This window comes from Papio anubis, chromosome X (assembly GCF_008728515.1).
Source record: "Papio anubis isolate 15944 chromosome X, Panubis1.0, whole genome shotgun sequence".
NCBI lineage: Eukaryota > Metazoa > Chordata > Mammalia > Primates > Cercopithecidae > Papio > Papio anubis.
The window spans coordinates 107,732,389-107,876,567 of NC_044996.1; the positions used below are offsets into that span (position 1 = coordinate 107,732,389).

Below are 144,179 nucleotides of genomic sequence, written 5' to 3' on the forward strand. Positions count from 1 at the left end.
TTTGAAAAGTTTAACAGGAATATATAATAATATGTGCTTTTCTTTTTTTTTTTTTTTTTTTTTTTTTTTTGAGACGGAGTCTTGCTCTGTCACCCAGGCTGGAGTGCAGTGGCCAGATCTCGGCTCACTGCAAGCTCCGCCTCCCGGGTTCACGCCATTCTCCTGCCTCAGCCTCCCGAGTAGCTGGGACTACAGGCGCCCGCCACCTCGCCCGGCTAGTTTTTTGTATTTTTTAGTAGAGACGGGGTTTCACCGTGTTCGCCAGGATGGTCTCGATCTCCTGACCTCGTGATCCACCCGTCTCGGCCTCCCAAAGTGCTGGGATTACAGGCTTGAGCCACCACGCCCGGCAATATGTGCTTTTCTATTATGTTATTGATAACAGAATTTACATTGTGAGCAGGTTGAAAGTGGTAAGAATCTGAGGTAACCTTCATATTACCATAATCAATAACATCATTCTTGTCTTTGAAAATATATGGATAATGAATGTATTACTTAAAATATTTTCAGGTTATTAAAATGTAGTTTCATACCTGAGCAATGGTTTTTTTCTATAAGCTTTTTACATTATGCATAACATTTTCATGTAATATGTTATTTTATCTTTATAACTGCCCCAGTGATTGTCCAGTGGTCCACATTTTACTTAGGAAACTAAGTTTCAGAAAAGCTTGGTTGCTTTCTTGAGATTATAGCCAGTAAGTGAGAGAATGTGCTCTGGATCTTTTTACTTCAAATCAAATATAATTTTTATTATAAACCTCAATATTATGCTATCTATAGTAGGATAAAACTCATAGTCAAAAATTTCTGAAATGGAAAAATACAGTAGTTGTAGACTGTCATGATAATAAAAATAAATTTCAGCTTACCTTCCCCCAAAATTATGTTCCTAGTTACTTCAAGGTGCATGTATGAAATTGCTGATGAAAGGGAGATGTGTTACTATGCCAAGATTCTTAATGAGTTTTATTCCTGGTGTTAATGAAAAATGGATTTCTGTTCCCTTTATCTCTGCCATGTATCCCATTCTTTCCAGAACCATAATGCTCCCACTCTGTATCCTTCTATGATTTGTGTAGCCCCACATTTCTTGCCTAAGGATGGCTACTGAGATGACTTCATTCCTCTGGACTCAGCGTTTGTCCAGTGGTGGGCATTTAACCCAGGGAAGACCAATTAGTTTTTTGCATGGTGGGGTGGAGTTTCAGGAACTCTGGAGAAGAGAAAGTCAAGCTTTTCTCTCTTTGTGAATGATGTATGCCTGATGCTGCCATAGGTCGTTTGGACCACCTTGTGCTAAATAGCTACATAAGAATTATGTCAGCACAAACAAAAACATAATCAGTATTTAGGGAAGGATAGAGAGGTCTGGAGACAGATGTGATTACAATGTTTGAATTATTGGGTCTGATCTGCCTGAGATACTTGGACATCTCAATTATTCTTTTAGATTGGGTTTCCTGGGAAGCAGATTCTGAGATGGAGTTTAGTGTGCAGGAGTTTCGTTAGGGAGTGTTCTTAGAGGGAAATACCTGTAAAAGGCAATGAAAAATAAGAAAGCAGAAGTGGGCAGAAGGAGCAGTTGACTTATTATGTGGTCACAATAAGGCCTCAGCAATCCCACGAGGAGATCTGAAGCTGGGATGACCCTGGGTGATTTTGGGGAAGATCTTGGACCTGGTTGCCACATCACTGTATTTAACCTGGCTACAGAAGCCATAAATTCCCACCACTACCACTTCCCGCTTAAGAAAAAACAGTTCCAGTTGTATTTATACTGCTTGTATCAAGAAGGGTTCTCAGTAAATCACAGTATAAAGAAACTCATTTTTATTTCATAACTAGAATCTCAAGAGTTAATAAAAGTTGAAGAAGTTTGCTGGAATGGGATCCAAATGCTCTACCTCCTGTTTGAGAGAGAAAATAACAAAGTAAAAGAAGAGGCATTCGGGGAAGAAGGGTTAATGTACTGATCTAGGCAATTAAAGGCATTAAGAATGTGGTTTTTACTGGCATTTCACTTAATAGAAAATGAAAATGTCTGGTGACGATTTACATTTTAACCCTTTATGTTAGATATGATTTGTGTACATTAATTCATCAGAATAAGGAAAATAGGAGGAAATCTCTAGTTATTGATTTGAATTAAAACTTTTCAGTATGCATTCTGTGTTATATTGGCTTATTTCCTTGAAAAATATTTTTTACAAACAACTTGGTCTTATTAACAACAGTTGACATTTACAAAGCATTTTATACACACCACATGTCTTATGTGCTTTGTCTCATTTATTTTTCACAACCACCTTATGAGGTATGTAAAATTATCATACCCATTTGTAGTAGGATGAATATTACCCCCAACCAAAGATGTCTAGGTACTAATCTCTAGAACCTGTGGATATGTTACCGTATACGGTTAAAGGGAATTTGCAAGTGTAATTAAGGCTATTGAGATAGAAAGATTTTCATGGATTATCTGGGTGGGCCCAATGTAAGTACAGGATCCTTATAAGAGGGCAGCAAGAGGCTCAGGGCTAGAGAAAGAAAATGTGAGGATGGACTCAGAGGTCAAAGAGGAGAGATGTTATGCTGCTGGCTTTAAACATGGAGAAAGGGGTCATGAGCCAAGAAATGCAGCTAGCTCTGGAATCTATAAAAGGCAAGGAAAGTTTGAATTATCCTCTAGAGAATTCTTAAGTCTGAACTGCCCGAGATACTTGGACGTCTCAGTTATTCTTTCAGATTGGGTTTCTTGGGAAGCAGACTCTGAGATGGAGTTTAACGTGCATTCCAGAAGGAATGAAGACCTGCTGACATTTTGCTTTTAGTCTAGTGAAACTGATTCCAGACCTTTGACCTCTAGGCTATAAGAAAATTAATTTGTGTTATTTTAAGCCAATCAGTTTGCAGTAATTTGTTACAGCACTAGTAGGAAGCTAATACACCGTCTTCCAGATGTGAGATACAAGTCCAGGGAGATAAAGTAACTTTCCCAAGGTTCCACGCTACTTGAAGTCAAAGCTGGGATTTGAATCTGAACAATCTAATGTATCACTTGAGCCACCAGAATCATTCTATAAAGCTAGGGCTTTGTTGTAAATAATAAAATTATTTCATGAGCCTCAACTGCTTTCCCAAAGCCCTAGCTTGAACTCTGTCATCCTGCTTTCAGTTTGCAATATGTAATATAAGTCTTCCCATTTAACTGATTAGAATGACCCTTGGGTTTCAGTTTCCTTCTGAAAACCTAGATGTTACTGACAGGTTCTTGGAGTAACCAACATGCAAAACCTGCTCAGAAACCTAAAGAAGTATCTTGAGGAAGAAGTGTTAGGTTCCCACAACCAGTCTCTGCGTATTTCAGCTGGACCTAAAGGAGAAAGTTCTGTCTCTAAGTCTCCTATATCACTTTTCTTTGCTTCAAGATGTATCTGAGCTCTCATAGTCTCACCTTGCGAAGTTGGCAATGGCTTATCATTGTGAACATATTAACCAGTAACTTGAGTGTTAGGTGAGGACTTCACGTGTCAGTTTTCTTAGAAATGCTGGCACTGTAATAGGATTTTTTCCAAGAGAAAAGGCATATGGATTTCATATGACCCTGAGGTGTAGCCCATTTAATACTTTCAGCACAATAATGTTTGGCCTTACAAAACTAATAGGATCTCACTGCCTGCTAATGAGAAATTGAAGATGATTCACATAAACGTAAGTATTCACGTGTAAAAATCTGTTAGCATACATAACCACAGTATAATTGTCAAAGTTAGAAAATGTAAACTGGATACAATATTCTTATTTAATCTACAATTCACAGAGTTTGCCAACTGTCCCAGTAATCTTTTGTTTTGTAACTTTTTTTTGGTTCTAGTCCAGGATTCAATCTAAGATCATGCAGGGATTCCAGTTGTCATGTATTTTTAATCTTCTTTAATCTGGGCCAGTTCCTCAGCCTTTATTTTCTTCATGACATTGACATCTTTCAAGAATACAGACTGGTTACTTTGTAGCATGTTCCTCATTTGAGGTGTGTCTGATATCTGTTAAGGACTAAATTCAGGTTATGCATTTTTGGCTCAAGAAAGCAGGTGATACTGCTTTGTCACGTTGCTGGTGATGGCCTTTCTCTTAGAAGATACACACTGAAGTGTGGAAATGTAGGCAACCTACACTCAAATGGTTCCGAAAAAAATAATATGGGCCAGGTGCAGTGGCTCACACCTGTAATCCCAGCACTTTGGGAGGCCAAGGCGGGTGAATCACCTGAGGTCAGGAGTTCGAGACCAGCCTGGCCAACATGGCGAAACCTGTCTCTACTAAAAATACAAAAATTCGCTGGGCGTGGTAGCAGGAGCCTGGAATCCCAGCTACTTGGGAGGCCGAGGCAAGAGAATTGCTTGAACCCGGGAGGCAGCAGTTGCAGTGAGCCGAGATCGCGCCATTGTACTCCATCCCGGGCGGCAAAAGCAAAACTCCATCTTGGGGGAAAAAAAAAAGAAAGAATGAAAAAGAAAAAGAAAAAGAAAAAAGAAAATGATAATAATATGGAGAGAGAGAGAATGACAATGTAAATGTGACAAAATGTTAGTATTTGATGAATCTGGATCAGGAGTACCTTGGATTTCTTTGTAATACCTTTCTCTTCTGCATGAAATTATTTTAAAAGAAAATGGTTTGTAAAATCTAACACATCAGAAGCTATCTTCAGTGTGTGCGTATTTCTCCGGGAATTGGGGAATTAGTTTTGAGGAGAGGCTGCTCTTTTGGTAGGGCAGACACTTTGATGGGCTTTTTGGGAATTTAAAGGCACTGCCTGGTCTAGGGGTTAGAGGTTGAGTCAGAGAAGAGTTAAACTGCTCAGTAAAATGAAACATACTCTTTCATTTCATAAACAGTAAAATGAAAGGGTGATGTTCTTGGTTGGAGAAACTTACAATGTTACCTGATGTGAGGTTTGCCCTGGAGTTTGTGGAAGAGAATGTCATGGTGGATAGAAGTGGTTCTCACAGAGATTAGGAATAGGTCACAGAATAAAACAGAATATCTGTCCCAAGAAAGGATATGGCTGCTAAGGGGCTTTCCTGTTCATGATGATGATCATGGAAAAAAGGGATACACAATAATTATTGCTGGTTTTCCTCTTCCTGTTTTATAATCCCTTTGTGTTGTTTATATCTTCAGTAAAGCTAATTAACAAGCACAGCACAACATCAACCTTGAATTAATGGTCATCTTAGGGGATAAGGCAGAAGCTCATCCTAAGTTGAAGTAGATTAGCTTCCTATCAACAACATTTACAGGCTTCCATTTAAAAACAAAATGAAACCAGATCCTTGTGGTGTACACATATCTTCCTAATCCCAGCCGAGCTCTTTCTTCCCTATCACAGCCTCAGCCATTTTGAGGCATCTCACTCCCTCACCTCAACCCACAACATCTGCTTCCCCTCATTTCTCTCCAGTAAGACCTTACTGAGGTTGCTGTCAACTTCCTATTGGTAAACCAGGGGTTATTCATCAGCCTGTTTTCTAGTGTATATTAAAAAATAAAGCAGATCATGAATATTTATTATATTTTAATATGAGATTATTCATTTGTGGCCATTTGGGAGATTTACAGAATTGCTTTCTGAGACTATCTCAGTAATTAAAGAATTCTAAGAAAGTCAATCAGCAAGACTGCAAATGAATCACAAAATTTTACGTTCTCATGGATGTGCAAAGACATCTGCACACTCTAAACTTGAAACTATAAGCATAAAGTGTGAATACTGCCCTCAGTTCAAGGAAATTAAGGTATTCAGACTCAAAACAGGTTTGAATATAATTCTGAGACTGCACCCATTTTTCTTACTAAAATTCCCTGTTCTAAATAGATTAAATAAATATTTTGAACACAGGCAAACATTTTGGTGGAAATGAAATCATAATTTTAAAAAAATTGATGACTATGAAGTAATTTAAATTTTTCTATTTCCTTTTGAAATTTAAATATATTTATCTATATATAATTGGATAAATATCAGTCCTGTAAGTGTGGTTCAGTTTTAAAAGTGCTGATTGGACTTAAAAATGAAACATGCCTGGCCAGATGTGGTGGCTCATGCTTGTAATCCCAGCACTTTGGCAGGCCAAGGCTGGGGGATTGCTTGAGCCCAGGAGTTCGAGATCAGTCTGGGTAACACAGTGAGATCCCATCTCTTCAAAAAATAAAAAATAAAAAAATTAGCTGGGTATGGTGGTGTGTGCCTGTAATCCCAGCTACTCAGGAGGCTGAGGTGGGAGGATTGCTTGAGCCCAAGTGTTTGAGGCTGCAGTCAGCTGTGATCATGCCACTGCACTCCAGCCTGGGTGACAGAGACTCTGTCTCAAAAGAAAAAGAAAAAAAAAAAAAAAGAGAGAGAAAGAGAGAAAAGAAACATGTCCATCAAATTGGTGAAGTGTCCGTGGATTTATGACACATATTCGACTACAGATCCTGAAACTCTCATAAAACAGCTAGCAATATGTCCCAATTATGAGCAATGCTTGGGTCTCAGGTGAATAATAAAATTACTATCTTAATGAAATAGCTGAAATCAAAGAGGCATCATGAGAAATGCAAACCTAGAGTCAAAATGAGATTCCCTCTGGCTGTCTCCACTTCACATCTCCCCAGAATAGCTTAATTTGTTAAATATCAGCATAGCAGGCATTGTCTTGACTATTCCAAGTGTTTTATCATCACCCTTCTTTTCTGTTGCCCTCAATATAAAAGACGAAAAACAAATAATAGCTCTTCCAAACTTCCTTGCAAGTAGCCTTCAATAATCTTCCAAAGGAGGGTAAAGCATTGTTGGGAAAGCTTTTCATTTTATTAAAAAATAATAATAAAAATGAAGTCAAGATGATGTCAGCAAAAAGGACAATGTAATTTGTCCCTTTCTCCTCAAACCCATTTGTTAAAGACCTAACCCTCTGTGTCACTGTATTTGGAGACAGGATCTTTAAGGACATAATTAAGTTTAAATGAGGTCATAAAGGTGGAGTCCTAATCCAATAATCCTACTTTTTGTTGCTTAAGCCACCAAGTCTCTGGTACTCTGTTATGGCAGTCTGAGCTGCCTAATAGTCATACAGGTGAAGTAAAAAAATCTAGGGGCCTGTATATCCCCAGAACCACTGAAATATTTGTGAAAGAAAGCAATCAGGATAAAACTTCTCAGGATCCTGGAAGATAATGAAAGGTTTACAGCAACCATGTGAATGCTCAACCAGGAGAAAAGGCCACGAAAACACAACATGATAGCTTTATGGCATTTTAATCTTGTTCCACCCCACTCCTTCTCAGTGGGACAGTGATCTTTAAGACAGAATTCTTCATTCCGATTGTGGGCACCTGGTTCTGAAGAGAGAAGAGCAGATATTGTTTCAACAGAGCAGAATAGTGTTTGTCTGTTTTGATCGGCTTGGGGGTTCCCTGAAGAACCGACACAAGGTGCTTAATTTTGTTTTACCTAATTTGGAGCTTTCTCAGGGTGGAGAAGCGATTATGTGAAGGTCTTTCCTCAAAACTTTGAAAAGCAAGCCACTATCATCTGGGGCAATAAATAAATGAATAACATTTGGAGCAAACAATGGACACAATAAAACTCTGGCAGGAAAATCTTGGGTGTAAGATTCCTTGGGTGAATAAGGGCTTTGAAAAGCTTCTGTGTAGACTAGGAAAACTAAAAGGCCACACACATGTCCTGGGCAAGATACATGCTTGGAAAATATCTAAGAAGACCTTGAACTTCTACCTCTGGCTGATTTCTAGGCTCAGAGCAAGCAGGAAGTGAGGGTAAAGGCAGAAGAATTGTCTTTATTGAATTTTTCTGTTTTATTTCTTTACTGTTTAAATTTTTTTAAATTTGTGATTTAGCTTCATTTTAGGTAGCACTTCAAAAGTTATATGTAGAAAATGTATATATAATATACTAGCTCTTATCTAAGAAAATTGATTTAATCAAATCTTTATATTCGGACTGTGCCTTGTTTCATATATTTGACTTGGAAACAACGAAATATTTTATATACTTGTAAAAAACCTAATTTATATTCAAAGAGCAATCTTTAAAATTCAAAGTGAAATTAATGAACTTAACTATGCAACAAAACTCACTTTGAATAGAAAACCAAAAGATTTTCATGATATTTTCATAAAGACCTTGCCGTCAAGTACATTTTCTTTTGTTTTTGTCACAATAAAAGAAAGGACAAAACTGAGAGTGATATCCAGAGTCTTACTTTCTGCTAAATGTCACGAAGAGGCAGATCTAGCTATTCCTCTAATATTAGCTAAGATATTGAGAAAATATAGTCATAATTGTATCTCTTTCTTTGTAAATCAAGGGATAAATGGTGCTAGTGCTTTTGGTGCAAAGTTGCTAAAGAATTTAGGAGCCAAAGACAATCAGTCAAAGAAGGAACAACCAATAAAATTTAACTTAATTTTACAATACTCAAGGAAAAGTCATGGGTGGAAACTGTTAGGTCAAGCTCTGAGGGAGAACAATGAAAGATTGATGAGAAAAATATATGACTTATTTCTCTCAGTGTTAGTGACTATATCTTTCTCAAAATTATATATCCTCTTTCAATGCAGCATACTTTACTTTTATTTAAATTACTTAAATGAAGAGTTTTAATATTATAGAAAAAGCATAACTGAATGTGAAAGTCAGCTACACTCCTTTCAACTGAGTTAATCCATTAGTGGAAGTCTAGCTGCATAAACCAAGCACCACATCCAGGTGGCGGCATCAACAGCCACTTCATGTCTCCCATATCCACTGGTGGCACCTTCATGGATTTCTCAGAATGTTGCTTGTTTTAAGCAGGGCACTTAGTTGCAAACAGCCAAATTTTGATTAACTCTGTCAAAACATAACTTATCAAAAAGCTACACAATGTCTTGATGGATTGACAGGAAGGTTGGAGAAACAGGCGTGGAAACAAGGCAAGAATAAAGGGAAGCCAAGGTGATGCCAAAGGAAAATGTCTGGGTCAGTGGCATCTGCCACCAGCACTGGCAGTAGAATGGGATTCTAAACTCTCCTACCTTTCATCACCACCACTAAATATAAAGTCCTGGAAGCATCTCATTATGTTTGTGCTCTTGCTTCATCTGCCAAGGATCAAAGAGAATAAATATTTCAGCTTTGCATCTTCTGTCACAGTGGTATATTCTTCAAGCACAAGAAGGGGCTTGATAGGATGGGCAGCTAAGAATTGGGTAATTTCTATCACAGCACCAGTGAGGAAAGTAAGTGCTAGAGTTTTGGTCACACCCACACACATAATACCTTTTCCAGTTAAGACAGCCTGTAGAAAGAGTGCTGCAGAAATTTACGCATCCATGAGACACAGATGCATAGGAAATCAAATTTTTATATTCTATTTCCAGAGATTCTACTACCTTTACCTATCTCCTCTCAGCTTTCTAATCCCTCAGGCAGTACATCTGCCCCTCTGAGAGAGGTTAAAAGGTGAGTGGGTCTCATCAATAAAATATAAATGGTATAGATAGTGGTACATACACTAGTACATGTATAACAACTGCATCTCTGGATTTAGGGAGGCAGCCCTGATTTGTAGAATTTGCCCATTTCTGTGATGTAAATACTCCCACCATGGCAGATTTCAAAGATGGTTATATTTAATATCCAGTTTACAAAATTTATGAAAGTTTAACAATTAGTTTTCATGACCAAGTATGAAAGTATGGCTTTGGCATAACACTGAGTGGATAAGAGTGACATAAGTCCCAGCAGTTAAGAGGAAAAATAAAATAGCTAAAAGTATGTGTGAAAAGAAAAAGAAAAAATGGCAACTGTTTTTCTAATATATATTTATTAATTTGGAAAAGAGAAAAGAGAGACAAGTAGGAAATTAGAGAGTCACAGTTTCAAGGCCCATCAACTGATAAGGTATAGGAAATGATGAACATAAATGTAGCCAAAAATAAGTGAGGTGAGAGAATTCCATGAAAACAAGCAGAGAAAATAATTGATCTACTGTTTTGGGTTAGAGATTTTATTTAAAGAGGCTTGAGAAAAAAGAGCACCAGTAATAAATCTTGAGGGTTAGATATATTTATCATTCATTGTTACAAAAATGTTGCATAGAAACTACTCCAGATCATCATGAGTTAGAATTTTAATCATGCATTTTTGTTCTTGGGTCCATAGGTTGTCTGAGTAAAAATATTAATCATGAATTATTGTTCTGGGGTCCATGGGTTGTCTAGGTAGTTCTCTTGGTCTTCACCAGGGTCACTTATATATCTGTACTCATCTTTGGGTTGGATAGGTGGCTCTGTTGATCTTGGCTGAACCCATTCATATGTTTGAAAGGCATCTGGCTCTTAGCTGGTTTAGGATGGCTTCAGTTTTTCTTCATTGGTTTCTCATATCCTTCCAGCAAGCTAACCCAGATTTACTCTCATGATGAGATAAAGATGCAACAGTGAGTGAGCCAAATCTTACAAAAGAGCAAGAGAAAACATATATAAGCTTTTATTTTCTTTCTTTTTATATTTATTTATTTATTTATTTATTCATTTATTTATTTATTTTGAGACAGAGTCTCGCTGTGTTGCCCAAGCTGGAGTGTAGTGGCAGGATTTTGGCTTACTGCAACCTCTGCCTCCAAGGCTCAAGCGATACTCATGCCTCAGCCTCCTGAGTAGCTGGGATTACAGGTGTGAGCCACCACACCTGGCTAATTTTTGTATTTTTAGTAGAAACAGAGTTTCAGCATGTTGGCCAGGCTGTTCCCAAACTCCTGGCCTCATGTGATCTGCCCACATTAGTCTCCCCAAGTGCTGGGATTACAGGTGTGAGCTTTTCAAACCTCTTCTTACATCACATTTGCTAACATTTGATTGGCCAAAGCAGGTCACTTGGCCAATGAGTCAGAGTGAGATGGTAGCACAAAGTTGCAGCCATAAAGTGTAGATAGAGAAAAGCCATTACTTGGTTTTATTACTACGATCAATCTACCATGCTAGGTATTATGGAAACAGTAGTAACCATGACAAACATGGTTTTCTCATTCTTCATGGAACTCATAGCCTAGTGGATGGTGCAGAAGTGTTCACAGGCAATTAATACATAGTGTAGTTAGTGGTGTAACATGAGAAGTTTATACTGTATTGGTTCCATATTTAGCAACCCATGACATCTTGTTTATACATTGCTTTCAATAGTATTCAAATCATCCTGTGTCTGAAGTTAAAATGGCCTGGTCCAGTCCATTTTAATTTGGTCTACTAGAAGATTTATATGGCTCTGAAGTGTTTTAGTTTCTGGGGAGGGAAAAAAAAAAGGACAAAGATAAATAAGAGGCATTTCCTGCCCTCCGTGAAGTCAAGGTCTATCAGGAAATAAATTTTAGTCTTTATTTTCTTGGAGTCTGTGAAGTCCCCATTCTTAATTTCTTCTGTATAGTTTGTGAAAGCTAAATCAGGAAAGGAATGGGGAAACACTCTTACCAAAGCGTTATTGAGACAACTATCCAGTAGCTCAATGTGCTACTTGGCAATGAACCAAGAAAATCTCCCTTACTAATTTGGGAATGGAACCTATGTCCTCTGACTCTTTAGTACTATTAATATTAAGGTAGGCGAAGCCAATCTGTTACATAATTACACTATGATGAACACCATTACATTTGGGGTACAGTTCCAACCACCAGTTAATAAATCCCATTTTTCAGAGAACCCTGACACCCACATACCCACAGAAATCATGTTTGAACCACATAACCTTATCCCAGGCCATAGCTGGTTGGTTAACTGGTTAACACTACCCTAAGCTGGGCAAACCAGATTATTTTACCTGGAATTTTTGGATACCCTATCTCTGTCCTTGTGAGTGATTGTAATACCTCAAGTGAGTAATACCTAAACTCACCTGGGGGAATAACAGGATGGTCATAAGTTTCTATGTGACAAAGAGCAAAGAAAGCTTATCTGCATCTAGAAAGACACATAATGCTCATGTACAAAGGGAAACAGCAATGAGGAATTGAGAGAAGTCATGAAAGTATCTGAATTTCTGGTCCAATATGGCTTTATAAAATGCCTTAGAGATATATATCTAGTACAAAACAAAGCCAATATCAAACCTCAGTGTACCACCATTACATTCATAATAAAATAAGATCCCATTAATTTGGAAGCCACTAAATCAAAATTTTTAATGTAATTGTCCCATATTCAGCAACTCATGACATCTTATGTATACATTGAAATGGCACTTAACTAGATCTTGGAGACAAAGATCCAAGGAAAACTGATAGCAAAGATGAGATCTGATGAATGAGTAGGATTAATGGCCAGAAAAGGCCATTTGGAAGAGTATTCTGCTATGGATTGAATTGTGTCCCCCCAAAATATGTTGATGTCCTAAATACCAGTACCTTGTAATGTAACCTTATTTGGAAGTAAGACTGTTGCAGATATATTTAGTTAAGATAAGGTCATACTGGAGTAAAATGGACCCTTAATCCAACATGACTGGCGTCCTTATAAGAAGCGGATGTGAAGACATGAGGGAAGAAAATCATGTGATGATAGAGGCAGAGATTGAAGTGCTGCAGCTAGAAGCCAAAGAATGCCAAGGATTACTAGGAACCACTTGAAGCTAGAAAGATGCAAGGATGAGCGTTGTTTCAGAGGGAGTGAGATCTTGCTGACATCTTGATTTCAGACCTCTAGACTCTAGAAACGTGAGACAATAAATTTCTGTTGTTTAAAGCTACCCAGTTGGTGATACTTTATTATAGCAGCCCCAGGAAACTAATACATGTCCCCTATAGAGAAAATGATATGTTTAAAGGCCCAGAAGTAAGAGACAGAATGGCTCAGTTAGGAATATATAAATAGTTCACCATAGCTGAAATTTATAGGTGGAGAAATGAGGCTGGCTAGTTGAATAAGCAGGGACAAGATTATGCAGAACTTTGTAATTTAATCTAAAAATAAATATAAGGTTCCTCAAATGGTTTAAGAAAGGAAATAAGGTAATCAGACTTGTGTTGTAGAAGAGCACAATGACTTCAGTAAGAAATAGATTGGAGGGGAGTAATGTAGCAGGAAAACAAGTTAAGAGGCTACAGAATTTATCTAAGTGAGTGTTACTGTACAAGAAAGTAGCCTAAACTCGGTGGTTTAAAACAACATTTAAAGATGATTTCTCATGAGCATACAGATCAGATGATAGATGGCTAATCTAAACTTGGTTTGTCTGGGCATCTACAGAAAGCTGAGAGTCATATAGACTGGGTTTGGCTAAGATTGACTTCACACGCTGTGTGTTTTATTTTCCTCCTGGGAACACTGAGCAAGCTTGGGCACATCCTTCGCATAGATATGGAAGAGGTTCAGGTGGGCAAGCCCAAGCAGACAAGAATTCTGTCAAGCCTCTGCTAGTATCATGTCTGCTAACATTCCACTGGGCAAGGCACAACACATGGCTGAGTTAACTTTCAAAGGACAGGAAAATACATTTTGTATTTTGATAGAAGAAACTGTAAAGTCACATAGCAAACGGTGTACATTTAGGTAAGGGTCTAAGATTGAGATCATTAACAAAATTCATCTGTCGTGGGAAATTACCTTGATGCAATGGTAACCTCCAAGTAAATCACCAGGCAGACTATCCCAGACGTCACAAAAAAGATTCACAGAACATAGCAAGATACTCAAATCACCATTTACCAAGTAAATTTTAATGCACACAGCAATAATCAAAGGGAAAGAGATGAGATAGGTTCACACATGTAGGACAGTGTTCAAAAAAGCAAAACTACTTTACTTGAATCCTGGGGTATGGATTGGGCATTCATCCTTTCTCTCTGTTGCATCAGTCAGTCTTCCTTGCTAATGGTATGGCTATAAACACCAGAGTTGAGGTTTGAGTATGGGGTCCACAGAGGGAAGGGGCTTGGGACCAGTGACATGCACTGTCCTCTGAGAGATGCTGAGGCAAGTACACCTGGCTACAGTTGTAGCTTGCTAATAAGGTTGCTGAACAACTAAAAGCTTAATTGTATTTCTTAGGCAGAGGACACATGGGACCAAGAGGGGTATCACCAATGGGTGGCCAAATTAAGACTTCATAAAACCAGAGTGCTTCACATTCCTGAAGTAAAAATGGTGTGCCCCATGTACCTCATGTTTATTTATCATATATAACAATGAGTATTAGTATTTCCTTGATCTTTCCATCATTTTATATGTTCACACATATATGTTCTACTTACTTCACTTATCTTACATGCCTTCAAGGTTAATAAGTTATTTATTGCTATGGGCTGAATTGTGCCCTTCCAAAATTCATATGTTGAAGTCCTAATGTCTAATATGACTGTATTTGGAGATGGGGCTTTTAGGAAATAATTAAGATTAAATTAGTTCATAAGGGTTGAGCTCTAATATGATATAATTGGTGGTTGTATAAGAAAAGGAAAAGTGAGAGAAATCCTTTCCTCACATTGAGCAACCACAAACTGAGGAAAGGTCATGTACAGCAAGCCCAGAAGAGGGCCCTCACAGAACCTGCCCATAGGGGCGCCCTAATCTTGATGTCTAGCTCCCAGAGCTGTGAGGAATAAATTGCTGTTTTGAAGCAATCTAGTGCATGATATTTTGTTATGGCAGTCAGACCTGACTATGACAGTCATCTTTGCCTAGCACGTTGTATGAATTTTATTCATCCCATTTATTTTCTTGTCTTTTACAGCATAATTGAATATTCTGAAAGAATAAAGCAAATACACATTACACCACCACATGGGAAGATATTAGTGATGTGAATTAGATGAGAATAGAGAGAATGGCAAGAAAGAGAAATGGAAATACTCAAAAGTAATATTTCCAGGAACTGTTGACTGAATAATAAGCCAAAACGGGGCTGAGAGGCAGGAAGGGACCAAGTCTGGCCTCAGGTTTCTGGCTTGGGAATCTGAGTTAATGATAATGTCATCCCCTGGAAAAAAATGCACAGGAGGAATAACCATTATGTGGAGAAAGAGAATGAATACAGCTTTTCACAGGATTGAGTTTAGATGAGCTGGGCAGGGGCCATCTCTAAATGGGACACGTTGGCTGGTTAGTTGGATGTACAAAGGTGGAGTCCAATAACGACGTCTGGCCTGGAGACGTAGGTGTGGGTGTCTTGAGTAAAGATAAGGTAAACAAAGTAACAAGAGAGTGCAGCAGTTAGAAAGGAGGATGCCCCAAAGAAGAATGCTGCTTGGAGATCTTGGTTTGAAGGACAGCAGAAGAGGAGGGGTCTGAAATGGAGAAGAAGAAACACAAGCAGGGAAGAGAATGCAAATCTGCAACTATGGGGCTTGGCAACTACTGGAGTCTCAGGCAGCACACATTTGATGCCAAGAGTATAAATAAAAATGGGCTAATGAGTGACCCTTGGTTTAGCAATAAGAAGTTGACCATGACCCCAGTAAGGGGCCTACTGGAAAACAACGAGAGAAGCCAGATGTTGTGGGTTGAGGTGAGGGAGTGAGACACCTCAAAATGTCTGAGGCTGTGATAAGAACGAGAGGGCTTGGCTCGGGAAATCGGGAAAACATGTGAACACCAGGAGGACCTAGTTTTATTATTTTTTAAAAAATAGAGGAGCTTGTAAATATTGAGAAAGAGTTGCAACAAAGGGACAGGCTAACCATGGAAGATTTTGGATGGGGCGAGATTTCTGAGCCCAAGGCAGGAAGGAAATGAAGTTTGCTTTAGACAGGAGGGGCCTCCTCTCTGTAAAAGGAGGAAAGGAGCAGAGTGCAGATGCAGGAGGTTTTGTAGGGCTGGGGGCAGCAGAGTGAGGGACTTCCTCTTTGCGGTTTCCATCTCCTTTGTGAAAGAGAGGGCAAGGTTATCTGTTGAAAGTGAGGTAGTGGGTAGACATTTCAGGAAACAGAAGACAGTTTTCAATATTGTATCCTCTGTTCAGAAAGGAAACTTGACTGTAGAAATGCAAAATAATTTCCAGGCCCAGATAAGGGCCCAGTTGAGCCTGGAGCTCATAAATAAGTAATGGTAGGAGTCTGTGGGTAGCTTTTCTAGCTTTTCTTACCCACCCACGTGCAAGTATAGAGGACAATTGAGTTGATCAGGGTTGGTTTTTGCCTGCAGGTGGTACAGAAGGGCACTGCATGAGAGAATTCAGGATTTGTGCAAGAAAATGGCTGAAGTGAACTGAGTCTAAGATGAGTAGAATGCCAAGAAGTGAACACAAGATGGGAGCAAAGTCAAAGAGTCAAAAAGAAACTCAAAGTTTGATGAGGTTGAAGGACAGTCATCTTGGGGGTGAGTGAATTAGGAAGCCAAGGAACAGGAGGTGGTAATCAGAGGATGGGTGTATGAGATGCAGATTTCAGAGGCAGTGCACTTCTGAGAGATGACAGGGTTCAGAGTGTGGCTATGGGAGTCCATGGAGGTGAAGATCTCTGAATGAGGACGTCAGGGATGACTGAGGCAGGGTATTGGATCCATTGAAGTCACCCAGAAAGATGGCAAATGTTAGCGAGGAGAGGCAGGCTGTAATGCAGTGCCCGAATTCTTAATAAAGCAACTCATGTGAGGACACAGCTGTACATGGACTGCCCCCCTTAAAAAGGAGGGGCAGAGGGGAGTAGAGCCGAGTGGCCCGCACCTCAATGGGGCACAGGGATCTGCACACAGTGGAAGGATTGAAAGTATGTCAATGAGGAGCTAGGAAGAAAGCAACTCTCATAGACTAGTCCACTCTCATGGCATGGCATATAGAGTAGTTGGAGAGTCAACTGCTATAGCTTAGCTGTCTGTAGGCCATGGGGTCTTCCGGAGGAAAGAAGGCCATGAAGTTGTGAAGATGTTCAGAGAAGAGTCGAGCGTGTAGGAGAGGCTATTAACCATGGGAGGAGAAGTACAGATGTTCAGTGGGAAGGTTTTGCAGGGGATGGGGAAGACCAGGTGGTTGCCCACATGAATTAAGAGAATGTAGAAGAGATGGGAGAATTGGAAGAGCTGCCCTCCCTTGATCCTGTTCCCTCAAATATATTTCAAGAGTCTCTTGGTTCAAGACAAGAGTCCCTCAAATACACTTCAAGAGTTTCTTGGTTCCTTTTATTTAGATGAACCACACTCAACCTTTTCCAAACTTCCCAGATGGCTCAGTAGCCAAATACCTCCCCACCCTGTTTGCCCTCCTTTTCTTGCAAAGTGGTTTCATGATAAACTTACATAGAATTTTTTCAAATCCTGACCACTGTACTAATAAGCTGTAAGACCTTGAGCAACCTATTGGACCTCTTTTAGCCCCAGTCTCCTCATCTGAACAATGGGAGGTGGGTATTAATACCATCTTCATTGGGTTGGTGTGAGGACTAAGTGTACACAATGCACATAGTCTGATGCTCCACATATGGTAGCTGCACAATGCATGGGTTTTGTCTTCCTCTTTAAATGTGGTATGCAGAATTGATAAAAATGTTCTAGGTGTGATCTGACTGGTCAAGAGTGAAGGGGGATCTTGATTTCCTATGTTATGGAGACCACACATCTATGGTGTAACCTCAGACTGATTGTGCTACCCTTTTAAAGACTTGCCTCACATTATTGGCTCATACAAAAGTGTGCAATCAACTACAACCACCAGAACTTTTAAAAATGTATTTGTAGCAATTGAGTTGGGGTAGCTGATAAGACATATCAGGCCAACTATACATGAATTAAGAAATCTAATGGGAGGAAGTGTTGTTGTATTAGTTTGACAGGGCTTCCATAACAAAGTACCTCAGCCTGGATGTTTTAAACAACCGAAATTCATTTTCTCACAGTTTTAGAAGCTACAAATCCAAGATCAAGGTTTCAGCATGTTTGGTTTCCTTCTGGGGCCCTTTTACTTGGCTTGTAGATGGTCATCCTCTTCCTTTATCTTAATATGGTCTTTCCTCTGTGTGGTCTTTCCTCTGTGTGTATGGGCCTGTGCCCCAACTTCCTCCTTTTATAAGGTCATATTCGTTTAGAGCTCACCCTTTGACTTCATTTTAATTTAAATGCCTCTTTAAAGATTCTATCACCAAATTAAGTCACATTTAGAGGTCCTAGGGTTTAAGACTTCAATATATAAATTTTGAAGGGGACACAATTCAGCCCATAACAGTAGTGAATGAGAATTTTATTTTCAAACACCAAAAATTTGTCAGGTCTTCTTGTCACATTTTAATATATATTAGAGACACACAAAAAATGCTGAGAGAGAATGTAAATTAAGTTTGTTTAACATATAATAAGGGATGGGTGCTCTTCATATGAAAGAGAAAAATCTCTGAAAAAGTATTCACTGAGTGAAGAAGTAAATAATGCATCCCCTTTACCACAGATAAAATGTACAACTGTCAAGTCTAAGGAACAAAACAAGGGAAAATGAAAAAAAAAAAATCGTATGGGAAGTTTATCTTTTTCTATATTTTCAGGACATGGCTGATGTCTGGCCATGTGTTCCTCCTTGGAAACATGGGCATAAATGTTTCTCTAGAGTTTTAGCTATGGAAGAAGCCCTGGAAAGAATGGCTAGTCTGTTGCTGCTGCTACCCTGCAGATACGTGCTTGGAGTTCCTGTTAAGAATTGTTGGGTAGACTGCACTAAATCATCCAAATTCTCTTGCCCAGTTCTTACGTGAAGGAGGTCACACAATTTCAAGATGACCACATAGGTATGGAAAGAGGAACCAATATTCCTCGAACATCACCTACTAGTAGTTTCTGTGATAGGTAGTTTGCATTCATTAATTTAATAAAGTATTCACATCAAGAAAAATGCCCAAATAATCTGATTTTAAAATGAGCCAAAGATCTTGATAGAGTTTGGATGTTATCCCAGCCCAAATCTCATGTCAAAATGTAATCTCCAATGTTGGAGGTGGGGACTGGTGGGAGATGATTGGATCATGGGGGTGGATTTCTCATGAATGGTGTAGTACCATCCCCTTTGCACTGTCCTGGTGATCATGAGTGAGTTCTCGTGAGATCTGGGCACTTAAAAATGTATGGAACCTCCCCCATCCCTCTTTTGCTCCTGCTCTGGCCATGTGATGTGTCTGCTCCCCCTTCACCTTCTGCCATGATTGTAAATTTCCTGAAGCATGCCCAGAAGTCAAGCAGATGTCAGCATCATGCTTCCTGTACAGCCTGCAGAACCACGAGCCAATTAAACCTCTTTTCTTTATAAATTACCCAGCCTCAGGTATTTCTTTATAGCAATGCTGGAATGGACTAATACAGTTCTGAATAGACATTTCTCAAAAGAAGACATACAAGTGGTAAACAGATATATGAAAAATGCTCACCATTACTAATCATTAGAAAAATGCAATTCAAAACCACAATGAGCTATCACCTCACCTCAGTTAAAATGGCTTTAATCAAAAAGACAAAAAATAGTAGATAATGGTAAGGATGTAGAGAAAGGGGAATGATTGTGCACTGTTGGTGGGAATGTAAAGTAGTACAACCACTATAGAGAACAGTATGGAGATTAATCAAAAAAACTGAAAATAGAAGTACCATATGATCCAGGAATCCCATCACTGGGTATATATCCAAAATAAAGCAAGTCAGTATTGAAGAGACAGCTGCACTACTGTGTTTACTGCAGCACTATTCACAATAGCCAATAGCCAAGATAAGAATTAACTTAAGGTCCATCAATGGATGAATAGAAAATGAAAATGTATATATACACAATGGAATACTATTCAGCCATAAAAAGAATGAAATCCTGTCATTGAAACAACATGGATGAAACTGGAAATATTTTATAAAAATAAGAGAGCCTCACTATTTTGACTAATGGAAACTATTAATACAACATTCAATTTGCAGAGTTAATACAAGAAAAATGTTACCAGAAAACTGAGTTATATGGACCTCTGCACAGTTATTATCCTCTGTGAACACTGTTATGGCTTCTCTCACCATGTATTAGTTATGTATGACTTCTATATAAAGTAAAATTCATTTAAATTGAGCCATTCTGCATGTGCTATTTTGCAGCTGACTTTATTCATCCATCCATGTTGTGGTGAGAAGCAGTGATTAATTTATCTTCATAATACTATAGTATTTCATTTGTATGAATATACACATGCAATTATTTTTCTATTAATGGCATTTGGGTTTCTTTTGTTGGGACATTTATTAAAAATACTGTTATGAATGTTCTTGCAAATGCATTTTGGTAAATATATATGCACATTTCTTATGAGTACATAGAGGTAAAGCTACTAGATCATAAGATTACATTGATTTAACTTTAGTATAGAACGCCAAATAGTTTATGAAGTAGTTACGGTACCAGTTTACATTCTGACCAGCTGTAGCAAAACTTACTTATTTTAGGGAAGAGCATATATAATATTGGTGTAATTTCATGTATTCCTTAAATATTTGAACAAATTTGCTGGTAAAGCCAAATGCACTTGGAGTTTGGTATGAGAGTAGGTTTTGAGTTACAGCCTCAATTTCTTTATAACATAAAGAACAATTCTAATTTTTATTTATTAAATTATTTTTCCATTTATCATTTTGATACTGATTGTTAATTTAATTCTACTCTCTGCAAAGACCATAATCTCCTTTAAAATATTTTGAAACTTGTTTCATTGTTCATAATATGGTTAACATTGGTAACTTTCCAAGTACACTTGAGAAGACTATATATTGTAATTACATGGTACATTGTCCTACATATGTCAATTAGGTCAAGTTCATTAATGGTGTTCTTTAATCCCATTCAAAACCCCAGCAAAGTTTGTTTATTTATCCATAAAAATCTGACTCTAAGCAGGGAAAAACAAAAAAAGGCCACACCCATCTCAATGTATATTATTACTTTTAGGACCTGGGCCTCAAAAGTCCTGACTTCTTTTATTGCCTTTTGATGTTCTTTGCATTTTATCTAGCTTTTATAGATGTTTGCAGTGGGAGGGTTGCTGTGATACAAGCTACTCTACCAAAACTGAAAATGGAACTCCTTCCTCAACCACCGTATTTTTATTGTTGGTATTACTATTTCTAATGGAATTAATGAATTTTCTTAAAATAGTACAAAAGGAATATATTCATGGGATTTAAAAAATCTTTTCTTTTTTCATGTTGCTTGAATTTATTGTTATTTAACTAGGGTGTTTCTAGAAGACAGAATGTATAATAAATATAAATCAAAGCTCTTTCAATGCAATCGGTATTATTTACATGTGGAAAATGGCAGCATTTACCTCAAATCATTATGTTTATGTTTTCAAAGGGCTTGCCCAACTATAGGCTGAGTACATAGTTTCTGTTTGGGAGACATGTTGCTCAGGCCTAAGGCAAAGTTAAGCAAGTCTCATTGAACATAGGAATCTCATACACACAATACTCAGGGAGACTGAGGTGGGAGAATTGTGTGAACCCGGGTGGCAGAGGTTGCAGTGAGCTGAGATTGCACCATTGCACTCCAGCCTGGACAAAAGGGCGAAACTCCATCTAAAAAAAAAAAAAAAAAAGAATTCTAGGTTGAATATAATTTCCAGCAGAACTTTGAATTTTTATGAAATTTCCAATGGACATATATACATAAACAGATGGCATATCCTTTTTCTCTCTCAGGTGTGGTCCCTGGTCCATGGGTCTTGGTCCATGGTCTTCTAGTTTCCAGTGTTGCTGAAACAAGTTTGATTCTTGCTACTTTATGGGTTACCTGTGTTTTGATTTGTTTTGTTTTGCTTTAATATTTCCCTTCTGGAGGCTGTTGCAAATTTACTTGAACCTCGATGTTCTGAAATTTTGTAATAATATGTTTAGACATAAGAAATTATTTTCAGTGTGCCGGCCACTCTGTGGACTCTGTCCATATGATGACTTGTATTATTTAGCTCAGATAAAGTATCTTATAATTTCTGGCACTTTTCTCTCATGCGCTATTTCTGTACTCTCTTTCTGAAACTTCCATCAGTTGGATGACAGACTTGACTGTTTTCATTCCCGTGTTTCACTCTTCCCCTTCTTTGTATCTGGTATTTCCATGCCTCCAGTTTCTCTAGAATTCTTCAGGGTAAATAGGAATCTTCCTGAGCATTGTCCCCTTCCTCACATATGTCTAAGTTTGATTTCTTTCAGCCTAATTCATGATGTACCACTTGTCTATCAAAAAATTAAATGGTACCAGCTCCTCTTTGTACCTCTGGTAGAATTTGGTTGTGAATCCATCTGGTCCCGGGTTTTTTTTGGTTGGTAGGCTATTAATTACTGCCTCAATTCCAGAACTTGTTATTGGTCTATTCAAGGATTCGACTTCTTCCTGGTTTAGTCTTAGGAGGGTGTATGTGTCTAGGAATTCATCCATTTCTTCTAGATTCTCTAGCTTATTTGTATAGAGGTGTTTATACTATTCTATGATGGTAGTTTGTATTTCTGTGGGGTCAGTGGTGATATCTCCTTTAACATTTTTTATTGTGTCTCTTTGATTCTTCTTTCTTTTCATCTTTATTAGTCTGGCTAGCAGTCTATTTTGTTAATCTTTGCAAAAACCAGCTTCTGGATTCATTGATTTTTTTGAAGGGTTTTTCGCTCTGTCTCCTTCAGTTCTGCTCTGATCTTAGTTATTTCTTGCCTTCTGCTAGCTTTTGAATTTGTTTGGTCTTGTTTCTCTAGTTTTTTTTTTTTTTTTACCGAGTTTCGAGTTTCACTCTTATTGCCCAGGCTGGAGTGCAATGGCGCAATCTCGGCTCACCACAACCTCTGCCTACGGGTTCAAGTGATTCTTCTGCCTCAGCCTCCTGAGTAGCTGGGATTACAGGCATGCACCACCACTTGTAATTTTGTATTTTTAGTGAGACAGGGTTTCTCCATGTTGGTCAGGCTGGTCTCAAACTCCTGACCTCAGGTGATCCACCCGCCTCGGCCTCCCAAAGTGCTGGGATTACAGGTGTGAGTCACCATGCCCAGCCTCTCTAGTTCTTTTAATTGTGATGTTAGGGTGTTGATTTTAGATCTCTCCTGCTTTATCCTGTGGGCATTTAGTGCTATAAATTCTGGAAAAATAAAAAAGGAGAATTTTCCTTTTGGTAAAGTTGAGATTTGGGTTTGCAGCAGTTTACTTTTTTTTTTTTTTTTTGAGACAGGGTCTCGCTCTGTTGCCCAGGCTGGAGTGCAGTGGTGTGATTTTGGTTCACTGCAACCTCTGTCTTCAGGGTTCAAGCAATTCTTGTGCCTCAGCCTCCCCCATAGCTGGGACTACAGGTGTATATCACCATGTCCAGCTAATTTTTGTGCTTTTTTTTTTTTTTTTTTGTAGAGACAGGGTTTCACCATGTTGCCCAGGCTGGTCTTGAACTCCTGAGCTCAAGTGATCCACCTGCCTCAGCCTCCCTAAGTGCTGGGATTACAGGCATGAGCCACCATATCTGGCCAGTTTACAAATATTTTTGACCACAGCCACAGTAAGAACACATTTTATATTGTGACTCACTGTACTCATAACTGTATAGAATGGAAACAAAAATTCTCCCAAAAGATACTTGACTCAACATGAAGAGTGCTGTCTGATATCTCATTTGTATTTAATTCTTGTATATTTCCTTTTTAAAAATGTTTGGTTGAGATTCACTAAATTTATATGAAGATCCATTAATAGTTTGTAACCCACAGGTGGAAGACTTCTGGAACATAAGTTACAGAAGATATAGCAACACTAGGCTAGGAGGGCCCTTCCAGAACAAGCCTTCCACAGTTTCCATGGCTACCCATTTCTCAGGTCAATAAAATTAGTGATGCAGTGAACCAAAACTATCATGGCAATCTGCTCCTCTCTTTCTTCTTCATCAGACCTGGGAATGCACCTCATAATGAAAGCAGCAGGAATGTGACATCTCTTGACAGTACTCTCACAGAGAAACCAGGCCAGTTTTTGCAAGGAGTGGTTTGTTCATATACCTCACCCACGCTGCAGAAGAGCTGACTGACCTCTTCCCTCACCTCAACAGCCATTCAGATGAGAATTTATTTCTTTACGGGTCCTTTGAGGAGTTGCCCTCCCCCCAGGGTGTGGAGAATTACTGATGACTCAGAGAAGCCAAACCCCAGCTCTGAATCAGGGGATGTGCCACCTCTAAGCCTCCCTTCGGGTTTCCCCACATGCTACAAGTCCAGCAGGCTCCTGCAGCCCTCCTGGTGGTGTGGGGTGCCTTGTCTTAAGCCCAGCTACAGCTACCCTTTGTCACTGGGCTGATTGCCTATCTGGGTACTATAGGGCCTCTTTACCATAATGCTGGAGATGGAACCCTGAACGAAAGGACCACAGCCTTTCCAGAGCAGCAGATCAGGTTGCCAAGTCTGATCTGCAGAGCTATGAGTGGGGGGTGGTAAAGGGAAATTGTGGGTGTGGGTGGGCATGGGAGTGATGGCGTTGCTCCACTTTTAGCAGCTGAAGGGAGAACATGTGGTGGCTTAGAGTACCTCAAAAGAGTGGGAGGTTAAGAGTAAGGTTTTGAAAGTCAGATGGTTTCAACTTAATCTTGGTTCTTCCCCTTATTGTCTGTGTGACTTTGCCATTGACCAATTTTTTAAACTAGTCTGTGGTCTCCACTTGTGTAACTTCTACTTTTCATCCTGTTTTGAAGAATACATGTGATAATGCATATGAATCATGAATTGCCTCACATACAGCATGGGCTCATTAATGGTAGCTGCTATTATTAATGCATTGTTGTTGTTATCATACTGGGGAAGAGGAAAAGGCGGAAAGACTTAGCCAGTGGTCCCTGGAATGCAGCTAAATGCAGGATGTAATGCCTGGTAACTGCACATATAGTGTACCCTATTACAGAAACTTGCCCTTCCTGGTTTGGCAGAGTGTGTCATGCTTGCCTGGTAGGAGGAGAAGCTTCTGGAATAGCTATGCTCAGAAGGAATCTGAAGCGAAGCCATGGCAAGTCCCAGTGTGGCAACAGCCTCACACTGAGCATCTTGGCCTTTCATGGGTTTGGAGTGGTGAACATGGACAGGCCAGCTGAGTAGCTGCCTTCCCTTCCCCTTTAGGACTTAATATTTTGTGATTTAGTCATAATTTTTCAGGCTTTCCAAGATGGCTCTTTTAAAAGGCATTATTTCTCATTGGGACTTTCCGGGGGTGATACGTAAGCCTCACCTATATTCCTGAAAGGCCACATTCTACAAGGCACATATTTAAAGAGGTTGTTAAGTGTGTAATAGAGATGGGTCTAGCATTGGAGGGGAACAGAAGTGGCGGGAAAGAAACAACAAGTCACAGAATAAGAAATATAAAAGGGAGAAAATTAGAACACATGCAGCGTAAAACAGCAAGCTAAAACTCCTGCTGGGCCCTGGTGCTAAGGCAGGGTCAATATTCCGTACCTCGATAAGCAAGCACTGCCACCTGCTGGCCAAGGGGAATGTGACTGCCAAGGGATCTCTTTGGAAATGGCATACATGCATACATCATTTTATTGTGCTTTGAACATAATTGCATTTTTTTTTTTAACGAATTGAAGGTTTGTGGCAGCCCTACCTCAATCAAGTCTAATGGCATCATTTTTCCAACAGCACCTGCTCACTTTGCGTCTCTGCTACATTTTGGTAATTCTCTGAAATGTTTTAAAGAAATGAAAAATTTCAAACATTTTCACTATTATTGTATCTGTTATGATGATCTGTGATCAGTGATCTTTGATGTTACCATCGGAATTCTTCCACACAAACCACACCCATATGAGACAGCAAATTTAATGTGTGCGCATTCTGACTGTTCCACAAACTGACAGTTCCCCCATCTGCCTCCCACTCCTCAGGCCTTCCTATTCCCTGAGACACAGCAATATTAAATTAGGCCAATTAATAACCCTATAGTTGCCTCTAAGTTTTCAAGTGAAAGGAAGAGTTACACATGTACACTTTCAACCAAAAGCTAGAAATGATTAAGTTTAGTGAAGAAGGCATGTTGAAAGCTGAAAGAGGCAAAAAATCAGGCCTCTTGTGCCAAACAGCCAAGTTTTGAATGCAAAGGAAAAGTTCTTGAAGGAAATTAAAAGTGCCATTCCAGTCAACGTAGGAATGACGAAAAGGAAAACAGTTTTATTGCTGACATGGAGAAAGTTTTAATGGCCGAGATAGAAGATCAAACCAGCCACAGCATTCCCTTAAACCAAAGCCTAATCCAGAGCAAGGCCCTACTTTTTCAATTCTGTGAAGGCTGAGAGAGGAGAGGAAGCTGCAGAAGCAAAGTTGGAAGCTAGCAGAGGTTGGTTCATGAGGTTCAACAAAAGAAGCTGTTTCCATAACATGAAAATGCAAGGTGAAGCAGCAAGTGCTGGTGGAGAAGCTGCAAAAAGTCACCCAGAAGATCCAGCTAAGATCACTGAAGAAGGTGGCTACACTAAACAACAGATTTTCAATGTAGACAAACAGCTGCATATTGGAAGAAGATGCGTCTAAGACTTTCATAGCCAAAGAGGAGAAGACAATGCCTGGCTTCGAAACTTCAAAAGACACTGACTCTCTTGTTAGGGGCTAATGCTGCTGGTAACTTTAAGCTGAAGACAGTGCTCATTTACCATTCCAAAACTCCTAGGGCCAATAAGAATTATGCCAAATCTACTCTGCCTGTGCTCTTGAAATGAAGCACATTTCTAGATGACAGCACATCTGTGTACAATATGGTTTACAGAATAAGCCCACAAAAAACTACCGTAGAGAAAAAAAAAAAAATCCTTTCAAAATATTACTGCTCATTGATATTGCACCTGGTCAACCAAGAGCTCTGATGGAAATGTGCATGGAGACGAATGTCATTTTCATGTCTGCTAACATAGCATCCTTTCTGCAGCCCATGGATCAAAGAGTTATTTAAACTTTCAAGTGTTACTATGTAAGAAATACATTTTATAAGGCTATAGTTGCCATACAAAGTGATTACTCTGATGGATTTAGGCAAAAGAAATTGAAAACCTTCTGAAAAAGTTACCACTTAAGATGACATTAAGAACATTCATGATTCATGGGAGAAAGTCAGAAATATCGACATCAACAGGAGTTTGGAATAAGTTTATTCTAACCCTCATAGATAGCTTTGAAGGATACAAAAGTTCAATGGAGGAAGCAACTGCAGATGTGGTAGAAATAGCAAGAGAGCTAGAATTAGAAGTGGAGTATAAAGAAGTGACTGAACTGCTGCAATTTCATTTTTTGTTTTTAATTTTTGTGAGTATATAATAGGTGTATACCTTTATGGGTCACATAAGATATTCTGACACAGGCATGCAATGCATAATAATCACTTCCGGGTAAATGGGGTATTCATCACCTCAAGCATTTATCCTTTGTGTTACAAATTACACTCTTCATTATTTTAAAATGTACAACTAAATTATTTTTGACTATAGTCACTCTGTGGTGCTCGCAAATACTAGGTCTTATTCATTCTATCTAACTATGTTTTTGTACCACTTAATAATTCCCACTTCTTCCTGACCACACCCCCTCTGCCTCCAACCAATACCCTTCTCATGTTCTGGTAAACATCATTCTATTCTCCATATCCATGTGTTTAATTGTTTTAATTTTTAGCTCTCACAAATAAGGAAGAACATGCAAAGTTTGTCTTTCTGTGGTTGGCTTGTTTCACTTAATATAATGATCTCCAGTTCCATATATGTTGTTGCAAATGACAGGATCTCATCCCTTTTTACAGCTGGATAGTACTCCAGTGTGTATGTGTACCACATTTTCTTTCTTTGCTTTAAGCTGAAAGCAATGATCATTTACCATTCCAAACTCCCAGGGCCCATAAGAATTATGTCAAATCTACTCTGCCTGTGCTCTAGAAATGAAACAACAAAGCCTAGATGACAGCACATCTGCTTACAGCATGACCTACTGAATATTTTAAGCCCACTTAAACCTACTGTAGAGAAAACTAGGTTCTCCATATTGGTTGTACCAATTCACATTCCCACCAACTGCATATGAGACTTCCCTTTTCTCCACATTCTTGCCAGCATTTGTTATTGCCTGTCTTTTGGATAAAAGCTATTTTAGGCCGGGCGTGGTGGCTCATGCCTGTAATCCCAGCACTTTGGGATCCGCCAAGGCGGGCGGATCATGAGGTCAGGAGATGGAGACCATCCTGGCTAACAGAATGAAACCCCGTCTCTACTAAAAATACAAAACATTAGCCAGGCGTGGTGGCGGGCGCCTGTAATCCCAGCTACTTGGGAGGCTGAGGCAGGAGGATGGCGTGAACCTGGGAGGTGGAGCTTGCAGTGAGCCTAGATCACACCACTGCACTCCAGCCTGGGCAACGGAGCAAGACTCTGTCTCAAAAAAAAGAAGAAGAAGAAAAAAAAAAGCTATTTTAACTGGGGTGAGATAATATCTAATTGTAGTTTTAATTTGCATTTCTCTGATGATCAATGATGTGGAGCACCTTTTCATATGTCTGCTTGCACTCTGTATGTCTTATCTTTTGCGAAATGTCTATTAAGATCCTTTGCCCTTTTAAAAATCAGATTATACAATTTTTTCCTAAAGAGTTGTTTGAGCTCCTATGTATTCTGGTTACTAATCTCTTGTCAGATGGGTAGATAGTAAATATTTTCTTCCATTTTGTGGGTTGTCTCTTTCTTTTGTTGATCGTTTCCTTTGCTGTGCAGAAGCTTTTTAATTTGATGCGATCCCATTTGTCCATATTTGCTTTGATTGCCTGTACTTGTCGGGTGTTGTTCAAGAAATCTTTGCCCACTCTGGTGTCCTGAAGAGTTTCCTCAAAGTTTTCTTTTAGTAGCTTCATAGTTTGAGGTCTTAGATTTAAGACTTTTATCCATTTTGATTTGATTTTTATACATGGTGAGAGATGGGAGTCTAGTTTAATTTTCTGCACATGGATATGGAATCATCCCAGCATCATTTATTGAAGAGGCTGTCTTTTCCCGTGTATGTTCTTGGCAGCTTTGTCAAAAAGGAGTTCACTGTGGGTGGGTGGATTTGTTTCTGGATTCTCTATTCCGTTCCACTGATCCATGTGTCTGTTTTTATGCCGTTACTGTGCCATTTGGGTTACTATGTCTCTGTAGTGTAATTCAAAGTTAGGTGATGAGATTCCTCCAGTTTTATTTTTCCTTAGGATAGCTTTGACTATTCTGGGTCTTTTTGTGTTCCATATAAATTTTGGACTGTTTTTTCTATTTCTTTGAAGAATGTCATTGGTATTGTGATAGGGATTACATTAAATCTGTGGGTTCTTTGGGTAGTGTGGACATTTTAACAATATTGATTCTTCAATCCATAAACATAGAATGTCTTTCCATTTTGTGTCTTCTTCAATTTCTTGCATCAATGTTTTATAGTTTTCTTTATAGAGATCTTTCACTTTTGCTATACTCCTATGTATTTTATTTGCAGCTATTGTAATGAATTATTTCAACTTTCAGATTGTTCACTGTTGGCATAGAGAGAAATACTACTGGGTTTTGTATGTTGATTTTGTGCTCTGCAACTTTACAGAATTTGTTTATCAGTTTTAGTGGTGTTTTTGTGGAGTCTTTAAGTTTCCAAATATAAAATCGCCTTTATCTACATACAAGGATAATTTGACTTCTTCCTTTCAGTTTGGGTGCCCTTTATTTCTTTCTCTTGTCTATTTGCTCTAGCTAGGATTTACAGAACAGTGGTGAAATTGGGCATCCTTATGGAGTGTTATAGATCTTTGAGGAAAGGCTTTGGTTTTCTCCATTTAGTATGATATTAACTATAGGTCTGTCATTATGTAGCTTTTTATTATGTTGAGGTATGTTCCTTCTACACCCAGATTTTCAGGGTTTTTATCATGACGAGATGTTCCAGTTTTGTCAAATGATTTTCAGCATCAATTTTAATGATCATGGGTTTTGTCCTCCATTCCGTTGCTATAATGTCCACATTCATCTATTTCCATACATTAGAACCATCCCTTTCCATCCCTGGGATAATCTCTCACTTGGTTGTGATGAATAATCTCTTTGTGCTGTTGAAATCGGCTGCTTATTGAGGATTTTTATCGATGATATCAGTGTACTGGCCTGGAGTTTTTGTTTGTTTGTTTGTTTTATGTGTCTTCTGTCTGGTTTTGGCATCAGGGTAATACTGGCCTCATAAAATGAGTTCGAAGTATTCCCTCCTCCTCTATTTTTAAAAATAGTTTGTGTAGAGTGGTAGTAGTTGTTAAAATATTTGGTAGAGGATTCAGCAGAGTGAAGCCATTGGGTTCTAATGCTTTTTCTATGCTGGGGAGACTTTTATTATGGCTTCAATCTTGTCTTTATGTCTATTCGAATTTTGCAGTTCTTCATGGTTCGATATTGGGTTCGTATCTAGGAATTTATCCATTTCTTCTAAGGACATTATTTGGCATGTAGTTGCTCATACTAGCCACCTAATAATCCTTTAGATTTGGCGAAATTATACAGTTCTAATGTCTCCTTGTCTGTCTGACTCTTATTTATTTGGGTCTTCTCTCTTTTTTTTTCTTTGATTAAATCTGTTAAGTTTTGTCAATTTATCTTTTCCGAAACTTTTGTTTCATTGATATTTGTTGTTTCCTGTTTAAAATTGTTTTGGCTGCAAACAGTCTTTATAATTTTTCCCTTCTACTAATTTAGGGTTTGGTTTGCTCTTGCTTTTCTAGTTATTTAGATGCATCATTAGGTTGTTTATTTAAACTAATCCTTATTTTTTAATGTATGCGATGGTTAAAGCTATTATTATCTTTCCTCATAGTACTGCTTTTGCACTGTGTCCGTTAGGTTTGGTATATTGTGTTTCCATTATTATTTCTTTTCAAGAAACTTTTCAATTTCCTTCTTAATTTATTTCGAGTTACCCATTACTCATTCAGGACCATGTTGTTTTAATTTACAGGTGTTTGTGTAGTTTCCAAAATTCCTCTTGTTGTGGTTACAGTTTTATTCCACGGTGGTCAGAGAAGATGCTTGATATTATTATTTTAATTTTTGAAATGCTTAAAGACTTGTTTTTGTGACCCCACAACATATGAAATTTGCTTGAGAAGATCCATGTGCTGAGGAGGAAGGAATTTGTATTCTACAGCCATTGGATAGAAATGTTTGTAAAAATATCTATCAAGTCAATTTAATCTATGTTTAAGATTAAACCTGATGTTTCTTTGTTGTTGATTTTTTTTTTTTTTTTTGTCTTAGAGGTCTCTACAATGCTGAAACTGGGGTGTTGAAGTCTCCAGGTATTGTGTATTGGGGTTTCTCTCTCTTAGCAAGCTCTAATAATATTTGCTTTATGTATCTGGGTGCTCCAGTGTCAGGTGTATATGTGGGTATAATTGTTATATCCTCTTGCTGAATTGACCACTTTATCATTATATAGTAACCTTCTTTGTCTCTTCTTTATACTTTTGGTTTTTGAAATCTGTTTTGCATCTGATATAATTATAGCTTCACTCCTACTCTTTTTGGTTTCTGTGGCATGAAATGTCTTTTCCATTCTTTTATTTTCAGTGTATGTGTTTCTTTATACATGAAGTTTACAGCTTCTTGTGAGCAAAGATCACTGGATCTTTTAAATCCGTTTAGGCCGTCTGTCTTTGATTGGAGAGTTTAGTCCATTTACACTCAATGTTATTATTGATGATGAGGACTCACTCCTGCTATTTTGTTATTAATTTTCTAGTTATTTTGTGGTCTTCTCTTCCTTCTTCCTTCCTGTCTTCCTTTTTAGTGAAGATGATTTTCTCCTGCAATATGATTTAATTTCTTGCTTTTTATTTTTTGTATCTCTCACTTAGCAGATCAGCAAGTCTTGAGAGCTGAGGCCACAGTGCCTCCCACAGTGCAGAGAAGGACTCTGCTTCAACCTGGCATGCCTGGCACCAGAGCTTGCTGGCCCAGAGCAAGGAGGCTATGAAGGAGGGCAGAGGTGGGCATCCATAGACTGTGTGGGAAGAGGAAGGCTGGCACTGAGCCCCTAGCCAATCTGTGGCCTCCTCCACAACTAAGCCTGGGAAGGACACAGTAGGGTGGTTGAGGCAATACCAGAGGCTCAGGGTTTCTCAGCCTCTTCACATTGGGCACTGTCTGAGGGGTCCCTTGTCTGAGGTGCTGTCTGATCCCACATTCCCCAAGCGGGGAGAAGTATGGTCATGCTAACAGAGGGCAGAAAGAAGTGGCTGAGGTGAGGCAATGTGGAACCCAGGAGCGAACCTCATCAGGAGGGTGGGATATGGAGCTGAGGGTGAGAGCCTTCCAGGCACTGCTGTGTGCAGAACTGCCCAGTCTAGGCAGAGAGGCCATGGTGTGTGGAGATCTGGGCGCGGCTCACAGTAGACCAAGCCAAGCCAAGGCCTGGGAAGCAGAAGCGAGAGGACGAGGCCTGACGGTTGAGAAGATCTCAGTAGCAGGAGTCAGCCAGAACTCAGAGGAACCCATGTGAGCAAACTCGGTCCCTGGCCAACCCGGGGCTGATCTCCAGGCAGTGGGTCCTGGTATCCCTCTGCCAGGAGGTGGCACGCAGTGTCTCTCTCCCAGCACCCTGAGTACTGACATCTCAGGGAAGGAGGACAGAGGCATCCACGAAATATAGAGTGTTTAATTCACAGGCGTGCAGTCACTCCAAAGAGACAGACCTGCCAAGGTGGCAGAGATGGGTACACTAAGCTTAGCAAGGTGGTTCCCAGCCTCTACATTTTTGGTACCCAATTCGGGCAGGAAATCACAAGGAAATAAATCCATCTAGGATATAAAGCTACATTTACTCGAACATCAGACACAGTGTGAGGAAATCAATGATTCTGTTACTTTTAGATACTTATACCTGATGACTGATTCACTGTTGTGGCCCCAGATACCTACTTTTTGCTTATAAAGAAAGATTTCTGGAATACTGGAGGCAGATGCAAACCCTGATCTTGGGTCCCATGCCAGAGATACTGATTTAATTGGCCCTGAGGTGTGTGGCCTGGTAGCAGCATTTTCAATGACACCATCCTCTGGGTGGATTCAATGGGAGCCATGTTTGGAAATCACTTAATAGAAACCATCTAGGCGGGCATGGTGGCTCCATGCCTGTAATCCCTGCACTTTGGGAGGCTGAGGTGGGTGGATCATTTGAGTGTGAGATCAAGACCAGCCCTGGCCCAGCATGGTGAAACTCCTGTGTCTGCTAAAATTACAAAACAAATTAACAGGCTGTGGTGGCAGGCACCTGTGGTCCAGCTTCTTAGGGGGTTTTGAGGCAGAAGAATGGCTTGAACCTGGGAGGTGGAGGTTGCAGTGAGCTGAAATCAAGCCTGCACTCCAGCCTGGGCAGCAAGAGTGGGACTCTGTCAAAAAAAGAAAGAAAAGAAAAGAAGGGAGAGGGAGGGAGGGAGGAGGAAGGGAGGGAGGGAGGGAGGAAGAGGAGGAAGAGGAGGAAGGGAAGGAGGAGGAGGAAGGAAGAGGAGAAGGAAGGAAGAAGGAAGGAAGAGAAGGAGAAGGAGAAGGAGGAGAGGAAGGAAAAGGATCGTCGGACAAACCGAAATGTCAGCAAGAGACAATTTCAAGCGAAATATCAAAGGTAGATCAACAGGTCCGTCCGGGCTCAAAATCCGTCATCAATCGTCATCTAGCCTCATATATCCAAAATATTATCTTTTCAACATGGTATCAAATGTAGAAATTATTAATATATTTTGAATTTTTATACTAAATCTTCAAAATCTCATGTGGGTTTTACACTTAGAGCTCATTTCAATTTGGAATAACCACATCTCACGTGCTCAGTAGTCACATGTGGCTGGTTGTTGCCATACTGGACATCGCTGGTGTTAATATTGTGGCATTAGTATTAGATGTTGAACTGAGTGCTTTTAAAGAGATGGCATTCTAGCATCAAATTTATTTTCCTTCGGAAATATGCAGATGATACCAGGTCCCCAAGAACATAATATTTGTTTTCTCCTATTACCCCAACGCTGTGTCTGGATATAAGTTGTCCTGCTGTACCCTGGTAGTTCTTTAGGGCTTAATAGAAACCTTGCTTTGCTTTTTCCTTTGGAACCAGTTCTCCAGAGAAAGTACACAATCAATTCAGTCTGAGGGGTGAGAAATGAAATGTAAAGCAATGCCAAGGAGTTCTAAGACCTAGAAAATAAGGTCAACATTCAGGCAGAAGAATTAGGATTTTTTTTTTCTGTAACTCACGGTACTGGAAGAAATGTGCGACCCTGGCAGTTGAAGAAGACCACTTTGCCTCCTTCCAAAACTCTTGGGACCCTCTCCATCTTTCAAGAAGGAGAAGCTCAGATTCAGTTTTGTATATGTGATACCTGGAGGTCAGGTTACTATGCTTCAATAATATGAAAACAAGCATGAAGATGGAGGAAGAGGTTGAAGGTGACAGGAAAGATGGAAAGCCTCTGGGGCCCAAGGATAGTTTGCCTGCTAGAATCTAGAATCACCTCTTTCCAAACTGCTTGTTAATATAGATAACAAAATCCTATTGTTTAAGGTATTTTAAACACTTTTAACCAGGTATTCTACAAATTGTAGTTGAAAGCACCCTGATATTATTTATAAGAAGGCTAAGGAAGTAAACTGGGAGGTGAATTGAAGTGTGTGTAGAAATCATATTATTTTGATGGATACTATCATAGTAATATACATGTATTAATGCTTTGAAATTATAGAAGCATTTCACCTTGATGACACACTTCCTGTGAAGGTAGATAATGTACTTTTTTAAGGTAGAACATTTACAGTACACTTTTAAAACAAAAATATTTCCTGATCTCTTGAATCAAGCTGCAAATGAGAGAAGCCACAAGATCTGTGGGTGAACCATTCTCATTTTAAAAGGAAAAGGCTATACCATAAGTCCACAGGAGAAAATATTTCAGCAGAAAAAAACTTCCCAGGGTAATAGATCCCAATAACCTCAATTACAAAAGACATCCTTTAAGGTCACCCTCCACATGACAGTGGTTGAATTTTTAATATTTGTTCATGGTGGGAGCTGGGAGAATAATGACAAAATTACTTTGACTACAGTAACACTTCTAATCAGTCCTGTCCTATCACTCACAACAGCATTCCCATTGGTTTGAAAAAGAATTGCACAAGTGTGTGCCAGATATCTGTAGTAGTGGAGAGGATCACAATACCTCTGAATCTTGGAGGCTGCAGCTCTACAACCAGGCACCATTTTTCCAGAAAATTCTGCCAATCCAATTAAGAAGGTCACCTTGTTAGGGGAAGATGACAAAAGGGAATCATTCTCCTCCCTGCTGGGGTGGCAGTGGGTGTGGTGTTGCAGCACCACTCCAAAATAGAACTTCAAAATCCTGTTTTATTTCTTGAGTGCTATCACCCCTGAAAACCTAACTCATTAACTGTAGAGTTTAGGTAATTAAGATAGGAAGCAAACTGATAAGAAATTAAACCAGTATGCATAATGTATATGTCTAAGGAGGATGGTATTTCCACAGCTCTAGGAAGCAGGCTAATCACGTTTCAATCAGGAACTCATCATTCAGAGAGAGCAAATTAATTCAGGATAGGAGGCAGGGAGGGAGCAAAAGCACAGGCAGAACCTCAAAATCAATTTAGCTAAATCTATCCTTGGGAGGAGGCAAACCCTCTGACTCCCTCACACGAAGGTGCATGCTACAGCAGAGTCTGAGTGTTAAGTTTTCTGATAACCTGCAGCAGAGAGACGTGGCTGCATGCTGCTGTAACACTCTTTAAAGATGCTCCGGATTCTAAAACTTGCTTAAACCAAGTGTTCTAGATCTCCTTGGCTTAATAATTTCCAGAGAAACAACCATGAAGAGAGGGTGATAAGATGTTAGGTCATTCCCTAGAGCAGGCTTTTGTGGCAGACTCAACTTCTTAGCATATTAGGGGTCTACTCTGACAGGGGTTGTGTGTGTGTGTGTGCGTGTGTGTGTGTGTGTATTGGTAAAGGAGGGATTGGGATGTTTCTGAATTTCCAGCTCTGTACAAATCTCTGCTGCTATAAAGTGCCTTTTCCTGAAAAAGAGGAAATGCTCAAAATGTTATTCATTTAATTAAAATGTATAGTTGAGATTTCTGAGCTCTTTACCAGTTGGAGAGATGTTCATAGAAAATATAGTTTCCTGGAAGAGGGACATTCAGAGAAATATGGTCATAGCAGAATAATACCTACTTCCCTCACCTCATTCCTAATCTTTTAAAATTTGGGTCCAAACACTGTAAAACAGAGTTATAAAAGCAGGGCAGAGATGGGAGTGAACTATAGGTTCAAATATTAAACAGCAAACACTTGAAGCCTAAAATGGATGTCCATGAAAAAGAATTACCCAGCTTGCCAATAAACATCTCAAATTTCCAGTTTTAAGCTATTACTCAGTACTGATAACATCTACATATTTTCTTCAAATAATTTTTCAATGTCTGCTGTAGATCTTCCATTATTCATAGAAAAGTTAAAACTTACTCATAGTTTTAAATAAAGACAACCCCACAGAAGAGAACTGAGTTGATTCACATGGTTGAGGAAGCTTTGTGAAAACAAATGAAATGACTGGCACAATTGTTAACTGGGGTATGGATAGTAAATTAGATATTAGTATTGTGTCAATATTAAATTTCCTGAATTTGATAACTATAGTGTGGCTCTGTAAGAGGATACCTTTATTCATAGGAAAAACACATCAAAGTATTTAGGAATAAAGGGGTGTAACGTTGGCAGTGTAATCTCAAATGATTTACAAGAGAAAGTGACAATGATAATGGACATGGAAAAATATTAATAATAGGTTAATCTGGGTAAAGGGTATAAAGAAATTCCTTGCACTATTCTTCAGGCTTTTCTATTAGTTTAAAATTATTTCAAAATAAAACATTAACAAACACCAAATTAAATAATTTTTATATTGACTTACTTGAATGCTATAATTGTTAATATTCCGTTTTCTTAACATGAAAATATTTATTTTAAAAGACTTCTGCACAGCAAAGGAAAATAATCTACAGATTGGAGAAAATATTTGCAAACTATGTACTTGACAATCTCCAAAATATGTAAGAAACTCCTACAACTCAATAGAAGAAAGTGTTTAATAACCCAATTAAAAGTTGGGCAAAGGACTGGAATAGATCTTTTTCCAAAGAAAACATACAAATGGAAAATTGGTATATGAAAAGGTGCTCAACATTCCCAATCATCAGGAAAATACAAATTAAAAACACAGTGAGATATCCCCTCACACCTGTTAGGATGTCTACTATCAAAAAAAAAAAAATTAAATGCAAGTAAGGATTTGGAGAAATTAGAACACTTGTATACTGTTGATAGGAATGTAAAATAGTACAGCCAATATGGACAACAGTATGAAGGCTCCTCAAAAAAATAAAAAAATAAAACTTCTGTATGATTCAACAGCCCCACTTCTGGGTATGTATCCAAAATAATTGAAACCAGGATATTGAAGAGATATCTGCACTCCAGTGTTCATTGAACCATTATTCACAATAGCCAAGATATGAAAATAACCTAAATGTCCATTGATAGATAAATGGATAAAGAAAATATGGCACATTCCTAAATACTATTCAGCCTTAAAAAAAGAAGGACACCTTGCCATTTGTGACAACATGGAAGAATCTGGAGGATATTATGCTAAGTGAAATAAGCTAGACACAGAAGGACAAATATTACATGATTCCACCTAGATAGGGTGTCTAAAACAGTGAAACTCACAGAAGCAGAGGATAGAATGGCAGTTGCCAGGGCCTGGGGGGTAGGGGAAATCGGAAGTTGTTGTTCAATGGATGTAAAGTTTCAGTTATGTTAGATGAATAAGTTATAGAGATCTGTTGTACAACATAGTACCTATAGTTAATGATAGTGTATTGTGAATTTAAAATATTAAGAGCATAGATCTCATGTTAAGTGTCTTACAAAGGCAAAACAAAACAAAAACAATGAGGTACAAGGAAACTTTTAGAGGTGATGAATATGCCTTTTCCTTGATTGTAGTGATGGTTTCATGAGTGTTTGCATATGTACACACTTATCAAATTGTATACATTAAATATGTGCAGTTTTTTGTATGTCAATTATGCCTCAATAAAGCTGTTTTTAAAAGAGAGGTTTATCCTATAGCTAAGTCTCTGCAAATTCCAAGGCCACCTTCAGAAGCAAAGGAATTATTGAAACAGTCCATGTCTCTCTCATGCTCTGAAATGATCCCTTTAATGACTGATGTTTTTCCCAACCATTTACATTTGATTATATGTGTTAATACCAAGCCATTTCTTTGGTGTTTTATATTTCTGAATCAGTATATATTTATGTTTCTCTAGAAGAGATGTATATTGCCTCTCTTTTTTGTATTGTGCATGGCAACTGATGGACAACTGAACAGAATCTTAGTATCCAGCAGTGTAATTTTAACAAATGGAGTAAATGTTTATAAAACAATCAGAGGAGTTTTCAGCAACCATGGACTGTTGCTGTTCTGCAAGGCTGAATCTTAGCACTCTCAAATTTCTCAGCCTACAGAAGTAATTTCCAGGTGAGTTCATACAACTATAATCAGTTACAATGAAACTATTTTAAAATTTCTGTTTTAAAAATAGTCCCTCAAGTAAAAAGGTCATGTAAGAATTGTATAAAGAATGCAATACAAGGAGAAACTGAAAAATTAATTTATTATATGAAGAAACATAACAATATTTATTAGCATCAACGACTGCAGAGAAGCAGTCAACAAAAGCTCATATCCACAATGCATTGACTGGTTAAGTACTGGCACATTCACTCATAACCACAGCACTAATGTTTTAAGGTGGTTTCCAAAGAAATGTTGTATTTGACAATCAATTTTAATATATATTTTCTCATTTACAAGGCTGAAAAGATTAAACTCACATCCAAATAATGCCTTGAATCAGCATTCAAGTTGTAAAGCACAATTATCAAAAGATGTTGCTATATCCTTTATAGAAAACTATACTAAAATGATACATTCATTTGCCACCAGAAAGCACTTTCTCAGATTCAGTGGGTCTTTTTCTTCCAAGTGCCATGTGTTTGAGTGCTAATTTTTGTAAGCAACTGGTGGTAAGAGAGAGGGCACCTGCCGAGAAGACCAAAGATTCACATATCCACTCAGGAACTCATATGAACGACACTACTTATTTCTTTTCAAACAGTAAAAAAATAAAAATAACTTGCTTATGGATTTGAATAACTATAATAACAACTCTATAAATATGCATAGCACTTAAAAACATTTTCAAAGCATTTTCACATCTATTATTCAATTTGATCTTTCTGATAACCTTGTGAGGTAGGTTGGACAAGGGTATTATGGGGAAACTGAGGCATAGAGCATTTAAGTTGTAGGGCTGGACAGGGAAGTGCCAATCTCTACACTGGGCTGTCTCCAGTAATGAGGAGAAGTCTAAACATGTTTGATGGACTTACTTCAATATATTTTGAAGACATACTTCACCCCCATCCAGCCGAATGATAGCAATTCAGTTGAAGCAGCTATCCTGACAAGTTATGGGATGTAATTAGTTAAAGTACTGAGAAATTTAAAAATTGAAATTATAACTGAAAAACACATTTTAACTCCAAACACATGAGAAAATTTGCTGGTTTGTTTTATGCCTATAGGACAACCTAGCTCTCCAGTGTGAACTATAATTTTGCCAATTCAGTAATATAAATAATTTAAAAACAAAAATTATCAGTTCGCCATGGCTTATGCTTTCACCACACAGAAAGAAAGTAGTGACATCCCTTCCCCAAAGTGAATGGACATACATGTGCCCAAAGCTGGGATACCTGTGTATCAAGGGTTAAAACTGACAAAATACCCAAATGAGTTATCAAACCTCTGTCCTTATAAATGTGTGCAGTGGGCTTTGGGTGTCTGACAAACCAGCACTGTTAGTTTGGTTTGGGATCACTCAAGTTGCTCCCCTATGTTTTAAATTAAAGTGATTTAAAATGTATTTGAAGGTTAAGATTTTGTAATGGTTTTTGAGACAAGCTTCCAAACCAAAGCTGGAAAAAACCAGTCTCCCCATCCCTGTCTAATTCGTAACATGCCTAGTCAGTGGCAGGCTGGTGGCTACTCCCACACCTCACTCCCAAGGCCTGAGGTGGAGGCATTTCAGGTGAAAAGGGAGCACTATCACCCCTACCATTTGCCACTGCAGAGACTCAAGGCAAGAATTTCTTTCTCACAAAAAGCTTGAAAATATTTGGTGTCAATGAACATAAGTAACTGGTGTGATACAAATATACACTTGGAATGACTAAAGAATGGCCTTACTGCTCTCCTAATCATTATAGAGCCCTTTTGTTAATCAGGAAAAAACAAAAAATGATGTATTAACATGGTAACTTTATTTTATTCAAAGTCATTATATATTTTCAAGGGTGTTTTATGTATTACAATTGTGTATCTATGCACATATGTGATTACATGAAGAGTGCATGGAAGTATATGTTGTATGAAGTATTTTGATTATATATGCTCAATATTTTAGGCCTATTAAGAATAGTGCAAGTGGTAAGTGATGTGTTAGGATGGAGAACACAGTCTTGAGTGTTATTCTTATTTGGTTAAAAATAGACAAAAAATGATCTACTGTCCGGACACAAATATTGGTAAATCAAAAACATTTCAAATGAGAAAAACTAAAATTGAGGCTCTATAGTTTAGGAGCTTATTGATGTATTTCTATGAACTCTATAAATATTAAACAATATGGATGTCTTGTGAAAGAATATATACTGCTTTCTTGACCTCTGAATGTAGTGGAAACTGATTACCAAATTGCATTTTCTCCTGTGTGCATGAAATTACTTAAAAATTTGACACCAAGAAGAATTTAAAATGACAATTATCCGAAGTGCAATGGCCAGATAAATACGTTTTGTAGGTTAACACAGAGAAATGAATCCCTATTCCATATGGTAAAATCGAGTCCATAAATAGAGTCCCTTTTGTAAATTTCTCAGGCTTTAATATTCATTCTAAATTGGTGTGATCTTTATGTTCACCTGTTTTCAAGTATTTCACTTTCAAGATTTTAATGGTAGAAATAATGGCACTAGATCTAAGCATTTTTCCAAGATAATTGAGGATATGCTACTCAATCGTCTTTTATGAAACAAATAGGGTCTCAGATTAAAGGAAAAAATAAATAGAACATTAAAGGGTGTCAGAGGATAAAACTGGAGATCTTTATCAAATTAACTCACAATTATGACAAGTCAAATTGCATTCCATGAAAGACAAAACTTTTCTGGTCATTCCGTCTTTATAATTTAGAAAAAGTTTCTGAATCAATCTCTAATTACAGGTGGTGGTAAGGAAAACCCTCTTCCTTCAAATAATGAAAATGAAAATTCCCTATACACTGGAACTGGGTGAGAGATTTCTGTGGGGCTTTCTAAAAAACCCTTAAGTTAACCAAGGTAACTCTTCTAAAATGGTCCTGACAGGCAAGGAATGGGGAGGCAGGAGTAAGATGGTAAGAATTCTACTTACATAAGCCTCCATCATTTTGATGTTTTAACACCCCTCCTGATCCAGAATTTCATCAACATATCAAAGAATCACAACTTTCCTAAAATTCCAGGGCTTCCATAGCCAAATTTATCACTCATTTCTGCATTCATGGATGCTAAGGGACAAGGTCTCCAAATCTAGGCTCTTGAATCAATTAGAGACAGCATGCCAGGGTGGTTACAGTTGGCTATGTACAAAAAGCCCTAATAAGATGAAAATGAAACCTCTATTCAAAAACCAAACTTGAACAGCCCTCCCTGAAAGCTCTGACGGGAATGATGTTGCTGATGGCAAAACCCTTGTAATCTTTTTTGGTCACCAGGACAGCTCTTGGGTGAAAACTATGTTCAGGGATCATAAAACTTCAGGTTACCCAAACCAGCACTCTGGAAAACTAGAGAACAGGTAAGCCCCTCTCCTCATTCTATCTAATGAATCTAACCAGTACAATTCAGATTTGAGGGGTAACTTGTCAGTGAAAAGGCCAGTAATGCCTAGAAGAACATAACATGGTTACCTGTGAACTGTGAAGCCTTGGGTTGCCCCTTCAACACTCAGAGGTTTTCCTGGCTTCTTCCCATATAGTTCTACATACCCAAGAGCTCTATAAAGAGGAGCAGCTCACAAGGAATTAACAGCTAACTTCCTGCCTTGTTCCCTGTGTAGGGCTCATTATTTGTATGAATAACGGGTATCAAACCCAGAAAATAATATGCCTGTGCCCTGAGACCTTGGGTCGCATTAAGCAGAGCAAAGATTTTCAGCATTCAAGAACTGACTAGGCTCAGGACTTGTTTTACTGCTAGAAGGTGTCTCATCTCTATCTCTGGATGACTGTAGATCTGACTTTCCTATTGGCTCACAGGGTTTTTGCCGCCTGCAGGCCCAGCAAAAACACCTGAGCCACCTCTGAAAGCCTTCAGAAACACTGGAGGAAAAGAGCTTTTTGCAAGGGTGGAAGAACTGATAGAATACAAGCATGAAGAGAATGGCTGTGCAGTACCCAACGAGCAGCTGCAGGACCAACAGAGGTGCGCACACATACATATAGATGTCAGTCTTGAAAAGATACCACAGGAGGAGGAGGATGGCATTCTCAATGAATCTCATCATGTAATACACCAGTAGCTGGTACCAATTATGGGACTTGCTGATGAGGTCAGGGCTGTCAATTTTCAGCTGTACAGCAGACCAGCAGAACATGTTGATACCAGTATAGAGTAAAGTTAGAAAGCATAGTACAATGGTGGTGCCCACCCGACTGAGGGCCTTCTCTATGTTCTCAGGGAATGGGGAACCACTGCACCAGAAGAGGATCCAGGGGTACAAGAAGAAACTGAAGAAGTTGATGAGTATTATAACCACCACCCAGGTCTTCAGGACGGAGGTAAAGAGGACCAGGACTACAACTCGAGTGGCAATCTCAAAGCTCCTCCACAGGAAGATACAGACATAGGCCAGAGGCTTCACTTTGACTTCATACTCATCGTACTTGATTTTGATGGCTAGGATGTTGCAGCGCAAGGCTCCATACACAATGGACAACAGGGATATGGTCATGAGGAGACCTGGGGAGAAAAGAGAGAGTATCATCAAGTCTCACCTCCACTAGGAATCCTACTGCAGCAGACACTCTGTCAGCACCCCACCCACATTCCTTGAACTCTTCTGTTTTATGTGCACAGCCTGACTTCCAGTTGTCAGCATCTGCCCACTGTGCTTGAGTATGTTTTCCAGACTGCAGAAAGCTGCTGCATCCAGATGCCTGTCAGGCTGAAGTGCCATGAATTAATACTCCCAGGAGCACCCTCAATGCCCCAATTCTAGCCCAGATTAAGAGCTGGAATACAAGTACTATGGCTTCCCCATCCATTAGATAGAATATCTCTGAGACATGTGTTCTATGCCATTTCCTAGTACTTTCTCATTGGATTAACTTCTAGTCACCCATGGTGATAGTCGTCTAATAGTTGTCTCCCTTTATTGGCTGCCTTCCCTTCCCCACCTCATTTCTCTTCTCCCGCACTCCTTACATCTTCCTCCCAAAATATATGCACTCAAATTCTTCTCATAGGGTCTGCTTCAGGGTAAGTCACACTAAAATACATTCCTGACCTCATCTGGGCCCGTCTGAATATGTAGAGTCCTTTATATGGTGTGTGTGTGTTTTTTTTTTTAAATTTATTTATTATTATTATACTTTAAGTTGTAGGGTACATGTGCATAACATGCAGGTTTGTTACATATGTATACTTGTGCCATGTTGGTCTGCTGCACCCATCAACTCGTCATTTACATCAGGTATAACTCCCAATGCAATCCCTCCCCCCTCCCCCCTCCCCCTGACAGGCCCCCGTCTGTGATGTTCCCCTTCCCGAGTCCAAGTGATCTCATTGTTTAGTTCCCACCTATGAGTGAGAACATGTGGTGTTTGGTTTTCTGTTCTTGTGATAGTTTGCTAAGAATGATGGTTTCCAGCTGCATCCATGTCCCTACAAAGGACGCAAACTCATCCTTTTTTATGCATTCTTAAATTCTGTGGGGAACTGAAGAAACGAGAACTTCACTGTTACTGAGAGTCAATCTGTCTTGGGATGAAAGTCCTTAGCATTTCAAGAAGTCTCAACTCCACCTGTTTATTTCTTAAAATGACTTATGGGTAATGGGTTTATCCAGTTTATAATAGAAGCAGAAGTTTGGGGAGACAAGATGTAGCTCATTTAAATGGAAAGTGGTATTACATTCCAGAGCACAGCACTGTTGGCCTTGAGTTGTACTATCTAAGATATATGATGCCAACCCATAAGTAGACTGTGGTCAAAACTGAAATATAATCACTTACTACAGGCTGCCAACATCTCTAAATACTGGCACAAGGAAGGATGGGAAGCAGGGCTATGAGTTAGGAAATGACAGCCTGGCTCTCGTTTTATTCTCGTCTCACCAGTTTAAGCTGAAAAAATGGCAACCTCTCTAGGTTCTGTTTTCTCACCCATAAAATTGAGATAATACCTTTCCATGCCTGCTGCTTAATTTTTAAAAAATATCTTGAAATGTTTATTTATTCATTTTAATAAACTTTATTTTTAGAGTAGTTTTAGGCTCACAGTAAAGTTGAGCAGAAGGTACAGAGATTTCCCATATATTCCCTCACCCGACACAAGCATATCAACAACCCCCAGTATCAACATCCCCCACCAAAGTGATACTTTTTTTTACAACTGATGAACCTACACTGACAGATCATTATCATCCAAAGTTTACAGTTTACATTAGGGCTTACTCTTGGCATTGTACATCCTATGGGTACATTGGACATTATACATTGGACAAATGTATAATGACATGTAGCCACCATTACAGTATCATACAGAGTAGTTTCACTGCGTAAAATTCCTCTGTTCTCCACCTATTCATCCCTCCCTAGTCTCCAACTCCTGGAAATCACTGATCTTTTTATTGTCTCCATAGTTTTATGTTTTCCAGAATGTTATATAATTGGAATCATACAGTATGTGTGGCCTTCTTAGATTGACTTTTTTCACTTAATAACATACATTTAAGTTTTTTTCACCATATCTTTTCATCACTTGACAGCCAATTTCTTTTTAGTGCTGAATAATAGTTCATTATCTGGATGTGCCATAATTTATTTATCCATTCACTTGTTAAAGGACATCTTGGTTGCTTCTAGGTTTTTACAGTTACGAATAAATTTGTTATAAACATCCATATGTAGATTTTTGGAGGGGCATAAGTTTTCAACTCCTTTGGGTAAATACCAATGGGTGTAATTTGTTTGCTGGATCGTAGGGTAAGAGCATGTGTATTTTTTAAGAAACCTCTCAACTGTATTCCAAAATGATTGTACCATTTTGCGTTCTCAACAGCTATGAATGAGAGCTCCTGTTGCTCCACATCCCCACCTGTATTTTCTTTAGTCAGTGTTCTGGAATTTTGCCAATATATTTAAGGTGAATAACATAATATTCTGATATACATATATACTATAAAATGATGACTATAGTCAAGCTAATATATCTATTACCTCATATAGTTACCTTTTCTGTGGGAGAACACTTAGCAAATTTCAGGTATTATTAACTATAGTCACCATGCTATATATTAGATCTCTAGAACTTACTTATCTGACATAACTGAAACTTTGTATCCTTTGACCATCATCTCCCTATTTCCCAGACCCATCCCTGCCCCTAGTAACTACTATTCTATTCTCTTGTTCTATCAATTTGACTTTTTTAGATTACACATATAAATGAGATCATGCAGTAAGTTTCTTTCTGTGCCTAGCTTATCTCACTTAGCATAACATCTTCCAGGTTCATTCATGTTGTTGAGAAATGGCAAAATTTCCTTATTTTTCAAGCTTAGTGATATTCCATTCCAATAGGTATATAGTAGTACCTCATTATTGTTTTAATTTTTATTTCCCTGATAACATATAATGTGGAGTATCTTTTCATATGCTTATTTGCCATCTTGTCCATCTTTGGCAAGGTGTCTGTTAAGGTCTTTGGCCATCTTTTTTAACCTGATTGTTTTCTTATAGTTGAGTTTTAAGGGTTCTTGGTACATTTTAAATAACAGTCCTTTATCAGATAAGTCTTTTGCAAATATATTTTTTCAGTCTGTGGTTTGTCTTTTTATTCTCTTGACAGTGTCTTCTGCAGAGCAGTAATTTTTTATTTTAATGAGTTAAGTTTATTAGTTCTTTCTTTCATGGATCATGCCTTTGGTGTTATATCTACAAAGCAATCATCAAATCCAAAGTCACCTAGATTTTCTCCTATGTTATCTTCTAGGAATTTTATAGTTTTGTATTCTGTATTTAGGTCTGTGATCCATTTTGGGTTAATTTTTTGTGAAGGGTGTAAGGTCTGTGTCTAGAGTTTTAAAAATTATCATTTCTCCATTGTATTGTTTTTGTTCTTTTGTCAAAGATCAGTTGACTGTTTTTATGTGGGTCTATTTCTAGGCTCTCTATTCTGTTCCATTGATCTATTTGTCTATTCTTTTGCCGCTACTACACTGTCTTGATTGTTATAGCTTTATCCATGCCTGATTCTTGAAATTCAATTCCATGTAATTCTGTCCATGTAACATAATTGTCTCTATCTAAATGTACAATTTAAAATGCATAGGAATAAATATTTTTCTTATTTAAGTTATGAACAAATGGAAAAACATCTATATTTGGTAGACATAAAAACTCTGAAGCTTTGGCATTTATTTGCCTGGAAGAGAAGCTCATTCTTACTCAAAGCGTCAGTTTTTCTCATAGTTTTTTGGCACTGACTTTAATTAATGATGCCATTCACTGGAAAGACTGGAATCTACTAATCAAATTTAAAAGGTAGAAACACCATTACCTGAGTTGACCGGGGAGTAATTGGACTGTTATTTTTCCTGAGAGGCTAATTCAATGGAGCATTGTAAAGCAGAATATATTAGTGATATACTTTGTGTATTACTTATACATGTAAGTGTGGTTACAAATTTCCAAACTCTAAGGATCCAGTATTAAATCATTTTTTCATAGTCCTTATGTTTTCTCCACTGTAAGAAAAATAAGTGCAGAAGATGAGCTAAACACAAATTATTACAATCTAAGTTAAGTAGTCACACATATACGGTATTTATATTGTTATATTTATGGTATTTTGACTCCAAAATATTTATTGCTTTAAGCAATACTATGGCCCACATAATTTTTTCTAGTATCTATCCATTTTTCTCTTGTTCAGTCAATTATTTCCAAATTACATCTTTTTCTCTATCAAGAGAATTAGGCAATTATTACCCGGTTGGTGCTTAGTAGTAATCAACCACAGAAACCTTCTGAGAATGCATAAAACATATTTTGAAATCACTGGCTTTAATCATCATTCATACTGTTGGGTACTCACTACAAAATGTCACAGATAGAAATGGGGTCAGGGAGGGAGACACATTTGGGAGATAAGAAGCTTGTACAAAATGATTCCAATGTACATTTCCAGCTCTAGACTTAAGCTGTCATCTAATGAATGACGAGGATGATGCTCATGCAAATACCTACTGATTCAGACTTAAATGGAGAAAAGTTACCTGACAATATTTCCCAACCTTATCTTCACAGAGCCAATACAAAAGGGGATAAATTGGCAGTATTGCCTATTTAAGTGGCATTTCACAGAAGTCTAACATCCCCTAGTAATCCTAATCTCATTTCCTAGGTGTGTGTATGGATGGAGGCATTTTGCTGTTTTCATCATTATTAGAAGGGAAGACATTACTTTAGGTAAAGCTAAAAGGAAGGCTTTGGCAATATTTCAAACCCTTGGCACACTCCTAAAGCTTCCTCCTACCCAATTCCAGCCAAATGAACTTTTTTCAAATGAACCTTCCTAATTCACAGAGAAATTAACTGTCACTAGGCATGGATTTGTTCATTTCCTGACTTAACACCAAAAACTTAATCTCTATGTAAAGTTATGGAGAATATTTTCTTTCCCAGAATTCCTTTTAGGAAAGGAATTTTATTTATAGGACAAGAGAACAGTTTGACTGTTGCTTTAGAGAGATAACACAAGCTGCCTATAAGATGGAGGATGGTAGATGGTTGCTTTCTGTATTATGGTTACTCTCTGTAGACACTGAATCTTCAGTAAAATGACTGAACTCATGAAATGCTTTTGTAGAACAGACTTTTCAAAAAAATTAGTGAATGACTTCAAAGAGGAAACTGGGGAAGCCAAAGGGGATATGGAGTGCAGTGGCAGAGGGAAACTGGAGGAAGTTAGCACAGCAAGCTTCTGAAAATTAGAATTTTCAACAGATTTCTGAAAGACAGTAATTTTTACCTGTTTTCTTTCAACTCAGTGAACAAAGAGTCTTTCTTACGATCTGGAGCCAGGATCTCCCCACCTGCACTACACGCTATCACTTGCCTCCTCAAAAACTTTGCTATATCAATTATCATCTTTCTCTTCTAAATTCTCAACTACTCCCTTAATCCTGACTCTTTTCCCCTAGTGTATGAATCTGCCTATGTAAGCTGCATCTTAAAAAAAATCCTTCATTGGTAAAAACACATAATTGTTGAAGACGTGATAGATGCATGGGGGTTCAATATAATATCCTCTCAATCTTTTTGTATGTTGAAAAATTTCTATAATAATGAAGCTATAATTCACATACATTTAAAGTGAACAATTTAATGATTTTTAAAATATTCACATATAAGTGCAACCATCACCAGTCAATTTTTAAAAGTTTTCATCACCTCAAAAAGAAACCCCATACACTTTAGCTATCAATTTTGCCCCCACTGGTCCTAAGCAACCACTAATACACTTTCTATCTTTAAAAATTTCCCTATTCTGGACTTTCATATGAATAATATAATAGAACATGTAGTATTGGGTGACTGGTTTCTTTCACTCACCATAATGTTTCTAAGGTTCATCCATGTTGTAGAACGTATCAGTACTTCATTCCTTTTAATGGCCAAATAATATTCCATTGTATGGATATACAAGACATTGTCCATCCATCAGTTGTTAAACATTTGGATAGTTTCTACCTTTTGGCTATTGTGAATAGTGCTGTTATGAACATTCATGTGCAAATTTTTGTGTGAACATATATTTTCTTTTCTCTTGAGTTTATAGAAGTGGAGTTGCTAGGTCATATGGTAACGTAATGTTTAATTGTCAAAGGAACTTCCATAGTGTTTTCCAAAGTGGGTTGCACCATTTTACATTTCAACCATTATTCTATAAGGATTCCAATTTTTCCACATCTTCATCAACATTTCTTATTATCTAACTTTTTAATTCTAGCCATTCTAATGGGTGTGAAATTGTATCTTGTGATTTTGATTTGCAATTCCCTGATGACTAATAATTTCCAGCACATTTTCATGCGCATATTGGCCATTTGTATATCTTTTTTGGTTGCTTTTCGTTCTTAACTATGAATCAAACTCATAACAGATTTCACATTGCTCTAAAGGTATCCCAAAAAGTGTGCCAGAATTCAAAGCCCAGATCTGCACAGACTAAATATATATTATAGAATAAAATGTTAAAAATGCTCAACATCACTAATCATCAGAAAAACGCAAATTAATGCGTTTCTGATAATTGATAATGAGATATCACTTTATACCAGTCAGAATGGCTATTATAAAAAAGTAATAAAAATAACAGATGTTGGCAAGGATGGGAGAAAAGGGAATGCTTATACACTGTTGGTGGGAGTGTAAATGAATACAACATCTATGGAAAACAGTGTGAAGATTTCTCAAAGAACTAAATAGAGAACTACCATTTAATCCAGAAATCCTACTACTGGGCATCTACCCAAAGAAAAATAAATCATATTAAAACGATACCTGCACTCATATGTTTATTGTAGCACTATTCACAATAGTAAAAATATATAATCAACCTATATGTCCGTCAATGGATGACTGTGTAAAGAAAATGCGATATGTAATGGAATACTACTCAGTCACAACAAGAGAATGAAATGTCTTTTGCAGTAACATGGATGGAACCAGAGGCCATTGTCCTAGGTGAACTAACTCAGAACAAGAGTCAAATACCATATATTCTCACTTAGTGGGAGCTAAATAATGTGTACACATGGACACACAGTGTGAAATGATAGACACTACAGATTTGGGAGGATGGTAAAGGATAAGAAATTACTTAATGTACATTGTACATTAAGTACATTAAGTACAATGTACATTATTTGGGTGATGGATACACTAGAAGCTCAGACTTCACCACTATGCAATAAATTCACGTAACAAAACTACTTGTACTTCTGAAATTCATACAAATAGAAAAAAGGAAAAGAAAAAACGGATAAAGTATTAGTCTTGTGGCCATCAACAAACATTTAAAACGACAAAAAAAGTACAATTTCATTTTCTCATGCTTTTTGAATTCCCTAAAAAAGGCATCAAAAAGCAAAAGATTTCCACGTTAGCATGGCAGATTAGCTTGTTTAATCCATTATTTCTGTCAAGAACAACTAGGTAAACATCTGTTCAAAGACATCAGAGATCTTCTAAAGCAGTGAGTACTCCTGGAGCTAAGACATTTGAAAGAAAAAAAAAATCTCTAGAGAAAATTCTGAAGCTCTTTTTCCCTCAAGACATTTTCCCAAATGAAAGTGAGTACTAAGAGACAAATAATATGAATACAACTTATAGCAATCTCTCAAAGCTGGTGGGTATGGGAACAAATATTGACATTCAGGCCCCATAATGATCCTAGTGTACACCCAAAGCTTTCTGGTAGAAACTCAAAGGACATCAGGAGTTAGGGTGACTAGAAAGAGATTAAGCCCTCTCAAAGACTGATATAGGTTTCAACCATCTCAAGTCATTACTGAGTCAAGTTGATCTGCATCTAGTCCATCTGGCTGCCATAAACAAAAGCAAAATCTTCCTGGAGAAAGATAGTTCATGCAGAACCTCAAAATTTCTCCAGTTTTTTCTTACAAATACCTGGCATTAAATTAAAAATAACATGGTATGCCAACAACAAAAAATGACCAAAATCCAAAAATCATCATAGATAATAAAAATAGACCTATAGGAGATACAGATTTTGTAACAATCTGACATGGACTTAAAATAACTATAATTTATATGTTTTTAAAATTGTGTGACAAAATTGGGAAATTATCAGAGACTGGAAACTATTTTAAAAATTCAAATGACAATTCTAGAACTAAAAAAAAATACCATAATTACAATTAAGAAATCAACAGATGGGTTTAATAGCAGATTAGATACAGCTATAAAGATAATTAGTACTCACTAGAAGGTAGGTCAGAAGAAAACACTCAAATGGAGAAACAAAAAGCATGAAAAACTTATGGTAGAGTGAAAATGTCCCAGATAGAGAAAAAGAGAGAGAGAAAGAGAGAGAAAAGAATGGCTCTGACGCAGTATGTGAAGCAATAAAGGCTGAGAATTTTCTCAAACTGCTAAAATATCAAACCACAGATTGAGGAAATGCTACAAAACTCAAGTAGGATAAATATGAAGAAAACCACAACTAAGCATATCATGTTAAAATTGCTGAACACCAAAGTCAAAGAGAAAGTCTTTAAAAGCAGTCAGAAAGTATAAGTAAACAGATGAACTTCAAAGGAGTAACAATAATGACAGAGGACAGTAGTATCTCAACAGAAATAATGGAAGCGGAAGATGAATGATAACCTAAAAGTAGGACGTAACACAGTCCCAAAGATGAAGGTAAAATAAATACATTTTCTGTCAAAACAAAAATGAGGAGAGGGAATTTGTCACCAGCAGATCTGCACTAAAGGAGAGATGCTAAAAGTAGTATTTCAGGCCCATAAGAAATGATCCTATGTGGAAGCATGGAGATACAAGAAGGCATGAACAAGGACCAAAAGGGTAAATACAACTCAGTTTTGTAATGAGTGAAAATACTTGAATAGTCTTTTCACACATGTGTATGCATGCACACACAAACGCATGCACACACAAACACGTACACAAACACATCCCCAAAATGGCCACTAAAGACACGAAAAGAAAATTAGTCCATTATTCATCAATAAATGCAAATTCAAACTACGATGAGATATTACACACCTACTCCATCACAAAAAGTAAAACCAAGTGCTGGCAAGGATATGGAGCAACTGGAACTCTCATACACTGCTTATGGGAGCGTAAAATGGTAAAACTGCCTGTGCAGTCTCTACTTAAGCTAAACATTGACATTGCTTTTGGTCCAGCAGTTCTACTCCTGCATATATATGCAACAGAACTGTATATATATGTGTACTAAAAGGCCAGCACAAGGATATTTACTAGAAGCATTATTTGTCATAGTCACAATCTGGAAATAACCTAAACATTAATCGAAAGCAGACTGTATCAATACATTGTGGTATATTCATACAATGGAATATTATACAGCAATGCTAAGGAACAAACTTCTGTTACAAACTACAACATGGATAACTTTCATGAATACAGTGTGAGTGAAAGAAATCAGAACTCTGATTCCATTTACATAAAATTTTAAAACCCAGGAAAAAATAATCTGTAGTGTGAGAAGTCTGCTTTCTGCTTAGTGGTTACCTTTCGGGGAGGTGGGTGAGGAAAGTAACTGAAAAGAAACATAAGGAGCCTCTTGGGGATTCTGATACTCTTCTGTTTCTCACCTTGGATTGAGAACTACATGAGTAAGTTTACTTTGTGATAAATCAATATTTGCCCTTATGATGAGTATAGTTTTCTGTGTGTCCTTTATACTTCAATAATAATATGTATTTGAAAAAACTAGGTACACTGTTACTATACTTAGTAGGCACTCAATAAATGTTTATTAGATTAGAATTTTTAAAGGCAAAAAGGATTATCATTTCATTGTTATAATGGAGTTGTTTCAGATATATTTTTCCCTACCCTGGCAAACTGCCAAGTAGAAAATAGACATGGCATAAACCCCTACTTAGATTACTACAGCAAAACTCATTCTGCAATATAACCAGTATGATGCCCTAGTATTGTTAAAAGAAAATTCTTAAAGTCTTAGTGACTAAGATCTCACTGTTACCAAAATCTCTCTTGAACATCTGTCAGTTTATCAGCTGTTTAGCCAAAAATTGAGGACTTTTCCTTCAACACATATTTATATCTTGTCCTCAGAATTGTGAGAACAAATACTATGGTCCATCACTCACAACCCACATGATGTGATTATAACTGTATACTCTATAATCCTTAGAGATCCTGAGTGATTTTGTTCTTTTCTCCCAGACATATTTTGATTTCTTGCCTAAGGACCTGGATGATAAGATCTCTTCCAGTGCATCTTTCTTATGCAAAAAATTATTACACTCTTATTTCATGCCAAGGGACTATTGTAAGAATTTTACAGCTATGAATCACTTACTTCTAACAATCCTATAAAGTAGATACTGTTACTATCCTCATAATAGAGATGAGAAAGTGGAGACATAGAGATGTTAAATAACTTCCCAGAGATCACTCAGGTTAACAGAGCTGGAATTCCAATCTAAGTAGTCTTGCCCCAGAATCATAGCCTTAACCAGTAGGCTCTTCTGCCTAAATAAATACAATTACGTCTATTTCCCTAGCAGTGGTCTCAGCTCCACATTTTATCTCTTTTGTTACTTGAAGGCAGGAAGGAGTCCGCTACCCTTAAAACTGCTCAGGACCTCAAGGAGTCTGGAGAATCCACCAAGGGTACTTTGAGGATTTGTTCAATTCTTCCTTGCTTCCACTGAGCCCAAATTTCATGTCTGTCTTCTATTATGCGAGTATTTCATATGTAAAGACCTTCTGAAATCATGCTGGTTAGGCACCCGAGAATGGGTAAGCCTCACTGTGCTAAGCTGGTTTCTGAGAATTGCCTCTCAAGGAATAACCAATGATCAGAGAGAAGTGGGGGCAGAAGCAGATCCCTCTATCTGCCCTAGCAACTTGTCCTCCTCCTTCCTTATCATCCTGCCTCAGGCAGAGAAAAGGGGCATCAGTAGTTGAACTACGCAAAAAAAAAAAAAAAAACCTTCCTTTCAATAGCAGATCAAGGAAGTAAGATCCTAGACTCATATATGGGGCCCTCTATCAGCAAAATGGAAGCAGCAAAATGGTATCTAACAGCAAAATGGTAGCAAGACCACTCAGAATCCCAAGACAGAATTTCTCTATTCTACTGCAGATTTTCAGGTAGGGCAAGGCATCACAAACCCTCTTAAAATGTAGCTACTCATGTACAGTGAACCTTGTAAATAATAAAGCATGGCCATTAGACCCTCCATGACTGAAGCAATCTCTCGTATTTTTTCTTTTGCCAACACTTGAACCATAGACACTCACAAATATTTGCATGCACATTCTTACCTCCACTAATCTTTTCAACTACCACAATAATCCTCAGTGCATTTTTCTTCCCAAATCTATCTTCCCTTCCCTCTTTTCCAAATACTTTATTTTTTGTTCTCCTTATTTTATGGTCATGTTTGATACATGTCCATGGTTGTAAACAACATGAAAGCCTTTTAGAAATAGGTAGGATAAAAAGAATGAAAAACAAGTGGTTTGGACCTTGCAAGGATATCACTTCTTCGATGTGTGATTATACCTACTCAGTGCCTCTAATTCTATGCAGCACTACCAAGACCTACTTACTTTACGGAGATGTGGGTGAGGAATCAGAAGGCCTATACTGAATACTGGATTATTCAAATTGTTATATAAGCAGCAGTTACATGTTTCACTAAACTCAAGCACAGCCTTGACAAGATACCCTTGTGTGGGGGTGGGTAGGAGGCATATGTCTTCCCACTAAGTACCACTAAGTAACTTCCATTGACTTGTGGCCACAAACTCCAGGAAAAACTCAGAGCCAACATCATGCCAAAGCCAAACCTAAGCAAAAACTCTTGGTGGGTGGATGGAAACATTCTCCCCCCTGGCACATTTGAAGGTGGGTTTAATTTAGGAGGAATGAATATGAACCCACCTTCAAGTCTTGCAGACTTAATATAATCTTATAATAGGCATAAACCATTATGCAATCATATGCACCATTGTTTAGGCTGCTACAGCAGCTATGTATACTACACTGACTATAGCTGAAAATGACCTCTGGTGCAGAAAACCATTAAATGGAATTGTTAGAAATGTAAGCCAATAAAGTAAGAAAAGTACCAGAGCATCCAATCTACTATCAGATATATACAAGCTATTTCTTTCTTGGATTTGCAATATGTGACACAGACCATAGATGGTCTGCAAAATCTAAAATATTTTTCTTCTATCCCTTTACAGAAAAAGGTTGGCCACCCTATAATAGAACACTTTTCTGCCACAAAAATGAATAAACTAAGTTTACATTCATCAATGTGTATAGTTCTCAAAAATATAATGTTGACTGAAAAAAAATGCAAGTTTCAGAAAGTTATTTGCAGTGTGATAAAGTTTAAAGACCTACAAAATCAATATATCCTATTTATGGATACAGTGCCTATGCAGCAAAGTTATAAATCATGCACAAGAATGATAGACTCTGAAATCATGACAAGGAAGACTCACAGGGTGCCCCAACTATACCATAAATTTTATTGCTTAAAAAGGAAAAAAATACATATCTAAAGCAAACATGTCATGTAAAGATTTGATAAAGCAAAGAGGAAAATATACATATACACACATATATATACACACACATATATATACATACACATATATATACACACACATATATATACACATACACACATATGTATATATTTGGAAATATATATATACACATATATATGTATATATTTGGAAATGATACATATATAGTATATACCTATATAATGCTTTTCTAGAGAATCCTAACATACCAACAGAGCTGTAGACTATTGAGCAACAATAAATGTTTTATTTAAACCATTAAGTGTTTGGTGGTTTGTTTTTCAGCAATAGCTAGCTGATACAGCAGAGACCTCTCACCCCCTTTCCAGGCATATGGCACCACAGTCTTTATTCACTCCAGGCTATTCCCTCAAGTCTCCCTCCTTCAGGAATATACAAATGAAAAACAGGCCTCAGTCACTATGCTCATAAATACTCCTAAACTCCAGGGTACACACAACAAGCCATCTCTAAGGGAGGTAAGCAACTGAGATAGGCCTATGGGTTCCCAGCTTCATAAGTCAGGGAGTGACTTGACTACCCTTGTTGCTAGCACCGTTCATCTTGAAATTCTACTTTAAGTGGCTTCTGGAAGGGAGGAAGTAACCTATCACCATAAATAAGTTACAGAAGATCCTCTTCTCTTCTGCCCCTTCTCCCCATGTAAGTCCTTTTAGAATTGGAAGGTATGGGTATGTGAGGTTGACTGTGGTAGTGTTAGTTTGTTACTCTCAGAAAATCCTGAGAGAAGAAAACTGGACAGTCCTTAGTGGCTTTTTTTCTGAAGGTAATATATTCAGCACATGGGCCAGATGTCATTTCTGGAGGAAAATGAAAAGTCCCACTTAATTTCTTATTATATAAGAAATAATTTCTAACAATGAGTACTTCACCAATAGAAGTGTCTTTTGAATACTGACAGCTCCACTGCTGAATATAATCAAGCAGAGGCTGGTGGAATACCTTTCAGGGACACCAAATAAGTGGTTTCTACAGAGTGTGCAAAATCAAACATGATGATCTCTTAGGTCCCTTCCATGTCTAACATTCTCCAACTCCACAAGAAGCAGTATTGGTTAAAACAACTAACATTGGGCCAAGTGTCCAAAAACTGGGTCTTGGTCTTGGCTTTGGGCCCTTAAACTTCCTAAACCTCAGTGTTGCAGATACTGTGGGTCTCCAATTTAATTGGTATCCTTCCTCTCTTCTTTCTTAAAGGCAGAACTCTAATTCTGATTAGGTGCTGCTCATCCTTCCACGTGTTCAAGGAAGATGATCCCAGGTTTGACCACTGGAGTAAATAAAGATTAATATAGACCAGTCTCCTAACTTATTCTGTGTCACAGACAAATACAAAAATTATACTATTTGTAATTTGTATTCATTGGGTTAAGAGGATGAAGCTGGTCTATCCACTCCAGGCCTTGCCCAGCTGTTCTGTAGGGTCAAGGATATCTACACCTCAGAGAAATCTGTAACTTCGTTTTCTATTCCTGTACCTAGAGATTGGTTTGGCATGGACATGTGACCCAATCTTGGCCAACGGAAACGGAATAGAATTATGTTGAAAAAAAGAGGCATTCCTCCCTAATAAAAAGAAGTACACAGGAAGAAACCTCCCTCTTCATCATGTCTGCATGTAATGTCTAGACCTAAAACTACCTGTAGATGTTTTAAAACATGGCTCCTGAAGTCCTGTGGAATACCACCCGTCAACAAGTGGGGTCTACGTTTTCTCTTCTTGAATCTAAGATCATGTGACTCCTAAATAGGATCAAGCAAAAATGATTCTGGTTTCCAGGCCAACATATTAAGACACAGAAAACTTCTACTTCGTGTCTCTTGGAATCCTCACTCTTAAGATCTAGCTTCCATGTTGTAAAAAAGCCAAGAGAGGTTCACATGGAAAAGAATCAAGGCCTCCAGCCCTCAGCCCCAGCTAAGCAACCAGTATTAAACAGTACCAAATTGCCAGCCCCTGGTCAAGCTGCCTCAGCTGATGCCACACGGAGCAAGGCAAGCCCTGTGGATACCTACACAAATTACAAAATCATAAGCAAAAGAAATGACTGCTATTACTTTAAGTCACTAAGTTTTATGGTGGTTTGTTATGCAGAAATACATAATAGATACATGGTCCTCTTGCAATCATCAGGGGAGACACCAATAAGAAACCAAAGAAGACAGATAAAAAGATGGAAAGTGCCTGGATCCTCGACACTGTTGTGCTAATAAGTTAGTCAACTGTAGGATCACTCTGCCTCTGAACTTATTATATGAGATAATACATTTTTACAATTTTAAATTGCTTTTAGTTGCATATTCTATCACTTGCAATGAAAACATCTCAAATGATACCCTCACTTTTTTCATCTATGAAATTGAGATTAATTGGCCGGGCGCAGTGGCTCCCGCCTATAGTCCCAGCACTTTGGGAGACCCAGGTGGGTGGATCATGAGGTCAGGAGATCAAGAGCATGCTGGCTAACACAGTGAAACCCCGTCTCTATTAAAAAACACAAAAAACTAGCCGGGCGTGGTGGCGGGCACCTGTAGTCCCAGCTACTCAGGAGGTTGAGGTGGGAGAATGGCGTGAACCCGGGAGGCAGAGCTTGCAGTGAGCCGAGATTGTGCCACTCCGCTCCAGCCTGGGCGACAGAGTGAGACTCTGTCTCAAAAAAAAATAAAAAAAAAAGAAAAGAAAAGAAAGTAATTGAGATTAATTTAACTTCCCTGCCTAACTCACAAAAAATACCTTCCGTGATAACAGTTAGGTTTTTTTCAACATTCACTGACCTTACATTGAGCAGTCATGTGTGTCAGAACTGGGCATGCACAAATGAGCAAGACAAAAACCCACAGCCACCCAGAGTAGCCCATGATCAATCGCTCTCTCTTTTGCAACAAAAACTTATACTCATTGTGAAAGCATGAAAAACACAGATAAATGGAAAGAAAAAAAGTACCCCATATTCTCGCTATCTCAGGACAACAACTAATTGATATTCCAGTGTATTTCCCTTCATACTTCCTGAAGTTTTGTGTTTTGTGTTTTTGTGTGTGAGTATACACATGCAAAAAAAGATGATGTTATGCCAAAAGTTTATAAGCTTACATCACGTAAAGCACCACATACAAACATAAAAAGCTATGCCTTCAACTCCCTCCTCACAATATTCCTCTATGAATATATGAATTAAAGCTATTATCATTAGATTAGTTCATAAAATACGGTTGGTCCAGAAAACAGACAAAAAATTAAGTAAGGTTTTTTCAGAATCTAGCCAATGTGTCCGGCCAAGGTAGATCTCTGGGCAGCGATCTGATCAAACAGAAGATGATTGCATCAGGTTATCAAAGTTCAGAGAAGTGTGGTATAAAATTAGACCGAAGAATCCTAGCCTATTTAGCCTTCCCCCAAATACAGCAGAAGTGAAATTGCAGGAGTGAGTTATTAAGAGTGCTTTCCTAGTAATCCAAGAGTCAATAAACACCTCTGAAATCACTAATTCAAACACCCTATCCTGACCACCACCTTCTACCCATCTGACTTGCTTGCTTAAGAGCTACTACGATTGTTTTTTTTAAATTTTTACCAAGTCCTCCAATAAAACAAATCCTCTATTTTCCCACATCCAGCTAAGAATACTTGGTGCAAAACTTCATTCATTCTCCTGCACAAACCTCAAACATGCTTATCCTTCAATTCTATCACATCATCTGTGACTGAAATTGTCCCTGGATGAACCTAGCTTTCTTTTTCACAGCTGCATATGCCTGGCCCACTGTGATTCAAATTATCATCTCTATTTAGATGACTACTCTCAAACTGAAGAGCTTGAGGCAAGCATCTGGGTGCAGGTGGTTCATTTGGGAGGTAAGCCTAGAAAGCAGAATGAAGGAGTCGGGTGGGAAGTGGGAGAGGGGAGGAAGCAAGGCTACTAAAGACTACATTTTAAAACTGGTTACCACTGTGGCAAATGAGGCTCATTCCCACTGGAGATCCACAGAGGATTGTGTAAATTGTACCCCAAATTATCCATCTAAAGGACAGAGAGGCTGAGGTCTTATCCATCAACTACCATCTCCTTTAGTTTGGGGTGGCCCCGTGGGCATTACCTTACCCACACTTCTCATCAGTACCTGAGTTGCATTCCCTGCCAGAGGAGAAAGGCCTGTGGCAGAAAGGAAGAGAAACACTGCAGTATGTGCTGCGACACATGCTCAAGATAGGATGTTGGCAATGTGCACAGAATCTTTCACCACAGATGCATGGACATACGTCTCAGAGCATCCAAAGCCTGCTATCAGCCTATGTATCTCTCTACACAGCTCTCTACACAGCCATTCCTGCCTCCATACTAAATCTTAAAAATCTCTTATGGTATGTCTTCTTTTAGATGTCCCACAGACACCTCCAACTAAAAATGACAGAAACTGAGAGGAGTCAGAAACACATCATGGATTTAAACTTTCTGAGAGAATTTGCTGATGGCAACAGCATGGGGCTTCCTCAAATGAGTGATTTTGCCAATGGATGAGGCTGTGAGGAGCCCTGCCAGGCTCTGGAACCCAGGCATCAGCAATTCTTCTTGAATTGGGACATGTCAATTAGACTGACTGTCCCACCCCTAAAGAATCGGTGGCACTCAGGCCTGTGCACTGGCATTTCCGCATTCTGTGGGGCTATGTAACTCCTGTTGTTGTTGTTGGTCTTGTTGCTTTTCAACTCTAGGATACAGGCTATCTGACAGGTCACTGACACATACTGCAAAATGCATTGTTCAACACAGGTTCAACTGTCTTCCCTCTCAAAATGTCATACAAGAAGTTTTGTTTCCAATTACATACTTATTTTGATAACTCTAAATAATCCTTAGTTGGTTCTCTTTTATTTTATTTATTTATTTTGTATTTTTAGTAGAGACAGGGGTTTCACCATGTTGGCCAGGCTGGTCTCAAACTCCTGACCTCAGGTAATCCACCCACCTCAGTCTCCCAGAGTGTTGAGATTACAGGTGTGAGCCACCACGCCTGGCCATAACATCTGTTCATTTCCTTATGCGTAAACAACAGGTTCACATCTGTATGAGCAACATAATTTTACCCTTTGAAAAATATATTTTAACCACTTTGGAAGTCATAACAAGATGTCCAACTGATTCACCTGTAAGAGTCAGGTAAACATTGCTGACAAGGAAGTGCACCTCGTGAGCAGTTAAAGCCTAGGCATGTCCTTTCTTCGCTCTCATAGGTGAATCCAGAGCACCAATAGAGCTTTGTTGACACCCTCGTTTTCTCATTTGAAATCCTCTCTACAAATTTTGTGTTTCTATTTTGTTCTGGTTCACTTACAATCATTAAGTTACTCCCCTTTACCATTGGGAGAGATGGTTTGAAATCCGATTTTAAGGTCTAACAATCTGGAGATCTAAGTGCATCCATGGTTTAGAGAAATCTAGTCCCTATTGGGTGACGGGCAACAGAAAGTCTGGTTTGTCACCCTTTTTGTTAGTTTATTTTTCTAAGCTCAAATCACTTAAGAATTTCATGCCCTTTGACAGGAAAAGAGCTATTAAAATCTGGACTGGGGAGATTTTCTGATTTTGTGTTCAATCTTGATCCATGCCTGAAATTGAAGAATTGAAGCTACAAACTCTATTTCTAGCTGTAGGTCTATATGTCTGTAATATCCTCACTCTGATTGTACGAGTGTATAATGTTTTCCTACCTATGCACAGTATTAATACGTTAGATTATAAAGTCTCCCAAATTAAAGGAGTTCTATTCTGATTGGCATATCTAGACAAATAACTGCTTATATAAATTGAATATAACTAGAATTTCCTAAAATACGCAAATTGTACTATTGATTTTTAAATGTGCTAGTCTAAAAAATATATTATCCTAGAAACCAACTCAAAACCATTTTAAGAATTCAGATTTATATAATTTATGTAACTCTTTGGCAAATAAGACTAGTTTAAGACTTTGAGTTTAATGTAAACATCTCTGATTTAATCAGTGTCATATTTAATACAAGCATATATTTTTATACTCTTGGGTATGTTTTTCCTAAACTTATACAGCTTTTTGATCAAATGAGCTAGAATTATTCCTGTCAAATATTTAAAATTACTTAAAAACTTATATCTATTTTTAAGCAACTTGAATCACTGTTCTGATAAATTTGTAGTTCCATAGTAATGAGGTTTTGTAGTATGTTACCTTGAAGAGCATTTCCAAAATTTTTAGATAACTGAAGATCTTGGCTATTCATTGGCTTTCCAGATCATTTCTAAGTAAGACAGAATTCTGAAAAATTGATCAGTAAGCACAGTTTTCATTTATACACCATTGCTTGTTATTCGTACATGCCACAAAGAGGCTTTATCTTTGGGTCTGTAAATGAACATTTTCATTTCTGCCACACTGTGGAATTAAATAAGGGAAGTATGTGGCTGGATAAAGCTCAGTGAAGTATATTCATGAGATTGGTTAGGCTGCTAAAATGACAGAAATTCACAATTATCTACTCCCTGGTTTTCTTTGTGAAATACAAGTAGCTGCTTAAAAGTTATTATTAATACAAGTGAATGAGATTACTAGGAATCTCAAGATAATGAAATTTTTATTATGGGCAAAAATGTATATTTCTGTTCTAAAGAAAAATGACTTGTTCCAGGATGGGAATGAGGAAGAATGGTGAAGGATAAAACCTGAGTGAATAAAGAAAGTTGTAGGAGGTTTGCAGAAAGAGTCTGAAACGGAACACAGTTTTGTGTTAACATTTTGCCAAATCTGGCTCAGTTTTGATGGGTTTATTTGTGAGACTGTCAAAGTAAATAGTGGGTTATTTAAAAGCAAATATTTCATTGAAACAAATCTAGAATTAGTTTTTCTGTGAAAATGAGTTTTCTTGGAGTATTGGTCTGTTCTTAATAAAAGGTTGTAAAAGATTACTTTTGGCGTGTATTTGTTTCCTATAACTGCCATAACACATTACCACAAACACAGTGGCTTAAAACAACAAATGTTTGTTGTCTTAAAGTTCTAGAGATCAGAAGTCTGAAATCAGTTTGGCTGGGCTGAAGTCAAGGTGTCAACAGGGGCATGCTCCCTCCAGAGGATCAAGGAGAGAATCCATTTCTTTGCCTTTTCCAGCTTCTACAACTGCATTCCTTGGTTCCTGCCTCTTTCCTCCATCTTCAAAGCCAGCAGTGCAGCATCTTGTTTCACTCCTCACATTGTCTTCTTCCTCTGTGATCAAACCTGCTGCTGCCTCTCCCTTATACGAACATTTGTCCCGGGCCCACCTGCATGACCTACAATACAATAATCTCCCAACCTCAATCTCTTTATCTGCAAAGTTCCGTTTGCCATATAAAGTGACATATATAGGTTTCAGAGAGTAGAAAGTGAATATCTTTGGGGTCATAATTTAGCCTAAAATATTACCTATGTAATCCTGCTCTAAAAGTAGGGATTCTGCATCTTACCACAATAACACTTTTTTCCCCTAACTTTATCTTGCCCTTGATTATTCTCTTCAAAAAAAAAAAAAAAAAAGTTCTCCATTAAGAATGTATTAAGGTCTTTTGTATGTTTATCCAAATATTGTACTGTCACTTTAATTAACAGATAGCCAAGCTACAACCATTCATGTACTCAGCCACCCATGATCCTAACTTAATTCTCAAATCTCCTAGCAATTTTGCCTTTCAAAATAAAATTCAAAAGTTTAAATGAAATAAAATGAAACTCTATAAATCTTTTACACTTAGACTTATCTTTGAGATGTCCAACAGAGTACCTAGAAAATAGGAAAGATTTGTTCTTTCACCTTATAAAAAGATAGATATTAGATAAAATTAGTTTTGCTGCTGTTAGTATTGATGAGTTGCATGGAAAAAAGTAAAATCAAAAGAGGTGGTCTCCAGCCTGGGCAACATAGGTTAGATCCTGTCTCTAAAAAAAAAAAAAAAAAAAAAAAAATTAGCCAGGCATGGTAGTGTGTACCTGTATTCCCACCTACTTGGGAGGCTCAGTGGGGAGGATGGTTTGAGCCCAGGAGTTTGAGGCTATGGTGAGCCATGATTGTACCACTGCACTCCATCCTGGGTGACAGAGTGAGACCCTGTATAAAAAAAAAAGAAAAAAAAAGAAAAGAGGTACTCAGCCTTCCCTAGATAAAATCTGAATATGAAATATATTATTAGTATAAACATTTCAGAAGTTCTAGATTGTATGAGAAGTTCCTAGAGATTTGTCAGTGCCCCCACTGTCCATAGTATGTTTCTAATTATCAGAGTCCTGCTAGTGCTTTCCTTCATGATATTAGGCAACAAAATTATGGTATTAACAGTCATCATTTCAGTAGATTTCTAAAACTATTTAGTCACAACTTTCCTTTTAAGTTTTATGAAGCATCTTCCCTCACGGCTTTTTAAGTTGAGGATGCACATCAAACCTTTTTATGGAGGTTTAGTAAAATACAGATGTCTAGAATCTACCATAGACTTACTTAAAAATATGATTAATCATTATGCTGACATACATTTTGTTCAAAACTTTTTTACATTGGCTTTATTATCTTATTTTGTATGTCACAATTTCTTCTTCAGTTGTATTATTTTTGTTATGTACTTCCACTGGACTTTTCACTTTATCACAAGTCGTAAGTGAACCATAGGCACTTTAAGTCTCTATCATCTCCAGATGCTTTTTTTTTTTTTTTTATTTTTTAATTCTTGTTGCCCAGGCTGGAGTGCAATGGTGCGACTGCGGCCTACTGCAACCTCCACCTCCCGGGTTCAAGCAATTCTCCTGCCTCAGCCTCCCAAATAGCTGAGATTACAGGCATGTACCACCACGCCCCGCTAATTTTGTGTTTTTAGTAGAGACAGGGTTTCATCATGTTGGTCAGGCTGGTCTCGAACTCCTGACCTCAGGCTATCCACCCACCTCGGTCTCCCAAAGTGCTGGGGTTACAGGAGTGAGCCACCATGCCCGGACGATACTTTTTTTTTTTTTAAGAATTGTAGTCTCTGGCCGGGCGCGGTGGCTCAAGCCTGTAATCCCAGCACTTTGGGAGGCCGAGGCGGGTGGATCACGAGGTCAGGAGATCGAGACTATCCTGGCTAACATGGTGAAACCCCGTCTCTACTGAAAATACAAAAAACTAGCCGGGCGTGGTGGCGGGCGCCTGTAGTCTCAGCTACTTGGGAGGCTGAGGCGGGAGAATGGCGTGAACCCGGGAGGCAGAGCTTGCAGTGAGCCGAGATCAGGCCACTGCACTCCAGCCTGGGAGCACAGCGAGACTCCGTCTCAAAAAAAAAAAAAAAAAAAGAATTGTAGTCTCACTTTGTGGCCCAGGCTAGAGTGCAGTGGTGCAATTGTAGCTCACTGCAGCTCAGAACTCCTTTGTTCAAGAGAGTCTCCCAACTCAGCTTCCCATGTAGCTGGGACTACAGTTACATACCACCATATCCAGCTAATTTTTAAAATATTTTTGTAGAGACGGAGGTCTCACTATGTTGCCCAGGCTGATCTTGAACTCCTGGCCTCAAAGGTTCCTCTTGCCTCAGCCTTCCAAGTTGCTGGGATTACAGGCATGAGCCAGTATGCCTGGCTCTCCAGATAGTTTTTGATTTACACTGATGCTTCCCTAAAGGCCCTACAATCAGCTACAGGAGGGAGATTTTTGTCTTCAGCAAAGAAGGATTGTCTTAGAGCACCATGAAAAAGGTCAGTACCTCAAGTACTTCAAAGACTAGGCTCTTGAACACAGGCTTCTCATGCCATCACATTGCCACATTTAAGACAATGGTTAGTGGACAGATCAGAATTACCGGAACACCTTAACTGAGACATATTTGTGTTCATAACACAGTTTAACACAATGTCCAGTGGAACAAGACCTAGGTTTGCAAAGTCCAAAGACTTATACTATAAAATCAGCACTTTTCTCCTAACTTGTCTGGCCTTCCCCAAATAAAGCACAAATGAATATTCTTGGGACTGAGTTATTGAGTGCTTCCCAAGAAATCCAAGAGATCCTAACACCTTGGTATTAAAGACTTTAGCTTATTTTTCTCAGAGGAGAACATTAAACACTTTCTCTTTTGAGACCCCTTTTTCAGGATACAGTAGAGGAAGGAGCCCCAGGCCATCATTCTACTGTGCTGCCCACTCACCATGTGACTTTACAAGAACTGATTACCATCACTGGGCCTCAGTGGCCTCAGCTGTATAATGGAGACCCTAAAAGAATCATGTCCTCTGAACCCTATGTACCCATTTTCCATAGAAATATTTTGTTAGGAAAAGAGCACAGTCATAATTATACATTTCTAGCTGACCTTTGAAACAATTTTTCCATTTTCCTCACTGGAAAGTGATGGGCCCCCAAGTAAACTACACTGTAGGAGACCAGAACCCAGTTCTGCCTCTTCTTTCAGTATGTTGTCCCTTCTTGTCACGAAGACTCCCTTTCACAGTTGCCTTGGTGAATTCTTTTTATCCTACATTTCAGAACTCAACAATCTTACATCTAACATGCCCCACTGATGCTAATTGTTTTCCTTAATATTTTTTGGTTTAACAGAAGTAGTTCAGCAACATTTTCACCAGTATTATGCTAAAGTCCTAAATATAAGAGGGATAACTCTGTTTTCATGAAGACTCTGAAGGAGAAACAATACCAACTGCAAGTCCTGCTTACTGCTTTTCGTTAGATTTAAAATCTAAATCTAAATCTAAAATCTAAATCTAAAAAGTTTGAGGACTGGTACAATGAACTGTCTGTTACCAGTCAGTTACGATAAGTATGGACATTGAGAGCTGGCATTAAGGAATCTGTATACATCTGATTTAGCCACATTTAAATTAGTGGGCTCACTTTTTGAACAAGGTATATACCAGTGCAGTTGTTAAACTTGAATGACAAGTCAAATATGAGTGGCATACTAGTAATACAACCACATATCAGTTCACAATGTACTGGAACAAGAAAAACAAGGAAGTTTGCTTGGTCCTACCCCAATGATATTTTGAGAAGCACTGCACAATATACTACTTCATTAAATGAGATTGATTGTTCTGAATACTGTGGACTTGTAATTAATTTATAGTGAAAGTAACAAACTCAAGTATCTCCATTAATCAGACAACTACTATAAATTAATGAAGTGGATCAAATATAGGACCTCATAGGGAAGAGTGTGGAAGGAATGTGGCAAACCAGAGGTCCAGTCTTCATGGAGCAGTAGCTAGTCATCTCTATGTGACTGTAATCATGTATACCCTCATTTCTACTTCTCAAGAGAGCCAGAAATCCAGACTTCCAGGTAAAATGTTATTGATTTTCAAATGCTACCAGCTTATTAATTTTCTTTTAAGATGTCTGCTTAGAACTAGCAAACCTATCCGCCATCCAGTTTGAGTTGTAAGATGCCACTTTGTAGACTGTGCTTTAGGAAATAATATATTAGAGATTAGCAGTGTCAGGGTTGTCCTTAGGGCCATGTGGAAGATGTGCTTGTCTAAATCCCAGAAGTCTTTCTTGCCATATCATGTCCACTGAACCTCATATTTCGAGGCACCTCATTGTCAAGCTGCTCACCCCACCACTGCATGATTCCTTATGGAGAGCCATGGAGCACTCCCAGCCTTAGCCCAGCTCCTTGCTTCCTCTTCTGTGCATTTGAGCTGCAAGCAGGCCTCTCTCTAGCAACTCCAGGTGGGGAGTCTCCTTCAGCTCATCACTTCATGGCGACAGCGCCCCCTCCCCTGGCCGAAGTGAAATATCTTTGTGTTCAGGACATGGGTTTCTCACAGCCTAGTTTTTAAACACGGGACCACTATTTACTTCATTCTCGGGACACTCCTGTGAATTAGCCAAAGGGCAAGCTGGGTCCTTCTGCTTAGACAGAGGCAGAGAGAGGGCAAGTCACAAGGCAGGAGGAGCAAAGGGGACACAAAGAGGAAGGGCTCTTCCTCTGCCAGGCACTCTCCTGTCTCTCCACAGGGTTCAGCAGGATGTGGCTCTCATAGCCAGTGGCCCAAGTGCCCAACAGTAACCTGAGAACCAGGCCCAGATGCACGCCGGGGAAGCCTGCCTGCATGTCTGGGGTTAGGGAAGGAGACAGATGCAGCTGTTTATTAGGGGTCACACTGTGCATATCCCAAGTGGACCCAATCTTTGGGAAAACTAAAGATAAGGGACTCTTATTACCGCTGTTTTACACATGAGCATGCCTGCCCAGCAGGAGTAAATGAAAGTCCAAGATCACATGGTCAGAAAGTGGTGAACTAGGATCTCAAACCCAGGTTGTCTGATCTGTTCTTGAATCTGGCTGGGCAGCCTCCTGGCCAGCAGGCAGCAGAATGCGGCCATAGAGGATCCAAAGAACGGGTGAAAATCTAAAATAAGGACATTCACAGGCAAGGGGACAGATTGCTACAACACTTGATGTGACACCTTTTTTAAACAGTTCAGAGCACAAGTTTTTAAAAGTACAGTACATGCTCATGAAGGCTGTTTTGAACATGGTTTGGAAGCTAGTTATCTTTGGAAAAGATAACTTGGAGGGTCTATGGAAACTGAATAAAGGTGGTAGCTATGGCAGTAGCTTCACCCACTTCATCCAAAAAAAAAAAAAAAAGTACAGTACATGCTTTAGAGGCCATCACTCGAGACAGAATTACACAGGTTATTTGTATACCTTTGAACCTGTTTTTGGCCATTGATAACTCTATGCTGTTCTATGAAATACATGATCATACACACATTATTTTTTCTGGGAATGCGATTGATAATTGTGTTTATAATGGAATACATTAACAAATAAGTTTTGTAATATTTTGTAACCATTAAGAATGATTGGATTGCATGTCCTAGGCCAGAGAGCTTTTATATAATGTTACTACTTAATTTAACAGTGTCCATAAGAGGATAGAAGAATATATTCCAAACAAAGTGTCATAGTACCAGTTACTAATCCCTGTCTCAAGTCTTTTTTGGAATGAGGCAGGGTACAAATAAATAAATAAAATAACATGACCAAAACTCTCTTTTGTTTTGCATTTTTCCTTGTGTTTTCCCCATCACTCCTCAATCTCCATGTAAAGCCTGTCCCATGAAGTTCATGCCAGCCAGTATGCAGTGTGCCCCCCTCCACCCACCCCTGTGGCCACTGCCCTCTGACTTCAGACCTTTGCTATTCTGAATAAAGCCTCCCGTACCTCAGTCAGAGTCTGCAGCTCCACCCCAGGTTCCAGCATCAGGTCGGGAATTTATCAAGCCTAGGAGGCCCCCAGCAACTCCCTGGCCTCACAAGGCCTTGCAGTTCAAAGCCAATGAGGAAGTCTCTATATCTTTATCACCAGTCAGCTCCTCCCACCAGGGCCAGTGCTCTCACTAACACCACTGGAAACTGCCCCTTCTATAATCACTGATTCAAACACCCCACCTATTCAGCTCTCTATGGGATAGCTTCTCCTAGATGTCTCACAGACACCTACAACCCAAAATTAGAGAACCTGAGAGAAGTCAGGGGCACTGTCATTAAAGACTTTAATAGCATGGGCTGATGGCAGCAGCCTGGAGTCTCTCATCCATGGAAATTTTTGAGGCTGGGTGAAATTGTTGATGAAGTCCTGCCAGGTTCGGAGACCCAAGCATCCCTCCTTCTCGGGCTGGGGCACCTCATCAACCTGATGGTGGGTACATCCTCCAAGAGGCATCTGAGCTGCTCATCCTTGTGCATGGCCCTCTCCATGTGTTCTGGGGTGATATGCACCCTGCAGCTGTTCTGGGCCTCCTTGCCTGCCTGCTCCAGGATGTTGGCCATCAGATACTAGAGAACAACAGCCAGGAAAACAGGTGTGGATGAGCTCAGGCACTGGGAATACTGACCTTCTCGCAGAAAGCCGTCCATGTGGCTAACAGGAAGCTGCAGCTAGGCTTTTGTGGAGCAGGGAAGAATCTCCTTTCTAAGGCTCCTTTTTGCCCTCACATGGTCTTGGTGAGTTTTGTTTTGATCAGCCCTCGTCGGTTTTCCCACTAGCCTGAGCCTCTCCAGGTACCAGTGCTTATTCCCGCCCATTGTGCTCCAGGCCCTCCTTGGTCAGGGAGCTGCCTTCATGACAACCTCAACTTTGTGATATTATTGGTGTCCACTGAGCCCTGATCAAGCCTGGCCTCGAAATGTCTCTGACAGGAACCTGCTCACCCTAATAACTGGACCATCTTTTTGAGGAAAGTCTAACTTTATACTTGACTTAAACATTCTAGCAACAACAACAAAAAACGTGTTTCAGTCAAAACCTTGTCCTGTCTTCACTACGCCAATCCAGGTTCTGTGATTCTAGCTTTGTATGGCCAGTGAGCTCATTTACATTCCTCTATAAGCTGTAAGTCACTAACAGACATGCTCAATGTCTTGTACAGTAGAGGTTCAAATGTCACCCTTCTCATGCTGTAATAAAACCAGTTTTACTTCCATTTACATACTCATTTTGATATCTCTAGTCAATATTCCTACATCTGTCCTTTGGGTTATCTTATAAGCTGGTCCGAACATCTGCTTGTTCTCTCATGAGTTAAATAGAATCTTAAAAATGTGTTCATTTCTTTAAGCCTGAAACTGAAAGTAAAATATACCTTGCAAACCTGCTACTTCACTACCAAGACAAATGGAGATCCATGGCTACAACAGTCCATATCAGGAACTGGGAATTATTCTTGACATCTCTCACTGCCTCACCTTCATATCCAATCAATCAACACATTGTTCCACTTACGCATTCTTAATATTGCTCCAATAATCCACTCTGACTATTCCAGTCCAGGCCATTATTCTCACCTTGACAACTATAGTAGCCCCCTTCCTAGCCTCTCTGTTTCCTCCTTCACTCTCCTCCAATCCATTTTGCAGAGTAATCAGTTTCTAAAACTAAATTTGATCATGAGACTTGTTACTTAAAACTCATCACTGCCTTCCCATTGCCTCTGGAATAAAGCTTGAAATCCTGGGATGCTCTTTCCTGATTTTTCTTCATCTGGCTTCTTTTCTTCATCTAGCAGTTTTCAGTTTAAACCTAAGTTTTGGAAACCTTTGTCTCATTTCTCAGACTCAGTTAGACACCCCCCAATATACCCTCAGAGAGGCTACTTATCTTTCACTTTGCAGGATTTACCTTAAATAAATTATGCATTTGATTAATAATTTGTCTGATTTTATATATCCTATTCGAAGATGATTGGGGCCTGTCTACCTTATTCACCACTTTATCCTCAGAGACCAGTACAGGGTCTAAAACACAGAACACACCCAAGAAATACTCATTGAGTCCATAAATAAAGTCACACAAATCTAACCTCAAATTCTGGCTCCTCTGGCAGACTATGAGTACAATTTTCCTCCTTTTTTTTTTTTTTTTTTTTTTTTTGGAGCCAAGGTCCTCCCAGGCTCAAGCAACCCTCCCGCCTTATCCTCCCAAGTAGCTGGGACCACAGGCATGCACCACCACTCCCGGCTAATTTTTGTATTTTTTTGTAGAGATGGGGTCTCATCATGTTGCCCAGGGTGGTCTCAAACTCCTGGGTTCAAGCGATTTGCTCACCTTGGCTTCCTAAAGTGCTAGGATTACAGGTGTGAGCCACTGTGCCTGGCCCAATTTCCCTCTTTAGTAAGATGGAGACATTATCTACCTCAGGGACACTGTGTAAATGAAACAGAAGAATGCCTATCACAGTACCTGCCACAAATCAAGGGTTCATGAAACAGTCATTTTTACTACCAACATTACCACCTTGAGTGGAATAGAGAAGGGTACTGTGAGGGACAGGCAAGCCAAATGGCAGGCTGCAGGGGCCTTCACAAAGCACAGTAACGTTGGTGTGCTCACTTAGGCTTCAGCCCAACCCATCCTCCAAGATCCTCAGACTTGAGCAAGCCCTTGCTGAGAACTGACTAGACTCAGGGAATCTCAGGATGTCCAAACTCACCCAAGACTGAAGCTCACAGACACAGTGTCCATTATTCACTGACTATGAGAAAGAAAACTTCCCCATAGCATAAGATTCCATTGATATGAAAGATTCATAATAGTCAAATCTATAGAGACAGGAAGTAGATTAGTAGGTTGCCAGGGGCTAGGGGCAAGGGAAATGAAGAGTGACTGTTAATGAATAGGGGACTTCTTTTTGATGTAATGAAAACGTCTAAAATTGTCCAAAACTTTTCGGTGCAATGAAAATGTCTAAAACTAGACAGTGGTGATGATTGTATAACATTGTCAATATACTGAAACCTACTGAATCGTACACTTAAAATGGTGAAATTTATGTTTTATAAATTGTATTGCAATTGAAGAAAAACAGTAACTCTCCAGTGACCATGTAGCTGGCTCTCCCTTCTCTCCCTCACGGCAAACTCTGCTAATGCCAAATCCATCAATGTTTGCTCAATGAGCACAGAATCAGTGAGAGAGGAGAGAGTTACAGAATTGGAATGCTGAATAGGGTCAGGTTGTGATGGACTCTATGTCCTTCTGTCAAGAGGGACACATTTCTATTGGTCTGGACTGCATTTAGATGATGTGGCAGACACTGTCAGCTGCCTATTCATTTTCCATTCCTCTCACTATCTTAAGAGAACATGGTTTTGTTATGGGTGGTCATGGGCCCAACCACATGCAGGCCATGACTAGTCTAACCCAATGTTCTCAAACTTTGCTGATAATAAAATCACCTGGAGCCCTTGTTTAAAGAACAAAAGGGAAATAAAAAGAAAAGACATAATTTTGGCTCCCATCCCAGACACAGCAAATCACAGTTTCCAGAGATGAATCCTGGCAATCTATATATTTAACAAGCCCCCAGGTAACTCTAATCATCCTCAGGGAAGTTTGAGGAATACTGGTCTAAACCACTGGTGGCAAACATTCCTAGACCTGGCTTTCCTAGCATCCCTTGAAGCTAAATGACTGATCAGTTCTGGTTAGAGACCTAAAGTCATTTCTGTCAGAGAGATTTCTGGAAAAGCTATAGTTTTTAATAAAAGGAGGAAGACAAAGCAAAGTCTATTAGGGAGATTCAAGGAAAAGCTACATTCATTAATAAAAAGAGAAAGATATCTACCCTTCCTTCTTCAGCCCTTCTTACTGTTTTGAAGGTAGCTATGATGGTTGGAACTGTAGTAGCAACCCAAGCAAAAGGCCAATGGCTTGGCAGGGACATCAACTTTGCCACTATTGAGTAGCTGAAATAATGTCAGCAACTGTCTACTTCCAATATCTAGTTAGATAAGAAAAATAAACTCTAGGTTAACTTTACAGTTAGGTGTTTGTTCCTTGCACCAAATACATTTCTAACCACATGACAGACACTACCAACATTTGCCTCTGTGACACACCCTAGGCCATGCTCCATTCATAAGGGTCTTACCCTTTCCGAGTGAGATAATCCTTCCTTATATATGTTAAGGCAGTGATTGGGGTTAGTCAAGACCTGCATAAATGGCAGCCATCTATCTTTTTAACAAGACCATGCCCACTTCCTTTTTCCGTAGCTATTTGATTTATCATTTAACTCTCAGAGGACTTATGGTTTTCCAAGTTCTTTTGGGACATTTCAGATATCTATTGTGACACTGACATTTTATAAGATAGATCTGATTTTTCCTGAACAGAATTATGTCTGAAAAATTGTAACAAGGGTTGGCAAACTTTCTTTGTAAAAAGTTAGTAAATATTTTAGACTTTGTGGGCCACATTATGTTTATTGCAACTACTCAACTCTGTTGTTTTAGTCCCAAAACAGTCACAGACCATACATAAATGAAAGAGCAGGGCTGTGTCCCAATAGAACTTTACTGACAAAAACAGGCAGTGCCCAGATTAGGCCCATGGGATGTAGTTTGCCAACCCCTCAACTGTGAGACAATCGTCACTAAAAAAACTTGAGGAAAAAAATTGGATCTACCTCTAAAAATCAAATAGGCTATCATCACATCTGATTTATTGCTGTATCCCTGCCACTTGGAAAAACAATAAACTGGGAAAAAGAGTATAGTGGCATGCAGTTTGGTCAAGACCCATTCCAGTTATAATTCCTTAGGGAACATGGATGCTGCTATATTTATTGAGCTTTTACTCCCTACCAGGTGTTGTGGAAAGTATTTCCATATAAATGTTGATCCACTAAGGTTCAAGATCTCTACTTGAGATCCTGACTCATACTTTAAGAAACACAATCAGGCAACCTGGATAAGGGAGATGGCTCAACATGTAGGTATCCTGTGACTCTGACATGAATTATTACCAGCCAGTCTGAAATATAGGTGGAAAGAGGATAAAACTGAGTGAAGTAAAATAAATAAGTCTTTCTTATATTCAATGTTTTCTTAAACATGTGTTTTTTCAACTTAAGGCTTTTAAATCATTTTGTATACCCATAATAAAACTTACCATAATAGTTTTCATTTACCCATAATATTAATACTTGGGAGGGTATCCACTTCTCATTTGTAGGCTTTTCAATAAAATCTTGACTCTGATGCAAATAGTGTTGTTTTTTAAACTGAACCAAAATCTGCTCTTATTTTGATGATGTGAGAATAGCCCAAAGGTAGAACATTGTCTTGACTTATAAACTGATATACCTATTACAAATCTAAGAAGACAGGAAAGTAGCCTTGTTCCATTATTCACCACAAAGTTGTTAAGCCAACTGTCTCAACTTGTTGAGAACTAGCACTGAAAGACAGAGTGAAATCCCAAGAGGACCAGCCTCCAGTAGCTGTATTTTTAGCCTCTGGTAAACTATATTTTCTAAAAATGGCCACAGTGGTATTTTTGGTCCCACATGATCTTCCAGAACTCTACCATTCCCCAACAAGAGTCAGAGTTGGCTTCCCTCTCCCTTCCCTTGAATCTGGGCAGAACTTTTGAGTACTTCAACAATGAGAAGGAAGCAAAAGTGATGTGCCCCAACTCCCAAGCCTGGATCACAAAAGCTGATACGGCTTCCATCTGGCCTTCCCTCATTCTTAGAACACTTACCCTTGGAAGCAGCTACCATGCTCTAAGGAAGCCCAAACTCACTCACACAGAGAAATCAAATGGAGAAGATCTGAGACTCCCAGCAACAGCCAATATCAAAACATGTGAGCAACAAGACATGTGAATGAAGGGGCCATGAATAGATTCTAGCCCCCCACCTTTGAGCCACCCTAGCTGATCCTTAGTGGATCACAGATTAGGTAACCCTTTTGAGCCCTGCCTAGAATGCAGAGTCATAAGCAAAATAAATGTTGTTATTTTAACTGAGTTTTGAGCATAGTAACTAGAACATAGATTCAGAATTAAATGCACTTAAGAACAAATTTCCTTTGAAACAAAATAAACTATGTTTTGCTTCTCATTTTGATCCCCAAATGTAGGCAGAAATTAAAAATATACGTACTTCTTCCAACAGTGACGTCCTGCTGCATGATACTTATGTACAGCTGTAGGGTCAGCTGAGGGGCTGAGCCCAAGAAAGCCTGGATCACTGATGCCCGGCTGAATGCTGATCGGTGGGTGATTAGCTTGCCTTCTGCCTGGCCCACCTCTTTCTCAATCTCCTCTGAGAGGCCATTTTTTGGCATTTGCCTCTTCTTGGTGATACTGACATAAGGCTCTTCATTGTTGCTTGACTGAAAGTAGATGCAGAAGACTTCAAAACACCTGAAAACAAATCAGCAAGTCATAACAATTAGAGACAGACAGGATTCTGACTTTCCATGCTCATCCTACTTACCTTTAGCCTGATTCTCAAAGACTTGACTTGACTACTCTGAACTGTAGTCACTCTTCTAAATCAACCACTCCAAGGACCAGTTCTCCGTATGCAGTCCTCTTGAGGCTTTCCAAGAGGCCAATGGGAATGTATGAGAACCAAATGACGAAGTAACACCAAAGGCCACTGAAGCAAGGAAATATCTTAGAGAATGGAAAGTGGTTCCAGCTCCAGGGTCACAGAAATAATGTGCAGTTTTCCTTCCTGACACATACTAGCTGTGTAGCCATAGCCAAGTCACTTACTATCCCCACCCCAGTATATTCCCTCCACTATAAAGCAGATATAATGCCCACTTTGTCATATTGCTGTGAAAAATGATAATACAGTGTGACTGCATGCATGCACGCACATACGTGTGTGTTCCACATCCAAAAGATGCCCCAAACCACCCCAGTTAAAGCAGAAGCTATGGCTTGGAAATCCTCCAGCACAAGGCAGCTTACCATCCAGCATTTCACTGGGAGACCACGACATGTTACCTATCTCTCTGTTTTCATTTGTCCTTACAGGGCAGGACTAAAGTTAGTCCCACCTAGGGATGGAGACTTAATCAGTGACCTTTCCAGACTGAGAGAATACCTGGCTTTTAACATCTGAATTTCCTCTCTAGGTAAAAATATGGATGCTGAAGCTGGAAGAATACTGAGGTCTGTGATTAACTTTGAAGTACACACACACACACACACACACACACACACACGAATTGATAGATGATAGATATGTGAAACAAAATGTTAATTGTAGAATCTAGGTGGTAAGTACTTGGGCATTCACTATAGAATTCCTTCAACTTTTCTTCTGTGTGTTTGAAAATTTTCATAATAAAATTCTGGTGAAAAATGTGTTTTCCCTAGGAGTAAGAAAAATACTCATGGCCGTAGGTTTATAATTTGTTAAAGGACGTTTTGTCCCTCCTCTAACATGCACTTTTATAACAACCTTATGATGCTGCCAGAAGATTTTAATGGCTTCATCTATTTCATTGAATGTTAATGTTATAATGCTAACTTTATACTGTCACCCTGAGGCGACTACGGCAACTGGAATGTATTTATATTTTGAAATAATAAAACAAAGCTTGACGTAAGAGAGGAAATGCAGGAACCTTTCTGGTGAGTACAAAGTGGACATATTTTGTGATTAATACCATTTTTCATTTGTTGCTAGGAGAAAGAAAGTGCATGGTGTGTGTGGGTGTGTGGGGGTGTTGATTTGTGTACGACATTTTGTCCCGTGGGGTCAAGAACACTTTAATGTATTACATGAAAATATGTAAAACCACACAGACCAGTTTCTTCAGTTGGAAGTAATGTCAGTGAAGTTCAGGCCACAAGTTCAATCCCAAGCATGTCCAATTGAATTTTCTCTGAAGGAAAACTCAAATTAATCACTGAGGGCTATATGAGGCCTAGCAACTTCACACTGTTGGACCACTGACCACAACAAAGATTAGAAAACAGAATGAACTGTCCGGGTATGGTGGCTCACGCCTGTAATCCCAGCACTTTGGGAGGCTGAGGCAGGCAGATCACCTGATGTCAGGAGTTTGAGACCAATCTGGCCAACATGGTGAAACCACGTCTCTATTAAAAATGCAAAAATTAGCCAGGCGTGGTGGTGCACCCCCGTAGTCTCACCTACTCGGGAGGCTGAGGCAGGAGAATTGCTTGAACACAGGAGGCAGAGATTACAGTGAGCCAAGATTGCACTACCGCACTCCAGCCTGGGTGACAGAGCGAGACTCTGTCTCAAAAATATAAAACAAAACAAAAACAAAAACAAAACAAAAACAGAATAAACTGATAATCATCTTTATTCTCAAATATGAGATGAATGCAGATGCAGTTTACTAAGTGCTGTGGGGATGCAGACAGCTGGATACCCCTGCCTCATTCGGGGGCACTCACAATCTAAATGGGATAGTGGGACATATGCACAATAAGAATAATAAATAATGAAAATTAATATTTATATAGCACTTTCAGTTATGACATTTTATCACATATGATCTCACTTAGAAGAAAATGTATTGCAACAATTTAAATCATAGCATTATGTATAATAGCAAACTTCTGGGAATACTCTAAAGGTCCCAAAAATGAAAGAATAATTAAATAAATCCTAATATATCAATTCAATGAAACATTATACAGTCCTTAACATCAATGGTATAGAAGTACAAATACCAATATATAAATTTTTTTCAAAAGACAGTCTCACTCTCTCACCCACACTGGAGGGCAGTGGTGTGATCATAGCTCACTGCAGCCTCCAACTGCAGCCTCCAACTGCTGGCCTCAAGGGACCCTCACTCCTGAGCCTCCTAAGTAGCTGGGACTCCAGATGCATGCTACTGTGCCCAGCTAATTTTATTTTTTGTGAGGAAACAGTCTCACTATGTTGACCAGGCTAACTATTTTTACCATATTTGGTATGTGGAAGAAGCAAATTACAATAGAATCATATATTTTAAATTACATTTTTTATAAAAAGAAAATCACATATATAAGAAATATATACAGATTACACACACATACCCACACATACATATAAACAGTGAAATGTTTGAGCTGGCTCATACTGACTCAGGAGAGCAGACTGTTAAATAGGAATTTTGTGAGCCAGTTGTTAAACAACTGGTGGCTTGATCAATCATGATGGGAATATACGCATTAGATAAATCAGCAAACACTGAAAATCAGGGCTTGTTTTCCCCAAGAGACAGTTTACTAGCATGCCATTATAAAAATATTAGTAAGGATATACAACAAAAGCATTAGGAATTGTTCTCTCTGAGCAGTCAAATGAGAGCTTTTATTTTCCTCATTGTGCAAATCTGTTTCCTGCCCTTCTGTCATTTTAAAAAATGTTTTACTTGCATAATAAAATCAAGCTTAGAGTTTTGAAAGACTAAAACAAACAAATTAAATACCAGCACATGCTAAGAACTGAATGAATGAAATGAGGGTTCAGATGAGAAAGCAATTTTCCTGATGCCAAGGAAAGTGCTGGATGAAACTGGAAGCATTCTGCAGAACTGTAGACAAAGTAAAACTTCCATGGTCATTTGATGGAAATGAAAGAAGGTCCTAAAGCTCAGGTGGAACCTCTTGTAAGCCACTGTTTTTTCCCAGGTGATACATTTGTATTAGCATAGAGTTTTACATGTAGTCATAGGTGTTTAATACATTTGTAAAAGGCCCCAAGACCTCCTGCCACTGTAGGTTAGGAAAACTGATAAGAAACAAACTACTATTCTTGCAATTCTGCAAGACTCATCTAATTACTCAAAATCTGTTTTTATTTTTTGGGTTTTTATTTGTTTGTTGCTTGAGAGGTTGGCTAAATAAAGCCAGAAATTAGATACTTTTATCAAAATTGAATACTCAAGGTAGTTTTTCAGTAGCATCTACACCAAGGGAAAGCAAATTTTCTGTGAAGTATTTATAAGAAAGTAAATATTTTATTATTTGCAGGCCATGGTCTCTGTTGCAACTGCTCGATTCTGTCTCTGCAGTGTGAAAGCAGTTGTAGCCAATACATAAACCAGTGAGCAAGGCTGTGTTCCAATAAAACTTTACCTACAAAAACAGGTGATGGGGGTATTAGGCCTGTGGGGTACAGTTTGCTAACCCCAATGTAGATAATCAGCAAGTTGATCCTTATTTTTTACTTTATCCCATTTTCAAGCATCATAGCAGAAGGAGCTTATTCCTTAGCTGAAATCATGCATGTGGATGTCAGCATAAATAATCTGTGGTACCAGAGACCCTAATTAAAACACTTTTTCCGAAGAAATACTATAATTTCCAATAAGCCACATTATCTTCACATGACACACATGCTCTGTAAGCCTACACAAAACCCAAATTGGTTAAATAGAAAATGCTGCAAAACCTTTGAAAAGCCACTTGCTTAATCTCACTGAACCTCAATTCCTGGACTGTAAAAATAAGATAATGACAGTTAACTCACAGGGCTTTACCATGGATGAAATTAAACACTGTATATAAAAGCACTTTGCAAATGAAAAAAGAAATTCTCTTCAAATGTAGACTATTAACATTTTAAATTCTTTAAAAAGTTTAATGTAGAAGGATATATTATGGTGCATCATTTTGCAGTATTCTGGAAAGGTTTTGGGAACTTCTTAGGCTTTATTTTATAAATGCAGATTTTTCATGTACCATTTTTTTCCTCACTATACCAGTAATAAAAAAGAGATGAGGGGAATTCCTTGAACTTGTAACTTATTTATATTTATTCCTCCCAATTAATTTATAAAAATTAGCATAAATGTAAAAGAATCATAAACAGAATTTTTAAAATGTTTTTGTGTTTTAGGTAAGAGATCTTTTCCCTGCTCTGGTTTGCTAGAGTATCTATTACAATACACAATAAGATTTTCCTCAAAATTATAAATAAATTCAAGGCATTATCCAAAGTTCGTATCATTCAAACTTAGGCTTAATGTGAAAACAATCATAAAAACTGTAACTACCATTTTAAATACAAGACTGACACAAATGAAATATGGTGCTCTCCCTATGCCTCCCTAAAGGAAAGAAGGAGCAAAGCCTAGTTAGTAGTATTTAGCCCAGAATCATTAGTGTAATGTATTGCAGTTTAACTGGGCCATCGTGCTGCATGAACTCAAACGCAGCATCTACCTAGCAAAAACACAAGTTTGGCTAGTATTCATCCAAAGGCAAGAAGAGTGAAACTGTCAAAAAACAATTTAGAAATATTACTAAATCCAATCCATAAAGAAGGGGGTAAGAATCACCATGACTCTCCTTTGTTTGAGGGAAATAATTTTTATCTTTATGTAAAGTTGATGTCTTAGAGTTAAAATGGAATCAAACAGTCAGCAGGAAGAAATTCCAGTAAGATATTAAGTCAGGCTAATACACAAGAACAAACTGCTTTTCTTTTAATCTGGAAGCTAAGAGACTTGGAACCACATTTTGTGCATCTCAGTAAGGTCATGGGTCCAATATCTCCTTGAAATAAATCAGCTGCATTAGAATCAGTGACTCCTTGTTGATGGAAGGGGTTTGCCTGTTGTTTTGTTTTTTTATCTTTTATTTTGTTTTTGCTTCAAGAAGACAATGGCCCATTCAGAACTTTCTGGAAATAGGTATTTTTATAGTGTTGAAACTTTATATATAGATGAGAAGTTATCTCTTCAAAGCACTAAAAGTTTTCTTTCCTTAATAAAGTTAAAATATTTTTACTGTAAAAACTGAAAAATATAGAAAAATATATAATTGTTTTATTATATGGTTTTATATATTTTCCAGAATATTAAAATCACTCATAACCCCACTATTCAGAAATTATTATTCTTAACATCTTGGTATGTTTTCTTGAGTTCAGGTTTATACTTGTCATCTTGTTTTTATATATATTATGTTATTAGCTTTGTCTTGGGTTACTCTTCGTGTTTAGAAACACTTCAAATAGTAGCAGTGATAGGGTATTATCATTTACTTGGATTGCCAAGATGACCAAACTTTTTCTTAATTTAAAATGGAACTACTAATAGAATGTACTACACAGTCCTCTGCTTTCTTCCACTGAGCACAGGGAACATAATTAGCTCTTTTTAAGGAGCCTTGAGAACATAGTGTGAGGCCTCACTTTCCTCACCTACAAGATGGGGACAATTACATCTATGTCATGGTGAGGATTCAGTGAATTGAGGGATGTAAGTATATATCAAACCATCTAGCACAAGAAGCTTTTGAGAAATGTCAGTTCCCCTTTTTCCTGTTACTCCACTTAAACATTATCTGTTTTCTTCTCACAGATAATGTTAAGAAATGATAAGTGCCCTGCCCAAAGTCAGATCACACTTATTTTACTGAGCAGGAATACAGTCTGGATCACAGGGTTTACCTGGCTAGAAAGGACTAACTCTCTCCTCACTAAATGGCTCCAGGTTCCAGGACTTCTAAAACTCCCCTCCCTCCCTCTCTTTTTCCCCACACTCTTCCCCAGCTATCAGGAAGTCAGCAGCAACCTCCCACTCCTGTCAGTGTACCTGTTTATTTTCCTTTCTAGGATTCTGCAGCTTCTGGAGGCTGAGAAACTTGTTCACCAAGTTTGCTGTGACTGTGTGTAAACTACAAGTCAGTAGTTCGTGTGTCAGCCGGAACAGTTTTCTTTAATATGAGGTGCAAAAATGTTATGGCCAGGTGTGGTAGCTCACGCCTGTAATTCTAGCACCTTGGGAGGCCTGGGCAGGAGGATCATTTGAGCTCAGGAGTTCCAGATCATCCTGGGCAACATAGGGAAAACTTCAGGAGGCCCAGGCGGGAGGATCACTGGAGCTCAGGAGTTCGAGACCAGCCTGGGCAACATAGGGAGACTCTTTCTCTACAAAAAATACAAAAAAAGAAAAAAGAAAAGAAAAAAGAAAAAGAAAAGGAAAAGAAAAGAAAAAGAAAAAAAAAGAAAAAGAAAAGAAAATTAGCCAGGCATGATGGCGCTTGCCTGTAGTCCTAGCTCCTCTGGAGACTGAGGCAGGAGTATCACTTGAGCCCAGGAGGTGGAGGATGCAATGAGCTATGATCTTGCTACTGCACTCCAGCCTGACTGATAAAGCAAGACCTTTTCTCAAAAAAAAAAAAAAAAATTATAACTTTGTAAAATTTATCTTGCTCCTAGACGTGTGTATGCGTGTGTGCGTGTGTGTGTGTATGTGAGAGAGAGAGAGAGATTTCCTGGTAGGAAAGGTCCTTAGCTAGCTGAATTTTCTGGCAGCTGAGGTGTCTCTCCGGCCTTTCCATCTCTTCAAATTCCTCTGTTGCCTATGTCCAAAATTCAGTATTATAAACTTATTTCTAATCCAAATGGACGTCTTTTGTTTTACTTTTCCAATAGAGATGAAAGGTACTAAAACAACACATTTTAAACTCCTTAGATAAGCCAGTCTGTTTTATTACAATATATTTCTACTTGCTTTGTGTTAATAAAAATGAATTTCCAGAAATGTCACTAACAGTTTTTCTTTACTTAACACATAGCAAGTTTTGTCTTCATGGTGCATGTGTACCAGCTTTAACGGCTACGTTTATAAGTTCGCCAGGGCCGGAAGACATTTCTAGAATCCCATATGTTTCCATATCCCATAATATTCATTACGCCACCAAGAGAAAAGAATGGTGCATGGATTTCTTGACTTCCCTATGAGAATTAAATATTTTTAAAGCTTTTAGAACAGTGCTTGGCACACAGTAAGCTCCATGCTTGATAAATTAAAATTAAATCACCTGTACATGCTGTCCCCATAACCACAGCTTAGAACACACTTCCCAAGGGTTTGTGACCACAAAAGCCAATCCTGTCAGAGCCTACTTGACCCCAGAGAAACCAATGTCTTTAATGAGGTTGAAGCACAAGAAACTGCCATTTTTGTTGGTCAATTTCAGTTGAATGTTGGCTATTTCATTTGATGGAACGTAACAGGAATTCAGTGTGCCCCAGCTTTATAACCATTATACCATGATTCGTCCCATTCCTGACTGGAATAATGGGGCTGAGGGGCATGGCGGACCGGCTTGGGGCCCAGCCACCTGTCTACACAGGAAAACCGCCTCCCTCCACTCGAGCAGGTCCAGGGATCAGGCCACAGGACCGGGGCTGCGGCCTGGGGCTGGCTCTGGGTGTCTGCACGCACCTGAAAAGGGGCCCAAGTTGCAGCAGGTGCAGCAGCAGTACGAGCGGGCGGTCGCGGCTGAGGTCGCGGTGTACGAAGAGAAGCGTGAGCTGCACGAGCGCGCAAGGCAGTAGCGAGAAAAGCAACGTCAGCGCCTGCCACATGCGGTCCCCGCCCGAGCGGTAGGTGCTGCTCAGGCTGAGAGCCGCCGTTGTCTCGGCCACGAACAGGAACACGGACGCCAGCACCGAGGCCGGGAATTTCATCTCCGCGCGTCAGCGGCTCTCACCGGGGACGGACGCAGTGGCGGTGGCTGTGTGGCTAGTGGCTGTGGCTGCGGCGGCGGCGGCGGCGGCGGCGGCCGTTGCTCGAGGGGCTCCCAGCATGCCCAGCCCCAAACTGCTCCCGCGCTCTGCGCAGCCCGCCGAGGGCACGCGGGCCCGGCCGACAGGCCTGGGCTCTGGAGCTGGACCTGGGGGGGGGCGGCCGACCTGGCTGGGGTGGGGTGGGGTGGGGCGAGCGGCGCAGCCTCGCCGGGACACGCCCACGCGCTCCGTGCGCCGCCCGCTCGCTCGCTCGCCAGTGCCGGCTGCGTCTCTGTGGTGACCTTCCCCTGGCGGGCCGCGAACCCGCGCCGTGAGACGGCTCAGGCAGTGGCGCGGGAGCTCAAAAGGATATAGTTGGCCCTGCGGGCGTCGCGCGCAGCCTCTGGGTCCTAGAGTCCCTTGGGTCCTATCTTGGGAAACTGTTCACATCCCTTTGAAAAACTGCGACCACCCAGGCCCAGAATTGGAGTCCCGACGCCTTTCTAGCCCAGTCTTATTTTCTTGGCCGAGGAAACGCGGAATTCTTCAAAGGGCCAGCGTTTCCGGTCTTTTAAAAATAACCAGACCACACATAGGCTTTTCAAAGTGCAAGTATATTGTCATGCATCCACCACCAAGTGGGAAAAGATTTCACTTTTCACTGTGCCATGTGAGCATGTCCCTTTGTCTTCCAAATACAGTGGTCTGAAGCATTGCTTCCAGTGGTGAAAAAGCGTCAAAGATCGTCCCTAAGAACCAATCTTTACCTCCCAGAAAAACTGCCTACAAAGTGTATTCCTCTATAACTGTAAGTAATTCAGGGCAAAGATCAGGGCCTAATAAGGAAGCAGTTTTTTTATTCCAAGGCAGACCTCTGCTTATTGGTGTGCCAGCACCAAGACTAACAAAACTCCTTTTAGCCCATTGAACTTTCCACTATCTTCTTGATATCAGGATGTACTCAGCCCACCCCCGTCCCTCAGACCTCGATAAGCCACTAAATCTCTCTAAAACTCAGGTTCCAAAAAGGGATGAGACTTAAATAATTATAAGATCTCTTCCCTTGTTGAAATTGGGGGATTTCAATCTTCAGACATCTCTGGCATTTTTCTATTTAAGAAAATAATGTAAACACAAATAGAATGTCAAGATTCAAAAGGAATCAAAACAAAAAAAAGGTACAGGGAGAGAATGTGGTGGGCTGTTTTTCTGTTTTTTATGTGGCATGAGAAAATCCATTTATGAGTTAAAGGACAGATTCAGCCAGCAGCTGAGAGGTAGCAGGCCCTTTCCCTAAAAGGATTACTAATGTCTATTTATAGAACACAGAAGGCCACCATGTCCTGGGCCAAGATACATACACTGCCACAAATACAGAATCAGCAGCAACACTCCACTGAGTATTTGTGTAATGTTTTACTTGACATCATGGTTAGGTTTAAAGAAAAAATTGGTAGCTTAGAATTATTAATCAGTACACTGAGTATTTAGCATTAGATTTTATTTTAAGGCAAAGGATTATCACAGGTTTTACATTAAGTGTACTGTACATAAATGTATTGTAAGGAGGGGCAATAAGCCAGTAAATAACATTGCTTTAAACACTATAAAGTCCAGTTTATAGCGAATTATTTTCTACAGTACAAAACGAATACAGAAAACACATTTGGAAAGATCACAGTGTTTAGAACATTGTAACAGCAGTTGTAAAAACCATAAGGTGCATCGCTAAGCTTCTGACTCTATCTTGCTTATAAAGAGATTTCACTATACCATGCAGTGGGCTGTGAGCAAACTCCCACGTGAAAAGGAAGCAATATCAACTGACTAGTACTATCCCCTCCAGAAACAATCAATAACAAAAGCTAAATTCTGATGAGCATTTGCAAGTTGATCCTTCTTAGTCTGCACACTTGCTCACTCAGTCTGCACACCAGCTAACTTGCTCCAGTGATCAACGTCTTTCTGTATTATCATTTGCCATTTTGTCCTTGAGAATAATATATACCTTATAGATTATGATTGCTAGTTTCCCTGTCAGACACCTCAGTGGGTTTTGACTAAAGATTAATGTCATGTATTGCATTATACTTTTTCACTAGGACCAAAATACCCATTATTTTTTAAAATATTATGTACATAATAATAGACTTATAGAAAGTGATGTTTTGGTGTATTAATATGTAACATACTAGAATACTTGAGAATTTGGCTTTATTATAAAATACAGTAGTATGACATTTTGTGATATAGTAAAATATGTGGCAAAATATTCTACTCTAAATTTAGACCTAATTGCTGCAGATGTCTTTGAAAGAGCCGCGAAGTGCCCCTAAGGAAATATAATGATTAGCAAGAGGTCATATAACCTGTTATGGCAAAAAGACATTTTTTAAAAGGCTTTCATTTTGTGTCCGAGTCTTCCAAAATTCTACTTGTGTACAACAGATAACTGCTGTTTGATTTAGTGTTAACAGAAATTAGTAGGATTTTAAAGTAGTAACAACCAATCACTAATATTTGGTAATTTTTTAATAATTTTATGCTTTTAACTCTGCATTTGTGCCAAGGCAAATATATTGCAAAGAGTACAATTTTATTAATAATACTAATTATTTGATCAGTTCCTCAAAATTCAATAGTACTTTAAATAATAGTAGTTATTCATTCCTAGATACAATTTGAAACAAGCAGTTATACTATATTGACAGAGTATTTCTTTGTACCTCCCCATAAGTAAGAAATTGCCCTAATGTGCTGTTTGTGAAATGTATCATTAGGAAGGTGAGCTTTGTTTTTTTCAATGATACAGTTATATTTCTGTAAGTATTGTAAATTATGCCAAAAAAGCTTTTTGGAGCAGTAAATTCTATTCGCTGGGAAATACACATTCCAAAACTAACATATGGTGCTTGACCCAGTATATATTCCCCAGTATATGGCTTTGCAAAGTGCTCCCCCTAATAATTTGATTCTACAAAATCCATTTTTAAATGTTTGTTAACTTAGAGCCATTGGATTAAAGATATTAAAACTCAGACTTCCACGAAGAGTTCCCCCAGATGTTCAAAGTTGAGAAAGCTGTACCTTTTTAAAGATTGGGCTGTCCTTCCTTATCAGATTCTAAAACCAAACTTTTGCACTTAGAATATTTAATTTCTACTGCTGAAGAGTCTATATGCAACTCATGTTACCTTTGGCATTTTCAAGAACATAGGGATTCCACTGCTGCTACAGTATTCAAAAGACATCTTTAATATTGAAATAGCAAAGTCCTAAAACACAAAGACAAAACTGATTATCTAAATCAATCCACATGTTTGAATGTATCCACATATAAGGGTTACCACATTCAACATGAACCAAATTCAGCAGCAGAATTAATTATATTGGTAACTGCCACTTAAGCATAGATTTTAAAACGAAATTTATGGGGACAACATCAGAGACCCCACTAAAACCAAGTTGCAAAAAGATCACTTGTTAAAGATTGACAGTAGTCAATTATAGTCTGTATCTTTAAAACTGACTGCTATGTCACAGCTACTTCATACATATTACTAGAACAGTACACATTAAAGCATGTACATTAACACCACACGCAAAATATAAAAATAAAACATCAGCAAGAATTGCATTACTCTACTTAAGAAACTGTATGTATTTGGTGTTTACACATATACACATTCAGATGTCCCCCACCACACCCCCACATCTTTTTAGAGTGTTCACCATTTCTGAAAGAATAAGAGGAAGGTATATACTTTGGTACTTTCTGAAGATCTATGTCCAAGTGCAAGACTTTAAAGCCATCTGTTGGTTTCAATTTAGGAGGTGTTTGTTCTAGAACAAAAGAGATATTCTTCTCAGGTGATTCTGAATACAAGGATAAATAGAAATTTATCCTTGTATTCATTTCCAAAAGGAGTGGAAAAAGAGAGGAAAACACAAAGTTTTTCTTATGGAGAGACACTTGTGGCAATTTCTAGGATTCTTATAGACACAGAACTCAACAACTAAACAACGTCAAACAGGTTTCTTTACCCAGGAGAGTTTTCTCAATCTTTAAAATGTTAATGTATCATATAATCTTCAAAAGGGGGTAAAATAATAAAACTTTCCTAACTTATTTAATCACAGAATACATTTTTCCACAGGGCAGCTTTTGGTACTGCTGGGCTGCATTTGGGGAAATAGTGCAGCACTCATGTAATAGGCAGGTTCTGTTTCCATTTTCTCCCATAACAACAAAGGAAAGTAGAAAGACTTTATCAATACTAGGAACCAGGAATGGGATGCAGGCCCTGCACTGTCCAATACAATAGCCAACTCACATGCGCTCTTATACACTTGAAATGTGGCTACGTCGAGACTGGAGATGTATAGGAAGTATAAAATACACACTGGAGTTTGAAGACTCAGTACAAAAATGTAAAATATCTCATTCATGTTTTTATATTGATTGCATATTGAAATGCTATCATTTTGGATATATAAGGCTAAGTTGAATATATTATTAAAATTAATTTCATCTTTTTACCGTTTTGATATAGCTACTAGAAAATTTGAAAATTGCATATGTGGTTTGCATTCATGGCTCACATCACGATTCTAGCAGACACTGCTGCTGTATTTGTGAAACTCATGGCTGTTGTCTTCTACAGATGGTTACTAATGGCTTCAACCTGGCAGAAGTTTTAATAAGCTTAGTCAAGCTTAATAAATAAGTTTAATAAACTTAATCAACTTAGCTTGAACATATCCTTTTACTGAGATCTATCTAATAGCTAAATGTCAGCTTTTGATTCATATGCGATATTGACTCTCCTTAAGTCCGTCTCATTCTTTTTTGCTCGACTACTTACACACACACACACACACACACACACACACGCTCGCACACAGAGGGATAAACTTTTTCCTACAGGGACTAAGAAAACCCAAAAGGGAAGCAAACAGGAAGTCTTTGCAAACTCTTTTCATAACCCTGGGTAGTTAAGCCTCATGTATCTTTACCCCCTTCTCCCTCTTCTTCCTGAGTATTGGACAGGGAGAAGAAAGAGAAAAAGAAGAGAGGATAGTCTGTTCTTTTAATCCACATAACTCACCAAACCCCAAAAGAACAAAAATATGGGTGATTCGGTTATTTTAAGTAATTTTTTCAAATTGGGTTCAGAAGGGGTAATTAATAGGTGCACAAAGGCAGAAGATGATTCTGGGAATTCTGCAGATAAGTGACTTTGCCATTTGTGGAAGAGTCTAGATAAAAATGACAAGGTTCAATGATTCAAGAAAACAAAAACAAAATAAAATAAAACAAAAAACTCTAAAGGCATCATCCAGCAGGCCTCGATTCATTCGTACTTTCAATTAAAGAAACAAGAAGAGAGATCGCACCTCCAGTATGAGATTTATGATAATGGATGAGGGTCAAACATTTAATGTAGCATCAACCTTTTTGTAACATTAAAAATAAAATTACCAGGTTTATTTATGGAGGGGAAGCAGGATAAATGCCACCACCACCCTATTCTCATGAATAGCCACACTCACTTGTGATCTGACTACTAGACCCAACTTCTGTTGCTGCTGACCTTGAGGTTGTCCGCCCTTCTGTCCAAAGGGTAATCCAGCCGTATTGAGGCTGGAACTCTTAGCTAAGAACAGACATGGATGGAAAAGATAAGGAGAAAACCTGCCCTCCCAGGCGAAAGGAGGTCACATGATAGAGCAGATACAGGAAAAAACATATCACAATGAACTATAATATTTAAAGAGGATAAGAAGGAGACGTTGGTGAATCAGGGGTGGTGCTGGGTTAGAGGTCCCAGAAAGCAATGGAACTCATGGGTAAAAATGGACTGGTTCTTTACAGTGTTAAACATGCATCCACAACTCACTCTGAGATACTGAGCTTCAGCAAGCTTCCCCTCACCCACCCCTTTGCCTGCCTTCTCATTTGCTTTCCTTGCCAAATTTATACCAATATTATGTGGGCTCGGCAAATTTGAGGCCCATTTAGCTATTAATTTGGGACAGTGCTGAATAAATAGCCCAGGTCCCCAAAGGAATGCCTAATATGCAATTGAGAGTATATTTTGATCACTATATGTCACATGGTTCTGAGACTTGAATTAAAGTACAGATCAAACTCACCCCAGAATTACTTTATTTTCCAGTTCATTTTCTCTCTACAGACCTGGCTTGCCTGCTCCTTTTCTTGAGTTATTAGCACTGTAATCTTTTGTTCTCAGCAAGCAAAATAAATATTTGCATTAAAAGGAGCTTCTGAGCTAAATCAGTCTATTCCCATGTAGTAAGTCTTGTTGAATCAGAACCTTCTGAGGCAAAATGCTGTGCTCAGGACTGGTGGTAGAATATTTAAAAATGTACACTTGGTTTTTATCCATCTAGTGACCCAGACCTCAAGCACTGCATCCACATATAGAGATTCTATTTGGTGGAAATGCTTATTGGAAGTCATAACTGGGCATGATTTTTCTATGTATATAGTGGGTAAAATATAACATCCCTTTTAAATATATAAAGCATCTGCACATTAGAAGACTCACTTATATTCATTTTATCATTGACAACTTTTATAACAATCCTGTGAAGTAAATAGGGTGATTATTATTATTACTATAGTGGCCCCTAAAAGTGGCAGAGCAAGACTTTGAGATTTCCAGCACAGGGCTCTTTGCACTACTAATGGTTTTCCTTTTAATTGTGTGTTCATTTAACATGGCTAGAAATTACAAACACATTTGTTTCATTGAAATTACTGAGATTTGCTCTTTCAAATTTGAGACAATTTCAGTATTACCATGATTAAAATCTTAATATGTCAAAAAAGTTAAAGAAATAAGCTGCCACTGGAAGAGATGCAATTTAGCACAGACCAAGAAAACGACTGTTTCTCGAGTTATCAGTAAGTAAATACTGTTATCTTAATAGCATAGTCAACTACCTAAAGAAGCACAGGGAAATGTACTCTAGCAAACCCCTGTTCTACTCAGTTATCAAGTTACAAGTGGAAGTAAAAAACTACAAACTGATGACTGAAACAGGTATGGGCAAAATACAAATATATAATATTTTGGGGGGTGTGTGGAAGAGATGGTATGTAATTACATTAATGAAACAAAATACACAGAGTTGTAATGGTTTCCAAAATGTCCTGCTATCAAAGTAGAATGCAGTCTCCCCATTACTGAGAGACTCTTTCAATGTATCCTCAAACATTTCCACTATTACCTTCAGGGTTTATAATTGCTCACGCTATGTATAGTAAATAATATTAAAGTTATACTAGTGGTGGTGAAAATGCCCCTGTAGCCTTTAAGAGACAACAGGCTTAAGTACTACATTAAAAATGCTACCACAGAGAAGGGGGGCAAGTTGGATAATTAAATAAGAAGGAACATGCCACACTTTCCTACAGCAAAATGTAAGGATCTTTTTTCCCCTTCTTGGAAAAATAATATAGAAGAGGACCTTCCAAAATCTACAATTCTTTCAGGAAAATGAAAAGCTTCATCAACATGTTTAAGTGTTAAACAAGCCTATTGTTGTTTCTAATTTGCCGAGATGTCATTTCATAAAGACAATACTCAAACATGGTCTTTGCTTAGATTTGACACACAGAAGGGGTTGTCTTTCATAATGGTTAGCACATCATCATCAGACCTATCAGACCTTAAAAGGGCAGATAGGCCCGGAAGTGGTCTTGTTTTTCTGAAGTTACTAGAAATGGAACTGATATGATAATGAGCTAGAGTATCAGTTCTGAGTGCTTTAGGTCTCAGGTCTCAAGGATGAATTGTGAAAGAACAGCAAATGGAAACAGAAGGTAGCTTTGAGGGAAAGGTTATTTTGTTCACTATTGTATCCCCAGATTCTAGTCTAGAATACTGAATAAATAAACTTAGAAAGTGAAACCCTGGGTCTGAATCCTTGCTTTGTCCTTTTCTAGCTGTGAGACTTTGGAGCATTTACCAAACACATCTTGAGGGGTTCTTGGACGATAAAAACTGCATGTGTTCCATAAAGCTCTGTATATAGGATGGTTATTATATTCAGCCTATATGAAAGAACTTCTGGACCCAATCTAGAGTCATCTGAAAGCTGCTATTTATGTGGTATCACGCCAAACTGAGCATTTTCACTGATGAACAACTGAGGCCAATTTGATACAGTTATATCTGAGGATGTAAAAACGAAACAGGAAACTTAAAAGTTGTATGCATTTCAAAATCATTTTGTCCTACTTTATTGCAATGAGTGCAAACATACACAGTCATAAAATACACAAAGATAGTTGTTGCTTTCTTTGGTCAGATTCTTTGAGAATGTTATGAATGCTAGAGACCCTTATCCCTGCAAAATGAGCACACACACACGAACAAACTGGTCCATACACATACATACACCAACACACTTGTAGGTTTGCTTTGTAGGCAACAGAGCATTCCCTAACTCATTCCAAAGTCTATGATTCGAGTTAAGAATTACTGAAATAAAGAATAAGTATTTGGATTTACATGGGAATACATATGGAATACACACATACATACACACATACACATAATATATCCAAATATTTAATGCCTATTTAAATAAGTCTTATAAAGTACACAATTTCCTACTCAATCTGATATATGCAATTGCCACTGACCAAATTCTAGGAAAAGGGTTAACTCATGCTCTGCATATTGAAGTGACAGATGCTCCTATAGTGTTCTGCAAACCATTGTTTACTTGAAGCAATTTCACAACTTCTATGTGTTTACAGCAGGGTTGAATTTAATATGACAACTTGGCTCAATGAGTATTACAGCCAATTTCTAGTGGACCCTGTGTCTTGGAAGGTAAGGTAACCAACCACAGAATTCACTCATCTCTTCATGTAATAGTATAAAATGGAGCAAAATTATTTCCACAATCACTGGTAACTTCCCCAGCCTGTCTCCCTGTCCCAAACAAAGGCAGAAATGACACATCTTTGTAGTGGTTACCCTGATCTTTGAAATTAGTGATTTTTACCAAGAGTATATTTTATAGTTCAGCTAATAGCTCCATCAAGATTATGTACATAAAGGCATTTTAAAAATTACTAACAATAGACAATACACAGTTCACACTTCCTATGGAGAAAAACACTTGACAGCAACACTTGCTATAGTATAAGTTTACTAGCTTATAAATTTTGCTATTCTAATTGAGCTTTGACGAGAAAAAGGAACCAGGAAAAGAGATGTTCTAAGGTCTAAGAAAACTTCAAATTTTAGTATCTGAACTAAGCTATGATATGATTTCTTTAAATTGCCCAGGGTAATGAAAAAAAAATGGAGATTCATATGCAAATATCTTTACTCAGTAAAAAACATAAATTTCAATAAATATAAGCACAGGACAACCAAGAGTTTATTTTTATACTTCAGCAACCTGACAATTCATCCCTCATAGCAGTTTTCAGCTGGGCAATTATTTTAATTTTTGATTGTCTTTATTTCTGAATTTAAGGGTAGAGGGCACACGCAAACAGTCAAATTCTCATTGAGATTGCAAAGGTATTAGCATATTTTTTTGTCATAGTCCACACTTGCAGTTTGGTTTTCTATGTCATAACTGAAAAACAGATCATTTCTCTTTCCCCTTTTCCTATGATCCCTTGTTTCACATCTATTCCCTGAAACATTAAATCTCTGCAGTTTTGAGATGAGTTGTGGTATCTTTATTTTGCAGATCCTTTCTCAAATCTGGCATCATGTTGCCTTCACCTGCCTGATTCCTTCCTTCTGGTGGCAATGTTAAGGCTCATGGTCGCGATACCATTGAATGTGGCTTATGTGGAAACTGCCTTGGCTTGGCTCAGGGGATCTCTGCAGGGCCACAGTGGAAGATGGAGCCTTCTAAACAAAGACGCTGAAGAGAGGGAATTCAGCCTGATTGGGCTGCAGCAGGTCAATCAGAAAGCACACTGTCCCGGAGAAGCCTTCATACAAGCTGTATATACTTTCAAGGACCCGAGAACCGGCCTTGAATTCCTCAGTAAATAAGAATTGAGCGAACCTAAGAGAAGAAGAAAATATGAACAGTTTACATGAGTGTTTCCATATTATGGACCTTGGGTTGCTTCTTCCTCTTCTATTAAAGTTTTAGCATAATTTTATTTCCAGAATTATATAATTAAGTATTTTAAGAAACACATTTTCTCTGTTAAAAAAAAGAAGATCCATTATATAACTGTGTATGTTTCACAACAAATTATGCTGGCAAGCAAATCCAACTATTCTTAGAGTTTGCAAAGCAAAGCAGTTTGGAATTTTCAAAGATTTCATTCTTTCTGTCATCCAGTAATTAAAGTAAAAAAAGACAGATAAATTGCTCTACTTTTATTTATCTTGAAAAGAAGCAAAGTGATACGTGACTGTTCCTTTAAAAAAGTAAATATGCTGTGTTTCTGCAGGCATATTACTTCTGAGCTGGGTTTTCATTTATATGTGACAAAAAAGCAGAGACTGTGAAAATAAATGGGCAAGATTTTATACAATCTGTGCTGTGAGCAAACAAGGGAATAAGATGAATAGGAAAAGGCAGCAGCTTCACAATGATAACATCAAATAGCAAACGCAGCTACAAGACAGATTATTTTTGAGACATCCACCTTAAATTAAATCACAGGCCTCTAAATTCCCTATGAAAGACCTTTTTTCTTTTACCCATATTTGCCACAAATATTATTCAGATGATTTTTAACAAGTAACATTTTTACAGTAGTTTACAGCTTCCAAAGTGCCATTACCTACATCATCTTTTTTTACTGACTTGCTCTACTCATTCCCATCAAGAACACAAATAATCACCAATCCAGAGGCTGGAATTCACAGCTTGATAAGACCCAAGCACTGATACTGTCATAAATTTAGGTTACTGCTACTACATAGGGGGTCTTACAAAGGGTAATTATTTATTTGATTTTTTTAGGGCTTTTGGAATTACATACGGCAGCTTAAAATAAATCAGCAGGAGGCCGGGTGCGGTGGCTCACGCCTGTAATCCCAGCACTTTGGGAGGCCAAGACGGGCAGATCATGATGTCAGGAGATCAAGACCATCCTGGCTAACACGGTGAAACCCCATCTCTACTAAAAATACAAAAGAATTAGCCGGGCATAGTGGTGGGCGCCTGTAGTCCCAGCTACTCGAGAGGCTGAGGCGGGAGAATGGCGTGAACCTGGGAGACGGAGCTTGCAGTGAGCTGAGATCATGCCACTGCACTCCAGCCTGGGCAACTGAGCGAGACTCTGTCTCAAAAAAAAGTATATATATATATACATATATATATATATATATATATATACACACACACACATACACACACGCACACACACATACACACACGCACACACACATATATATATACACACACACATATATATATATCAGCAGGAAACAGATTGTAATTCTGTTTGGTACAATTTTTCTATAACTGTTTTTCTGAATATGCAAAAATTTAAAAATGGAATTTAAAATTTTAAACAGTAGAATATTAATGCATCATAAGAGTTACTTCTAAATTTGTAATAATATAGCCAGCATCATGATATAGCTTCAGTTGGGCTCCTCAGAAAAAAAGTTTTCAAGTGTATAAAATAAACCACACAGGATTCCAAAGGAAAATAATTATATTAAAACACAACAAAAATTTTAAAGCCAAATTTGTGATATAATAACATATGTATTATTTGCTAACACATTAAATGCCAAGGTACAATAGTGGATTTAATAACTGCTAGCATTTCTAGCTAGTGATGTGAATATAACATATTTTACAATATCTGCAACAAGAGTAATATGACATGAGAATATCTATGAATTCTATTGTTTGCAAAGTCACAGCTACTAATACTTCTGTGACTTATTACCTACATTCAGAAAATTAGGAAATGTTACCTTTAAGTTTGAGATACAATCTCTTTGTCAAGCAAACTCACAAATCCTAGATTAAGAACCCCTGGTATAGTAGAAAGAACAAGGGCTTTGGCAAATTTCTCAAATTGACTTTAAAATGGTGAAGTTGCAGAACTGGATAGTGTTATATGTAAAGATAAAGGATACCATATATCAGGCTCTGAGAATATAGCAAGCATTCGATAAATAGAAAATATTACTTTTTACATAAACATATAATAAAAGGAGATTTATAAAACATAAATGTAAAAGACGATTTGTAAAATCACAGTATAAAAGAAACCCACAATGTTGCTGGCTCTTCTTCTGACCTTTCCCCCATGCACTCATTTGTTTGTTGCATTATTACATGTTATTAAAGTATATATGATTTGGTATCCCGTATTTTTTCACTTAAAATATGCTAAATATTTTCTATGCTTTTCAAAATAATTTCTAAATGATACATAGCAACTTAAAATAGTACCAGCAATGTCTGAGAGTAGCAGTTTCATTGTATTCTGACCTGTATTGTGTGTTATTTGTGAAAAATATTTCAAAAATCGATCCAGTGGTGCAAAATTAAACAAATTTTTTTCTAAAATTTTATCAGTCGAAATGGAAGTCAGCATGCTAATTACAGAACTAAAAAGAATAGAAGACAATAAAATATGAAAACATTTCATATCAAAACCCATTGATTATGACCAAAACTGAATGTAGAAGAAAATTCATAGATCTGTGAGTTACCATTATTATTAATAAAATGATGGAATGCTTTCTAATTAAGCATGTATAAACTCTAGAACATAACAAAATGAAAGGAGGTAAAAGTGGAAAACAAAAGAGAAAAACAAAAAAAAGTTAATAAGCAAAACCAGAAGCCAGTTCCTTGAGAGGATTAACAAGATAGAAAAAACACTGGTGCAGCTGGCCAGGAAGGAAAAGCATTAGAAATCACCAAGGGCACATAGCCACAGAGATAGAAAATTAAAAATATTATGGAACTATACGATCAGAACTCTATGTCAAATATTTGAAAATTCATAAGAACTAGATGGTTTTATAGAAATATATGCACTACCAAAAAGAAGAGGTAGAAAACCCGAGTGATTAAATAAGCATAAAAGAAAATTAAGAAGTTGTCAAATATTTTTCTGCAGCCATAAAATCCAACTGTATGTTAAAAAATAATAGGTGACAACCAAGTAATATTCATTTTAGGGAGGTACACATTTTTTTAACATGCAATTGTTAAAGTATGCCCCTAGCCAACAGACAAAATGGGCTCCCCTTGGCAAACTGAGGTGCTCCAAGTTAAAACTGGACCAGGCAGCTATGGCTGGGTGAGGGAGTGATCATGTACTCTGTGTTCTGAGAAAGACATTATAAAAGCATCACAGGACCTTTCTTTCTCCAAACCAGTTCCTGCCGTGAGTGCCAAGATATGACAGCCCTCCACCCGCCATTTGGAAGAAACAGGTGACAGAGACTTCTGGTTTTGAGCTTGCAAAGTAACTAATCAGAACACACCTAAGCCAAACAATCAGAGTCACCTGCCATGGCCAATCAGGGCTCAGCTGCACTGACCAATCAGAACTGAGTTTCAATCCTTTATTTGCATAAAAGGACCTGACCCTGGGCAGGCAACTTTGCTATAAAACCCAGCCCTGAAAGGCTGCTTCATTTTACACCACAGGCTGTGTATCCTCTGTTTGCAAACTGTTCACTGGAATAGTCTCTTTCCTACACATTACGTTTCAGAGAACTTTTGTTCACACAATGCCCAAAGAATACTCAGATATTACCTCCACATTTCCAGTCTTCTACATGTTAGTGAGAACTGTAAGTTGTCCAAAGAGACCTGGACCCTAAATCTTACATCCAAGACTCTGTAAGCTAGGACTGGCCTGCCAGAAAATACTTAATGGGTACAAAGTTCATTATTTGAGTGGCGGATACCCTAAAGTCCTGACTTCACCACTATGCAATCTATCCAAATAACAAAATTACACTTGAATCCCATACATTTACACAAATTTTTAAAATATTAAATATTAAAAATTACAAAAAAGAAAATAGAGGGGTTTTTCTGATCCCTTTTAATACACTTTACAGGTAATAAATGAATTTCATTCATTTCTGATGAAATTTAGCCCAAAGGTGAAATCCCACTACCCTAGATAATATCCAAAATTACTTTCTTTTTCCATATTTGTGCACCTAAGGAGATTAAGAAACCAGGAATCAATTATATTACAGATTTCCTAAACAATAGAGCTTCAAATCGAAGACTTACATAAGTTAGTATTTGCCCTTCAGTGCATTCATGTAAATATCATGAAAAATAGTTTATGTTTTCTAAACATTAAATATTAGATAAGTTGACTTGGAAAGGCCTTTCTGAGAACGTGACTTTTGAGCGAAAGTCTGAATGAAATGGGGGAGCTTGGAGATATATGTAGAAAGTGAACATTACAGGTGGAGGGAACCAAAACTTCCAAGGCCTTGAGGTGGAGTGTACCTGGCATCCTAATGAGATTACAAGGAAGCCACAGTGGTAGAGAGAACCAGGAGGAAGAAGAGTAGGCAATGAGATTAGAGAGGTAATGGGAGGCTAGATCATGTAGGACCTTTCATTCATAGGAAAGACTGGCTTTTACTCTGAATCATATAGGAAGCCATTGGATTACACTGGACAGAGAAGTGTTATAATCTAACATGATAAACATTATAAGAAGTGAATATAAAAGACCATGGTAAAACATAGAAGCATTCCTAGTAAAATCAGCATAAAAGCAAGGGTGTTTACTATCACTCTTATTATTGAACATTGTTATAGGATTGCATTGTTATAGAGAAGAACCATGTAGTGGGAAAAAAATACCATGCACATGAGAAAGGAAGTAACAGAATGATAGTTATTTGCAGATATGTGTGTATCTATTTAGAAAACCCAATATAATCAATAAAAAACTAATAGAAATAGTAATGGAGTTCATTAAGGCAGCTAGATATATTATTATGATATTTATGAAAAGTAAAATACTTATAAGATACAGTCTATATTTATATGAAAAATTACGTATTAAAATTGATAAACTTCAGTGATGTGTATGTTTTAAAAGCTTTCATAAATACCAGTAATAAATGATATGAAAATATAATGAAGGAAAAGAGTCCACTCACAATAAACCTGGAAATATAAAATACCCAGGAATAAAATTAACAAAAAACATACAAGATCTTCTTCACAAGATCAAAACTTTACCAATGACATTTGTTTAAACTTAAATAAATGGAAAGGTATACCATGTTTCTGGATGGAAAAATTCAACATTCTAAAGATGTTGATTCTCATTAAGTAATCTATAAATTCGATGAAATTCCAATCAAATTTCTGTAAGATTTTTTTAAAATATGACAAATTGACTCTAAAATACAATTAAAAGAATAAATGAGAGAATGATAGGTAGAATATGGGGAAACTATGGAACTCATATATTTATATAAACTGTTTATTAAAAAATTGGAATTTCAAATCATGAGGGTAACTGGTCAACAGATGCTATTAGAATTTTTTTAATAAACAAAAATAGATACCTATCCAAGACCATTTAAAAAGTAATTTCTAGCAGAATCAAAAAATTTTAATGTCAAAATAAAATCATAAAATTATTACAAGCCCATGTAAATTAATAGTTTTCTAATCCTGAAGTGGGAAAGGGTCTTTTTAAGCATAACACAAAATCTAGAAATTTTAAAGAAAAGATTAAAAACTTTTACAAGAAAAACACTTAAAACTTTGGTATGACAAAGGCTCCGAACAAAATTAAAAGAGAAATGGCAAAGCAGGAAAATATTTACAGCATGCATTGACGAAGAGTTACAATCCTGAATAGAAGCATCACAACAGGAAAAAAAATGGGCAAAGGATAAAGACAGGCTGTTTATAGGCCAAGAAATACCTATGGACCTAATGACTTCAATTCTAAAATTTCTCTGACAAGTGCTTTCATAAGTGCACAGAAATGTATATATTGGATATTTGGGGAAATTTTGTTTGTATTAGTAAAGATTACACAAATGTCAAGTGTCCATTATTTAAGGATTGGTTAATTATGGTACACGCATAGTGAACAACTACATAGCCATTTTTTTAAAAATGAGATAGATTCATACAAAATGAAATAAAGAGCGTCCCTTAAAAATTGTTCATTTAAAATTATAAGCTGCAAATATAGCGGGGAGGTGGTGGGCTCACACCTGTAATCCCAGCACTTTGGAAGGCTGATGCAGGAGGATAGCTTAAGACCAGGTGTTCAAGGCCAGCCTGGGCAACATAGTGAGATTCTCTCTACATAAAAAAAAATTAGTAGTTGTTCTTTCAGTCCATTCTTGCACTGCTATAAAGAAATACCTGAGATTGGGTAATTTACAAAGAAAAGAGGTTTAATTGGCTCATAGTTCTGCAGGCTGTACAGGAATCACAGCAGCTTCTGCTTCTGGGGAGGCCGCAGAAGCTTCCAATCATGGTAGGAAGTGAAGGAGAAACAGACACATCTTACATGGCCAGAGCAGGAGCAAGAGGGGAGGGGAAGTGCTACACACTTTTAAACAACCAGATCTCTTGAGAACTCTATCACTATATAGTACCAAGAGGGGATGGTGCCAAACCATTCATGAGAACTCTGTCCCCAGGATCCAATCACCTCCTATCTGGCCCCACCTCCAACACTGGGGATTATAATTCGACATGAGATTTGGTAGGGAAACATATCCAACCCATATCAGCCACATATGGTGGCATGAACCTGTGGCCCTACCTACTCAGGAGGCTGAGCTGTGCCCATGAGTTGCAGGCTACAGTGAGCCATAAATCACACCACTGCACTCCAGCCTAGGTGATAGAGTGAGACCCTTTCTCAAATAAATAAATAAATAAATGAAATTATAAGCTACAAACAGTACATATAGAACTATTATACATATATAGTAGTAGGAGCTCATTAAAATATATATGTACACATATACATTTATGTGAACATACATTTATGCATAAAGAAAAGTCTGGAATTATAAAACTCAAATTTATACTAATAACAATGAACATTTACATTGCAGTTACTATGCGCCAAGCATTATTTCTAAACGATTTTTCATATATTAACTTGTTTAAACTACCAAACATTCCTATGAGGTAGGCACTATTTTCCATATTTTATGAATGAAGAAACTAAGAATCACTTGTTAAAATGAGCTAAGTGACTTGTTAAAGGTTGCAAGACCTTGTTAAAGGTCACTTAACAGTCACTTAGCTCATTTTAATAAGTGATTCGTTAAATGTCACACAATCAATTTGATAATCATCGGTTGTACACTTTCAGTGGGAATCTTCACAATGGTACAGGGGCTACTCTAGCACCCCCTCCCACCTCTGCCAAGTGACAGCTCAGATTCATGGGAACCAGACTACATGGGTGGGCATGAGAGACCACTCTGGCTTAGAAGACCTAAGTGTCACACAGGAAAACAATATCTTTTGTAATCACTCATGGCTATGGACGGCTTCTAAGTCCCTTCAAAGTGAATGCCACTTTCATGCCACTCTGCATTCAGGGAAGCCCCTACTTGTGCTTTTCATCAGATTATTTATAGTTCATTTATGGTCCTCCTGGCCCAGTTTACCCAGCTTACCAGTCAGAGGTAATATCTATTAAAAGCAATGTTGTCTGGTATATAGCAGATGTTCCATCTTTATCAAGTTTACAGGGAATAAACTATAGAGGAAAATTTTATATTGTCTGTCTATATATATATATATATATATAGCCCAGCAATTTCATTTCTAGAAATTTATCTTTCAGATATACCTATACATGTGCAAATGATATATGCACAAGATTAGTCATCATAGCATTATTTGTAGTACACAATATTGGAAATAACCTAAATATCCCCATAATACACACACACACACACACACACATATATATATATATACATTTTAGTTTAGATATTTGACCCTTCAACTCTTGTTGAAATTTGATCCCCAGTATTGGAGGTGGGACCTAGTGAGAGACGGTTGGGTCATAGAGGCAGATTGCTCATGAACAGATTGATGCCATCCTCCTGGTAATGAGTGAGCTCTCACTCCATTTGTTCCCAGAGATGATTGTTAAAAAGAGCCTGAGACGTTCCTTCTCTCTCCCTTCTTCTCTCCCCATGTGATACCTGTTTTCCTTCCCCTTCTGCCATGAGTAGAAGCTTCCTGAAGCTTTCACCAGAAGCAGATGCTAGTGATGCTTCTTGTACGGTCTGCAGAATCATGAGCCAAAGGAAACTTTTTTCTTGATAAACTACCCACCCTCAAGTATTCCTTTATAGCAACTCAAATGGATTAAGACATTTACTTATACACCATGTACACAGAATATCTTTGGGAAGATAACCAAAAAAACTGTCTCTAGGGTAAGTCAACTGCATGGCTACAAGGCACAGTTGATGTATTTATTTTTACACTTTTCAAACCATGTGACTGTATTACTAATTCAGAAAAATAATTAGATTAAAATTTTGAAAAAAAGAGACCCATAAAGAACAGCTGACCTTTGAGCTCGGTAGATATATTTAGAGTTTCCCGTGAGCCGGTACAGCAGCAGGAAGACATAGGCACTGCCAGCTACTCCATGGCAAATCCCAGGCCCCTTCTTTAGCAGGCCTTTCTGCCAGGTGAGTTCCCCACACCGAATACATGTGTCCAGGTACTGCGGTTTCTTGGAAACTAGATAAGCTTTGGCAAACAGATAGGCAATTCCTGTGAAAACATCAAAGACATTAGAGGTGACTTTCAGGACTTAATACTTTGGAGCAGAACTTCTAGAACTATAAAAAGCTCATGAGTACTGGTAAAACACAGATTCTAATATTGTAGTTCTGATGTGGGGCCTGAGACACTGCATTTCTAACAAGCATTCTTCTAAAGACCACACTTTGAGTAGGAAGGTGCTAGAATGTTCTATAAGAGAATCTTATTTTCCTGGTGAGATTTTAATTTGTTTTAATTGTATTGCAGGGTTGGTCCCGGGAGAAAGAGCAACATTTTTATTGACGTACATAGATTGATAAAATCTTAAATTTAATTTATGAATGGGTTCATATTTAATAATGGGTTCACATACTCTAGTAAGCATTATGTATATTTGGTTATTTGAAATGGCTAAATATTTGTAATGAATTTGTAGTTTAAAATTTGTAATGTTTATAACTATACACATTTTCTTAAGAGCAAAACTGGGAGTCTTTCCAAGAAAAACAATGCTCCAGAAGGACCTTGCTAAGACTTCTACTTTAGCTGTGAAGTGAGTCCTTCCCACCCTGATTGTTCCAAGGAAAGAACTGTTCCTTCAAAGCTCTTCAACAAAAGTAGTATCAATTACAAGGGAAACAAGAGAAGCAACAGCTATTAATAGAAATGATTTTCCCCAAGTTCTAGGTGTTCATATTCAGTGAGGAGGTTGGTATCACAAGATCACATTCTCTCCTGCATAGCCTACCTTTCTCCTATACAAAAAGTGTGAAAGACTGAAATATAGCTGGTATCTTGACTACTTCATCAGAGTTATCATTGCCTTTCATTGCTTTGACCCTATAGGCTATTTTACAACTCTGTAGAGATAGAAGTTGTCTTGTAGAAAACTGATAGTAATGTAAATATTTTTTGTCCCTAGAAGCTCACATTCTGTCTGGTAGAGGTTGACTTCCTTCTGCCTCTGTGGAAGAAGCCAGTTTTGCATTTATTAAGCAAACTTATTTCAGCATTCCTAATGGCCTATATAAATATGTCTACTCTGGATTTTCCTTTGAAACAGTTGTAACACCTTTCTGGTTCCCTCATTAAATAATGAGCTCAGTAAAATGGTTCATACATATTCTTTTTATATTTGTATGAGGGTCATGATTTCATACTCTTTTTAAGTTTATCCTTTAATATACCCTGTGATTAATACTTACATAGCAACAAGCTCTTTGCTCAGTCAGTGCTTTCCAGTCATTCTCCTACTTCAGTTTTAGGAACAAAGTATCTTGCACAAACTAAAGGATGATATTGAAAGAACTGAACTTATTTAATCATACATTCATTCATTCATTGCGTCCACTCATTTGACAGTAGTCATTGATTATGTACTGTATGCACAGCTCTAGGCAAGGCTGGCATCATGGGCATGCCACCTGTGCAGGCCTACAGCCCATACTCCTTAAAAGGGTCCCATGTTGAGTTTAATGCTCTGCTATTACCACCTTGAAATTCTTAATAATTTTTCTAAAAAGAACTTGCATTTTCATTTTGCTATGGGCCTCCCAAATTATATAGTCAGTTCCAGCCCTGGGTGATATTAAATAAATGCTAAACATGACTCCTACCCTTCAGGAAGGCACTCTCCAAAAAGGGAGATAAAAATATATGCATATGACTGATACATAATAGGATATATAGTTCATGATGCTGCTGGAACATAAAATAAATGGTTCTCTCAATAATACTAGTGGAATCTGAAAGGTGGAAATCCCAGGCCGGGCGCGGTGGCTCAAGCCTGTAATCCCAGCACTTTGGGAGGCTGAGGCGGGTGGATCACGAGGTCAGGAGATTGAGACCATCCTGGCTAACACAGTGAAACTCCGTCTCTACTAAAAACTACAAAAAATTAGCCGGGCATGGTGGCGGGCACATGTAGTTCCAGATACTCAGGAGGCTGAGGCAGGAAAATGGCGTGAACCCAGGAGGTGGAGCTTGCAGTGAGCCGAGATCGCGCCACTGCACTCCAGCCTGGGCAAGAGAGCGAGACTCCATCTCAACAACAACAAAAAAAAGAAAGGTGGAAGTTCCCTACAGAGATAGTTAGATGGGGCCTTAAATGGAAGGAGCACTTTTTCAGAACTTTGAAGGATACATACAAAATTCCAGGCCCAAGATGAAGTAGGGAGGGCATTCTATCTAGCACCAAGATTAGCAAGGGCAAAGATATGGAGCCAGGAAGGACAAGCCACATGAAGGCTAGTGGGGCAATGTTCTAACCAACAGACCAGTGGGGAACAAGACTAGACTGGGTTCTGATTATGGATGGTTTTACAAATCTAATTAGATAGCTTGGACTGTACTCTGTGGTCATCAGGGAACCAATGGAAGTGTTTTTGTTGTGGATTGGTTGGCTTTTATTTTTGTATGACAATGTGATTATTATGGACAAAATGTGCCAATTTTAGTGGTGTCAGGAGAGACCTAAAGAAGGTAACAGGGTAGCTGTGAGCTGGTTGTTAGCAGAAAGACAAAAATGAAGCCAATGACCTGTACGTTCATCACAGCACTATTCACAGTAGCAAACATATGGAGTCAACCTAGGTGCCCATCAATGGTGGACTGGATAAATAAAATGTGGCACATATACACCACGGAATACTATGCAGCCATAAAAAAAGAGATCATGTCGGGAACATGGATGGCGCTGGAGGCCATTGTCCTTAGGAAATGAATGCAGGAACAGAAAACCAAGTACCACATGTTCTCACTTATAAGAGGGAGTTAAGTGATGAGAACACATGGACACAAAGATAGGAACAATAGATACCAGGGCCTACTTGAGGAGGGAGGGTAGGAAGAGGGTAAGGGTTGAAAAACTACCTGTTTGGTACTATGCTCACTACCTGCGTGACAAAATCCTTTGTACACCAAACCCTAGTGACATGCAATTTACCCATGTAACAAACCAGCACATGTACCCTCTGAATCAAAATAAAAGTTGAGAAAACAAAATATAATAAAGTGTTAATTGTATATTATGTAAATTTCACCTCAATAAAAAAAAGAAACAAAATAGCTTCTTTAAAAAAACCAAAAGCCAATGAAAGAGACATTTTGCAGAACTTGGTAAATGTTTCTATATTAATTGGGCATCTACTATATGCCAGGCACAGTAGTAGCTCTTAAAAAGTCTCTATCTTCATGGTGTTTTTCAGCTTAACTGGAAGTATTAATTAGACTACGTGAGGGGAAATAGAAGTCTCATGGAAGCACACAGGACGGCCCCTAGCACACACTTGGTAGAAGGAAATGACTATTAGAGGGTTGACACCATCTAACCTGATTATTGGGGGTTGATAAGGAATTAGCAAGGTGTACTGCATGCTGTTGATGACCTGCATGGATCAGCTTTACGTTACCAGCAAGTGCCTCATTTCCCAGTTCCTGTGAAAGTTGGCAACTAACAAAGCTCACTGCTGCATCTTCTTGACAGATTTGCCCTCAGAAAAATGAGAGGCTGGCCGGGCGCGGTGGCTCAAGCCTGTAATCCCAGCACTTTGGGAGGCCGAGACGGGTGGATCACGAGGTCAGGAGATCGAGACCATCCTGGCCGACACGGTGAAACCCCGTCTCTACTAAAAAAATACAGAAAACTAGCCGGGCGAGGTGGCGGGCGCCTGTAGTCCCAGCTACTCGGGAGGCTGAGGCAGGAGAATGGCGTGAACCCGGGAGGCGGAGCTTGCAGTGAGCCGAGATCCGGCCACTGCACTCCAGCCTGGGCTGCAGAGCGAGACTCCGTCTCAAAAAAAAAAAAAAAAAAAAAAAATGAGAGGCTATGCTATGCAGCCACCCCTCACAGGGATGACACAGGGATACAAAATATTGGCTTCCTTGCCTCAAGGGAGACCCAGCTTCTTGATATAATCTGTGTTTCTTAGCTTCTCCTCAGACTCAGGGTGAAGCTAGTCTCCAGGTAAGACATGCTCCTCTTTGGCCTATTCTGCTTCCCTGCTCCCTTACAGGTTCCTCTTGATACCAAGCTCTAATTTTAGACCCTGAGGAAAGAGCTTGGTGAAGAAGGAGGGCATTACAGCCAATCAAAGGAAGGTGGGTGGGAAGGCCCTGCTCTTGTTGGCCTCCCTCAGGCTCTAGGTGTCCTTCCTAGATGATTGCTTTAGCCTCCTGTCCCCAGGTCTGCCATGCCTTAAATTCATTCTGTGGCAGAGTGAGTGACCTTTCTAGGACCATAATCTGACCATGACATTCTCCTGCTTAAACTACTAAATGACTTCCTATTACCCAGATGTCTTAGCATGACACAGAAAGCCCTTTGTGACTGAGCTCCTTTTCTATTTTCCCACCTCTTCTCCTCCATTCCCTTCTTGAAACTTTTCACTTCAGTAGAACCAAACCACCTACAGTGCTTTCATGCTTCTTACTACCAATGTGGTTCACTTTTCTTGGAACAAACTTTGTACCTTTCTTGATCTGGCTAACTTACCTTAGGCATCACAACCTCCAGGAGGCCTTCCCCGGACCTGGAGGCAGCATGAGGAACCCCTCTGAGCTTTCATTGATCCTATACAAACTTTAGCACTTACACAAAACCCAATTAAAATTATCTATTTCCATGGCTGCCTCCCCTAATACAGTGCAAACTACTCAAGAGCAGAAACTGTATCTTGTTCACTTTTTTCACACTAGTGTGTGGCATGGTGTCTGGCAAATGCCATGAACCTCATGCATGTCTGTTGACCATAAAGTGCCCCATTTCTCAACCCAGCACAGGCTGATACTGGGGTATGGATGAGAGACGTAGAAGGAAGAAGGGTGAGATGATCTAATTGCTATACCAGGCTATGAGCCCCAGACAGCTTAAAAGGTATTGATCCTGTGGTTCTGGCCAGGGTAAAAGAGCCTCTTCCTGCATCCTGGATCACAGAATGTTACATGGAAGTGACCTTGCAAAACTTCTAAACTAAAATTTAGTAAACCTGTTGGTTCCTAACCCAGCATAATGGAAGCCACAATAAGGCTACTTAATTTTAAAAAAAAAAAAAAAAAAAAAAAAGGCAATGGTGGGTTTCTTTGCTTTTGATAGGAATCAGGAACCACATCATTTCATCATAGGAACACTAATTATTGTGCATTGATAAGAAGCCTGAGTCAGCAATGATGTATGACTTTGCCAAATGCAACTGGGAAAAGGAATTAATTATTACTTAATAAATATGTTTTAAGAGACTAAACTTTTGAAAATATGGGATCTAATAGGACCTTGTGACAGCCAGACTTGGCACGTATACCTTCAACACACTGGAGAATCACCACTCAGGTCCATTCTGGGTTGTGTAATTTTGCTGAGGCATGTATTGTACAGTGTGCACTACAGAGCTTAATGAACAATGATATCTGCACTGCAAAAGCCTTGTTGTTCTTTATTCAAAGTCACCTACCCAAGAGCCTTTACAAAATGAGTTTTTTTAAAAAAATACCCACACCTGTACTTCATGCAGCGTCAAGGAAATGCACTGTCAGTGTTACCACAGCAGTGATGTGACCTAATGCAGTTGAGTTTATTTTAGCCACAGCATTTGTTTTAATGATTTTGTAAATGACTTTGGTCCTGTATTTCAGAATTGTCAAGGTTATGAAGGGGTCACATAAATCTTCCTGTAATACTTTACAGGACTTATTGAGAAAAAAAGCTATATGCCACACAAGGTATTTAAAAACGTCTTGTTCACAAAGCTCTTGGGGCACAACCCTCAGGAATGGCAAGGGACCAAAGTATAAAAGGGGGTCTGTGGTGATCAAAAGATTGAGTTCTGCTACTCAGTCTCAAAGTGCTCATTTCACAGATAAAGAGACAAAGGCACAAAAGAAACAAAGTGACCCTTTCTTAAGATCAGTAAACTGGTTAGTGTTGGAGCTGAAATTAGAAGCTGGAGTTATTAACTTAGAGTCAAGAACTATTTCTACACTGCATAAATGATAACTAGGCTTGCCACCTGTGGAGGTGGGTTGAAGGAGCATCAATAGGTAACAATTATAGGAACAGATAAGGTATCATTAATGAAGCTCCACGTTGTGGATTATTTCTGGCAGGCTTTTAATCACAGAATTAGTCTGCTGCCTCAAACCATCTGCACTGTTCATAAATCTACTCTCAAAAATGTTTTCCTTAAATAAATGAAAATTATTTTATAGTTCGTTTCCTGCATAGCATTTTTGGGGAGTTTACTGTTGCCAACTTCTGCAAAATCTTGGTGGTCTTTGGACTGCACTTATTAGACTTATAATCAATCTTGATGCTGTTTTTAGAGCACCCCTTCAAAGAAAGATCAATACCCTTGAGGTGGGGGTAGGGGTTGGTAGAAATAATGGGCCCCACTTCATTTTCTATTCATTTTTGAATTGGTTTCGTTTTGGTAGTCCAGTGAATACGTGGACTGAATGATTTTTCTTTAAAACTTATGTTTAATCTTCTCTAGATACTGAACATGAATGATAAAGGAGGAGATAGTCTCCAAAGTGATGAATCCTATGCTGCACTGTTATGATAAATGATTTACAAAGACAGATGGTATTTAGTGTACATAAAGGATGGAATAATTGCCCTGCAAGACACCCACATCAATTAACTGACCCAGTCATTCATTTTCGTAGATTATCTTCCCACTTTTTTCAGGACTTTTACTAGCACATTGAATCCTTTTAAGATATTCTGTGTTTAAATTGGGATGTCTCCAAAATTCAAGGATCCTTGCTGGGATGCTTGGAGGATATCCAGAGACCATCACTGAGAATAATTAAAATAAATAAGAAATGGAAGAATTGAGCATAACAAGAAGGAATATCATTTCCAGCATGGTAAATAACTTGTTTTTTCCCCAAAAAAGGTCAAATTAAAAAGAAATGGGCTCAAATCATAACTGGCAAAAGTTAGCCTAGACATAACACATGATGCATGGATACTGGTACAAGCACACATTTTAAACTTCCTTCGATAGGTAAATGTAGCAGGCAGAAAAAATACGACAAATACACTGCGACTTACATTATTCATCAACTCAATACTATACTTTCAGGGATTATAATTCATCAACTCAAACTGTACCCTCCAAAATGAAATTATAGTTGGATTAAAGACCGTTAATTAATGGGAGGAAAAGGTAATGAAACTCAGGTGAAAAAGTAAAGAGAAATCAAATATATTTTAAAACTGTGCTTGTGGGATTGAAGCATGGCCTTGAAAATTAAATCGACTCAGAATCTAAGAATTTTGTATTATTTTGGTATTTTAAATCTCTCCCCTGGCCATCTAACCAATATTGACTTATTTATTTGAATCTAACTTTTTTCCAAATTACCCATTCTCTGAAGGCTTAATTAGCAGTGTGATGGAATTTCTTAAAAGTGGGAAAAGATAGGGTTTGCTAAATTTCTAGCCTCAATTCCACAGAGTTTACTGGGGATGGCTATTCATGTTTCTAGACATCTTGTTTGGTACTGATGGAAATTCTTATTTGAAGAAGAGTTGTAGAATAGTGCATCCCAACCTTTAAAGTGCACGTGATTTGCCTAAGGATACTGTTAAAATGTAGATTTTGATTCAGTGGGTCTAGGGTGGGGCCTGAGATTCTGGATTTCTATCAAGTTCTCAGTTGTCCATGCTACTGGTTCCAGGGGCCACATTTTGAATTGCCAGGCTCCAAATCTGCACTATCCAATGTAGCTACTGAGCACTTGAAATGTGGCTAGTCTAAATTGACATTTGATATAAGTATAAAGTATATGCTGGATTTCAAGGACTGAATATTTTTTAAAATGTGAAGTATCTCAATTTTTAAATTGTATATACATGGAAATGACAATATTAGGGGTACATTGGGAACTATAATATATACTATTAAAATTAATTTACCTGATTTTACTTTTTTAATGAGGCTACTAAAAATGTAAATTACATATGTGGCTCATATTATACTTCTATTGGACAATGTTAGTTTAACTTTATAAACAAATAGATATAGATCATATATTTTAAAATGTAGAGGACCATTTTCAGAAGTTGTTTTACTGATCAGGACATTTGGCTTTGAAAAATTTCATCTCGACCCTTTTATCTCACATAGTAATGACATAAGATGAGATATCCTCAGTTCTCAGAAAAGGAACCTCCCTGTGGCTAACCTAGATGAAAGGCAATGTTTTTAGATAACAGAGTGTGTGAGACCTGGAGCGCCATGGCACCAGTGCACCAGCTCATTCTCTCTCTCGATGGTCTCGCCGAGCTCAGGTGGCCAGTTGCAATTTTGTTCCTGTTCCATGAGAAAGTCCACGCTCTGCCATACCAGCTCCCGATCTGAGGGCTTGAGATGCTCATGGTAAGAAAGAAGCATCTGAAGAATAGACGACAATCCATGAGCTGCCCCTGTATGAACAAACAAGGCATAAAATTCACACAATTGGGAGGACAGCTAGTTTGATTTAGTGAAAAGATCGACAGGATAAAAAACGATAATGCCAATATTACTTGAAAGCTCATATAGCAATGTGATAACTAAGTTGCCTAAGAACTGGGCTTCTAGCAAACTATAGCTTGCAGGCCAAATATGGCTCACTGCCAGTTTTTCTAAATAAAGTTTTATTAAAGAATAGCCATGCTCATTCATTTGCATATTTTCTATAGCTGCTTTCTGGCTACAACAGCAGCATTGTATTTGTGACAGAGACCATATGGCCCAGAAAGACAAAAATATTTACTCTCTCTAGCCCTTTACAGAAAGTTTTCTGACCAATATCTGTTTTAGAGAAGAGATCTTTTCAAACTTTGTAATTGAAATATCAGTAGCTTTCATGAAAATGCTCCTAAAATGCTTGAAAATAATTTGGTCTAGGTATCCTAAACATTTATTCTTTTATTCATTCATTCAACACACAAGTATTAAGCATCTACTCTGTACAAGATACTGTTCTAGGTACAGAGGATAGATCACTGCACAAAACAGACTAAATCCCTCATTTGTAATGTTAACACTAGTTATTGATACTCATTTACTTAATCCTTTACATTTAGCACTTGCATATTAGGCACTGTCTAACCCTGGTTATACAGATAAACATGATTTGGTTGACACCCTTGAAGACCTTTCCATCCATTCCAGTGAGATGGCCAGATTTGTAAATAAATAATTAGAACATGAGGTGATAAGTGCTCTGTGAGAGATGTGTACCAGGAGTATGATGGTTAATTCTGTGAGTCAACTTGACTCGGCCATGGAGTGTCCAGATATTTGGTTAAACATCACTTCTGGGTGTGTCTGTGAGGGTGTTTCTGGATAAAAATAACATTTGAACCTGTTTGCTGAGTGAAGCACATTACCCTCTCCAATGTGGGTGGACCTCATCCAATTCACTGAAGGCCTGAATAGAACAAAGAGTCTGAGTAAGAAAAAATTAGTTTGTCCTGCCTGACTGTCTTTGAACTGGGAATTGGCCTTCTCCTGCCTTCAGATTTGGACTCAAACTGGAACTTGTATACATTATTGGCTTTCCTGGATCTGGCTTTCTCAGCCTCCATAATCATGTGAGCCAATTCCTTATAATAAATCATTTAGTTATATAATAAATCATATTCTGTTTGTCTAGAGAACCATGACTACCACAAGGACTAATAGAAGGAATGGAGGAGAGCTTAACTTGGCCTCGGGGTGGAGGGGATGCTGAAGGTTCCATACAGAGAGTGTCATCTGAGCAAAGTCTTGAGAATTCCTAAGATAATTCTGAACTAGCAATGGGTATTGAACTAGCAAAGTCCTGAACATGCCTTTGGAAAAGAAGTTAGCTTAACAAAGGTAAAAGTCCAGTCCCTCTAGGAGTTTTCACTCATTCCCAGTTAGTAGAATCCTGATTAGTGAGTGGTACTAGGGTCAATATATTCTGATGGCTTGCTCTTTAAACTCAACTCTATAATTTTAAAGCTTTGTTTTTGCATTCAGGCACCTTTTACTTTGCCATACTCAGAACTCTTGACTCCCCGGAAACAGTTTTACAGTTTGTATTCAGTCAAAATTTCTATTGCTCTTAAAATTTGATCATGAAATTTGAAAATATCTTTATTTTGCTGGATTTGAAATTGTTGGGAAAAAAAAGATTGCTTTTCAGGAAAATATTTATGCACTAGATACAAATCTAGTTTAAGCTATATATGTAAAAAGCCAGAATGTTAATTTCTCTAAAGAAAACCTGAAAAATATTGGGAGGCTGAGGTGGGAGGATCACTTGAGCCAAGAATTCAAGGCCAGCCTGGGCAACATAACAAGACCCTGACTCTATAAAAAAAAATTTAAGGATAAAAATTTGACCAGGCATAGTGAAGCAAGCCTGTAGTCCTAGTTACTTGGAAGGCTGAGGCAGGGGGATCACCTGAGCCCAGGAGGTCGAGGTTGCAGTGAGCTATGATCACACCACTGCACTCCAACCTGGGTGACAGAGGGAGACCTTGTCTCAAAAAAATAAAACCAGAAAAATGAATGGAATAGATTAGGGGACTATAGCAGAAACTGTCAGTGCCCTGGCTCATCACCTCATCTACACTCACCATTCAGATGCCTCTTTGTTCCTGCTTCATATCTCAAGCATCTATCATTTTGCCTGAGGCTTTCTTTGGCCACAGGAGCATGCCCTGCCCAAAGGGGCAGGACAGAATTGCTAGGGAATTAACACCTCTAGGAGAAGCCAATCAATAAAGCAGAGCGTTGGTGGAAGAATACCCCAGCTTCTTCACCCCTTGGGTGAAACAATTCTGAGACGTGTTCTATAAAGTCTTTAAGATTCCCTAGGGAAACTGAGCCTCAGTTGTCCACAGTTGCTCATTATTACACACTCAATTAGCTTCTTTCTCTTTCTTGTCTCATTTCTCTGCTCCTCTATCAACACTTTCTGAAATTACCTTTCAAATAAACCTTTTACACCCAAATCCTTGTCTCAGGGCTTGATTTTGGGGAGACTTAAACAGAAATATAAAATTTCTTTGAGAAAACTCATTGAAGTTGTTTATTAGCTATTCATTCATTCATTTGGGTTCCCTAATTATGTGCAAGCTCTGTAGTGAGGTCTAGGAATCACGAAGATAAATGAGAGAAAGTTCCCATCCTGAAGGTGCACAAAGCCTGCTTAGGCAGTTAGGCAGGTAAGCCACTAATTACAGTGTAATAAGGGCTCCAACAGAAGTATGCGCAGGATGACAGCATGTTACCCAGTTTTGCTTTGGGAGAAAACCTGAAACTTGTAAATATTTCTCCAGAGAGGATTCAACAACCCTTATTCCAAAAGCACAGAACATTTTTCAGCAGATTAATGATGTTTGAGCAGAGTCTTGAAATCTGGGTATAATTATTACAGATTAGATAAAGGGGTTGGGGGAAGTAGGGCATTCTAGGCAAAAGGAACATGGACAAAGGTAGAAAGAGAACACTGCATGTGGGAGACTATGCTGGACAGAACCTGGAGGGTAAAGATAAAGCTTGAGTCTAGAGAAAGAGGCAGGTGGTCCATAAAGGGCCTTGCAAATCTTGCTCAATAGTAATGGTGAGGCACTGAAGGACTTAAAAGAGGAATAACTAATTTCTTTTTTTTTTTTTTTTTTGCATGGCCCAGAGCTCACCATTAGCCATTACAATGCAGTAGTCTGTTATAAATCCACTACTATTAAATACTTTAAAATGTTAGTGGCTGAATCCTACTTTTCTATTCAGAGGCACTACTTTCAATCGTGTGTGAAAAGTTTTCACAATGTTTCAGCAAAATTAGGCCAATGAGCTTACAATCTAAAATAAAGATATTAGTCTTGAGTGAAAGTAATTGTTGAAATAGCTACATTTCTGTCAGGTAGACTATGAAAATAAATATTAACTTGTGATTTGTGTTATCTATCAGTATAGGTTTTTAAAGAACATTTTAAAATATTTCTTATTAAATGAATCGTAGTGACCTATGGCCAAACAAAATCTTCCAGCCTTTATTCCGTATTAATATTAGAGACTTTCTCCATCCTAAAGGCCCATGCCAACACCTTTACTTACCCAAGTATTCAGTTCCATAATAAGAATACATCAGGGGGAATGGTTTCCTCTTCTTTATGGCATACTGCTTCCCAGAGTCCAGAATTGCCTGGCAAATTGACTTGATCTGTGCTGGAGTCAGCACCTGAATAAGGAAATCCAGAAGTAGAAGTCAAAGCAGGATCTCCTTTTTCCTTAGACACTGAATTTTCTTGCTTAAGAAGTCTAGCATCATATCCACAGATTCCTGTACTATATGTAAATAAACTTAGTCAACCACAATTTATTCTTTTTTTTTACCACTGATTCTTCCTTTGTTGTCAAGTCGTCAAATCTGCCCTCTTTAGAAAACTTGCTATTTCGGTGGAAAACACACAACTTTATTGCTATAGGTTGCTATAAAATACAAAGACTACCTTATGGTTGTTATATCATTAATCCTTGTCACAGGAACAAGGATTTGCTCAGAAAAGAACAAATAGTCCTAACTGATTATGCTTAATAAAGCTGTTACTCCTGGTGTACGATGTAGGTCTGGCCCAAACAATGGATCTTCAATTTGTGTTATTTAGACTGTGCTTATAAAGACTGTACTTATAAAGCCATGATTCTGTGATAAGCTGCAGTATGACGGACTCACTCTAGGCATTTGTACTACCTGAATGAAACCAAAGTCCAATAGTGTCAACACAAAATAACTTCTAACATCAAAATGACTCTGAATAGAGAATGCCTAAAATGTAATGACTTGTAGTCTTCCATGTTTTATTCAATCTGTCCAGTAGGTTTTAGGATTATAGACATTAAAAGGTTCTCAAGCCTTCAAAGCATCTTTGCATTTATTAAGATTCTGCTCAGGTTAGCCATGTGTTTTGTATCCTGCCCTTCCTGGGACAAATTAGATGTTCCCTTTGGCACACTCCCTTTATGACAGTGACATTTGCTCTGGTGCACAGCACTGTTGTGTTAGATCTCTCTCTGTTGTGTTAGATTTCTCTCTGTTGTGTTAGATCTCTCTCTTTCTCTCTCACTAGACTATCGGTTTTTTGAGAGCAAACACTGTGGCACCTCATAATTTTTGTATCCGTGGCGCCTAACACAGAATTTGAGGGGGGTCCTTCACAGCTGATGAGTGAGTAAATAAGTGACAGGTTAACTGGTATGAGATTCAGAGCCCTCCCTCCCTTCGCTCTTTATTCCCTTCCTCCCTCCTTCTCTCTTTCCCTCCCCTCTGCGATTGTTCCTTAAGCGCCTACTACATTCCAGGCAAGATTGTTCTGGATGCTGGAGATATGACAGTGAGCAAGATAGATAGGACCTGTGCTCTCATGAAGCCAATCTTCCCAAAAGGTAGACCTGCACAGGAAAGGTACTGGTCAGATTAACCAAAACTAAAAAACATCTAAGTTTAGTCTGATTGAATGAATCTGGGATCAATAAAAAGTCCGTTGGATTTTGGCCTCTCTCCTAAAACTGGCACGTTTCATTTTCCTATCCAATATCCAGCATTAGACCAGCCAATTCCTTTTGAAATAAGTTTCTAATGATTTAATTCATAAATTGCTCCTCTGATTTACCTGGTATTAGAAGGAAAAAATATAATCTGGTTTTGGTTTCCCAAAATCTAGCATTTAATTTGGAAAAATAATTACTTCATGAACAATAATTACATTCATTAATTCTGCCAATTAACATTTATTGAGCTACTATTCCAGTAAGGTACCACAATAGGTGTTGCGGAGAAATTCAAGAAACCATAAGACATATTTTTTCCCTACAGGGAAGTTACCATCCAGCACTGGAGATGAGATATAGACAAGAGTCTACAATAGAGCAACTAAAGCTCATGAGCCTAGAGATAGAAAGAAACTTTCTCCTCTTTTTTTTTTTTTTTTTCTGTTTGCTGAAATAATGATGTCATGGCTGTCAACTTAAATTTCCCTTTTATGAACCACTCTCTCTGTCTCTTAAGTTTACTCCTCCTAACATTCCTGAAGACACTATCTTCCTATGTGGCATTCCCACTGTCCTATCATATCAGCTCCAAGTCTTCTTTCCTTAGCTTAATAGCAAATTTCTCCTAAATGATTGAATACACCCATTCAAATTGCTACCAGAATTTTCATTTGCTGTTGAAAACATTTACTCTTTGTGCTGATCAGTGCCAACTGATCTTAACTACTTAAAATCTTGCATCATCATTTGTCTCAAATCAACCCCTCTTTCTCAGAAACCTGCTAAAACCCCTGAAGGGCATGCGCTTAATAGGACTCTATCCTGATTGAATCCCATAGTCTTCTGGGAATATATTCTGGCTCCGCTCAATATTGATTTTGAATCCATATGACAGAGGCAGTTTTTGTGGTAGGAAGCAGTCACTGAATTTGCAGGGATGTATTCATTTGCATTACTAAAATTTTTCCTATTTGACTTTCATGCCTATAACTGAAAATTGGCTTATTATTTCCCCAGTTGAACATTTATTCATACGTTATGTGTGTGTGTGCATGTCTGTGTACGTGTGTGTTTGCCTGCTTATTTTTAACCCAGAAAAAAATCAACTTATGCTATATGTGGTGCCATCCCCCTTTCTTTCTATCCTGAATCCACAGCTTAGAATAGGGAAAGAGTTTATAAAATATTATTTCAAAACCTCCCATGGTCATGCATCATGTCTGGGTGGTTTCCTCTTATCTCTCAGAAACACTGTGAAAAACAAAGAGAAACCAGCGCTTGTTCAGCTGGATAGAGACCAGTTATGCATGCAGTTCTTTATCTCTGGGAACAGACAAGACCTACCCTTCAGCTTATTGATCAGCAAATAAAAACTAGAAACACAGCCCATTAAAAGCCTGTGTGTGGGGAACACTGAGGAAGAGTATTTTTCGCCCCTGAACAAATAGTACAGAAAGAAGAAGGGAGTTGAGATTCTGGGGTAAGGGCTTGAGCTTGTTCTCCTGTGTGTCTGCTTTCTCAAAGATCCCTCCAGTCTCTAGTACACAGGAGCACATGCATGAGCACACCCACTGCCTCCAAGAAGATGGCCTATGTGCTTTTGAGACACTCTGAGATCCTGGGAATGAGGGAGCAGCATTTCCAGTGGGGGAACAAAAATGACTAGGAATGGCAGAGAGGGACTCCCTGGCCATCAGGCCTTCACCAAAACAAACCCAAATTATTCCCTGTCCTGTAGTTGTAGCCCCTAAGATCAAGGCATTTGTTGATATTTTGGATGGAATAGATTCTTTTCTTTTTACATTGAATTAAAATAAATGAAGATATCTCAAAAATACAAAGCAAATCTGAGGTGGTTTGGTTTAAATTATTTTGTTTAGTTTAACTGATTCACTTTACTGACCTTGTGAAATATTCCTATTGGTTTGGCCTCTGAGTATGAAGAGACAAGAGGGCAATAAAGTTCATACTATATTTCTTGGCCCTGCCTGAAAGTCATGCTATGACTGAACTACCTCCGTGCAGAGGAGAGATGACTTTCTTTTTTAAAAAGTGAATAAAGAGACCAAACCACCATTGACTCTTTCCCAAGGCAAGAGTCCTACCTACAGCGCCTCTGAAGTGGCAGTCATTGCTAGCTATATTTCTTTTTCTAGGCATCAAACACCTCCTGCCCCTTCCCCATCAGCATTGATTGAATACGCGAATAGCAACTAAATCTTGGGTGTGCCAGTGTCCTAAGGCATACTATGCCAATCAAATTCCTCCTCTCAACAATTTGAAATGCATGTTAAAAAAAAAAAAAAAAAAAAATGAAGCTGTCAGTATTCCCAGCTGCTGCTGAAGACAAGTCAGGAATGGGCCCATGCATAAACTGAGGTCAACAGGGAGTAAGCAGGGGCTGTGAAGGAGAAAAACAGAATAAACCACCCAGCAGTGAGAGTGAAAGGAGACTGGAGCAGATATGCTAAGAGAAACAATGATACCAAGAGAGAAAGTTAGAGGAAAGTAGAGAAAAATAGCTCCCTCTTCCTAACAGTTTAGGGCTACTCCCTTTAGGGCTTCCTGCCAATTTTCCATACAATACCCACCCCCATACTCCTTCCCTTTCCCTTTAATCATTTGAGAGTCTCAGTTTCTTGCAAAAAGAGCCTAATTAGAATAGACATGAATATAAAGCCAAACCTTTCATTTGTCACTTCATCCCTCACATAAACAATCAGTTTTCCTACCTACCATACTAGATCCTTTCAGTCAAAATAACAAAGATATCTGCATCTAGGGTGCATGATAAGGTACATGCGAAGACTCTCTGGGCATGGGACCCAGCATTGGGATTTTTTTTTTTTTTTTTTTTTTTCCCTGAGACAGAGTTTCACTCAGTCACCCAGGCTGGAGTGCAGTGGCACGCACGATCTTGGCTCACTGCAACCTCTGCCTCCTGGATTCAAGCAATTCTGCCTCAGCCTCCTGAGTCACTGGAATTACAGGTGCCCACCACCACACCCGGCTAATTTTTTGTATTTTTAGTAGAGATGGGGTTTCACCATGGTTGGCCGGGCTGGTCTCAAACTCCTGACCTCGGGCGACCCGCCCACCTCGGCCTCCCAAAGTGCTGGGATTTCAGGCGTGAGCCACCGCTCCTGGCTGGGATGTTTTTTAAGCTCCCCAGTGGATTACAAAGAGTGGTCAAGGTTAAGAACTACTGCCATAAAATACTAAGTGAATACAAAAATAGTTTTTAAAATCAAAGTAATAATAATATAATGTAATACAATATAATAATAATGATGATGAAGAGGAGGGCTAAAGGGAAAACTAGCAAAAGAACTCCCAGGTATAAAGAAATTCCTTTGGTCTGAGTCATGGAGGACTCAGAATATCTGTCCAGTCTTAAATTATCTGTCCTCAAACTTCTGTCAGTAGCCCATTTGAGACCTCTGATATCTCTAAGAGATATCTGCTCCTCAAAGTGTGGTCCATGGACCAGCAGTAAAGGTATCCTGATAGAAATTCAAATTCCCAGGCCCCAGACCAGACCCAGTGAATTAGAAACTGAATTTTATTTGTTTTAATTTATTTTTTATTGTTTTATTTTACTTTAAGTTCTGGGATACATGTGCAGAATGTGCAGGTTTGTTACATAGGTATACGTGTGTCATGGTGGTTTGCTGTACCTATTGACCTGTCCTCTAAGTTCCCTCCCCATGCCCCGCATCCCCCAACAAGACCTGGTGTGTGTTGTTCCCCTCCCTGTGTCCATGTGTTCTCATTGTTCAACTCCCACTTATGAGTGAGAACATGCAGTGTTTGGTTTTCTTTCCTGTGTTAGTTTGCTGAGAACGATGGCTTCCAGCTTCATCTATGTCCCTGCAAAGGACATGATCTCATTCTTTTTTTATGGCTGCATGGTACTCTGTGGTGTATATGTGCCACATTTTCTTTATCCAGTCTACCATTGATGGGCATTTGGGTTGTTTCCATGACTTTGCTATTGTAAACAGTACTGCAATAAACATACATGTGCATGTGTCTTTATAGTAGAATAATTTATATTCCTTTGGGTATATACCCAGTAATGGGATTACTGGGTCAAATGGTATTTCTGGCTCTAGATTCTTGAGGAATCACCATACTATCTTACACAATGGTTGAACTAATTTAGACTCCCACCAACAGTGTAAAAGTGTTCCTATTTCTCCACAGCCTCACCAGCATCTATTGTTTCTTGACTTTTTAATAATTGCCATTCTGACTGGCATGAGAAGGTGTCTCATTGTGGTTTTGATTTGCATTTCTCTAATGATCAGTGATGTTGAGATTTTTTTCATGGTTTTTGGCCATGTAAATGTCTTCTTTTGAGAAGTGTCTGTTCATATCTTTTGCCCACTTTTTGTAGGGTTGTTTTTTTCTTGTAAATTTGTTTAAGTTCCTTGTAAATTCTGGATATTAGACCTTTGTCAGATGAGTATATTGTAAAAATTTTCTCCCATTCTGTACGTCGCCTGTTCACTCTGATGATAGTTTCTTTTGCTATGCAGAAGCTCTTTAGTTCAATTAGATCCCATTTGTCAATTTTGGCATTTGTTGCAATTGCTTTTGGTGTTTTCGTCATGAAGTCTTTGCCCATGCCTATGTCCTGAATGGTATTGCCTAGGTTTTCTTCTAGGGTTTTTATGGTTTGGGGTTTTACATTTAAGTCTTTAATCCATCTTGAGTTAATTTTTGTATAAGGTGTAAGGAAGGGGTCCAGTTTCAGTTTTCTGCATATGGCTAGCCAAGAAACTGAATTTTAAAAAGATCACCAGATGGTATTTTGAGAAGCACTGGCTTAAGAAACATTAGCTATAAATTCTTTAAATTTCCCAATGTTAGGTTAGGTCCTGACAACACTATGTATCTGGAATATATAAATCTGACTTTCCACAGATTATTTTTTGTAACTATGACTATCATGGCTTTGGTTTCTATATAAAGGAAAGGTTGATTTTTTAAAAAAGACAAGCTTTTGTAAAACTGCTATTGAAGATATTGTTCACAGTTTTCTAACACCTCTATACGAAGGCCCAAGTGATAAGCTACCCTCATAGCCCACCTAACAAAGTGAAATGAGAGTTTGTCTTAGTCTTGAGGGCCAAGAGGCAGAGTTAATTCCTGTGCTTAGTGCAGAAACTTCCTTTACCCTAGGGGTTTTGCTATAAACATTTTACCTCTTAAACCTTAAACCATGTTGAATGGTTAATGGTTTCACTGTATTGGTGAATTTTTGTTGTAAACCACCCCAAACACGTTTTTGGAAGTGGATAGAGCCCAAGGAAACATTTTTACAATATACGGAATATGCGTCTTAAGGTGACAATGAATTATTAGTGTCGAAGTACAGTTCTAAGTCTTACCTGACAGGCAATCCTCACAGACTCTGAAACAACTGTAAGGAGGTGCTAGACTTCCCACCCTAGGCCTTGCTCAAGCACCACCAACATTATCATGTAATAGTCCAAAATGCCCTGAGTGCCCATCTGCATAGAATGCAGAGTCACTCTGATATCACAGCAAACACATATGTAACAGAGTAAGAATCTGCTATTAACTTAATGTTTTCGCCCAGCAATTTATTTCACCCAATCCTTTGCCTCATCATCCTGTTGGTAGCATAGGCTTCTGCCTAGAGAAAGAAAGAAGCCATCTGACTACCTAATAAACATCAAAATGACTTTTTTGTATGTCTTTTTTTAAAGTTAGAGCTACTGGAATGAGACAAATGACTTTTGATACCCATGGACAATAAAGAAAAATGTGGGTTGTTAGATCCTGGATTTTTTTTTTTTTTTTAAGATGGAATCTTGCTCTGTTGCCCAGGCTGGAGTGCAGCAGCGTGCTCTCGGCTCACTGCAAGCTCTGCCTCCCAGGTTCGTGCCATTCTCCTGCCTCAGCCTCCCAAGTAGCTGGGACTACAGGCGTCCGCCACCATGCCTGGCTAATTTTTTGTATTTTTGGTAGAGACGGGGTTTCACTGTGTTAGCCAGGATGGTCCCGATCTCCTGACCTCATGATCTGCCCGCCTCAGTCTCCCAAAGTGCTAGGATTACAGGTGTGAGTCACCATACTCGGCCTCCTGGGTATTTTTAATACTTAAAATTGATACTATAAAACAATAGATTTGAAGGATAGTTCTGAGTAAACTCAGGATGGACATACAAGCTGTTCAAGGTGGGATGAGTTGACATGGAAAAGAAATTAGAAGTTGAAAGTCAGTGTGAGTGCGGTGTCCTGCTTTCCTACCTCCACCCCATCATGCCAAGCCTTAGGAGCCTTACAACAGGCCTCCAGACAGGTTTGGGAATCTACAGTTTGTTAGGATGTGTGCCTCCCTTTTGCCTGGAACTCAGGAAGATGGCAGCCTCAGAGGTGTGTCTCTTGCTTCAGGGTCTGGGACCAGCAAAAGAGATACCACCACGTGGCCTGTCCCACATGAAACAGCAGAAGATGATCCTGAGTTTCCTATGGGCACCAGAACAGAGTAGAAAAACATCTCATCCCCAAAATCAAATTTACTTTTTAAAATGTCCAGTCCAAATCATTTCAAATTAAAAAGTTAGAGAAATTGTTTATACAAAGTCAATATTCACAAGTGGTTAAATTTTTACTTCCTATATCTCTTTGGGGTTGTAGTTCACTTGGAACCCACTAGGTTACAAGAAAGAGCCAGGCCTTTCAGGAAATCTCTGTAGCAGATAAAGATTTACTTAAGGTATTGAGAAGACAGAAATTTGGAGGAGCTTCTTTGAGGCAGAACATCATGAGCACTCTTATAGTGCATAGTGACCTCCAGAGAACATCATGAGCAGAGAAGGTGTTGAGCAAGCTTAAAGAGACAAAATAGGGCTAAAGAAAAACTTTCAAGTAGGAAACTGATCTTGACAAACTGAGTAATTCATGAGTATTATGTGCAAAGCCTATGCTAAGTTGGAGAAACATGGGATCTTAATAATGAGACTAAGTAGACATGCAAAACATGTAAATAATGAAATATTCAGCATTCATTTAAATCCTAAAAGTAGTACGCTAAAGGAGTAACGTGAATGGAGTAAATATTGAGGGCCTCACAGAGGAAGAGGAGTATGAGCTGAGCTTTTGAAGGACAAGTAGGAAGTGGGTAAATGAAAGCATGGGGAAGAGAGGATTTTTAACCTATTGGATGATGGGGGGAGTCCTGTGTATTGGGGCAATGCTTCAAAACCCTCAAGGTGCACACATATTACTTGGGGCTTTTGATAAAAAACAAAGATTCTAATTCAGTAGGTCTAGGGTGGGGCCAGGATTCTGCTACTAACAAGCTCCTTGTTACAACAGTGGTGATGCTGAGGCTGACACTGCTGGTTCATCAACCACACTTGAAGTAGCAAAGGATTATGAAAATAGAGAGGCTGGTTGCAGCAGAGGATTTCTTTTGGAAATGGTGAGACGTTAGACTGAAGGAACAATAGAAGTTCCCAATGATATTCAAGGCAGCGAGAGGAAGCATTAAGCAAAAGTGTTGCATATTATCATTTAAATGATTAGATTACCCAGAAAAGGGACACAGCAACAAAGAGAAATTCTCTTCCAATATTCTGCATGTAAGACAGACATGTCCATATTTGCATGCTCCACTGAGGAGCTCTTTTAGCCAGTGTGCCCAGGTTTGTTATTTTCTTAATTGGTCTCTAAATGGGGCATGTGTGCTGGTGCAGAATGAGCAAGTCCCTTCCATCTGGTTTTCCTGATGCTCCCTGACCATTATTATGCTGGGCTATGAGGAATAGGAGGCAGGTTGCTCTAGTTGATGATTATCTTCCCGTCATTAAAGGGATTCAGCATGGAATTTCAGTTATAAACATTTGGTCCTAGGTACCACTTTACAGTTGTTTCTTTTCCCTTCTCATGTGAAGAAACATAAACCGAGAAAACACTAGAAACCAGAAAAGAAAAACAGGTTTTACCCCATTCTTACAGCCTGACTGCTGGCTTTAAAGATTTATTAGAAGTAGCTGGTAACCCAGTCTGCACCAAGTGTCACTAGATGATTTCATTCTCTTTCCTCTAAGACACTAAATGTCTCAGAGCACAAGCTTCCTTATCTACAAAAACAGGATTATGTGTGTCCCACCTATCTCCTCAGGTAATAATGAGACTTATGAAAAAGCAGTTCCCAACGTTTGACTGCATACTGCAATCACCTGGCGAGCTCTTAAAAATCCCAACGCCCTGTCCACACCCCACACTGATTACATCAGACTCTGGGCGTGGGACCCAGGGATGAGTATCTTTTTTAAACTCTCCAGGTTATTACAAAGAGTGTCAAGGTTGAGAACTACTGACATGAAATACTGAGTTAATGCAAAAGTAGTTTTAAAAAGCAAAGTAATAATACTATGATTATGATAATGAAGAAGAGGAGAGCTACAGGGAAAATATGGAAAAGACCTCCCGAGTATAGAGAAATTCCTTTGGTCTGAGTCATGGAGGAATGGAAGGAGAAACCTGATGTGCACATGAATGAACATGCTGGGTCAGGCCAGAAGTCCACTAAATGCCATCCAGTGTTTCCAACACAGGCACCAATGCACATTGTGAGAGGCTAATGAGGAAACCGCAAAATACAGCAGACAGTGCACTGGACTAGGAATCAGGAGATCAGGGCTTGAGGCTCCATTGGCACCATACCCATGGTTAAGTCATCAGACCTCCATCTCTTCATCTGTAAAATAAAGGGGCTGGACTAGTATCTATTCACTAGGTCACAGCTTCTCAAATGTTAGTGTTCCTAAAAATCATCTAGTGATCTTGCTAAAACACAGCTTCCCAGGCCTCACCCTCAGGGATTCCGACTCAGTAGCTGTGGAGTGGGGCCTGAGGTTTTGCATTTCTAACAAGATCTTGGGTGATGGTGATGCTCCTGGCCAGAAAAGCACCTCTTGAGTAGCACTGTACTAGGTGACATCTAAGATGCCTCTAGGTTCCAAGCTCTATGGTTCTCCAAAGCATTGGGGGAATCTGGTTTTTGAACATAAAAAGGAGAATAGCGTGGTGATAAACAGGGACTTGGGGGTCAGATACACCTGGATTCCAAACTTAGCTTTACCAGTTTCTAGCAGTGTGAATTTGTGAGTTACTTATTCTTTCTTAGCCTCATTCTTCTCATTTGTAAAAAGTCATGATAATATCTACATCACTGGATTGCTGTAAGGATTTCATATAAGATGCTTAGCACAGTTCCTAGCATAAAGCACATGCACAATGCCTGCAAGTGATAGTGAAAAGGGACATCTGAAGTTCAATAGTGACTGAACTCCAGGCCTTGGAAGTTTGAGATCAGCATATTTCTCATAAAATAATCATGCTATTGCCTACTTCTTATACCTCATCTTCCGTCCAAGGACCAGCTTACGTCAGCCTGTATTCCTAAATTGTTCTAACTTATAATTCATAAACTAGCAATGTATGACCCTTCATGTCTGTGTATTTACTTTTCTCATCACCACACTTGCAGCCTTCACTGTCCCACTTTTCCCAAAATGACATTCCTTTGCTCTTTCAAAATATCTCTCAGGTTTATCTGGTTTCTAGATACTAACTAACTATATAACTTTAGACAAATCATGCAACTTCTCTGGACCTCAATTCCTCATCTGGAAAAATAAAAAGTCAGGCTGAGGTGGTCTTTAATGTGTCTTTCACATAGAGCATTTTATGATTCAAGTCTTTATGACATTTATAAATCTATATACTGTATACATATTTGGGCTGTAATTCTGTAATGTGAACATGATAGTATGTTTCAGCAGTTTAATTTCTTAGAGAAAAAGCAAAAAGTCATTTGTGGTGAAACTAGAACACAGGTTCAACTTGTCCTATTCTAGGCATTTTATCAATATGCCTATTTTCTTATGTACTTTCTTCCTAATAGAAAGCTTAAAGGACTAGAACTCTTTGTAGCCTCCTGGCATGAGTTACTTGAATCATCTGCAGTTGTCAATCTCCTGATGTACCCAAAGTGAACAACGACATTAAGACTGAATGCTTTGTTGACTATTTCACATTATACCTTTCTCTAAGTCACTGTTGAATGAGTATGTGATTACAGTATTCTCAAACTGTGGTTCAAAATGTTCAAGTGCCTGTTTGGTACATGATAATGTACTAGAGAGTATAGAAGTATAGGGATGCATAGTTGCTTATTGTCAAATATACAGTACATGCCCTTCTTATTTTGAAAGGCCAATTCTGAATTCATAGTGGCTTACACTATTAGTTAGTGACATCTCTTTTCCCTTTATTTCTTGCTAACTGAATATCAGTTTTATTAGGCTGGCAATTGTGTCTAGCCTTAAGTGACAGTAATTAGCCTTGGCCAAACATGTAAATCCCATTGTCCCTTGCCAAGTACCCTGCATTCCTTGTAGCTAGGGTTGGCTATGTGGCCTCACTTGATCAATGGAGGAATCTGCAGGAGCTTCATGGAAAGCTTTTTGTTTCATAATACATGGAAATAAAATGGACATACATGGCTGTTATCTCCCTTTCCTTTTTTTGGCTGCCTTGAATGCATATGTGAGGCCTGAAGTAGCACACGGCCAATTTGCATCCTGCAGCAATGAGCACGTGGATGAAAGGTCAACATTCTGAGAATGATGGGGGAGAAAGAAAAATCCTGGGATTTTTGGACATTATTGAGCATCTGTACCACAACCAGGACCACATATATCCAGACTCTTGTTATAAGAGAAAATCTAATCCCTTTTTAAAAAGTCACTGTTCATTGGGTTACTTACAGCCAAGCCCACATAAACTGGGCAGCCATAAAGTGCCAATCTAACAACACTGCTAGCCTTCACTACCCTGCAAAGCAATTTTTGCCCACGTCTACCTCTGTTGTCACAGAAACCTCTGACTCTAAAGCTCTTTAAAGTGGGACCGACTGCCTGAGTAGGCAAATTTAAATGCAGTTTCCAGTTCTGACTGCACTCACAAGGTTGCAATTGATTTTTCTCGTTAAGTGCTATCCTAGAGCCCAGGGACAAAGAGTAGAAAACACTCTTTGCTGCCATTGCCCTGGGTGACCTCCCTATTTCTTCCACTTATCCAGCTTCAGGTCAGGGGCAATGGACACCCTCCAATCTGTCACCATGACAGCAGATCCTCAAATCCTTAAGTCACTTTGGGAAGACAAAGAGGAGGCCTGTGGGAGCTTCAGCAATAAGTGCTATGAAGCAATTATCTTCTTTTCCAGGAACCACAGTTCTTTCCACTCAAGTGACTCTATTATGTACTACCTATTCTGTCATCTTAGAGAGGTATTCACAAAAATGGTCCTGGTTGAACAATATGTGAACAATTTGTGAAATTTTAAGGCTTAATAGCTCTTCCACCTAGATGCTTTCAACAGAACAAGCTGAAAAGGTATCTTTTCCCGTGTTCTTTGACACGTGCCTGTAGGATTGATGGATGCCCTGAAGGTCATAATTGCAGAAGGGAAGGCAGAGATACTTTAAAATTGCTTAGATCTTTCTTCCTTTTTTCTTTAGTACCTTAAAATACATTTTAATAAATGTATTCCTTGGATATAGGGGAAACAGTGTTGATATAGTGCTGGTTGGGCCATGAACGGTAACTTTTCTGCGTATAACATGAAACCTAAAGCTACAGGGTATGTGGGGGGTCTGGTAACCATAGTTGGAAAATTCAGAACTTCTAGCTTTGTCATAATATGGCCCTGAGTAAGTGATTTAACCTCTTTGGCTTCACTGTATTCATCTGCAAAATGAGGTGGCTGACCTCGTAACTTCCCAGTTCCTTTCTGGCATACATATATATGAAATAAAACGGACATATATGTTTCCATCCTTCTCCCCTTATTCATTTATGTACTGTAGGGAATCCATTCTCTGTGTGATCATGTCCAAAGCAGCAGTTTTGTTATGCTGACATTTTCTGGTATTTTAAAGGGAAAATGTTTCTGTTTTCTTTTTCTGGCTTCTTTTAATAATTTTAACCAGTAATCTTTAGGAGAGCTAGATTATAAAATTCAGGTAGAATCATTTTCTATGTAAATGGCATATCTAAAAAGGATATTTGAGGTGACCACAGCACGAAGGTGTGATAAAGGGAGTTGCTGCCACCACCTGCATCCCCTTACTAACTACCAGGAAAAAAAGTGACACCATGGCCAGATTCAACTTTTGTTTTATGCCTAGTGGAAGGAGAAAGGAATAGAGGACTTCAGGAGGAGCTGGCTCTATGGCTGAAGAGGAGAGAAGGTAAATTGACACCCTTATTCTGTTAAGGGTAAGAAGTTCCCCCAAAGTCTCTTCCGTAGATTTAATATTTGACAAGTTTCAAATGGTCACTGTCAAATGAATGCAGCTGGGGAGCCTACTGCCCTTGGAATGGCTCAGATGAGCAACTGACATATGTAACCAATAGTAGGCAAAGCAGGATTTATAACCTTGTAAGTTAGTAACTAAGGTCTTTGTCTTAGACGAAGATTTATTCTGTGATAATTATTGAGCCCTGCTATGGCTTACTAGGAGAACATCAGTGAGCAAAAGAGAGAAAAGTCTCTGCCACTATGGAGATTACACTTGACATGGTTTGGCTCTGTGTTCCCACCCAAATCTCATCTCAAATTGTAATCCCCACATGTCGAGGGAAGGGCCTTGTGGGAGGTGATTGAATCATGGGGGGCAGGCTTCCCCATCGCCGTTCTCAGATCTCAGTTCTCAGATCTGATGGTTTAAAAGTGTGGTACTTCCCTCTTTGTGCTCACTCTCCTGCTGCCATGTAAATAAGTGCCTACTTCCCCTTCCACCATGATTGTAAGTTTCCTGAGGCCTCCCCAACCATGTGCAACTGTGAGTCAATTAAACCTCTTTTCTTTATAAAGTACACAGTCTCAAATAGTTCTTTATAGCAGTGTGAAAACAGACTAATATAACATTCTAGTGGGGTAGTCTGAATAAATTCATATCATGCTCCATGTTTTATTTCACCAAATGTGTCTTATTCTGCCACTGTTCATAATTTGTTATTATTTTAATGAGGGCATGTTTATAAAGTAATCAATATTAAGTGAATTGTGTACTGTCATCTCGTGTTGCCTGGGGAAAGTTTAACAGGAGATAAAACTCATTCATAGCCTCCAATGTGAATTCAACTGAAGGCAATCGCCAAGATTGTAAGGATGGACATATGAAAGAAATGGCCAGCTGCTATAGCACATAATTACATGGTGAGTTTAAAAAAAAAAAAAAAACAGAGATCTCAATCTAGATCAAGACTTTGGGGGAAGGGAGAGAGAAGAATCAGACACTCATTTTTTAAAAAAAGCTCCACATGTGATGCTGGGACACAGACACTGCTTTACAGGGCTTTGCATTGCAAATCCAGCATAATTTAATATTGCAAATAGCACAGGTGGTTAGAACAAGCAACTGAGCTTAATCTCATGTGGTTCACGTAGCATAGCTGGATATATTCCTAGTCACAGACTAGACTTTTAATTATAAGCTTAATGCCAGGTACCCTCACTATAAGTTTGCCTCATTAGTTGTAACACAAAATACAACTGACCATTTATCACTTTTTAAATAAACCAAAGCAGGCTTCCCGATGATACTGAGTAGCCTCATGTTTAATATGTAAAGAGAACACGTTCACTAAATATGTAATTGGTCATGAAGCAGTACTTTAAATATATGGTCTCCCAATTACAATGTGAAGGAACAACTCAAGAGAGAATTTACCTACATACATGCATGCTTTATATATATATACACACATACAGACACACATCCATATACACACACACACATATATACACATGTATGTTATATATATGTGTATATATATGTATTCTGTTGATGTATATTTAGGAAGTTTCCAGATTTTAACTCTTATGGATAAAGCTGCTGTACACATTCTTATACAAATGGGCCTAGGCATTTATTTCCCTTGGACATTGATGCACTGTAATAGATATCCATATTTTATATATATTATATATATATCTCCATATATGCATACATACACACACATATATACATATATACATACATCTATGTATACCTATATACATACATCTATGTATACATACATCTATGTATGTATACATATATACATATATACATACGTGCATACACATATATACATACATGTATATACATACATGTGTATGTGTATACACATATATACACATACATGTGTATATGTGTGTGTGTGCATATATGGAGATATATATATAATATATATAAAATATGGATATATATTACAGTGCATCAATGTCCAAGGGAAATAAATGCCTAGGCCTATTTGTATAAGAATGTGTAATGGTCACTAGGGAAAATTGGTAAAAGCCATAGAGTAGAAAGCTCAGAGCTGGATCCTTTTCCTTACTCATATCTGAAAATTAATTCAAGATGGATTAGGAGACTTAAAATATTGGACTGTCACCATAAAAACCTAGAGGAAAACCTGGGTAGTACCATTCAGGACATAGGCATGAACAAAGACACCCCATGTCACTTACAAAAACAACGGCAACAAAGCCAAGGGTGACAAACAGGGTCTCATTAAACTAAAGGGAAAACTTCTGCACAACGAAAGAAACTACCATCGAGTGAACAGACAACCTACAGAGATGGGAGAAAATTTTGCAATCTACTCATCTGACAAAGGGCTATCCAGAACCTACAAAGAACTCAACAAATTGCGAAAAACAAAGCAACCCATCAAAAGTGGGCAAAGGATATGAACAGACATTTCTAAAAGAAGACATTCATACAATAACAGATACATGAAAAAATGCTCATCATCACTTTGGCCATCAGAAATGCAAATCAAAACCACGTGAGATACCATCTCACACCAGTTAGAATAAGCGATCATTAAAGTCAGGGAAACAACAGGTGCTGGAGGGATGTGGAGAAAATAGAACACTTTACACTGTTGGTGGGATTGTAAACTAGTTCAACCATTATGGAAAACAATTGTAAGCGTTCCTCAAGGATCACAGAACTAGATGTACCATATGACCCAGCCATCCCATTGCGGGATATACCCAAAGGACCTAAATTATGCTGCTATAAAGACACATGCACATTATGTTTATTGCAGCACTATTCTAATAACAAGAGACTTGATCAACCCAAATGTCCATCAGTGACAGATTTGGATTAAGAAAATCATGGCACATACCACACCCATGGAATACTATGCAGCCATAAAAAGGATGAGTTTGTGTCGCTGTAGGGACATGGTTGGCTGGAAACCATCATTCTTAGCAAACTATCACAAGAACAAACCAAACACTGCATGTTGGGAACTCATAGGTGGGAACTGAACAATGAGATCACTTGGACTAGGGAGAGAGACATCACACACCGGGGGCCTATCATGGGGAGGGAGGAGGATTGCATTGATTATACCTGATGTAAAATGGCGAGTTGATGAGTGCTGTGAGTTGATGGAGTGCAACACAGCAACATGGCACAAGTATACATATCTTAACAAACCTGCGTTATACATATACCTAGAACAAAGTATAATAATAATAAAAAATAAAAAAAATCATTGCAATAAAAAAAAAAAGAATGTGTAAAGCAGCTTTATCCATAAGAGTTAAAATCTGGAAACTTCCTAAATATACATCAACAGAATGAATAAATAAATGATGGTATATTCATACAATGGACTATTAATTAACAATAAAAAAGAGGACCAATTACTGATACATGCAGCAACATGGCTGGATCTCATAAACAATGAACAAAAGAGGTGAGACACAAAAGAGTATTTGCTGTATGATTCCATCTCTATGAAGTTCAAAATCAAAGTTTGGTGATAGAGGTCAGAAAAGTTTGGGGGTTTGGGGGTGTGTGTTCAGGATGAATGATATTCATTGGGATAAAGGAACCTTCCAGATTGATGGAAATGCTCTGTATATTGATCTGGTTAATAGATATATGATATGCACAGTTAATTCACTGAGTTATACCCTTAAGATTTGTACATTTTGCTATATGTAAACTATACTTCAATTTTTTAATAAAAAAGCAAAAATAAATCAGGGTATTGAACAGCATATCTATTATATGGTAGAATGAATAGTTTAGTTGTCTGTTAATACATTTTATCTGAATGTCAAGGTCCTTTGGTTGTAAGTAGGAGGCACCAACTTTACTAGGTATCCTGAAGTAGGGTCTTCCTAAGACTATTGGAAATAGAAAAAAATATACACCCTACTGGGAAGACGAATTACATAAAAGAGCACATTACCTCCAGGCTGACACACCCCCTGGCCAGGGCTTGGTGACCAGAACACCATGACTGGATTTCACTTCCCCTGCCCTTTTGACCAGGTGCCTTTATACACGGCACAACCATGCCTGTCCCCCTATCTGTAAGAAAGCTGCATGAGCTCCTGAAACCTGAGGGCAGCTAGGACCAAGAAGGAACCAATGCTTGGACCCAGAAATCCTCCAGGCTGTAGCCAGTGTTCTCTTTCGGTGACATGGGTCTCTGCCTCTCTTTCACTTTCTACAGGTCTTCTTTCACTACTTTTCTGTGGCTGAAGGTGACCTCCCATCATACTATCACTCTGTCTGTCTCTGTCTCTGTCTCTGTCTCTCTCTCTCATTCCAAGTTTTAACATGTCCCTCAGTTTTAGTCACATTACAGGATCAAATAGAGTTACTGAAACCCAATTTTAAATTCCTGGGAGAATCTGATACGTTCAGCCTCATTCAGGTTCAGCCTCATTCAGGTGTGTTTACACAATGGCATCCACTCTAGTTGAAGGAGCAGGGCCAAGTAATTCAAGATGGCTGCAATGATCCACCCAGAGGAGAAGTAGGATGAAACTTCACAGAGAAATGGGGTTATTCTGAGCTAGACAGACATTCCCAGAAGGGTCTACTCTATTTGTATCAGGAATGTGTTTAACTTAAATGAACAGAAAATCTCATTTCTAGTGGCTTAATCAAACAACAGGTCATTTTTCTCATGTAACAAAAAGTCTAAAACTGGCTGACTGCTGATATTGCTTAGCTTAGTGACTTGGGATGTTAGAGCCAGGATGACACAATTTGCACTTCCTTCCATCATGGTGGCCTATAGGCACAAAACGGCTGCTGCCAACTCCAGACATCATGTTTATATTCAAGGTGGGAAGAAATGGGAGGGAGGGGCAATGCACATGTAGTCTCTTGTATCAGAAAACCAAAAGGTTTCCCAGAATACCCCAGCATATTTACACTGACATGTCATTAGCTAGTACTGTATGACATGGCAAACCTGACAGAAAGAAAAGCTAAAAAATCAAGCAATTACGGGCAAAAATTGCTATGTCAAACAAAAGTAGGGTTATATTAGTAAGGACAATGTGGCAGAAAGAGCTCTGGTTGGCAATAGTGTCTGTCACCACTCTGAACTACAGGAATCCATATTGTCTGAAAATTTGTTAGCCATTTATGATCGTGTCTGAACACAGGTGATGGAAGGCACACTTAATTCCTTTTTCAAAAATGCACTGCTTCTTGCCACACACTATGCCATTATACATTCAATTTTGCACTCCACCACCTAGGATCCTTTGGCTAGAATTTGCATTCTATTTCCAAAGCTCTTGTGGAGATAATTGGCCAAGGCCGGTTTCTCAGCTCTGAATATGACTGTCTAACCACTACACAAAGGCCTTTTCTAAACCAAAAGTAATATAGAACTGTAGAAAGCATGCTTAGAGGATGCTTGGCTTTCTCTAAATATACTACTTCAGAAGTGATCTAAAGATAACTATTATTTCAATATATGCAAATAGATAATATTCCATTTAAAATCTGTTCCTTACTGTGAAACAGGTGCAAGAGACGACGAGAGTGTTTAAGTAACCAAGTGCAAACAGTCTTCACCTTTAAAAGGAATAGATGGGACTAGATGGCTTCTAGGCACCCCCCCCCCCATGCTTGATATTATATTTTCTAAATGGCCTGCAATCACAGTCGCTCCATATCATGAGGGACATTTCTAAGAATTGTCTAGATTAGCATTATTCTTCAATTGAGAGTCAATGTATTCTACGAGGTGAGAAAAATGTCATGGAAGAGGACAGACTGTACTTATCCATCTGATAAATGAAGAAATTCAAATTTCTAGCTGATGTACATATAAGATTGTCATGAAAGACAATTACCTATGCTTTTTAAAAAGTTGTTTTTTCTAACAGATGCTGGTGAGGTTGCAGAGAAAGGAGAATGCTTATACATGACTTGTGGGAATGTAAATTACTTCAGCCACTGTGGAAAGCAGTTTGGTGACTTCTCAAAGAACTTAAAACAGAACCACCATTTGACCCAGTAAGTCCATTATCGGGTATATATGCAAAGGAATAGAAATCATTCTATCATAAAGACACATGCACATGTATGTTCATCACAGCACTATTCACAATAGCAAACACATGGAATCAAACTAAATGCCCATCAATGGTAGACTGGATAAAGGAAATGTAGTACATATGCACCATGGAATACTATGCAGCCATGAAAAGAATGAGATCATGTCCTTTTCAGCAGCATGAATGGAGCTGGAGGCTCCATTCATTATCCTAAGTGAACTAGCACAGGAACAGAAAATCAAATACTGCATATTCTCACTTATAAGTGGGAGTTAAACACTGAGTACACATGGATGCAAAGAAAGAAACAATAGACACTGGGGCCTACTTGAGGGTTGCGGGGAGGGAGGAGAGTGAGGATCAAAAACCTACCTATCGAATACTATTGCTTATTACCTGGGTGATGAAATAATTTGTACACCAAACCCCCCATGACACACAATTTACCTCTGTAGCAAACCTACACATGTACCCTTGAACCTAAAAGTTAAAAAAAATTAAGTAATAACTGTACATATTCATAGGGTACATAGTGATGTGTGTGTGTGTGTGTATATATATATTTTTTAAATATAGTGATCAGATCAGGGTAATTAGCATCCATCATCTCAAACATTTGTGATTTCTTTGTGTTGGGAATGTTCGAGATCCTCTTTCTAGCTATCTCAAATTACATAATAAAAAAAGTTGATCTCATAAAAATAAAAAGTAGAACAGAGGATACTAGAGGTTGGAAAGGGGAAGGGAAAGGTGGGGATAGGGATAGGTGTGTTAAATGATACAAAATGACTATGCTTACCTATGCTTTTCAATGTTTAAATATTTTATTATACACATTTAAGGACAAAATCTGGGGAAAGATCATGGTAACTGTGTGTGGGGAAATGTTTAGATATTTGTTTATAGAATATATATTCATGTCACAGCATATTTATCATTATTCGTTAATTTTGTCCTTACTTCATCTCATATTCTAACTTAAAAGTGTAGGAACGAGAACAAACTTTGGGTATCCATTCAAAAATCAACAGGAAAAGAATCCTAAATGTCTGCAGGTGGAAACTACATTAATTATCTTTGGGCAAATTACTTTAGCTGTCTGGATATCAGTTTTCTCATTCATGAAACGGATCTTAAAAGTCCCTTCCTTGCTCTAAAGTTCCAGGTTTCTATTATCTCTGTCAAAGAAGTCTGTCCAAATCAGAATTGTTCCAGTGACATCAAGTTTTCACTTCCAGTTTTCAAGGTTTCCATGCTGCCCTGAGTCTTACGTCACTCTTTTTTTTTTTTTTTTTAATTCTGTGAGGTTTCCCAGTATCTAGTAATAACATGCCTTTGAATTTATTTTTATTCCTACAATTTTTGTATATAATTCCAAAGAGTTTTAAGAATAGTACAAAAATTCTCATACACCATTTACCCATGGTAATATTCTGTTAACATTTTGCCACATTTGCTCAGTCATTCTATTTGGGGAGGAAAGGTGTTTTGGAGTAAGTTGCAGACATGATGCCTCTTTATCCAGAAATACTTCAGTATATATTTCTTATAAACACAGACATTCTCCTACCTAACTACAGTGCAATTATCAAAATCAGTAAATTTAATACTTATACAATACTATTATCTAATCTAGAGTCTATATTTAAATTTTTCCAAAACTCCCAATAATATCTCTTACAGCTATTTTATTTTCTGTCACAGGAACAAATCCAGCATCACACATTACATTTAATTGTCACTTCCCTTTATACTTCATTAATGTGGGATAGTTCTGAGCCTTTCTCTTTCTTGACAGAAGTTTTTGAAGAGCACAGGCAATTTATTTTATAAGATGTCCCTGAATTTGGATGTGTATGATGTTCCTCATGATTAAAGTTACCTTATGCATTTGGGGCAGGAAGATTTCAAAAGTGACGTCCTGTCCTTTGCAGAATATCATACTGGGAGAGACATGATATTTGACCCATACTAGTGCCCCCTCTTTTAAAATTATGTTATTTCAAGTTGAATTTCTATTGCCTAAGATTGAAAAAGTTATGACCAATTTAAGGATTCAGCTGTTAAAGACCCACAGCCTCTTTTAACACTATCTCAACAGTAAGGTGTGGTTACATTAAGCCTGGTTACATTCAAGCTAGGAAGGTCTACAACATAGGAGTTTGACAAAGATCACCAGCTAATAAATTAAACGTACAATGGAAGTCAGCTAAATCAGCCAAATCAGTGGAACATAGATTGGTAGGTGCAAGAGGTCAGAGTCCATGAGGTCAAAATCAGGAAGCACCAGTCAACAAGGATACTGAGGACTTATTTCAGGGCAGAGGTTGTGGGCTTACTGTCCACTGTTGTAAAGCTAATGGGTGGAGCTGGCCCTGGGCCCATGGGTGTTAGTCATAGACCTTAGTGGAATACAGGAGTAGGCTGTTCCTGGCTATGACAGATTCTGAGGTGTTAGCACTCTCTCACTGAGTAATGGCAATACCTCAGTGTTGGCATTACTGTGTGCTTTCCTCTTACTCTAGACCAGTATTTCCCACATTGTAATGTACATGCTGATTCCCTGGCAATCTTGTTAAAGTGCAGAGTCAGTTAGGTGTGCTGTGAGGCCTGAGATTCTGCATTTCTAAGTCCCCAGGTGATGCCAGGGGATGCTGATTCAGAGCATCCTTTGAGTTTCAAAGCTGTAGGAGAACACTGTTTTTGGCTATGGCAGGAATGGAGGTGCTACCACTACCTCACATGCCCTGGAGTCGGCATTACTGTGAGATTCTCCTCTATTCTACACTATCACATAGAAGCTTCTTTTAATCAATCAGTTCAGATCTTGCTGAAATATCCTACCATGTAATTTAAACAGAAAAAGTGACTCCAAAAGGATGAAGAGGTGGGAAAGGAGGAGATATATATGGCATACTGCCGAGTCAGAAATAAAGAGAAACTCCATAAACATTAAACAATGAATAATGGCTTTATTTAAAAGATTCACAAGAAATCTCATTTTGACAGCCTTGACAATGTGTATGTCCCAAGAAAGGATGGCTCTCCCTGGCAAAGAAGTGTTGGCTTTGCATCCATCCTCATTTTTTCTATAGAAAATCATAGTCTACCTACATAACATAGCAAACCTGGTGACTAGGGATCGTTTCCTTGTAGCAAGCACCTCTAAACAGGCCCAACACAGCCTTCCCATAATACTCACAGAGTTCTAAAACTGAGAAGGTTAGAATTGAAGTAACAAGGGCATTACTCACAGGGAAGAAGTTGCTTATTATTAATTCACTTTCCTGGACCATTCTTTAAAATCAGTGCCTTTTGTAAAGCTCTGTTTTAAAAAGAAGTACCAGTCGGTATTATAGCTCTGTGACAGGTAAATTTGGGACATGACAGCAGATGCACTGTATGAAAAGGCAGTCTAGCAATGCAGCAAATTGTTTACTACATTTGCTTTTGATTAAAGGGAAAATATCTTGAAGTCTTCAGGGAAAAAAAAAAGATACCATTTTACTCCAGTAGAGGGAGCCTATGAAGCAGTCAACATCAGTCTTAAAATACCAGTGTTCATATGATCTTGTCAGAGTGAGTTAAGGGTCATTTGCCAAAAAAAAGAAAAAAGAATCCAGTTATTGAAGCATGAAAAAGCAAGATAATGACCTTGAAATAACGATTTCAGGTGCTCAATACTTGCTTAGTGAATAAATGGTTTGCTTCCTCCTTCAGGGAGCTGTCATATTGGTGACCTCATTCACTCATCAACTTATGGACTGCCAATATTAAATCACACACCTATCTTCTGGGAGAAGCTTAGATAGTAAACAATCAGAATTCAGTTGTGGGAGTGAAGAGCTAACTTTTGTTAAGGGTCTCCTATGGCAAATGATTTCTGTTTATCTTTACACCAACTCAGAGAAAAGGGCCCACTGCCATCTTGAGGATGAGGAAACTAAGTTTCTGAGAAGCTAGTAGCTTGCTTATGTTCACACACCTAGGAAGCGTGAGAAGTGAGAAGATGGAATATTGTTCAGTCTTCATTCTAATGTAATAGGATTATATGTCCACATCTTTGTCGTGTAACTGCACTGTTTCCCATTGTGGCTGAAGCATATTTCTGTGCCCTATTAATGGTCTTGGCCATGTGAATTGCTTTGATCAAAGGAATGTTAGTGATATAAGCAGAAGCTTGAAATGGGCTTGCATAGCTTGTCTTGTCCTGAAACACATAAAATTGAGTTGAACCCAGCATACAGCCTGAAGCAGAGCAATCCCAGATGACCTGCAGACCTATTGGCAAAAAAATCAATATTTGTTATTGAAAACCATTGAGATTTTGGATTGTTACAAAGCAACAACTGACTAGTACAACACCTCTGTACATTATACCTAGCCCAAATTTGCAGATGAGAACACTGAGGTACTGAAAAGTAGCTTGCTCAAATAGGAAAAAAAAAAGTTCAGGGACACCTGGAAGAGCTCTCCTGATATCTCTTTAGCTAGAACTGTGTAACATGGCTACCTACAGCAGCGAGGAAGGATGGAAAAGTATCTGACATTGTGAGTCTCAACTCTGGGGACTAGGATCCACTTCCATGGAAGGAGGAGAGATAACAGTGTCTGCCATTCCAGTGTTGTGAGGCTCTAAAGTCCATTATCTTTATCGTACCCTGTGTTGTGTTCTATTATGGGTACACAGAAGCTACCAGGAGGTCCCTTCAACTTGGCATTTGTGAGCTCAATATGGTGGTATGGTTTTGGCTGGTCCTTTGGAACTTCTGCAATTTCTGTAAAAAGAAGATGCTTTGCGTAACTGACAGTCCAAGAAGAACAGGACTGACATACATGCGGCCAAGCTGAATCCACACAGAGATGCCCCATGAGTGAGGAAAAATAAAAACCTTTTGTTATTGTAATACACTGAGATTTAGGGATACTTGTTAGGTATTTAAATACAACTAACTAAAACAGTGCTCATCCTGTGAATGGACTTGAAGTTCATCCAGTCCTATTCCAAACTAGTGATACAGGTGAGCTTCAATTTGTAACCACCCAGGAGTGTCACCACATGGTACTGCATGGTAGCTGCCATAGTCAATGAGCTCTCCAAAGAGTCTTTTATAACTTCCCCTTCTCCCTAGTGCCCGCAGCCTGACCGGGATACAACAGTGTGGGTTTTCCTCTATACACAGGTAGTTGAAAAGTGGCTAAATCTCACAAGGGGATGCCATGAAAGTGGTGAATGTGAGCCGATACACTTCTTGGGGTTACTCAAGGCTCTGAGCATCTTGAGGAGGAAGCAGTGCAGGCTAGGGTCAGTGTTGACTCCCTGATCACCACTGTCACATCCACCACTGCCAATGAACTGCTGATGTTTCAGTAAACGGCGGTATGACCTCTTATTCCTCAGAACGTCAGGTCAGAGAAGCTTCTTAGAGGAGGCAGATAAGAAGAGCAAAGAAAATCCCGCAAATGTGCTACCCATTATATTTTGGCCACAATTAGTACTAAATAAAAGTGTCTGACACTAGGTATACGATGGCTAATGAAAGAATCTTGGCCTCTGTTTTCGTGGAACTTATAGTGATTTAAATTGTGTTATTTTTACATTAATTTAATAAATTAATTTCCAGATCGACAAAATATTTAAACATCAAAAAAGTAATCATAAAAGTTACAGTAGAACAAAACACAGAGGAATGATTTTATATATGTTAGCAAAATATGTAACATGATATTAATATTTTAAAATTTACAAAGTAGTTAGAAAAAGAGCAACAATTCAATGGGAAAAATGGGAAAGGACATGAACAAGAAATTTGCATACAATAATATGCAAAAGACTTAAAACATATGCAAAGATTATCTTCATTCATAATTTGAGAAATGCAAATTACAATGAGCTTCCATCTTTAATCTTGCAGAGTGGAAGAAATGGGTAAGTAAAATTTATATCACAGGCAATTTGTGGGGAAACAGGCACTCTCATACACTGTTGAGAGAGGTCAATAGGCGCTACCTCCTTGGAAGGCAATTTGGCAACATTGATAAAAAAAGTGTCTTAATTCCAATAAATATTTTTCCCAGATATACAAAGATATATGTATAACTCACTGCAGTGTTATATTCAATGACAAGACTGGAAACAACCAAAATGTCTGTTACTAGGGTACGAGTTAAATGAAGTGTGGTACATCTATATACAATGAAATACCATTCAATCATGAAAGGAATAAGGCAGATCTATATGTATTGATATAGAAAACTACCCAACATATAATGTCAAATAAAAAAACAGGTTACATACAGTATGCATAGCATGTTCCATTCACATATGCATGCTCATGGATATGTTTAGAATATTCCTGGAAAGATTCATAAACATGTAAAATTGGTTGCTTGTGGGAATGAGAACTGGATACTGGGAATCTGAGGTGAGAGAAAGACTTAACTCTCATTTTATATACTCTTATCTCTCATTTTATATACTCTTTTGTAAACTTGGATGTGTTTTTATTTTTGTTTTTACCAAGTACATGCAATACTTTTAAAAATGAATACTAGTTAAAAATAAATCATACAATAAATAATTGAATAGTCCTAAAAGTATATTAAAAAGCAAACAAAAACAAAAACTAATAGCCTTTAAAAATCAATGCTTTTAAAAGAATCACTTTTTAAAACAATGATCTAGTGATTAGATTGTGGAAGGCTGAATTTTCAAGGACTATTGAATTTCATTCAGTAGACAGAGAATGACCTGAAACGCAAACTAATGACAGTTTTTCAGCTAGGAAGGGAAATATGGTTATTTACATAACTCTGAGGACACAGCAAAGATAATGTCTACATTATCTTGGTGCATCTTCTACTACAGAAAGACTGAAGGGACAATACCATCAATTTACACCTATGTTATGGCTGGTTCAGGAGAATTAAACATTTCTCAGGCACTGAGACACTATAAAATTTCAAAGTGGCCACTTCTCTTAAATTATAAAAAGTAAATAAATAAACCCACAACATTAATGCTCTCCTTAAAATAAAGTGGAGGTAAGTGCACTGGGCTTTCATGGTGGTGAATGCAGGATAGTTGCATTCTTAGGTAAGAACTGAACTGTACCTAGTTAAAAACAAAAAACAAACAACAACAACAAAGACCCTGCATTCAATGCAGAAAAACTGCCTATGAAAAGGTACCAATTGAACAGTTGAAATAATATCCTCATAATCCATCAATCAATGAAGTGGTGTTTGGTGAATTTCTTATATCCTCAAAAGGAGCTAAGGAGAAATAGTGCAGTTGGATGTGATATAGCCATGTCTTATGGGAATGTACAGTTGTAAGGTAAAAGTAGATCTTAATCTGGTGCAGTAATGGAGACAGAGTATAGGCAGTTGGAGAAGTGATTTGGAACATAAGTTGTGCCTAAAAGTAAGAACATCTAGGTGAGGAAAATGGCATTAGTAAAGGCCTACTGATGGACCACCAGCAAATTGAGCAAATAGACACCAGTGCAATAACATATCATGTTGTGAAAGAGAAAAAGATAACGTTCAGGTTGAATAGAGAAGCTCAGTTCAGTTTGCGGTGGCTCGAAAGACACGAAGAAGTGTGCAATTCATGTGTTACTCATGCATTTACAAATTTTGTGCTACCAGATGACAACAGATGATTAGTAGAAGGGAAAGGGTGGGGAGGTTCCTGTGGTTAAATACTTGGGAAAGTTAAAAAAAATTGTTTTTCAGTGTAGGATTTCTCAGTGTAGTATGAATCTCTAAGAGTGGGATAGAGTTTGCATAAAACAAAAAAGTATTTGACAGTAAGTCCCTCTTTTTGCACAATCTCCATTATCATGACAACCATGTTTGGGAAATGTCACAGAAGACACAGGGAACTCTTATTGATTCCAAAGAAAGACAATGACTTGCACAAGATATATAGGCGGTGGGTTGTAAAATGAGCTAAAGTATTGACATGAAAGCATTGGAACTTCCCTTTATGGGTATCCAAGTTTCTCTCCAACTTGAGTTCCTTTCATGTACGTATAATTCTGACACCTTTTTACCACTATAAGAATTGTGATTCCAGGAAAATGTCAAGTTGAAGGGAACAATCTCAGGGGACCGGGGTGGCTCTTAGAAAAAAAGAGACCCGAGGATTAGGAGGTAAAACAGACGGTAGAGGAGGAAAGTGTTTGGCAATAATGTCTTGGGAATGACGAAGGAAGATGAGAGTCATCCCAGGCCACGGAACTGTGAACTATCCTCAGGGGTCACCAGGGAGAGGTGTATGAGGGATGCTGACAGGAGGCGATTTGGCCTAAAGCCATGAAGCAGGGCCAAGGGGATACCACAATTAAAGGGAAGGGGGCTGAGTGTAATTGGCTCCAATGCAGCTTATTCCATGTCAAGCTTCCAAGTTCCTTCACATCCCTGGAATATGGTGATTAACTAAGGTGGGCCACTTGGAGTTCAGGGTCAACTATTTCATGTCATAAAATCAGAAAGACCGAATATTTGGACGTAGGACCAGACACAGTCCAAAATTATCTTTTAACAAATGAATATTTTCTTCAACAAAGCAAAACAAATCATTTCATTGAAATAGCAGTGAGCGAAGGAAAATAGAAAAAAAAAACAAATATTAAAGTGATAAAATGTTATTGATATTCTCTTTAGTTAGAGTGTCACTTTTAAAGTTTTATTTCAGTGAATGTGAAAATATCTGTAATGGGTTGCTATTGATCCACCAGCACTTATTTTCACCATAAAGATGACCTTCAACCAAGTTTTCCTTAAACTTAATGCCTGTAGCTAAAGATCCCAGAAGTGATGTTCTTCGGAATCAACCAAGTATCTTGAATTTTCTTATTAAGCAATGGTATTTATGTGTTCTGCCAGTACTGTGTCAATCTCTGTGTGGAGTCTGAAAAACTAATAAAAGACAGGGCATTACCTCAAGGCATGTATAACTGGACAAGAATAATAGGGACACACAAATATTGCAAACTGAGGAGGAGCTAAGTAGTGATGAAAAAGGACAAAGTAGCTTGTTACTGAGATATCCAAATCCAGATGGGTCAATCTGGAAAGGATGAAATCTCATATTAAGATGTTCTTAATTTGGATGTAAATTAGATGGGGGCACTACTGACTACTGATGTGACAGAAACAAGGATGTGATCTGTGGAGATCTGGGTTGAGATGTGAGCTGAGTGCCCACTTCTCCAGCCCTTCAGGCCACTCCAGAAGTGTACTAGGAGAGGAGTATGCATGCGATGGTGAGGGCCTCTGAGCTTTGGAAGGGACACCTTTCTAAGTGAGGCATGTGGGGTTCAATGATAATGAATAACCAAAGCCAGATGATTGTTCCAGAGACAAGTTCTCATTTATATGTTCCAAACGGCTGTTATCTCTGGTCTGAAGGTACTTATGAAAGTAGCTGAGCTCCTCAGTCCAGGCCATGGTCTCATGGTCAGTCCTGCAGTCTTGTCCCCATTTCTGTTTCCTGGGGCAATGGAAAATAAGACCACCATAGGAATGTTGGAATTTCTGGTTCTGGAAATGGGGCCATCAGCAAAGAAAAACTGCATGAAGCAGGGAGGAATTTGTGCTGGAGTAGTGTCCCAAATCCAGGGTATACTGGACTTAGAAGTCCTTGAAATTTCTCTGCAACTTGCTTCAGCTTCTGTAAGATCATGTAGACTCTGCAGCTTATCCCCATTTCCCCAGGCCTGATGGCAACTAGGTAGATGAAATTCACTGATCCTATCACAGGCCTGAATATCTGCTGTTAGGAG

At 38.5% G+C, this 144,179-nt stretch overlaps 2 protein-coding genes across 2 annotated transcripts; both read right to left on the reverse strand.

Annotated features, from left to right (window-relative positions):
* Positions 1-38,749: 38,749 nt before the first annotated feature.
* XK (X-linked Kx blood group) lies at positions 38,750-84,260 on the reverse strand. Its single transcript, XM_003917567.5, has 3 exons — positions 83,396-84,260; positions 75,334-75,596; positions 38,750-43,218 (listed from the first exon to the last, which is right to left on the reverse strand). The coding sequence occupies exons 1-3, from the start codon at positions 83,638-83,640 to the stop codon at positions 42,392-42,394; spliced, it is 1,335 nt and encodes a 444-aa protein (XP_003917616.2). The 5' UTR covers positions 83,641-84,260; the 3' UTR covers positions 38,750-42,391.
* Positions 84,261-85,163: 903 nt separating this feature from the next.
* LANCL3 (LanC like 3) lies at positions 85,164-116,177 on the reverse strand. Its single transcript, XM_031660662.1, has 4 exons — positions 114,522-116,177; positions 110,672-110,869; positions 102,243-102,450; positions 85,164-93,753 (listed from the first exon to the last, which is right to left on the reverse strand). The coding sequence occupies exons 1-4, from the start codon at positions 114,550-114,552 to the stop codon at positions 93,594-93,596; spliced, it is 597 nt and encodes a 198-aa protein (XP_031516522.1). The 5' UTR covers positions 114,553-116,177; the 3' UTR covers positions 85,164-93,593.
* Positions 116,178-144,179: the final 28,002 nt, after the last annotated feature.

Excerpts from the sequence above, each read along its gene's own strand:
- XK (XM_003917567.5), bottom strand. The coding sequence starts at position 83,640 with ATGAAATTCCCGGCCTCGGTGCTGGCGTCCGTGTTCCTGTTCGTGGCC. Across the intron at positions 75,597-83,395 it reads CAACTTGGGCCCCTTTTCAG|GTGTTTTGAAGTCTTCTGCA; the intron begins GTGCGTGCAGAC and ends ATTTGTTTTCAG. Across the intron at positions 43,219-75,333 it reads GGACGTCACTGTTGGAAGAA|GTCTCCTCATGACCATATCC; the intron begins GTACGTATATTT and ends TTTTCTCCCCAG.
- LANCL3 (XM_031660662.1), bottom strand. The coding sequence starts at position 114,552 with ATGTATTCTTATTATGGAACTGAATACTTGG. Across the intron at positions 110,870-114,521 it reads TTATGGAACTGAATACTTGG|GGGCAGCTCATGGATTGTCG; the intron begins GTAAGTAAAGGT and ends TTGTTCATACAG. Across the intron at positions 93,754-102,242 it reads TATATCTACCGAGCTCAAAG|GTTCGCTCAATTCTTATTTA; the intron begins GTCAGCTGTTCT and ends TTCTTCTCTTAG.